Here is a 129,915-nt window from a genome sequence, read left to right on the forward strand (position 1 = left end):
CAAATATCAGTTGTCCATAGAGCTGTGGGTTTATTTCTGAGTTCTCTGTTCTGTTCCATTGATCTATGTGCCTGTTCTTATGCCAGTACCATGCTGTTTTGAGTACAATGGCCTTATAATATAACTTGATATCTGGAAGTGTGATATCTCCCGCTTCTTTCTTCCTTTTCAGGATTGCTGAGGCTATTCGTGTTCTTTTTTGGTTCCATATAAATTTTTGGAATATGTGTTCTATGTCTTTGAAGTAAGTCATTGGTATTTTAATTGGTATTGCATTGAATTTATAAATTGCTTTGGGTAATATAGACATTTTAATAATATTTATTCTTCTTAACCATGAGCACGGTATATGCCTCCACTTATTCGTATCTTCCTTGATTTCTTTTATCAATGTTTTATAATTTTCCGAGAACAAGTCTTTAATCTCCTTGGTTAGATTTATTCCTAGGTACTTTATTTTTTTGGTTGCAATGGTAAAGGGGATTGATTCCCTGATTTCTCTTTCTGACAGTTCATTATTAGTGTATAAAAATGCCTCTGATTTCTGAGTATTGATTTTATATCTTGCCACCTTGCCAAATTCATTTATCAGGTCTAGTAGTTTTTTGACTGAGACTTTAGGATTTTCTATATACAATATCATGTCATCTGCAAATAATGATAGTTTTACTTCTTCTTTTCCAATTTAGATGCCTTTTATTTCTATTTCTTGTCTGATTGCTGTGGCGAGGACTTCCAGAACTATGTTAAATAAGAGTGGTGAAAGGGGGCACCCCTGCCTTGTTCCTGATCTTAAGGGGATTGCTTTTAATTTTTGCCCATTGAGTATGATGTTGGCTGTGGGTTTGTCATAGATGGCCTTTATCATGTTGAGGTTTGTTCTCTGTATTCCCACTTTGCTGAGAGTTTTGATCATGAATGGGTGCTGGTCTTTATCAAATGCTTTTTCTGCATCTATTGAAATTATCATGTGGTTTTTCTCCTTTCTTTTGTTTATGTGAAGAATCACATTGATTGATTTGCGAATATTGTACCAGCCTTGCCTCCCAAGAATAAATCCTACTTGATCATGGTGTATGATTTTTTCCATATATTGCTGGATCCGGTTTGCTAATATTTTATTGAGGATTTTTGCATCTAAGTTCATCAGGGATATTGGCCTATAATTTTCTTTTTTTGTGTTGTCTTTGCCTAGTTTTGGAATCAGAATTATGCTCGCCTCATAAAAGGAGTTTGGAAGTCTTCCTTCCTCTTGAATTTTTTGAAATAGTTTGAGAAGGATAGGAGTTAATTCTTCTTTGAATATTTGGTAGAATTCACTTGTGAAGCCATCAGGCCCAGGACTTTTCTTTTTTGGGAGTTTTTTGATAGCTGTTTCAATCTCATGTGTTGTAATTGGTCTGTTTAGGTATTCTGATTCTTCCAGATTGATTTTTGGAAGATTATATGATTCAAGGAATTTGTCCATTTCATCTAGGTTGTCTAGTTTTTTGGCATACAGTTCTTCAAGTATTTTCTTACAATATTTTGTATTTCTGTTGTGTCAGTTGTTATTTCTCCACTCTCGTTTCTAATTTTATTTATTTGAGTCCTCTCTCTTTTTTTCTTGGTGAGTCTTGTTAAAGGTTCATCAATCTTGTTTACCTTTTCAAAGAACCAGCTCCTGGTTTCATTGATCCTCTGTATTGTTTCTTTAGCCTCTATGTCATTTATTTCTGCTCTGATCTTTATTATTTCCTTCCTTCTACTAGCTCTGGGCTTTACTTGCTGTTCTTTTTCTAGTTCTTTTAGATGCAGCGTTAAGTTGTTTATTTGAGCTTTTTCTAGCTTCTTGATGTATGCCTGTAATGCTATAAACTTCCCTCTCAGGACTGCTTTTGCTGTGTCCCATAAATTTTGAGTTGATGTATGCTCATTATCGTTTGTTTCTAGGAATTTTTTAATTTCTTCTTTGATCTCAATGTTAACCCATTCATTGTTTAATAACATGCTATTTAGTTTCCAAATGTTTGAATGTTTTTCAATTTTTCTATTGTGGTTGATATCTAGTTTAATGCCATTGTGATCAGAGAAAGTGCTCGATATGATTTCATTCTTCTTAAATTTGTTGAGCCGCTTTTGTGCTCTAACATGTGGTCTATTCTAGAGAATGTACCATGAGCGCTTGAAAAGAATGTATATTCTGCTGTTTTAGAGTTAAAGGTTCTGAAGATATCTATTAAATCGAGTTGATCTAATATGTCCTTTAAGTCTGCTGTTTCTTTGTTAATTTTCTTTCTTGAGGATCTATCTAATGATGTTAATGGGGTATTGAAATCCCCTACTATTATAGTATTGCTGTTGATCTCGTCATTTAAGTCTATCAAAGTCTGCTTTATATATTTAGGTGCTCCTATATTAGGTGCGTAGGTATTTATAATGGTTATATCTTCCTTTTGGATTGCTCCCTTTATCATTATGTAGTGACCTTCTTTATCTCTAACTATGGTCTTTGTTATAAAGTCCATTTTGTCTGATATAAGTATTACTACCCCAGCTTTTTTTTCATTTCCATTTGCGTGAAATATTTTTTTCCATCCTTTTATCTTCAGTCTGTGTGCATCTTTTGATTTAAGGTGTGTCTCTTGTAGACAGCATATGTATGGGTCCTGTTTTCTTATCCACGCAGCTACCCTATGTCTCTTGATCGGATCATTTAATCCATTAACATTTAAGGTTATTACTGATATGTAATTGTTTATTGCCATTTTTTTTCTTTAAAACTGTTTTTCTCTTTTGCTATATTCTTTTTTCCTTTGATCTGTTTACAACAGGTCCCTTAGCATTTGTTGCAGCCTTGGTTTGGTTGCAGTGAAATCCTTGAGGTTTTTTTTTTGTCTGTAAAGCTTTTTATTTCTCCTTCAATTTTAAATGATAGCCTTGCTGGATAAAGTAGTCTTGGTTGTAGGTTCTTGTTCTGCATTACTTTGAATATTTCTTGCCATTCCCTTCTGGCCTCAAGTGTTTCTGTTGAAAAGTCAGAAGTCATCCTTATGGGGGCTCCTTTGTAGGTGATAGTCTTTTTTTCTCTAGCAGATTTTAATATTTTCTCTTTATCATTTAGCTTTGGTAATTTAATTATGATGTGTCTTGGTGTTGGTTTCTTTGGGTTTCTCCTTAATGGAGTTCTCTGTGCTTCCTGAACATGTGAAATGTTTTCCTGCCTTAATTGGGGGAAGTTTTCCGCTATAATATGTTTGAACAAAGTCTCTATCCCTTGTTCTTTCTCTTCTTCTTCAGGAACCCCTATGATGCGAATGTTATTTCTCTTCATGTTGTCACAGAGCTCTCTTAGAGTTTCCTCAGACTTTTTGAGTCTCTTTTCTTTTTTCTGCTCTGCTTCCATGCCTTTATTTATTGTGTCCTCTAACTCACTGATTCGATTCTCTGCTTCATCCATCCTGCTTTTAATTCCTTCCATTGTATTCTTTATTTCAGATATTGTATTTGTCATTTCTGTCTGATTCTTTTTTATTATTTCAATGTCCTTTTTTATATTTGTTATCTCTTTATTTAGGTTTTCGTAATGGCCATCTATGGTTGTTCTGATATCTTTGAGCATCCTAACAATCATTATTTTAAACTCTGCATCTGGTAATTTGGTTATATCTGATTCACTTAGGTCCTTTTCTGGGGATTTCTCTTGGTTTATTTGTGTTGTATTTCTCTGCCTCCGCATTTTCTCTTCACGGGAGTGGCTGTGATCACGTGCTCGGGTGCACAAGGGTTGGTGGCCTTGGCCTTTGCCCGCCCCCGTGTGTGACGCTTTGCTTGGTCCTGAGGGCACTGGTGAGCACCTTTGCTCAGCTGCAGGTCTCCACCTGTTTCCGAGCTTTCGCCCTGTCTTTGCAGGATGATCCCACTCAATGAACAGCTGCTAGCCTTGGCTCTACCACCAGGCAGGGCTGCGTGCCCAAATTCAGCTCTGTAGCGGAACTTCGCCTCTTCTGGGCTTTTGGCTCCACCCCCACGGGAGGAGCCGGCTACCAAGTCAGACCACCAGCCTGGGTTGCATGGGCGGGGCAGGGCTGCGCTCCTCTGCCCTTGCTCCAGGGCTGGTTTCTACCCCTTCCGGGGTTCCCGCCCTTCTCCCGCCCTTCTCCCGGAGACTGGATTACAGGCTGCTGGCAGCTGAGCTTGACCGCTTTTGCACGCCCCCTTCTCCCCAGCCAGGCAAGATTGAGCTCACACCTGAGCCCAGTGGTGGCCAGCCGGCTTCCGCCCCTGCCAGCAGAACCGCGCTTTTGTCTCCCGCTGCCGCCCGCTCTCCGGTCTGCCCTCAGCCGCGTGGGTGTAAGTGTTGCAGCTTAGACCCTAAGACTCACTACTGTAGACCCGAAAGCTCCCTCCTTCTATGTGACTCTGCTCTGAATGCCGCGGGGGAGCTTGTTTGGCTGCTCTCTTGCTTCCCTTTGCTGGTATTGCTGTTTCCGGGGGAAATATTCACTTCAGCTTTGGGGAGTGACTCTTCCCAGGGGTTAGGGTGGCTATCTCCCAAAATGTTTCTCCCTATGCCTCCTAGATTGCACTCTCTTCCTGTTACTGTGGTCCTCTCCCCTCTCCCTCCATCCCCAGGAGCCCTGGGTGAGTGTTTGTGATAGAGATGTTCTGCGCGGTCCCTTTAAGAAGGATCCTGGGTCTGAGAAATCAGACTCTCTCACAAACAGTATCCTGACTTGTTTCCAGCTAAATACTGTCCTTACGCCTCTTCTGGGCTCTGGGGCTGCAGGCTGGGGCTTTGTTCCTGGGGCTCAGGACCCTTTCCCCTCTGCTAAACTCACTTCCCGCCACGCGAGTCTCTCCCTGCTGCCGTTTGCTCCGAGGAGCTGGGCAGCCCTCTCCGCGTTTCCACGTTTCCGCTTTTCCTACCAGTCTCTGTGTGGCTTCTTCAGCGTTCCTTGGTTGAAGAGTCCTTTTAGTTTAGTCCAAAGTTGGTTTTTCCAGATGATAGTTCATAAAATTAGTTTGTAATCCACTTTGGTTCTGGGAGGTAGATGCTGGTACGTCCGCCTACTCCAGTGCCATCTTGTCTCTCCATTTTGTTGAGAGTCTTAAACATAAAATTGTGTTGTATTTTATTGAAAGCCTTTTCTGCGTCTATTGATAAGATCATGTGGTTTTTGTTCTTTGTTTTGTTGATATGGTGTATTACGTTAACCGTTTTACGTATGTTGAACCATACTTGAGATTCTGGGATGAATCCCACTTGATCATGATGTATTATTTTTTTAATATGTTGTTGTATTCGATTTGCTAGTATTTTGTTTAGTATTTTAGCATCTGTATTCATTAGAGATATTGGTCTGTAGTTTTCTTTTTTTGTGCCATCCTTCCCTGGTTTTGGTATGAGGGTTATGTTGGCCTCATAAAATGTGTTTGGAAGTATTGCTTCTTCTTCAATTTTTTGGAAGACTTTGAGTAGAATAGGAACCAAGTCTTCTTTGAATGTTTGATAAAATTCGCTGGTATAGCCATCAGGGCCTGGACTTTTATTTTTGGGGATGTTTTTAATGGTTTTTTCTATTTCTTCTCTACTGATAGGTCTGTTTAGGCTTTCTGCTTCTTCTTGACTCAGTCTAGGAAGGTTGTATTGTTCTAGGAATTTATCCATTTCTCCTAGGTTGTTGAATTTAGTGGCATAAAGTTTTTCATAGTATTCTACAATAATTCTTTGTATATCTACGGTGTCCGTGGTGATTTCTCTTCTTTCATTTTGGATTTTGTTTATATGAGTTCTTTCTCTTTTTTCCTTGGTAAGTCTTGCCAAGGGGTTGTCAAATTTTTTTTTTTTGTATTTTTCTGAAGGTGGAAATGGGGAGAGACAGTCAGACAGACTCCCGCATGCGCCCCACCGGGATCCACCTGGCACGCCCGCAAGGGGCGATGCTCTGCCCCTCCAGGGCGTCACTCTGCTGTGACCAGAGCCACTCCAGCACCTGGGGCAGAGGCCAAGGAGCCATCCCCAGCGCCCGGGCCATCTTTGCTCCAATGGAGCCTTGGCTGCGGGAGGGGAAGAGAGAGACAGAGAGGAAGGAGGTAGTGGGGGTGGAGAAGCAAATGGGCTCTTCTCCTATGTGCCCTGGCCAGGAATCGAACCGGGGTCCCCCGCACGCTAGGTCCTACCGCTGAGCCAACCAGCCAGGGCAGGGTTTGTCAATTTTGTTGATCTTTTCAAAGAACCAACTCCTTGTTTTATTAATTTTTTCTATAGTTTTTCTGTTCTCTATTTCATTTATTTCTGCTCTGATTTTTATTATCTCCTTTCTTCGGCTGGTTTTGGGTTGTCTTTGTTCTTCTTTTTCTAGTTCCTTAAGGTGTGAAGTTAAGTCGTTCACTTGGGCTCTCTCTTGTTTGTTCATATAGGCCTGAAGAGATATGAACTTTCCTCTTATCACTGCTTTTGCTGCATCCCATAGATTCTGATATGTCGTATTGTCATTTTCATTAGTCTGTATATATCTTTTGATCTCTGCACTTATTTCTTCTTTGACCCATTCATTTTTTAAAAGTATGTTGTTTAGTTTCCACATTTTTGTGGGATTTTTTTCCTCTTTTTTGCAGTTGAATTCTAGTTTCAAGGCTTTATGATCAGAAAATATTCTTAGTACAACTTCGATTTTTCTGAATTTGCTGATGTTATTTTTGTGGCCCAACATATGATCAATTCTTGAGAATGACCCATGTACATTGGAGAAAAATGTATACTCAGTCACTTTCGGATGAAATGTCCTGTAGATGTCTATCATATCCAGGTGCTCTAGGGTTTCGTTTAAGGCCACTATATCTTTGTTGATTCTCTGTTTGGATGACTGATCTAGAGCCGTCAGCAGTGTATTGAGTTCTCCAAGTCTCATTGTATTTTTGTCAGTTTTTGTTTTAAGGTCAATAAGTAGCTGTCTTATATATTTTGGTGCTCTTTGGTTTGGTGTATATATATTAAGAATTGTTAAGCCTTCTTGATTCAGTGTCCCCTTAGCCATTATGAAATGGCCATTTTTGTCTCTGAGTACTTTTGCTGTCTTGTAGTCAGCATTATCAGATATGAGTATTGCTACACCTGCTTTTTTTGGATGTTATTTGCTTGGAGCATTGTTTTCCAGCCTTTCACTTTGAATTTGTTTTTATCCTTGTTACTTAGATGAGTTTCTTGTAGGCAGCATACAGTTGGATTTTCATTTTTAATCCATTCTGCTACTCTGTGCCTTTTTATTGGTGAGTTTAATCCGTTTACATTTAGTGTAATTATTGACACTTGTGAGTTCCCTATTGCCATTTTATAGATTGCTTTCTGTTAGTTTTATGTCTTGTTTGATCCTTCTCTTTTGTTTTTCTATCTTTTCTTTTTATTTGGTTGTATTCCATACATCTTTCCTCTGCTGCTATTTTTTTTAAATCATGTGCTTCTGTGGTGGTTTTTTCAATGGGTGTTACCTTTAAGTAATGAAAAGGTTTCCTACCCTGTTCATTGTAGTGCACTATTCTGTGAGTACTTTTGCACTCCATTGTCCTTTGCTACTGTTAATCTCCATCCTCTCCCCCCCTTTCTTTTTGTTGTTGTCATAGTTTAAATTTGTTTTTATTGTGTTCTCTTGGAGCTTTTACTTGTGGCTTTGTTTTGTTTTGTTCTTTGTGTCTGATTGGAGAACCCCCTTTCGTAATTCGTGGAGTGGGGATTTTCTGATGATAAATTCCCTCATCTTTTCTGTATCTGTGAATGTTTTTATTTCTCCTTCATATTTGAAGGATAGCTTTGATGGGTATAGTATTCGTGGCTGAAAGTTCCTCTCTTTCAGGACTTTAAATATTGGGGTCCACTCTCTTGTAGCTTGTAGAGTTTCTATTGAGAAATCAGATGATAACCTAATGGGCCTTCCTTTATATGTTGTATTCTTCTTTTCCCTGGTTGCCTTGAGAATGTTTTCTTTGCCGTTGGTTTATGCCAATTTCATTATGATGTGCCTTGAAGTAGGTTTGTTGGGGTTAAGAAAACTCGGAGTTCTGTTTGCTTCTTCAATTTGAGGCTTTAGTTCTTTCCACAGGCTTGGGAATTTCTCATCTATTATTTGTTTGAGTATGTTCTCCTTTCCATTTTCTCTCTCTTCTCCCTCTGATATACCTATTATTCTTATGTTATTCTTTTTGATGGAGTCAGATAATTCCTGTAGGGCTATCTCTTTTTTTTTAAATAATTTTTGAGTCTCTTTCTTCTTTTCTCTGTTGTGCCTCAAGTTGCTTGTCTTCTATTTCACTAATCCTACCTTCTATCTGGCCTGTTTTATTAGCTAAGCTTGTTACCTCGTTTTTCAGCTCTTGAATTGAGTTTTTCATCTCTGTTTGATTTGTTTTTATAGTTTCAATTTCCTTGGACATATATTCTTTGTGTTCATTGAGTTGTTTTCTGAGCTCCCGAAATTGCCTTTCTGTGTTTTCTTGTATATCTCTGAGTATTTTTAGGATTTCTATTTTAAATTCTCTGTTGTTTAACTCCAAGGTTTCCAATATATTAAATTTTTTCTCCATAGATTTGTCCTCATCTATCTGTGTTACCTCTCTTTCTTTTGTATCCATGATATTTGATTTTCTCTTCCTTAATGTCATCTGAGGGTGGTTTTGTTGATAGTATTAATGAGATTTAATAAAGAATAAAAAGTTAAAAAAATAAAAATAAAAAATCAAAGTTTTTTTTTAAAAAAATTAATAATTAAATAAAGAAAAATAAAATAAAATTAAAAATTTAAAAAAAGGAAATTATTCCCTCCCTCCTTTTTTCCTCTCCTGTCTTCTCCCTTCTTTCTTGAGAAAATCTTGTGGTAAATTGTGAATTATATTGTACTAAATAGAACAAACAATGCCTGTAATGGAGGGCTTGAATTGGGGAGAAGTAATAAAGGGGCAAAAAAAAAACCCGGAAAAAAAGAGGGTGTGGACCCACAAAAAGCAAAAAAGGAATAAATTGGGTCAAGAATAAAATGATTTGCTTTTAGGTGTTGGTTGACTAAGAGTTATGATGAGAGGAATAACAGGGAAACAGGAAAATGGGGGGACAAATTAAAAAATTATTATTGTATTTAGTAGAACAAGAACTAGATAAAATGGAGAGCCAGGGATGGGAGCACTGCTAGTGAGTTAAAAAGATGACGTAAAAACCCCCGAAAATGCCACAAACATAAGTTTGAATCCCAGATAAGATAATTTGTTTGTTATTGAGGTTTGAAAGAGAAGAGACATAAAGGAGAAAGGAACAAACTATATAGAGGGAGAAAAGAAAGAGAGAGAGAGAGAGAAAAGTGGGAACCACTAAAAGAAGAAAAAAGAAAATAGAAAAAAGAGGAGAGAGAGAGAAAGAGAGAGTTAAGGGTTTTGGAGTGCAACCTTCATAGAGAGAAAGGAAGAAGAAAGAAAAGATAATGGGAGATGTAACACTTTTGGGTAGTGTAGTTCAAGGAGAGGAGAGAGTAAGACCAGAAGAGAGTTAAATGACCAAATTGGAGGAGGAAAAAAAAAATCAAGAATGAAGGTAAGAGAAACAAACAAACAAATATTATAAAATGGGATAGGTTATAAAGTCTGCGTATTATTCTTGATTTTGAGAGGTTATCTTTTTGCTTTTTCTTTTCTCTCCCTCTTCCTGGTCGGTGACTCTGTACCTCGGCTTCTGCTCCTTTGGCATGCTCAGGTAGAGGTTTGCAGTTGATAAGTCTCTATGGCAATGTCATGTATTGTGCTTCAGTCTCGTTGGCAGTCGAGGCTCATTAGCATTTATAGGCTCTGACAGTGAGAGAGTCCATGTTCCTGGAGCCTCTCTCCTAGTCTTTCCTTCCTCAATTAGTAGCCTGATAATCCAGCTATGGGGTTGCTAATGCCTCTGCCTGGATAGTAAGAAGCTCAAAGAGCTGGCAACTCCTCACTCTATTTCCACTCAGCACAGGGCTCTGGGTAAGGCTCAGTCAGTCAGAGCTGCTAGCATAATCAGGCGGGGCTTACGCCCACTCAAATACCTCTGGCTCTGCCACTCTGTCCAGTAACATGGATGGGCGCCCTCTCCTGGGGCACTTGGAGGAAACTCTCACTCACTATCTGTGCGCAGAGCAGGATATCAGGCCGGCAGTCTCACACCCTGAGTGAAACCTCCTCTCACACAGAAAAGTTCCAGCATTGGAATTGGCTCTCGCTCCCTCCCCGTGCACGGCTTTTTCAGGGCGCTGGGGCGGCCTGGAGATTCTGCTTTTGACCCAAACAAAGGCCCCTGACTCTGCCCCTCTGTGGGTTAACACGGGCGTGCACTCCCAAAGCACTCGGAGGAATCTCTCGCTCACTATCTGTGCGCAGACTAGGATATCAGGCCGGCCGCCTCACCCTCTGAGTGAAACCCCCACCCGCACGGAAAAGTTCCAGCATTGGAATTGGCTCTCCCTCCCTCCCCATATGCAGCTTTTTCAGGGCACTGGGGTGGCCCGGAGATTCCACTTTTGGCCCACACAGAGGCCCCTGACTCTGCCCCTCTGTGCGATAACATGGGTGCTCACTCCTGAGGTGCTGGGAGGAATCTCTTGCCCACTCTCCATGCGCGCAGACCAGGATATCAAGCCGGCCGCCTCACCCTCTGAGTGAAACCCCCGCCCGCACAGAAAAGTTCTAGCATTGGAATTGGCTCTCGCTCCCTTCCAGTGTGCGGCTTTTTCAGGGCACTGGGTCAGCCCGGAGATTCCGCACACAAAGGCTCCTGACTCTGCCTCTGTGTGGGGTAACTCGAGCACCCACTGCTAAGGCAATCAGAGGAATCTCTCGCCCACTATCTGCACGCGCCGACCAGGAGATCGGGGAAAATGGCTGCCCCACTTGTCTTTCTTTGTCTGGGTTTGGTGTGAGTGTTAGCTTGTATTGACTGGGTTGCCACAGGCACAGTTTTTCCTCAGCTTGGATCTCCGTGCTACAGCCTGGTTCGGCCATTTGTGCCGTGGCCTGGATCTATTCACCCCCTTTGCCCGCCTTAGTTTCTATATTCTCAGTTCCCAGTGAAAGCAGCCCTGTTTAGGTTAGTGAGGAAGGCGGAGCATTTCTTACTCCCTATTTCCTTCAGGGTTTGATTATATATTTAGCCAATTTTTTGCTCAACCATACCTTCGGGTGTATTGCAAAACATCTGGAGGCTCCAAGGATAGGTTTTTTTGTTTCTGGTTGAAGATCTTGTTGAGTTTTGGGGGAGATTTATCGGTATCGCTTCCTACCGCACCATTACTCTGATGTCATTTGAAGATTCTTTTTAATTCAATGAGAGGAGGGGAGGCAGAGAGACAGACTCCCACATGTGCCCAGACTGGAGTCCATCCAGTAAGCCCACTAGGGGGCGATGCTCTGCCCATCTGGGGTGATCCTCTGTTGCTCAGCAACCGAGTTCTTCTTGAAACTTGAGGTGAAGACCACAGAGCTGTCCTCAGTGCCTGGGACTAACTCCCTCCAATTGAGCCATGGCTGCAGAAGGGTAAGAGAGAGAAAGAGAGAGAGAGAGGAAGGACAGGAGAAGTAGATGGGTGCTTCTCCTGTGTGCCCTGACCAAGAATCGAACCCAGGATATTCACATGCCAGGCAGACACTATACCATTGAGCAACCAGCCAGTGCCAAGATTTTTTTACATCACCTTAAAACACCATTTGTGACCTGGGGACTATCTATTCACCCCCTTTGCCCGCCTTAGTTTCTATATTCTCAGTTCCCAGTGAAAGCAGCCCTGTTTAGGTTAGTGAGGAAGGCGGAGCATTTAATATATATGCGTATACATAATTATATTATATTATATATCAATAAATATAAATAATGTTATGTTACATATCAATTTATATAGGTCAACAATTAAATATATTTATTTATATAAATAAATGTTTGTTTATATTATATATAAATATACAAATAAGGGCTATAGTATGCTGAAGTTCATAAATGGTATGTATGTGTGTGTGTGTGTGTGTGTGTGTGTGTGTATATATAAACTAAAAGGAAATCTTGTACTTCTTCAACCAAAGGCTACTTACTCTAAGCAACCAGTCAACCCCATGCATTTATCTGGTGGTCTGAAAATGGTATATTATTAGTTGGAGTTGACTTTAACAAAAAGTGTGAACTAGACAAAATTTGTTTATAGGTACTAATCCCATCCTCACTTAATGTTAGGAAGACTTATTAGATAGCCCTCATGATCTCCACCTCATGTTATAACCTCCTGTATAAATCTCTCTCCTCAGTGTAAGACCTGTTACTTTATTCTTGTCAACAGAATATGGCAGGGGTGTTGGCTGGAACTCTTATAAGTAAGTCAAATTACATAAGACTGGAGCAAGGGAGTTGATGGCCCTGAGGAAGCCAACGACTATGCTATTAACAAGTCTATGGAGACAACCATGAGTCAGTGAACCAAAGCTGCAGATATACAGAAAGGTGGCCTACAACCAGCAGACAGCCACAAGGAAGTAAATTCTACCAACACCTTGAATAGGTTTGGAAGCTGATTCTTTCCCAAACTTTCAGATGAAAACACAGCCTGTCTAATATCTTGAATACAGTCTTTTCCAACTGAGCATAGAATCCAGCTACATCATTTCCAAACCCCTGACTCACAGCAACTGTAAGGTAATGAATGTGTATGTGGTTTTGACCCACTGAGTTTATAGTAATTTGTTACACAGAAATTGAAAACTGATACAAGTGTCTTTACCAGTCCTTCACATTTTAGCATTGTAGCTCATATAGGCATTGCCCTTCTCCAATAATATTTGTATCAGAATGGAAATGTGGACTTCTAGTGTCTATCTCCCCATTAATTCCCACCAAGTGTATCCCAGCAGACTAGCTTGAAATGCATCATGCATACACTAGATCTGGCTGTTTTTGTTTTACACCAATCCTTCCAACCCAGAATTTCTCTCTTCTCCCTTTGTGCCTCATCCATCTCATCCACGAAATATGCTGAACTTTTAAACCACTAGACCATTGCAATTTTTGCTTGCATCACTTGTTTGTCCCTGATTCATATAGTGCCATGTGGCCTCTTTTGAAATCTTATTTTTCTGAAAATATTACTGAATGTGTGCACATATCTATAATATATAATACTAAGTATGTATAAAAGACTGCAGAAAGATATACATAGCAATACGATTATAAACTCAAACTCAGGATTCCACGTTGTGCATAACATCCTTCTAGAAATACACATCTCCACATTTTAAAATCATGTTACATTAAAGTAGTCAGCAAAGTGTGGTTGGCTATTTATTGAGCCTCTCCACGGAGACAAATCTGAAAGCATCCCTCATTATTGCCATAATCTAGCTGATCTGCACTTGCTTTTACTGAAAAATACCATCTACTGTAATAATTTCGAGGATTAAATGAAACTAAGGCGGGTGCCTGCCACTTCCTAGGTGCTCAATAAATGTCAGTTGAATCAAAATCTTCGTTGGCAAACCTCTCATATGCAAAGGCTGCACAGAGACAAGAGTAGGTGCATTTATATCACAGGCAGGCCAATATTTCAAAGAGCTCAATGAAACTGAAGCTTGTGCACATAAAAGGCCAGTTTAGGTAATTGCGTTTCAGCATTAGTTTCCTTTCAAAGTAGATATATGTGGAATGCAAGGCTAGGAACCGACTTATAAATACTGATCAAGAGGCCCTGGACGGTTGGCTCAGGGATAGAGCGTCGGCCTGGCGTGCGGGGGGCCCGGGTTCGATTCCCGGCCAGGGCACATAGGAGAAGCGCCCATTTGCTTCTCCACCCCCACCCCCTCCTTCCTTTCTGTCTCTCTCTTCCCCTCCCACAGCCAAGGCTCCATTGGAGCAAAGATGGCCCAGGCGCTGGGGATGGCTCCTTGGCCTCTGCCCCAGGCGCTAGAGTGGCTCTGGTCGCGGCAGAGCGAGGCCCCGGAAGGGCAGAGTGGCAGAGCGTTGCCCCTGGTGGGCGTGCCGGGTGGATCCCGGTGGGGCGCACTCGGGAGTCTGTCTGACTGTCTCTCCTCGTTTCCAGCTTCAGAAAAATACAAAAAAACAACAACAACAACAAAAAATACTGATCAAGAATGGGAAGGGAGCTAAAGAAATGCGAGTAGATCTTGCCAGGAATGAAGTTTGCTGCTTCTGAAATGTTTTGGTCTTAGCCAGTAGCAGGATTTATCTACTGCAATTAGCAAAGAATTTTCTGTGCAGTCAGTTCAAGCATATGCTTCTGTACTGCTTTCTGTACAACTGTTGCTCAAATTCACTCTTACTTTCTAATGAATCATCATCTTTGAAAAGCAAGAGAAAGTCCATCTAACCACCCTAAGCATTCTAACACCTAAGGCCTTTAAAGGAAGGTCCTTAACATTTCCCTTGAACCCAGCGCGTTCTAACTTCAGCTCCCAAGGTTCACCCAAATCCCTCCCCTTGCGGTCATCGAATGAATATGCAAATACCACATAATTGGCAGCCAATCGTGTGGGTTCTGGTCACATGGTGCTGGTGGTAGGTGAGCGAAGGGAAGTTGTGTGTCGGTGAACAGAGACAGCTCTTAGTCTGTGGCGAGCGCTTGAGTGAGCGTGGACGGATGCTTGGGCAGTAGTCTCTGCGGCAGTGGCAGCGGCGCCAGTAGTGGTGGCAGAAGAGAGGAAGGGGGGAGGGGCCCGAGGGCTACACAGGCTCACACGTTCAAGTTCCCTCGGTGGGAGAGGAGGTGGGACTGCAGAAGGAGACGGCCAGGAGCAGTTCCATCCGTCTTGTTCCGGCTCCCTCTCTCTGTCTCCCTGTGCCCTGGCTAGGCGAGAGTTAAGGGTTCGGGTGGCAGTGGGCAGCAGTGAGGACAAGAGGGCCAGGCGAGTGGGGAGCTGAGCTAGGGGTGAGGGAGAAGATGCCCATCCTGCTGTTCCTCATAGACACGTCCGCCTCTATGAACCAGCGCACTGACCTGGGCACCTCCTATTTGGACATTGCCAAAGGCGCTGTGGAGTTATTCTTGAAGGTAAAGGGAGGGAGCGGAGAGATGGGAAGATAGCCCTTGGGGTGGTGGTGGATTTAGGTGCTTCTGTAACGTTTGTGTCGCCCCCTCCTCCCTCCTTCCCTTCGCGGCCCCCTCCGTCATCCCTCGTCCCGCAGCTGCGCGCCCGGGACCCAGCCAGCCGCGGAGACAGGTACATGCTGGTCACCTACGACGAACCCCCGTACTGCATCAAGGTAAAGGGGGCCATCAAGGGGGTGGGGCGCCCAATAATCAGGAGCCAGTCGGCTGGGGCGGCTTCCCCTGTTTGCTTCTGCTTGAGAGGTCCTGCGTCGCCTGGAGGCGCGTGCGGGGCGAGGGATCCGCAGAGGTTGGCGGAGCGGTGCGGTTGGTGGTTTCGGAGTCTCTGCAGCGCTCAGGGTCAGGGGAGGGGCAGCCCTGGGAGAAAGTACAAGAAAACCTGGCCGGTAGCTGCAACGACCGCAGCGGCCTCGGAAGATGGCGGACATTTTGCTTTTGTATGAGCCAGAGAGGGAGACTGTGGACGCTGCTGAGATGGAAAGAAGGGAGCGGAGGGAGGGAAAGAGACCCGCCCCTTCTGGGTGCACCCCGCGCCGCTGCGGCCGAGGGGCAGGGCGAGCCCGCGACTCCGCCCCAGGTGCTCCCGTCTGGCGCAGGCTTCTCTTCAGCCCTGGCTCCTCCTCTGGCTGCTCCTTTCTGCCCCCCTCTCGCTCCCCGCTGCTTCTCTCTACCCATCCCCGTTCCTCCCGCCCCCTTCCTGCTGAGAGCGTGGCAGAACCAGCCACGGGCCTTCAAAGGTTACGCTAAAGCTTTTGCACTTCTGTGGTCTTCAACTCGCCCCCGCCCAATGGAAAATCTATCCGCTGAGCAAGCCTCTCAATCCCCAGACCTGAGAAACTCTTCGTTTCTTCTTCGGAATTGGTCAGGCTGTTGGTTACCTTAGCTACTACTGTTAGTGTTTGGAGACAAGCCAAAGCAGCGACAGGGGGCGGAGGGGCGTCGGAGAGATACCCAGTCGGAACCCACTGGGGCAGCGCTTTTTAGGGACCTGACCTACCTATCAATCATAAGTTAGTTTTGTGTTAGGCTGTAGAGGTTTGTAAAGTGAAAAAGAAAGAAGAAAGGAGAGGACTTCATTATGAGCTGTTACAATAATAAAACTTGATGGTTTGATCCACAAGATTCTGACCCACAGGAGAAAAGTAGGGAAGACGTCGCCTCCACGGGGTAATTTATATTACTAATGGAGAGGAGATAACCGTTTTGCCTGCAATGACCTGATGAAATAGAACTCAGACTATTATATCAACCTGAATAAGAGTCCTGATTGCATATTGAACCTTAAAAATATATTACCATAATCCTTGAAGGCTTTTGCTAAATGCCCTCATTTTCTCAGAATTATCTTAATAGTACTGGGGAGGCGCCATCTGGAAGTGCTGTAATTCTTTTCAGCCAAGTAAGGTATTTAAAAGAATGAAACCTAACCAAACTGAAGAGTTGCTCAGATACTGTTCCTTCAGAAATAAAACCAAAATGGGGTGGGGGAGAACAATAGGGAAAAAAGGGGGGGAGTGCTTTAACTTTGTAACTTGTAGTTTCTGTGAACAATTTGATTAGTAGGTTCCCCTTGAAACTTCTGGTTTTAATACTGTTTTCAGTTTTTGATTTGTTTATTTAGAAAAATGGAGCAAGTAGACATCTTTCAAAATGCCATATTTTTTTTAATGTCAGTTTCCCAAAAGGGTGTGACCATTTCTTCCACCTACAAGAGCAGATGTTTGTACATCCTAAGTCTGAAGGTCTACACTGCTTGAGTACTAATACAGATAAGAGCAAGCCATTTATAGTGTGGCCATTTAAAATCCTCAATTTAAAGTAGTAAAAAGGATGAACTACAAAGCAGTGTGCCTTTTCTTTTCTTTAAAAGAACCACTTAGCATTTTTTGAATGCCAAGACTCAATTTAAAAATGGGTTTTGAAAAAACATAAACAAACTCTTAGATATAGACAACAAAACATTTTTAGTAAAAATGGGTTTTGATTTATAAAACTTTCATGGCAATATTTACAGAATCTTTGGAAAGGAAAAAAAAAGCCTCCCCCCCCCCCCCCAATAACCATTATTACATCTTTTTACCTAGCGTTGTAGTCCCAGTATACATATTACTTTGTGTTCTGTTTTTTCAACTAAAATGTCCCATGAATTTTTCTGGTTTGCCACATAGGCCTCATACTTAAAATTTTTAGTGGCTGTGTAATTTATCCATGGTATTTTATAGGCTCAAGACAGTTCTATGAACAGAGGGGAAAAGTTGAATATTGTTTTTAGTGGAAATTTCATCTGTTAGCTCATTTTATCCTGCCATCTTATATACTATATTTTTTCCTAAAGTGAAAAATAAATAAATAAAGCATTCTTCCCAGTTGAGTTTGATCTTTTTTCCTTATGTAGGCCAGGTATGGGAAGATACTTTCTGTAATACCTTTAATTACTAATCCTAAGTTATTTTCTTATTTAGTCATTATGCTTTTCCAAGATTATTCAAATTTTTCATTTTCATCTTACTTGATAATTTCATGTGCTAGGAAATGGTTAATGATCTTAATGATGTTCGTATGGTGTTGCTACCTCTACCTGAATTACTGAATATGCCATAGCTTGGGAGCATTTTCTTTCTGAGTGTCTTTCAGCCACTCCCTCCTGCCCACCCCCAACCTTCCCCAAAGCATGTGGTAACTATTTCTTCTTTTGCTGTTAGGATCTAGCCATTTTGGAAGGTCTGAAATTTTAGAACAGCTCGTTAATTTTTCCTAAAATTTAGTCTAGGCTTTCACTCGCTTAGAGCTGGGAGCCATAAATGTCTGTTTTCTGTCACACTGTTTATCAAATAGTTCTTCTTTTCACTGGCAGCAGACATCTTAGTTCCTACTTAAAGCTTTGCTCTTCATTAGCAGCCTCAGGTCCTTTCGGCAAAGTGATGTTAGGCTTTGATTTGCAGCTTATTTTTCTGAAGAATAACATGAAGTGTAGTTTTCAATTTCTCTACGGTTGGAGGCCCATTGTTTATCTCTTCTCAAAATAACTGCTTACTTCTCCAGTCTTGGTGGTATCCAGTTCTAAACACTGCAAAACTAAAGTGTTTTTTTTTTCCTGCTGAATGATTCAATTCTACTGGTACTATAACAGGCATAAGTTGTAAATTTGGTTGGGAGTTTTTTCCCTCTTAAAAAGCATGAAACTATTCCCAGTATATCCACTTACAAGTGCTTACAATGAATCTTGTGAAAAGTTACTTTGACTGGAACTTTTCACTAATGTGTACTGTTGAGTATGTGAATATAGTATTTCACCTAGGATTTAGTAACCTCTTACTGCACATCTGTTAGGACATGGATATGTGCTCTTTTAAAATTAGTCATACCTGTTACTTGTAGTCTTCTTTAGATGGATGGAATTAAGTTTGACTTTGGGACTAGATAAAAATTATATTAAATTCAAGCATTTTGTGTTATATCTGTTTTTTTTTTTTAAATAGTAACCTTCTTTTTTTTAGAGATTTCTTTTTTTTAAATTTTATTTATTCATTTTAGAGAGGAAAGAGAAAGGGAGAGAGAGAGAGACAGAGAGGGGGAGAGAGAAGGTGGGGAGGAGCTGGAAGCATCAACTCCCATATGTGCCTTGACCAGGCAAGCCCAGGGTTTCTAACCGGCGACCTCAGCATTTCCAGGTTGACACTTTATCCACTGCGCCATCACAGGTCAGGCTGTTATATCTGTTTTAAGTGCTGCTTTGCAGACAAGTTTGTTGCACATAGTGTCACAGGTGTTAACACTGCATTTATAGTGTTATGTTTAGTGTACTCTAGACTTTTTTTGTTTTTTTAAATTTTTATTAATTTTAAGTTTTTGTGTTTACATGGATTCAAGTGTCCCACTGAATATAACACCCTCACCCCCACCCCTGTGTCCCTTTTTATACCCCCTTTGCCCCCTCTCCCTTATCTCCCTCCCCCCTTACATCTGGGATTTGCTGTCCTGTTATCTATATCTGTGTGTTATGTATATATAATTTCACTAATCCCTTTACCTTCTCTGATCCCATCCCCTCATCCCCCTTCCGTCTGACAGCTGTCTCTCTGGTCCCTGTAATCCTGTCTCTGCCTCTATTCTGTTCTTCAGTTCACTTTGTTCCTTAGATTCCACATATAAATGAGATCATATGATATTTTTCTTTCTCTGCCTGGCTTATTCTAATTAGCATAATAATCTCCAGGTCCATCCATGCCATTGTAAATGGTTAGATTTTCTTCTTTTTCATGGCCACATAGTATTCCATTGTGTATATGAACCCAAAGAAACATCCCTAGTCTGTCATTTGAAGACACAGAATATTTGAAAAAGTGAAAATTTCCCTTGAGTGTTGTTTACTCATGTCCTGTAGCTAACTTTGCTTATTGGTATCTGCATTCTTTTGTCACCATGTATTAGTAAAAGGTAGCATTTTGACTTACATATTTAGGAAGTAAGTTTATGCTTTTTAAATTACCTGTATTCCAAACATTTATTGGCATTTTAACTAAGGTAAAACTTTTTCATATGCCTTTGAGCATATTTTATGGGCCTTACTTGGAAAAGGAGTAACTTTCAGGGGGACCTTTTACTATAGTTGGAAACTAAGGTGGTGCTTTTGGGTAAAACAGTAGCAGCATGGTCTTTGAGAACAGCCTGAGACAATGGAGAGAGCATTTAAAACTCAAAGTGCCACAAAGGTGATGCATTAATTTTTATGATGAATTGTTTCTTCTCTGATCTTGCTTCCTTTTCACCTTCCTCATTGGCTATTTGAAACATGTGATGATAGCTATTTTGAAATAATATAAGGGGAGAGAAACTATCAACAAAATTAAAAGGGGAGAAATATTTATAAATCACATATCTGATAAGGGATAAATATAAAAAATATACAAAGAACTCAAACAACTCAATAGTGGGCAAAGGATTTGAATACACAGAAGATATACAGATGCTTAACAGGCGCATGAAAAGATGCTCAAAACCACAATGGGCCTGACCAGGCGGTGGCACAGTGGATAGAACATTGGACTGGGATGCGGAAGGACTCAGGTTTGAGACCCCCGAGGTCGCCAGCTTGAGCGCGGGCTCATCTGGCTTGAGCAAAAAAATAAAAAATAAATAAAAAGCTCACCACCGAGTAACCCCTGGCTCAAGCAAGGGGTTTCTTGGTCTGCTGAAGGCCCATGGTCAAGGCACATATGAGAAAGCAATCAATGAACAACGAAGGCCTCGCAACGAAAAACTGATGATTGATGCTTCTCATCTCTCTCCATTCCTGGCTGTCCCTATCTATCCCTGTCTCTCTCTGTCCCTGTAAAAAAATTAAAAAAAAAAACCACAATGAGATATCACCTCATACCTGTTAGAATGTCTGTCATCAAAAAGACAAGAGATGTGTGGAGAAAAGGCACCCTGTGCACTGTTGGTGGGAATGTAAATTGGTATAGCAACTATGGAAAACAATATGGAGGTTCCTCAAAAAATTAAAAATAGAACTAAAATACAACCCAGCAATTCCACTTTTGGGTATTTGAAAAAAATGTAAACACTAACTGGAAAGATACATGTATCCCCATGTTCACTGCGGCATTAATCATAATTGCCAGGGTAGGGAAACAATCCAAGTATCCATTGACAGATAAATGGACAAAGAAAATATGATTATACTAAAATTCCTCTATGTTTATGCCATTAGATCAATCATTCTTTAAATACAATATAGTAAAATAGAAAGTCATTACCCTACTAAAAATCTTTCAGTGACTTTCCATTACATTTCAGAATAAAGTCCATACTCCTTAACCTGACCTCCAAGGCCTTCATGATCTTTTCTCATACCTTTCCAACAGTGTCCTCCAACTCTCTTCTCAACCTCAGGCTTCAGCCTCAGTGGGAAATTAGGCCATACTCTCCAAACTCACTCTGCCTCTTACTTCTGTGCCATTGCATGTGCTGTCCTTTCTGCCTGGGGCACACTGGTTGACCTGATGTGCCTCAACTCTTCATTCTACATTCTTAGAAGTCATCCTTCTCCTTTCCCCGACCCCTATTATGAACAGTGTAAGAACTCCCATTGTGATTCCTTACCACTTTGTCCAGACCTTAACTATAAGGTCTAACTACTTAACTATAGTAGTTAGCATGTTATATGGTGATAATGTTCACGTTGAGCTCCCTAATATGAACTCTTTAAGGGCACATATTTGAATTTCTATATATTTGACCCAAGTACCTAAGAGAGTGCCTAGATTTTTTGGTAGGTACTCAATAAATGGGATGGAAAAAAGATTTCAAGTAATATGTACTTGTGAAAGCTACCCAGTCTTCCCCTCCCGTTTTCACCAGTCTTCTCCAGTGGGTGATTACCATTAACAATTTGATATGTTTAATATTTATTACAACTAGCATTTACACTTAGGTTCAGGTTTATAATATAGTCAAATTGTATTTTTACAAGACCAGTGTATTTGTGTCCCCTTTCTTTTGTTTATTGAAGTATAACATATACATTAAAATACATCGATTTTAATGACTTGCTGCATTTTCATGTCTTTGTTTATTCATGTGACGACCACCCCAGCCCATGATACAGAACATTTTCATCAACCTGTAAAATGCCTCTTGCTTCTTCCCCTAATAACTGTTGGTCTGACTTATCAGTAATATGATCAAAATGGTGTTTCTGGAAGATAAGTCTGACAGTGGATTGCTACTACAGTAATCTAAGCATTCATTTACCATATGTTCATTGAGCACCCTCTCTGGACCAGACTTTACTATAGAATAGAGTCTAAGATGACACCAACAAAGAGCTGGCCCAAGGAGAGATAAAAATAGTAAAATAGTCCTACTTATCAAAGGTCTTAAGAATAGGCATTGGAGAAAGGTGACAAGAGGTGGATTAAGGTGGGGGAGATGTAAAGAACACTGGACTCTTAACCAACAGATTGCAGTTGGAGGAGAGAAGATGGCCAGGACCCAGTGAGAATTCAGTTTATCTAGTCAAGATTGTAACTACTTGAGACTGGATCACAAAAGGGCTTTGAAACCTGCAAGGTATAGTTTGTATACTTCTCCTGGGATAAAGGACTATCATGGATTTGAAAAGAAATAGGGCAAACCTTTCTGTCTGTAGCTTGTTTGGTTATTATTAAGAAACAAATGTTGAGCCTGACCAGGCAGTGGCGCAGTGGATAGAGCATCAGACTGGGATGCGGAGGACCCAGGTTCAAGACCCTGAGGTCGCCAGCTTGAGCACGGGCTCATCTGGCTTGAGCAAAGCTCACCAGCTTGTACCCAGGGTCGCTGGCTTAAGCAAGAGGTCACTTGGTCTGCTGAAGGCCCGTGATCAAGGCACATATGAGAAAACAATCAATGAACAACTAAGGTGTCGCAACGAAAAACTGATGATTGATGCTTCTCATCTCTCTCCATTCCTGTCTGTTTGTCCCTATCTATCCTTCTCTCTGACTGTCTCTGTAAAAAAAAAAAAAGGAACAAATGTTGAGATGGGCTGAGAAGAAGGAAGAATGACAGGTCAGAGATGTAGTTGAAATTGCCTAGTTTTGCATTAGTGCTGGCCACTTGAGAGCTTTTGGCCTTGAGTCTTAGATTAGGGTTGAAAGGGTGGCAGAAGGGAAGGGCCACATGTAAGGAAAGGACAAATATTGTACTTTTCAGCTTGCCTTTGCTTCAGGAAGATAATTAGAACTTTTCAGGAGACAGAATGTCTAAATTCCTTCTTCAGTTCAGAGTGGCCAAACATCACAGCTGTTTGACATCTCAGGGAGAAATGTGCTTTCCAGAGAAAGGCAGGTTTGAAGGACCCTCTGTATGGGAGGGGGGGCTGAGAGAACTGGGATGAAGACAGGGACCCATTAGTTTAAGTCCTTAAGTGAAAAACTTCTGGTAAACATGATCTCCAGTTCTCATTCACTGAGAATTTAAATGGGAGATCCAGGCACTCCCCATGTGTGTATATTGGAAGTTTGGAACACACTCTCCTACAATGTTCTAAATGGTTATTAGGTTCCCAGGCCTTCTTCCCCAGGAAAACTTTAACTCTTAATGTCACTTAGCCATAGAACTATTGTGTATATTATTGTTTCTACTGGGAAATAGCAAGTTGATTTGTTAAAAACACATCCTTTTCCCCTTCTTGAAACTCTGGTGCACTAGTGGTCCCATTGAAGGATGGGGATGTTATAAGGGCTCCATCAAAGAGGGTGAAGGGCTGAGACTGCAGTGACTGTAGGCATGGCTCTTCAAATATAGTAATCATTTATATTTTAGGTAGTGTAAATATATACTCCTCACAAAATTTAGGGGATATTTCAAAATGAATATGAAGCAAAAAAATATCCCCTAATTTTTGTGAGCAGTATATTTACACTGTTTGGTACAGCATCCACTACCCATGAGTGGTCATTGAACACTCGAAACGCAGCTAGTCTGAATCAAGATATATGCTTTAAGTGTAAATTAAACACTCCATTTTGAAGACTTTACAAAAAGATATATAAAATATCTTTTTAACAATTTCTATATTGATCACAAATTCAAACAGTATTTTTTATATACAGTATTGGGTTAAATAAAGTATATTAAGTTTACCTGTTCCTAATTTTTTAGTGTGGCTACTTGAAAATGTAAAATTGCGTATGTGGCTTGCACTCTATTTACATTAGACAGATATGTTGAGCTGTATTCTTTCTTAATGTCTGATCAGGTTGTGTTGGAGTGGATAGAGCATCAGCCTGAAATGCTGAGGACCCAGGTTCAAAATTCTGAGGTCATGGGCTTGAACATGGGCTCACCTGCTTGAGAACAGGGTCACTGGCTTGAACATGGGATCACAAACATGACCCCATGGTCACTGGCTTGAGACCAAAGCTCGCTGGCTTGAAGCCCAAGGTTGCTGGTTGAACAAAAGGTTACTGGTTCAACTGGAGCCCCGCGGTGAAGCCACATATGAGAAGGCAATCAATGAACAACTAAGATGCCACAATGAAGTATTGATACTTCTCATCTCTATCCCTTCCTGTCTGTCTGTCCCTATCTCCCCCCCCTTCTCTCTCCTTCTCTTGCAAAAAAAAAAAAAAAGTATTTATGATGTTCATATCCTAGAAATTGCTTCTGAAGGAGGATTCTTTTTCTTGAAGTTCTGTTTATAATTAGCAGTGCCATACTGTACTCATTTGTGCATAAAAGGTTATCACCGAGTTCAGAGTTAATAGGTTGATAATCCTTGACATGGGGGCAGATATATGAAAGCTCCCCATTCTTGTTTGTATTGAAAACCAGTTTAGTTGCTTAGACTTTTGGGTGTAGTTGGTGACCCAACTAGTTGAATTAGAATTTTTTCCTCAGCTAAGTACATTAGAAGATACATGTGAACTCTAAAAATAACTGCAGTAATTTAGAATTCTGTTTGTAATATGTGCTCACCAGTGGCATTAAACGTTCCATGATTTTAATGTTGTTAGAGGTATGAAGTATATTCCTTATTAGAGTTACATAGCTACTTGGTCCAAGAATTCCCCGCAACAGTATTCATCAAGAAAACTAGGCTAAAGGATAAATTATCTAGCTTGGCATAATGTACAACTTAAAAAACAAAGGGGATTTTGTATCACCGCTCTTATTGAAGACTTTCCTTTTTATTATTATAATTTTATTAAGACAATTAATTTTAATGGGATGACATTGGTCAACGAGAGCACATAGATTCAAAGAAAACATCTCCAGATCATTTTGACATTTGATTATGTTGTATACTCATCACCCAAAGTCAAATCATCCTCAGTCACCCTTCATTTGGTTTTCTTTATGCCCCTCCCTTCCCCCACCCCTCCCTCTTCTTCCTTCCCCTCCCCTTCGTAACCACTGCACTCTTATCTATGTCCATGAGTCACAATTTTGTGTCCCACCTATGTATGGAATCATACAGTTCTCAGTTTTTTCTGCTTTACTTATTTCACTCAGTATAATGTTATCAAGGTCCATCCATGTTGTTGTAAATGATCCGATGTCATCATTTCTTATGGCTGAGTAGTATTCCATAGTATATATGTACCACATCTTCTTTATCCAATCATCTATTGAAGGTTTTTTTTGCTGTGTCCATGTATGTCTTGGCCACTGTGAACAATTCTGCCATGAAAATGGAGCTGCATGTGTCTTTACGTACCAGTGATTTTGAGTTTTGGGGTAGATACCCAGTAGAGGGATTGCTGGGTCATATGGTAGTACTATTCTTAATTTTTGAGGAACCACGATACTTTATTCCATAATGGTTGTACTACTTTACATTCCCACCAACAGTGAATGAGGGTTCCTTTGCCTCTCCAACACTTGTTATTATCTGTCTTGTTGACAATAGGTAATCTAACAGGTGTGAGGTGATATCTCATTGTAGTTTTGATTTGCATTTCTCTAATAGCTAGTGAAGATGAGCATCTTTTCATGTATCTTTTGGGCATTTGTATTTCTTCCTGGGAGAAGTATCTGTTTATGTCCTCTTTCCATTTTTTTATTGGGTTGTTTGCTTGTTTATTGCTGAGTTTTGTGAGTTCTTAATATATTTTGGATATTAACCTCTTCTCTGAGCTCATCTCCCATTCAGTTGGCTGTCTATTTGTTTTGTTGTCAGTTTCTCTTGCTGAGCAAAAGCTTCTTAGTCTGATGTAGTCCCATTCATTTATCTTTGCCTTCACTTCCCTTGCCTTTGGAGTCAAATTCATAAAATGTTCTCTATGGCCAAGGTCCATGAGTTTAGTACCTGTTTTCTTCTATGTAATTTATTGTTTCAGGTCTTAGATTTAGGTCTTTGATCCATTTTGAATTAATTTTTGTACAAGGAGACAAATCGTAGTCGAGTTTCATTCTTTTGAATGTGGCTTTCCAGTTTTCCCAGCACCATTTATTGAAGAGGCTTTCTTTTCTCCATTGTGTGGTTTTGGCCCCTTTATCAAAGATGATTTGATCATATATATGTGGTTTTATTTCTTGGCTCTGTATTCTGTTCCATTGGTCTGAGTGTCTGTTTTTCTGTCAGTACCATGCTGTTTTGATTATCATGGCTCTGTAGTATAATTTGAGGTCAGGTACTGTAATGCCCCAGCTTCATTTTTTTTTTTTTCCTTAGGATTAATTTGGCTATTTGGGGTTTTTTATGGTTCCATATACACCTGATGATTTTTTTGTTCCATTTCTTTAAAAAATGACATTGGAGTTTTTATTGGAATTACATTAAATTTGTATATTGCTTTGGGTAATATGGTCATTTTAACTATATTTATTCTTCCTATCCAAGAACAAAGAATATTTTTCCTTTTCATTGTGTCTTTTTTGATTTCCTTTAACAATGCTTTGTAGTTTTCATATATAGGTCCTTTACATTCTTTGTTATGTTTATTCCTAGGTATTTTATTTATTTTTTGTTGCAACCATAAAAGAGATTTTTTTTTTTAGTTCATTTTCTGAAGTTTCATTGCTGGCATATAAGAAAGCAGTAGATTTCTTTATGTTAATTTTGTATCCTGCACCCTTACTGTATTGGTATATTGTTTCTAATAGACTTTCTGTGGAATCTTTGGGGTTTTCTATATACAAGATCATGTCATCTGCAAAAAGTGAAACCTTTACTTCTTCTTTCCCAGTATGAATGCCTTTTATTTCTTTCTCTTGTCTGACTGCTCTGGCTAGAACCTCCAGCACTATATTGAATATGAGTGGAGAAAGTTTTTGTTTCTGATTTTAGAGGAAAAGTTTTTAGTTTTTTGCCATTTAATATGATGTTAGCTGATGGTTTATCATAAATGGGCTTTATTATGTTGAAATATTTTCCTTCTATACCTATTTTGTTGAGTGTTTTAAACATAAAATGATGTATTTTATCAAATTCCTTTTCTGCATCTGTTGATAGGATCATATGGTTTTTGTTCTTTTGTTGATATGGGGTATTATGTTAATTGTTTTACGTATGTTGAACCATCCTTGTGATTCTGGGATGAATCCCACTTGATCATGGCGAATTATTTTTTTAATGTGTTGTTGTATTTGGTTTACTAGTGTTTTGTTTAGGATTTTAGCATCTGTATTCATTAAAGATATTGGTCTGTAGTTTTCTTTTTTTGTGTTGTCCTTGCCAGGTTTTGGTATGAGGGTTATGTTGGCCTCATAAAATGTGTTTGGAAGTATTTCTTCTTCAGTTTTTTGGAAGACTTTGAGTAGGATAGGAACCAGATCTTCTTTGAATGTTTGATAGAATTCTCTGGGCCTGGACTTTTATTTTTTGAGAGGTTTTTGATAGTTGTTTCTATTTCCTCCCTGCTTATGGGTCTGTTTAGGCTTTCTACTTCATAATTCAGTCTAGGAAGATTATATTGCTCTAGGAATTTATCCATTTCTTTTAGATTGTTAAATTTGGTGGCATATAGTTTTTCATAGTATTCTACAATAATTCTTTGTATATCTATGATATCTGTGGTGATTTCTCCTCTTTCATTTTGTATTTTGTTTTTCCTTAGTGGATCTTGCCAAGGGTTTGTCAATTTTGTTGATCTTGTCAAAGAACCAGCTCCTTATTTTATTGATTTCTTTCTATAGTTTTTCTGTTCTCTATTTCAATTATTTTTGCTCTAATTTTTATTATTTCCTTCTTCTGCTGGTTTTGGGTTTCCTTTCTTCTTCTTTTCTTGTTCCTTAAGATGTGATGTTAAGTTGTTTACTTGGGCTCTCTCTTGTTTGTTCATATAAGCCTGTAATGATATGAACTTCCCTCTTACTACTGCTTTTGCTGCATCCCAGAGATTCTGATATGTTGTGTTGTCATTTTTGTTTGTGTGTATATATCTTTTGATCTCTGCTTTTATTTCTTCTTTGACCCAGTCATTTCTAAGAGGTGTGTTGTTCAATTTCCATATTTTTGTGGGTTTGTTCACTTTTTTGAAGTTGAATTCTAGTTTCAAAGCTTTATGATCAGAGAATATGCTTGGTATAATTTCAATATTTCTGAATTTGTTGATGTTAGTTTTGTGGCCCAACATATGGTCAATTCTTGAGAATATTCCATGCACATTGGAGAAAAATGTATACTATGATGTTTTGGGATTAAATGTCCTATCAATGTCTATTATGTCCATTTCTTCTAGTGTTTCATTTAAGGCCCATATTTCTTTATTGATTTTCTGTTTGGATGAACAATCTAGAGCCATCAATTGTGTATTGAGGTCTCCAAGTATGATTATATTTTTGTCGGTTTTTATTTTTAGGTCAGTAAGTAGATGTCTTATATACTTTGGTGCTCCTTGGTTTGGTGCATATATATTAGGAAGTGTTATGTCTTCTTGATTCAATGTCCCCTTTATCATTATGAAATGAGCATCTTTGTCTCTGATTACCTTGGCTGTCTTGTAGTCAGCATTGTTAGTTATGAGTATGGCTATACCTGCTTTACTTTGGATGTTATTTGCTTGGAGAATCATTTTCAACCTTTCACTTTGAATTTTTTTTTTGTCCTTGTAGCTTAGATGTGTTTCTTGAAGGCAGCATACAGTTGGATTTTCTTTTTTGATCCATTCTGCTACTGTGTGTCTTTTTATTGGTGAGTTCAATCCATTTACATTTAGTGTAATTATTGACACTTGAGGGTTTCCTATTGCCATTTTATATAATGCTTTCTAATGGCTGTGTTTCTTGTTTGGTTCTTCTCCTTTGTTTTTCTGTCATTTTTTTTTGTTTGGTTGTATTTCATACTTCTTTCCTCTGTTTCTTCTTTTTTGTTTGTTTGTTTCAGTAGTGGTATTTTCAGGGGTGGATACCATTAGGTAATTAAAAGAATATACATCATATTCATTGTAGTCCATTATTTCATGAGTGCTTCTGCACTCCATCCTCCTTTGATACTGCTAATTTTTGTCTTCTCCCTTTTTTTTTGTTTCTGTTGTCACATTATTCTTCTTTTTATTTGTTCTTGGTGGAGCTTTTACTTGTGATTTTGTTTTTTGTATCTGGTTGGATAAGCTCCTTTAGTATTTCCTGAAGTTGGAGTTTTCTGGTGATAAATTCCCTCATCTTCTCTATATCTCTGAATGTTTTTATTTCCCCTTCATATTGGAAGGAAAGCTTTGATAGATATAGTATTCTTGGCTCGAAGTTTCTCTCTTTCAGTACTTTAAATATTGGGGTCCACTCTCTTCTGACTTGTAGAGTTTCTGCTGAGAAATCTGATGATAACTTAATGGGCCTTCCTTTACATGTTGTATTCCTCTTTTCCCTGGCTGCCTTGAGGATTTTTTCTTTGTCATTGATTTGTGATAATTTCATTATGATGTGCTTTGGATTAGGTCTCTTTGGGTTAAGGTAACTCCGTGTTCTGTTTGCTTCTTGGATTCGAGGCTCTAATTCTTTCCACAGGTTTGGGAAATTCTCATCAATTATTTGTTTGAATATGTTCTATGTTCCTTTTTCTCTCTCTTCTCCTACTGATATACCCATTATTCTTATATTGCTCTTTCTGATGGAGTCAGACAATTCTTGCAGGGCTTTCTCATTTTTTTTAAATTTGTGAGTCTCTCTACTCTTCTCTCTGTAGTATCTCTAGTTGCCTGTCTTCTACGTCACTAATTATCTCTTCTATGTGGCCTGTCCTATTAGCTAAACTTGTCACCTCATTTTTCAGTTCATGTATTGAGTTTTTCATCTCTGTTTGGTTCCTTTTTATAGTTTCAATTTCCTTGATGAAGAATTATTTTTGTTCATTAAATTGTTTTTTAACTCACTAAATTGTTTTTTAAAGCTTTCTTGTATTTCACTGACTCTTTTTAGGACTTCAATTTTGAATGACTTATCATTTAATTTCAGGGTTTCCATATAATTGCAATTTTTTTAGAGATTTTTTTATTATCTGAGTTATGTCTTTATCTTTTGTATCCATGATATTTTCTTTTTCATTAATGCCATTTGAGAGTGGTATTGTTAGTAACACTAATATGAGATAATTAAGAAAATAAAAGTTAAAAAAATATGTGAAAAAATGAATGTTCTATAATGATATGTGGGAGAAAAACTACAGAGAACAAAGAGCAAGAACTGAGGAGAGATGACAAAAGAGAGAAAAAATTATGTTAAAAACAAGCAAAATGCCACAAAGAAAAATGAGTCCAAATATAATAATTTGATGATAAGATGAGAGCAAAATAAATAAAGAAAGAAAGAAAGAAGAAAAAGATAAAGGAGAAGAAACGAGAAAGGAGAATAAAGAGAAAGAAAGGACAAAAACAAAATACAAAACAAAGAGAAAGAAAAAGAAAAAAAGAAAAAAAAACAGAAGTAAAGGTTTCTGAAATGAAACCCTCACAAAAAACAAGAATGAAAAATGTAACAACTATGGATAATCCAGTTCAAAAAGAAAATAATAAAAAAAGAGGAAAGAAGTAAAAATGACAAAAACCATTTGAAAAATTATTTTTCTGGTTTTGAGAGGTAGCTTCTTTCTTTTTTTTCAGCAGGTGGCGCTGTATTACGATTTTTGCCTCTGTGGGGCTCTTGGGCAGAGGTCTGCTGGTGTGTCGCTGTGGCAATGATGTAGGCTGGGCCTCTGGCCTGTTGGCAGGCAGGGCTTGTTAGAGCTTTGCAATTATGGGGCTCTAGTAATGGCAGTCTCATTTTTTCAGACACCTCTGCCCACATCCCTCCCACTGGAGCTAGCAGCCTTGAGACTTAGCTGTGTGATCTACCGCAGCCACTATACTCACAGCAAGGGAATCTATGCACAGACAGGTCCCCCCTCCAACACCACTCAAAGCACAGTTCTGGGGAAGGCAGTGGGAACCAGAGCTGCCTGTGTGAGTAGGCAGGGCAGAGTACAGACCAAGGACCAAATTCCTTTATGTTACACACAGGCAATATTCTATGGGCCTGCAGGCATATCTAGCATGCCTCAGTGCGTTGCAGTTTTAATCTCCACAGGCCTTTCCCACTTGCGCTGCTTGGCAGCCCGCCACAGGCCACGTGTGTGTCTAGCTCCCACAACTCCAGCAATGCACACAGATGATTGCAGCCGCCATTCAGGCACCCAGTGTTGGCAGTCTCAGGCCACAGGTTTTGGCCAGTGGCACACCCGGTGCTAGAGATCGTAGAGCCCGGAATGCCTAACGACGCTGGTGCCCACGGAGGTGCCTATCGTTGATAATCTCGGGGTCAGCCCTCCGGTCTTTGTGTGCACCTTGTGCTGAGGATCTTGGGGTCAGGAGTGCCCAAAGACACTGGTGCTCACTCAAGTGCCTAACATTGTTAATTTCAGGCTAAGCTCTTCAGCCCACGTGCATGCCCGTACACTCACCATGGTGACGCTAGGTGGAGCTGCCAGCGCACTGCCGGTAATCATGGAACTGGGAATGCACAAAGTGGGCACCCTGTGCTGGTAATTTTAGGTAGATCCCACCACCCTTGCGCACACCTCGCGTCCTTGATTTCAGGTAGAGCCGGTGTGATTTTTTTTTTTTTTTGTATTTTTCTGAAGTTGGACACAGGGAGGCAGTCAGACAGACTCCCGCATGTGCACGACTGGGATCCACCCGGCATGCCCACCAGGGGGCGATGCTCTGCCCATCTAGAGTGTCGCTCTGTTGCAACCAGAGCCATTCTAGTGCCTGAGGCAGAGGCCACAGAGCCATCCTCAGCGCCCGGGCCAACTTTGCTCCAATGGAGCCTTGGCTGCAGGAGGGGAAGGAAGAGAGAGGAAGGAGAGGGGGAGGGGTGGAGAAGCAGATGGGTGCTTCTCCTGTGTGCCCTTGCCGGGAATCAAACCCGGGACTCCTGCACGCCAGGCTGATGCTCTACCACTGAGCCAACCGGCCAGGGCGTGATCTTTTTTTAGTTTGGGCACCTACCCTAACTCAGCTCCTTCCCCACTAGCTCTGTTGCTCCTCTTTGCCCAGCTCCAAACAAAAGTGCCCCTATCTCATATCAGTGCAGAAAGCTAAATGCCCTGTTCTCCATCTTATATATTCAGCCACTTTTTCACCCAATCATACCTTTGTCTGGTGTGTGTAAATTTCGGGTGCTTCTAAGGTTTTTTTTCTCTGTTCTTGCTTGTTGAATTTGTTGAAATCTCAAGGGGAGAGACCGGAAGTAGCCCTCACACCACCATTTCTCTGAATCAAGAGTTTCTTGATGTTCCCTAGCAGAGCCCTTGTCTTATGTCATGGGAAGTCATTAGTAGCATTAAAAGAAGGGGAGAGGTCCAGATAAACACAATGGGAGGTCTCCCATGATTATTACTTTCTCTAAATTCAGTCCTCCTAATGGGGATTACAGAAGTGCCCATATATATTTTTTTGTTATTGTAATGACTCCCACTTAAGGAATGATGCCAATGTTTAATTCTAATCTGAAACTAGAGATGTGCTGACGAATAGCATGTATAGGAGGTGAACCATTTTATAGCCCCAGTTTTGGGTCCTCCTAAAACCCATATTATAGTCAAAGGTGTTATCTGGTTTCTACAGATATGATTTGACTTACATCTACTTTCTTGTAGTAATGAACAATAATATAATAGCTTTCTAATGATGATAGTAGCTGACATTTATCGAGTAATGCTTATGCACAGGGCAATGTGCCAGTTAATATAAAGTGCTTATTTCATTTATCTTTCCAACAAGCCTAAGTTATAGGTACTATTATCCCCATTTAACAGATAAAGAAACCAGGGCCCAGAAAGGTTAAATAACACAGCTGATTAGTAACCCAGTTCTGTCTCTATTCCAGAGCCTTAAGTAATGAGCCATTTCATTTTTCCTATAAATTATGGTACATTCCTTTTAATAACTTCTCACTGGTATTTTGTCATTATGATACATGCCCTGGAGACATGATTTTTAGACAGAATTGTCATGTTATTGTTTATAGTTGCTTTTAATGTAACAGTGTTTGATATAGCAAGCACTCAATGAGTGAAAACTGTTACCGCCAATGTTACCATTTTAATTAATTTCTCTGACTACTTCTAGGTGAATTTCGAGATGCATTTGTTTGTAAAGCACTTTGGCCCTTTACATAATTGTGCCCTTACTCAGGGACAGATGTGAAATTGTTAGGACTCTAAGCTTATGGAACTTGAGATAGTTTGTATATTTTGGAGGAGGAGTATGAAGGCTGGTAGCCTAAGCTGAATAGGTCCTGTAGGAAGAATGGTGGTAGGCTTGAAAAAGCAACAGGGTAGTTTTTGGCTATCACAGTGACCTCCAGAAATTGACTTGCCATCTTCACTTTATCAATCTCTTAATAAATGTTTTTCTTTTCAGGAAAAGAAAGACAATTTAATGTACTCCACGGTAACCATTTAATTTCTCCTAATCCCATAACCTGGAGTGGATAGGAGGGGAAGCAGAGGTGGCTTTGTGAAAGGCCTGAATGCACCATAGCACCTTTGTGGAGTTTTATGTGTCAGCCTGTTCCTTCACCTAATGGTGCAGTCTTCATTTCATTCAAATCACCCATTTTCCTCAAGCTACCCCCCTGCCACAGCCAGATAGCTTTTTTTTTCTTCCAGCTTAGTTAGGTTGGTAAGGGGTGGATTTCAGAGAAGGAATTGAAATGCAGCCAAATCAGCCACTGGTGGTCTAATCAAAGAAAGTTATATGTAAGACTTTTGTGCTGATATGCCAGATCTTTGCCGAAAAAGTAGAGTTCTGTACCTGAAAACATATTTACCTGATTAGAGGATTCATTAATGGCAGTTGCTCTTCCATTATTTATACCTTGGCCTGTAGGTTGAGTAGTTCAGAATATTTAGTATCAAGAGTAATACTCTGGACTTGAATGCAATTGGACAAAAAACTTGGAACATTTATGTGTGTACAAGTAAGGTATAGTTCTAATGAAAAAAGTAAATATGATTTATTAAGGTCTTAGGATTTATTGTATAGGTACTTGGGCCAGTTTATTAATGTTAATTCTCTTTGCCCTTGACTAAATTTGAAACTCTTAATACTCCTCCTTCCTTTCAGAAACTTAGCACCTCTCTATTCTGTTTCTCCACCCTCGTCTCTGATAAACCTTTCCCTGTCTTTTAAATCCTTTGCCTTGTTGAATGCATCCTACCTCAGTCATGCTTTCTACACTGATGCCTCTCCACCTTCAGCTTCTTACCCAGGCATCTCTAGCTGACTATGGAACATCTCCACCTAGATATCTATCCTGCCATCAGCTCACACATAGTTAATATGTCAAGACCTCCTATGGCTCTAAAGCCTACTCCCTCTCCCATATTTCCATCTTTTAGTCACCCAGGATTTAAGCTAGGCATTATTTAGCGTTGATCCTGTCTTTCCATCTTCTAAGGCCCATCTATATTCCCTTTGAAATATCTCTTACATATGTTTGTTCATTTCAATTTCTGCTCTCAGTTGAGGCTGAGTCCTTACATTTTATGCTTTGACCACTATAACAATCTTCTAAGTGCTCTCCCAAGTACCTCCCAAATTCCTACTCTCTACGGACACCAACTGTTAACTTACTAAAAATGTTGGTTTTATCATAGCAATCCCCTTTCACAAGCCTTCAAAAACTCCTCATGGCTATGGCTGCCATTCTGAGCTCCCTGGGATATGCTCCATATGTCTACATAAACTTATTTACCATCGTCTTCCCACAGGAGCCCTGTACTTCAGCCAGACCTGTCTCTCTGACCCCCTGAGTTTGTCTCCTCATTCCTCATACCAGTCCTTAGAACTCAGTTAACAAAAAAGCAAGAGGAGATACAGACCCAGGCGACCTGGAGGCATGGGGGAGGAGAAAAAGCAAACTGAAAACATTCTATTAAGGGTGTGACTTAAGAAGCAGGTGTTATTTTTAATTTTGAGGAGTTGGAAGGAAGAGGGAGGGAGCTGGTTATGACCTTTAGTGGTTGATTAGCCTGAACTATACCAAGACATTGTGATTTAGACTGGCCTAAAGTTGCCTGGAGGAAAGGCTTGTTTAGAAATCCTTCTCTCTGCATTGCCTCTGCAGAAGGAAACTCACATAACTAGACAGTAGAAATACTAGGATTCTAAAGAAATATCCAGGCTTGAATACAGCCATGGTATTGGAAAGTTAGGAGTCCATCTTGTTTTATTTCTTTTCATTTGTTTGCTTGTTTTATTTCTTATAAGAAAATGCTAAAGATATGCAGAACAAAGCTCTATGTTTTGTTTAATTTTTATTGATTTTAATTTATTGTGTTTACATAGATTCAAGTGTCCCATCAAATATATCTCCCTCCCCTTGAAACCCCCTTTGCCCCCTCCCCCCAACAAAGCTGTCCATTTTTCTTAAAAGTTAACATATGTGAACAGACATTGTAAACTCCATTTCATGGTGATGCTTCTGGGCTATATGTTAGAAGTCTGTCTAGGTCTATGTACTTTTATAGAACTCAGATTTTTTAAAAAGTGGTCATAGTACAACTTGTCTGGTGGATCATATCCTCCACTGTCTTATTGATCAATGTCACACCATTAAATTTAATAATCTAAATACAATTTTTAAAAAATAAAATAAAACATCCACTGTCTGTAAATCTAGCAAGTTTTTTCACTTTAGCAGCTCTGTAGGGCTGGAAGGCAGGAGACCAGGGGTCTTAGCTACTGGTCAGATAGATATATGACCCCAGGCAACTCACTTACCTTTTCTTAGATGTAAGTTTCCTTACCAGTAAAGCAGTGGTGGGATTCAAATAATTTAGCAACCAGTTCTCTGCCCTAATGACCATTTTAAGTATAAAAAAAGATATACTGGGCCCTGGCCGGTTGGCTCAGTGGTAGAGCGTCGGCCTAGCGTGCGGAGGACCCGGGTTCGATTCCCGGCCAGGGCACACAGGAGAAGCGCCCATTTGCTTCTCCACCCCTCTGCCGCGCCTTCCTCTCTGTCTCTCTCTTCACCTCCTGCAGCCAAGGCTCCATTGGAGCAAAGATGGCCCGGGCGCTGGGGATGGCTCTGTGGCCTCTGCCTCAGGCGCTAGAGTGGCTCTGGTCGCAACATGGCGATGCCCAGGATGGGCAGAGCATCGCCCCCTGGTGGGCAGAGTATCGCCCCCTGGTGGGCGTGCCGGGTGGATCCTGGTCGGGCGCATGCGGGAGTCTATCTGACTGTCTCTCCCTGTTTCCAGCTTCAGAAAAATGCAAAAAAAAAAAAAAAAAAAGTACAAAAAAAAAGATATACTGAAAAGCAGTTTATTATTTCATACATTTAATACTTAAATAAGAACAATAAATGAGGTGTGCAAAACTATATTATGTTATAAGAAAGTTTTAAATTTTTAATAAAAATATTAATTAACATGAGAAAAAAACAATAAAACTGTTATTTAAGATATGTCCATATTACTTCTTGATTGGTGTCCTCAGTTGCAATTTTCTTCGCTTTTATCCAAGCATCAGCGGCTGTGTAATTTATCCTTAACCATCTTTTCACTGTAGGAGTAGCATCCTATTCATTTACCTATGGGTGGAATGAACATTACTATGGGCACGTAGAATACACTGTTGTGCAGATGAATGTTAAAAAAAGAGTGAGGAATATAAATTTGTGATTTCCACATTGGGTGGCTACCCAGGCGCCCACCTTAGAGAGAACCCTGATTACAAGTGCCATTTTAACAACTGGTTCGCCAAACTCAACAAAATATTATGTATCGGTTCTACGGAACCCGTGCAAACCATCTGAATATCACCACTGGGGTAAAGTGAAGAAATTAGACTAGATTATTAGCACTGTTTCTTCTGAAAAAATACAAGAGAGAATTTTATAATGAAAATCAGGAAGTGGAATAATTGAGGCATGGAATTCAGGGTGGTTTCAAAATTGTTTTAAATTTTAGAAAATAGTTTCTATACTTGCTTAATGTGTTATATCTCACACTGGTTAAATTAGTAAATGCCACTCCATCTTATGGTGGTGTTTGTTTTTGCTGCTAACAGCTTAACATTCAGGATAGAGCCCTAGTAATGGTTACCTCTGAAGGGTGGAACAGAGAGTTTGGTGAAGAGATAGACTAACCTTGTATTTCTGTTGAGCTTTTAAACAATGTGTATGTCTTAATCTTATGATGTACAAAACAGCTATTAAAAATTTTGAGATATTTTTAAAAATTAGGAGGAAACAGATGCTATATACCGTATTTTTCGCTCTATAAGATGCACCTGACCATAAGACGGACCTAGGATTTTAAGGAGGAAAATAAGAAAAAAAATATTCTGAACCAAATGGTGCATTAAAATATTTAATAAAATATACCACAATAATATTTCAACAATGTAAACTCAACAGCAGTATTAACAGCCATTAGCACTGTTAGTAACAAATGAGAAGAGACTTTAATGTTCAAATACTGTTTGTTCTAGTTATCTGGGAACCCACAGCAGCTAAAATAAATGAACATTCACTCTATAAGATGCACAGGCATTTTCCCGTCTACTTTTGGGGAAAAACAGTGCGTCTTATGGAACAAAAAATACGGTAATCTTTAGAAGGTAATGAATAGCCTTTCTGCTGTCTCCTCTGTTTAGCTCTTTCTGCAATGTTTGGGTGGCTTTGTCTCATTCTTATCCTCGAGTATTTTTCCAAGACCACCTTTTAAAGGTTTTGTTTGTGTATTTGTTCATAAAAACATCTTATATCAGAGCCCAAAATCTAAATAACTGAACACGTGACCTGCATTATACCACTTTTATTCTGGTAACAGGTATTGGTCAATAGTTATCATTGCAATGGTCTGAGGGTGAGAGAAGAAACTTGATATTTTTATCTGAGTTTGGCAAATTCTTTGTAACTCTAAGGTATTTTTCCTTCATAGCATTGCAATAGATTCCAGAACAAAGGAGACAATTTTATAAAATTCAGTTTTTGTTGTTGGGCAGGTAGTTCATTAGAGTGTCGTCCCAATGCACCACGTTTGCAGGTTCGATCCTTGGGCCAGGGAATATACGAGAATCAACCAATGAATGCATAAATAGGTGGAACAACAAATCTCTTTCTGTCTCTCTGTCCCCCCCCCTCTCAAATTAATAAATAAAATTTAAAATTCAGTTTCTATATGTTAGCATCTTTTGGTGAAGATCAGATTTCTTAGAAAGAATTGAAAACTCAACTCATCAGTGCATTTTGAAGATATTTAAAACTAATCCTTATAGTTATTTATCCATTAAAAAATTATACTGAGTATTTTAAAGAGACAGGTAACACAAAATGGTGAACTTTGTATCAGTAGAATCAAATTGTGAATTATTTATTTGCCCTGTTTACTTTGTAAAATTTATTTTTCAATTATAGTTGACATGCAATATTATATTAGTTTCAGGTTGTCCAGTTTATTTTAAACTATGTGGTTGTGAAAGTCTTTAACCGTCTGCTGAAAAAAACAATTCAGCAGGCCACAGAATGTCAAATGCATTTTTGCAGTATATTAGAGGGTCAGTTTCTTAAGAACTTTTTAAAAAGGAGAAGACTTGAGTAAGCTGGAATTATTTTACGTGGTCGTGGCTGGTAGTATTTCCTGAAGTGGGTTCCTGAAAATTGGTGGCCTGAACCAAAGAATGATAGCAATCAGAGTTGTCAGGGAGAGAAATGATCAAACCAAATAAAATGGACTGATAATTTTAGCAAATTCAGGACACTATTAAGTGCCCCTGGGATAGTAACTTTGAAAATAAATGAATCCGAGAGAACTGGATATTTTTAGAACAAGTAATTTTATTTTTACAAAAAAAGCTATACGAGTATGCATAAAACAAAGAATAATAGAATACTTCCTTTGAACCTAAAATTGTATCAGTACCTGAGTCAAGTGAGATAAACCACCAAAAAGGAAAAAAAATGGACCAAATTACTAGAGTATTAAGGGGGAACTTACATCAGGTAGGGTGAGAAATTATAATTCAAGGAGAGAGTTTTAAAAGGAGATAAAAGAAGCAAGACAATTCCATTCTTTTAATGATCCAGCATTTTCCTAATGTGCACTTCACAGTTTTCAAAACCTCCATTATAGGTATGCTTAGCTATAAATAATTTAAAAAGACATTTGCACATTTTAAGGTGATTCAGCTCTCACAGTGTTTTGTTTACTTCAGTAGGCAAGTAAACCTTGTCTTATATCTGTCAGAAACCTTGTCTCATATCTAAAATGGACCTTGAGGTCCATTTTAATTATGAGAAGGAAATTTTTGAAAAGTTTTAACTCACACAAATATAGCGCACACAACACAATCAACAGTTCAAATGCTATAGAGATGTTTAGCTGAAACTTAAATACTCTTATTGATCAGTGTCACCCCATTGCATCTAATTTCAAAATTAAAATATGCAAAAACAAATATTCCAAAGAGACCTAAGGGGAAAGACCAAAGGGAAAGTCATCTGTCTCCTCAGGCGATAGAGTTGATTATTAGAAAAGCAGGACTTCTTATTTTTTATCTCATTCTGTTTTCTGGTTGGTTTACCAACAAAAGTACAGTTTTTGATGACAAAGATGATAGAATGTTAAACTGGAGAAGAAAGTAAGTTGGTTGGAAAATGCTGTTGAAATTAATCCAGAAAAAAGAAAATAGTTGATCTTTCCACAAGAGAAATGATGGCCCTATTAAATTTAGATTCTTTGGCTTTAACTTGCAACATCTGGGAAAACACTCAAATCTGTTAATCATCTAGTTTGCAACCACCTAGAAGAGCCCAAGGTTCAAGATGACCCTCTATCTGGGGTGACAAAGGGCAAGTATTCTCAGGCTGATTTCCTTTCCTTTAATAATAGGGAAACAACATGTATTGTCTCTCGGGGTTCCAGCAAGGTTTCTATTCATTGTGAAGGGTTTGCTAACAATTTAGGAAGACTTGGAGTCAACTGATTTACTGTCCAAATAGGATTTGGGGTGTGTGTGCCCCAAACAGGTCAGTGCCGTGGCTCAGCATCAAGTCAGAGGGACATAGTAAGTAATAATTTGCAGTGAGAAGTTCTCTACTGCTGTGGGACAGAGCCTGGCTTGTGACCATCTATAATATAGAAGGATGATTCTTGCTTTTTGAAAAGATTCACAGCCATTTTCTTTCAACAGCTATCACCTTAGAGACTTTTAATTATTCAGTTATTTTTTGATTTACAAATATCCAATTTACATATTTTAAGGGGCACTTCTCTTTTTTTTTAATAATTTTATTTTTTTAATGGGGCGACATCAATAAATCAGGATACATATATTCAAAGATAACATGTCCAGGTTATCTTGTCGTTCAATTGTGTTGCATACCCATCACCCAAAGTCAGATTGTCCTCTGTCACCTTCTATCTAGTTTTCTTTGTGCCCCTCCCCCCTTTCCTCTCCCTCACCCCCCTCCCCCCGTAACCACCACACTCATCAATGTCTCTTAGTCTCACTTTTATGTCAAGGGGCACTTCTCTTGTGGAAAGTTGGATGCAACTGCCCGAAATATGTTTTTTCAGTTACCTAGGATGGGGAAATTAATAGCATGTTCATTAAATGTGCATGTTATATGACATCTGATCATGTCAGTTGTGTTTTGGAAAAAGATTAGAAGTGACACATAAAGATATAGCAGTGGTTTTTAGAAAGGGCTCTAACACCACTCCCAAGATTCCCTTCAAGGGCAGTTGATCTGTTTTATCTCTTTTACTTATTTGTACTTCCTGGTAAGATGTTGATGGAGGAAAGGGTTCTTCTATTTTAAAAAAGAAAAATAAATACAAATCAATGAATTAGAGAAATGGTCCAGCTAAAATGGGATGAAGTTTAGGAAGGACAAATATTAGGATGTTTGGTTTGGAGGACCAACCTAATAGCATCCCTACCTTTCACTCCTCCATTAAAACCAATGGAGAAATAAAACACGGGAGCCAGCCAGATTTCTAAATAACAGCTTCATTCCTGTTAAAAAGTAGACTGGAAGATATAGCTTAGATGTATGTTCACAGAAAGCTTCCAAATACTTCACATATTGACAAACCTTGCCTATAGTTCTGTTGGAGGGGCAGAGCCTACCCCTTGAGCACTGTATGGTAGAGAACATACCAGAAAATTGGAAAAAGCTTCAGCAACAGCCTTGTAGGGAACATACCAGTTTCCTGTTGCCAAACCTGCCCCCAACATAAGAAGATGGAAATATGTGTGCAGATGGTCAGAAACAGCCCCAAATAAGGATTCAATAACTTGCTACTTAGTTACAGCCAGGAATAGACTAGGGTCTTCCAAGCCCTAATACACTGCTCCCACATCCAATTGGTCTGCATTTAGACATCAGAAAAAGTAAGCTTAAAATAAACAAATTTGCCTGACCGTGCGGTGGCGCAGTGGATAGAGCATTGGACTGGGATGTGGAAGACCCAGGTTCGAGACCCCAAGGTCTCCAGCTTGAGTGAGGGCTCATCTGGTTTGAGCAAAAGCTCACCAGCTTGAGCCCAAGGTCGCTGGCTCGAGCAAGGGGTTACTCGGTCTGCTGAAGGCCCACGGTCAAGGCATGTATGAGAAAGCAATCAATGAACAATTAAGGTGTTGCAATGCGCAATGAAAAACTAATGATTGATGCTTCTCATCTCTCTGTTCCTGTCTGTCTGTCCCTGTCTATCCCTCTCTCTGACTCTCTCTCTGTCTCTGTAAAATATATATATATATATATATATATATATATATATATATATATATATAAATTTGAAAATTTCATTAAACTTACAAACTTTTTTTTGTGACAGAAACAGAGAGAGAGAGACAGAAAGAGGAACAGATAGGACAGGCAGGCAGGAAGGGAGAAATGAGAAGCATCAATTCTTTGTTGCATCTCAGTTGTTAATTGATTGCTTTCTCATATGTGTCTTGACCTGGGGGCTACAGCAGAGCAAGTGACCCATTGCTCAAGCCAGTGACCTTGGGCTTCAAGCCAGCAAACTTTGGGCTCAAGCCAGTGACCTTGGGCTTCAAGCCAGTGACCTTTGGGCTCAAGCCAGTGACCATGAGGTTACATCTATGATCCAGTGCTCAAGCCAGCAACCCTGTGCTCAAGCCGGATGAGCCTGTGCTCTAGCCAGTGACCTCGGGGTTTTGATCCTGGGTCCTCTGCATCCCAGCCCAACGCTCTAGCCACTACACCATTGCAGCACTGCCTGATCAGGAAAACTTGCAAATTTTTAAGCTAATATAACAAGATATGTCTATGAGGTGAGTGTGAGGAGTACATAGAAGAATCTCTAGTATAATGGTTTAAATTAGTGGCCTCTCAGATTACCTGGGTTCAAATCTTGGCTGTGTCATGTACTAGTTTTCAGACCTGGACAAGTTGCTTTTCCTCTCTGAGCCTCAGTGTGCTCATCTATGAAGTGAAAATATACTGCTCACAAAAATTAGGGGATATTTTTTATGAAGCAAAAATATCCCCTAATTTTTTTGAGCAGTGTAGTAATAGCACCTACTTGTGGGGTGGTTATAAAGCTCAGATGAGAAAGATAAATATAAAATGCCATGCTTAGCATAAATGAATTCTTGATACATAGGTACTGATAAATGTTACCTATGGTTATTAGTTATCATCACCAGTATCATCATCATCCTTTTACTTCTGTGAGACTTCTAAAATTTGACCTGTGAAGACAGTAAACTCTTCCTTTAGGATTTCACCCATCCTAGGTTCCTCTTTTGTCTTAACCCTCCATTCTTTAGGTCTCTCAGGCTAGAAGTCCTGTAATAATCTTTTACTCTCTGCCTTTAAGCTCATATAGTCTGTCACCAAGTTCTATCTTGTTTATTTAAAATGTTTCTCAACGAACCCCGTCCTCTTCATTTCCATTCTAATTCGGGCCCTGATTCCCTCTGTCCTGGATTACTATTCAAGCTTGCTAGCATTCTCCTGACTATAGCTCCTTCTTTTCCAGTCTGTCTACATGTCACTGCCAGACTGATCTTCCTGAGACACTGCTTTGATCCTGTTGTCCCAGCCTTGGAATCTGTAAAGAGTCTATTGTCTGCCAAAGCAAGGCCAAGGTCTCCTGACTGACCTTCAGGTCCCACTAGAACATCTCTGTCCAATAGATGTATGAGGCCGGTCATACACAAAATTGAAAATATTCTAGTGGCTACATTAAGAAGTAAAAAGAAACATGTGAAATTTATAGTAAAATATTTTATTTCACTGAAAATATTCAAAACGTCGTGATTTCAATGTGTAATCAATATAAAAATAAATTTTCATTATTTTTTTCTTTGTTACAAGTCCTCAAAATTCCATGTGTGTTTTACATTTACATGACATCTCAAATCAGAATCTTCATTTTTTAAGTGCTCAGTAGCCATATGTGACTAAGAGCTACTGTATTAATGCAACTGTGAAATGTGATTTGCTACCACTGTCACCTTCATAAACAAGACATACCTAAATCTTATTTCTCCTTGATTTGTTAAAACAAAATAGGAATAATAATACCATGCCTATCTCACTGGGTTGTCCTAAACAAATGTGAAGGGTGGAAGTGCTTTCTCAGCTGTGAATCTTCATGAGAATGTGGGCAAGTTATCATCAAGAGTAAAGATTTTACTGATCTGAGAGTAGGATGTCTTTGGAGTAATCTGAAAGAAAAGACTGTATTAAGAAATAAATGGGCTGTCATGAATTCATTTGTGAAAAAGATCAACTCCAATCAATGAAAGAGGATTATAACCCTATACTCTCTCCCACTAGCTGTCATAATCTTTTTGAAAGAAGTTTGTCACATTAACAAAATTCTCTAAATATTTAAAGTAATCTGTAAGCCTTTTTTCCCCCTTCAGTATTCTGAGGAATGGATTTAGGGGCATTTGGTTCTTCTCTTAAAGTAGCTAGACTGCTACCAAAAAATGATTTTGCTTTGGGCAATATATGTAGCCCATATACTTTGTAGTACTGAGGTAGGAGAAGCAGTCAAATGAAGCTACTTCAGTGCAAAGAATTGGAATTGACTTAAAAACAGAACACCAGTGATTCAGGTGGAGAAATGATTTGTAAAATGTTTTCAACCCATATTATCAGGGAAATATTAAAGAGTAATTATTCTGACAGGTTGATTAGTAAGAGTACACAATCAGAGAACACATTATTTTAAATATTGATGAGTTATAGAGTGCTTGCTTAAGTGGTATGCAAATCTTATCCCAGCCCTTTACCAAATCAGGTAGTCCACTAATTATTCTTTAGTTATGTCTTGAAATGTCTTGTGGCTCTCAGGAGTTCAACACTTGCTATAGATATAACTCTTAAGTTTACAGTGTGGGAAGTAAGATTGCTAAATGAAGTAACTGGGGAAAAAAAAGTCAACTTCATGAAGTGGTTTCTGGAATAAGGACCTACCATTTGCAGGTTTGCCCAAGCCAGAAACCTCAAATTGTTTTCCTTACACATCCCTCTAATTAGATACTAAATCCTTATGACTCCATCTCTTAAGTACTTCTTATATCTGCAACCTCGTCTCCATCCCTACTGCCCTCCTTCAGGCTTTCATGCTTTTCTAATAAGCTATTGCAACAATGTTCAAACCAGTTTCCCTGCCTCAAGCTTCAACCTCCCCTCCACCCCACAACTTATTCTCCATCTCCCAGCAGAATGAATTTGTTAAAATGAGATCTGATTATGCCACTCTCCTAATTAAAAACTTCAAGTTATTCCCAGGGCCAACAGATAAAATCCAAACTACTGAACACAATGTACAAAGCACATTACAATCAGAGCCTGACTTACCAGCCTTGCTTTCTGCCATGTACTCAGAAAAAAAGATAATCAAATCACTTGCTGTATCCCAGGAAGCCCTATCCTTTTATGAACTCTTGTTTTCCCTTGGCTTCCCCCTCCAGTCCTCACTTCACTGTGGGAGTCCCATGATCTTCATGGCCATTAGACTTCCTCAAATGCCCCATCTTCTGTGAGAAGCATTTCTTAACTGTGATCTTTCATTCTCTATAACTACATCCTTATTCCTTTGTGGCAGGAACTCCTCAAAGCTAATTCCTCTCTGTATCCCCAGCATGTAACATTCTGCCCAACATATCACAATTGATCTATAAAATCTGCTGAATAAATGGAAGAATTCATTCTATCCTTCCTAACTCTACATCCTTCTCTTCTACCCCAGAGGGAAGCTAATTTTTTAATTCAGTGTGATTTACAAATCACCTGCTGATATTTCTAAGTATTTGATGAAGACAATTAAAATCATAATCTTTCCTCTTAGCTCAAGTTTGAATTGTCTAGTCTAATAAGAAGTTCCTTGGGCCACAAGGAATTATTGTCATGCTCTACCTTCCCCTGGTACTAAAAGTCATATATACAATCTGGCTAAGAAAACACATGGGAAGATCCTTTGAGGTATAGAACATGTTACAAATATTTTTTAAAAACTAAGCACATATTTAATTACACAGCACCGCAGACTACTGGACTGGAATGGATCTTAATTAGGACTACCTTTACTTTTTATGGTTATGCAGGTTGCATACTGTTCAAATTTAGGGGGCACCAATCCCATTCATCATTACCATGTGAGTGACTCTCCTCCAGGGTTGCATCATGCACAGCCTTACACAGTGTCCCTGCTGCTTATCTAATCCTCTTCATTTTCAGAGCATGAAATTAGGTTCTAAGAACCAACAGGTTTGCTCAAGGTCACACAGATAATTCATGGGAAGGTGCATTCAGTAATCTGCCCCCTTCCTGCCTCTCAGTCATTCGGATCCAAATTGCTTCAGGAAATTGAAACTAGAAAAGATAGTATCAGCTATAGTTGTACAGATATGGGTAGTATGCCTGCAGCTAAACATAAAATTTAAATCATTTACTTGATCTCTGTATTATTGGCTCTTGCTTTCCACCTCCAGCTGTACTGGCCTGAGCAACATGACTTCAGCATCCAGAATATCACTGCTGCTCTCAGGGCCACCAAGCTGCCAAAATGTGCTGTCTGCTCTCACCCTTGTTGGCCTGCTCCTCTGTGACCTACTTTTAGCTGCCTTCTTCTTTTGACTTCTCTTCTCGGCATTTTGTGTTGCTTTGTTTTTATAGCCGTCACTGATCAGTCAACATGATTCTTTCTTCTATTCTACAGACCATTTACTCACAGCATGTCAGCTGTTGACCTTAGGTCATTGGTTCTTTTCTGCTGTTTATAGCTGCTGGGGGTGCTGAAGGGATGCTGGTTATTTGCCAAAACTTTTTTTTTGTTTCATTTCTTTCTCCCCTTATTCTAGACTTGGGGCTTTCTGAATGCTAGAAGATGTCAGAAAGGTTGTCCTAAATAGTTGTGTCTCTATTCCTATAACCCCCACCCCTATTCTCTTGCTTGGGAGGAAAACTCTTGGTTTGAAAAGTTCATGTAGATCAGACACTGAATAGCTAATTGTTTTGTTTTTTTCAAAGAAAATGCATTTAAAAAATTATTCCTTCTTCTACCTCTTACTCCATGCTCATGATTAGTGTCAAATGAAAGTAAATACTAGGGTGTTTTGATAGGTTTGTTTGAGCCTGAATAGAAAACTGGACTTCTGGAGCCAAAGCCCTACAGCCATAATGGACTGCGTTGTTTGCATCTTTGCTTTTGATCATTCATTAATGCTGGAAGATTTTTCTGAAACGGATTACTTGATCAGTACAGATATAGAATAGAATTAGATTAAGGAACTAATAATTTGTTAGGGGTTCGATACTTGCTGTTTAGTGGTTGTTTGCATTTTATATATTATTCACTGTGTAATTGGGAATTTGTAAATGTTTGGTTTTCAGGCCGGTTGGAAGGAAAATCATGCAACATTCATGAGTGAACTCAAAAATCTTCAGGCTTCTGGATTGACTACTCTTGGTCAGGCTCTAAGATCCTCATTTGATTTGTTAAATCTCAATAGACTAATATCTGGAATAGACAATTATGGACAGGTAAAAAAAAATTTTGAGTGAGTACAGCTAATTTATTTTGGTGCCTTGGGGTAAGAATTTAAGATTGGGCATGGTTCCCAAGTTTTCTGCTACTTTTCATAACTTCCAAAAAGAAGTCTATATATCATATATATGTATATGTATAGATTCTCTCTTTTGGGGGTCCTGTTTGTGGCTTGATCATAAAATAATTAAATTTGCCCACCTATCAGATCATTAGATATCTGAGAATGGGATGAATAAATTGCTGAGAAATACTGGGACAAGATAATTAAAGAGAAACTTTTAGTTTTCTTAATTCCCTCATCCCTCCCAATTCAATAAAACTCTAGAATGAGTATAAGGAAGAATAGCATTTGCTGCTTCTAGCATTGTCCTTCCCTACTTTAAAATCTCTGCTCACAATAGCCAGACTCATTCTCCAGGTTGCAGAGCCTAAGTCAATAATGTCCCCATATCTGTGCCAGGATTTTAAGTCAGGCGAATGATGTGGATGATGCTACCCATATATATAAAATATAATTTCTGTAATATCTTTATTTTATGATTACTTGAAAAGCAAAGGAAAAGGAATATTTGGATGTTATAATTTGTCAGTTCCTGAATTATAAGAATTCCTCAGTTTATTCTGAACGTTATCTCTTCAGAGATTGTTCATTTTGATTCCCACGCAATTAGTCCCTAATCATTTTCTTCATATTTATCCAGGCAAATTTTATCACATTCTTGAGAGATCACTAGCAAGTGAAATGTAAAAGTTTAAATACAGTTTTATTACTGCACATGGCTCTAATACTTTTATAATGTATTTTAGGGGAGAAATCCATTTTTTTTAGAACCATCTATTTTAATTACCATCACAGATGGAAACAAGTTAACAAGTATGGCTGGTGTTCAAGAAGAGGTAAGAGATTTCATTTTATTAAATTTTCGTTTAAATGGCAGAGAACATGCAGCTATTTCTGTGGGAGGCATAAGTTTCTAGTTAAGAAAAAGTTTAATGAAAACTTCTATCTTGGTAATCCTTGAAAGATTGCTTCATTTAATTGAGTACATGAAAGAAAAGTGAACCCTTTAATTCTTTAACTCTTTCTTCTTATATGGGTTGTTATGATGAAACTTCTCAAATTTTGCCTTATCAGCTTCATCTTCCTTTGAATTCTCCTCTGCCTGGGAGTGAACTAACCAAAGAACCTTTTCGTTGGGATCAGAGGTTATTTGCTCTGGTGTTGCGTTTGCCTGGATTAGCTTCTACTGAGCTAGAGCAACTAGGCAGTGTCCCAACTGATGAGTCTGCTATCACACAGATGTGTGAAGTCACTGGAGGTACTGACAATATTTAATATTTCTAAAGGAAGAAGTCAGGGCAACAGGGTATAATTTTTCTTAAATGCCATATCCAGTCTTTACTTGTTTTCCTTGAGAATTTTTTTTAACTCTGCTGCTTAAGTTCATTGTTAGTATTATGTTTTCTGCCAATGTGGTTATTATGATTAATTGAAGTTATAGTTTAGAATTTCAAATGCTTCTGTTGTGAAATAGTATTTTATTTTATTAAACTTGTATTATTTGTTTTTCCTTCTGGTATAGGTCGCTCCTACTGTGTTAGAACACAGAGAATGTTGAATCAGTGTTTAGAATCTCTAGTTCAAAAAGTTCAGAGTGGTGTAGTTATTAACTTTGAAAAAACAGGACCAGATCCACTTCTTATTGGAGAAGGTACAGTAGATAACTCTGTTTTTATGCTATAGTGTTATCAGAGAGACCCAGCTGTGATTGGGAAGACATTAAACTCATCATAATAGACAATCTTCACCGTCCATATGCATTCAAGAGTTTATAAACATCCATCTAAACAACTATCATTTACTCGTTGCCTGAATATATATTCATTGCCTGATATATATATATATGTCAGGTAGCCAAATTCTAGCAACTTGAATGTCAAATCTTTCTTGGAAAATTCTTCCTTTCTCCTACCCCAGGGGTCAGGAACCTATGGCTCACGAGCCAGATGTGGCTCTTTCAATGGCTGCATCTGGCTAGCAGACAAATCTTTAATAAAAATAATAATAACGTTAAAAATATAAAACATTCTCATGTATTACAATCCATTCATTTCCTACCGCTCATGTTCATGGTTGTGGGTGGCTGGAGCCAATCACAGCTGTCCTCTGGGACACCACCAAATTTTTATTAGATAATGCGTCACATACACAGGTCATTGTATGGCTCTCACGGAATTACATTTTAAAATATCTGGCATTCATGGCTCTCTTGGCCAAAATGGGTCCTGACCCCTGCCCTACCCATTTCATATTCCCTTGTCCCAATGTTGGGGTGACACTGAATTATTTACTTCCCTATTCATGAAATATCTAGAAATTCACTACAGAGTATCAATTAGTTTTGATCTCGTGAGCATCAAATGTGCCAAGCTATCTTTATGAAATCTTCTGTTTGTTACTACACATCAGCAAGAGATGGTGAATGTTTATGCAGGAACTGCTACAGAAGAAAAGGGGACAAATACACAGGGACAGAAAAGCATATATTTCTGTGTGAAGCAGTGGATCCTGTGGTTACTGAACTTTTTGCTGTTTAGTTCCTAGAAATCTTTGAGAAACTGTTGTAAAAAGAGTGATCCTTTTCTCTAGAAAAAGTCAACATGGGCCACACACACAGTTTTATGTTTAATGTCAGTGGTTTCTTGGCCTCCAGTTTAAGATCACCTGCTACAGAAGACTGCGGCCTCACAGCCTATTTTAAATTAATTAAGTTAAACATAAAGGAAGGACATGTTTTATTGCTAACAGGTGATTGTTCAATCCACAATTTTGTGTTCATTACCTTGACATGAACTGGGAACTTTCATTTTGAGGACCTATTGGATTAGGTGTTGTATAAATAGCTCGGACTTTCTTTCTAGCTCCATTTGCCCTTTGTCCAGAATTGTTAACTGTTGAGATTCTGATGAAAGCTAAGAGTTCTCTTCTCAGAAAAATTCACATCCCCAGAATTGTGAGCTCAACTTTGGCGGGGGGATGTCTCTTGTTCCCCTGAAGCCATTATATGTATTCCCTAGTGCTCCATAGACCCCAATAAAGCTCTTGATCTAAAGTAGTTACTTGTTTAAAGTAATGCTTAAATAAGTAAATCAAATGATCCATAGTTTAGAAAAATTGAGACTCAAATAATCAAAATGTATCTTTTACAAATATAATTTAGATTGAGGAGATCACATTAAAGCTTATGTAACTCTGCCTTGCCGTGTTTGGCACTGGGGCCAAATGAAATATGCTAGTTTAAATAAAATGCATTCGGGATACATTATGCAGCATTATACAAGGTCTGTTTTCCTTGGAATTTTAATGGTGATGAGGAAACTGTAATGAATCAGTTCACAGCAAACTTAGTGCATTTGCTTTGTTTCTCCTTCCCCAATTATGAATATAGACTTTATTGTCTGCATTCCTTCTAACTTTAAGTGAATTGGATAGTTTTATTTTACATTTGTGGTGATTTGGTCTAACTTTAATAAAAAATACTTTTATCATCTAATTGGGATTAAAGAAAATCTAAATGGTATTTATGGACCCATTTTGTCAGATTCCAAGGAATGAACAATTTCATTTACCTGTTTTGGAAAAATAACTGTAGTGGTTTGGTGTGTTTATATGCCCAAATCTCAGAAAATTTAAAAATAATTTTACAATAGTTTTCCTTATTCTGCCTGTTTTGGTAAAAAAATAAGGGTAGGAGGTATGACGATGGGTCTAGTAAAGTCACTTTTTTTCTTCCATTTTTCATGAATCACTGTTTTGTACTTTGCTTTTAGCTGAAATTTTGTACAAGAAGATCAGCAGCTGTAAAAAGAAATTAATGCCTTAGTTCTGTCTTTGTTTAACTTTTAGATGGACTTACGGATTCATCTAGGTCAAGCAATTCGTTTGCTGCTCAACCATGGCATAGTTGTCATAAGCTCATTTATGTACGACCTAACTCTAAAACTGGTGTTCCTGTTGGACATTGGCCAATTCCGGAATCTTTTTGGCCAGATCAGAATTTACTTTCACTAGTAAGTATAAAACAAACGATAAACATCCTTCTGGATTTTCAATTTGCTGATTACAGTGAACTTTTTAAAATAGCTTTGACGCTTTTAAGTCATGCCTTCTATCTCTTGCCGGAAGTCTAGCTTGTACATAAAAGCAAGAAAGGACTTTCTATTCTGGCATTCTTTCTTTCTTTCTTTTTATTTAGACAATTAAATTTAACAGGGTGACATTGGTCAACCAGAGTACACAAATTTAGAGAAAACATCTCCACATCATTCAGACAGTTGATTATGCTGTATACCCATCGCCCAAAGTCAAATCATCTTCTGTCACCTTATATTTGTTTCTCTTTATGCCCTTCCCTTTCTTCCCTTCCCCTCTCCCTGGTAACCACTGTACTTTTATCTATGTTCATGAATCTCAATTTTGTGTCTCACATATTTATGGAATCATATAGTTCTTAGCTTTTTCTTATTTACTTATTTCACCCAGTATAATGTTATCAAGCTCCATCCATGTTGTTATAAATGATCCGATGTCATTATTTCTTGTGGCTGAGTGTATATGTGCCACATCTTCTTTATCCAGTCTTCTATTGAAGGGCTTTTTTGTTGTGTCCATGTATGTCTTGGCCACTGTGAACGATGCTGCAATAAACATGGGGGTGCATGTGTCTTTACGTACCCATGTTTTCAAGTTTTTGGGGTATATACCCAGTAGAGGGATTGCTGGGTCATAAGGTAGTTCTCTTCTTAATTTTTTGAGGAACCACCATACTTTCTTCCATAATGGTTGTACTACTTTACATTCCCACCAGCAGTGAATGAGGGTTCCTTTTTCTCCACAGCCTCTCTAACACTTGTTATTGCCTGTCTTGTTGATAATAGCTAATCTAACAGGTGTGAGGTGATATCTCATTGTAGTATTGATTTGCATTTCTCTAATAGCTAGTGAAGATGAGCATTTTTTCATATATCTTTTTGGCATTTGTATTTCTTCTTGGGAGAAGTGTCTATTCATGTCCTCTTCCCATTTTTTTATTGGATTGTTTGCTTGTTTGTTGTTGAGTTTTGTGAGTTCTTTATATATTTTGGATATTAGCCCCTATGTGAGCTATTGTTTGAAAATATAATCTCCCATTTAGTTGGCTGTTTGTTTTGTTGTCAGTTTCTTTTGCTGTGCAGAAGCTTCTTAGTTTGAATGTAGTCCCATTCATTTATCTTTGCCTTCACTTCCCTTGCCTTTGGAGTCAAATTCATAAAATGTTCTCTACAGCCAAGATCCATGTGTTTAGTACCTATGTTTTCTTCTATGTAATTTATTGTTTTATATCTTATATTTAAGTCTTTGATCCATTTTGAGTTAATTTTTGTGCAGAGGGACAAATAGTAGTTTTGTCAAGTTTCATTCTTTTGCATGTGGCTTTCCAGTTCTCCCAGCACCATTTATTGAAGAGGCTTTTCTCCATTGTGTGTTTTTGGCTTCTTTATCAAAGATGATTTGACCATATATATGTGGTTTTATTTCTGGACTTTCTATTCTGTTCCATTGGTTTGTGTGTCTATTTTTCTGCCAATACCATGCTGTGTTGATTATCGTGGCCCTGTAGTATAATTTGCAGTTGGGTATTGTCATGCCCTCAGCTTCGGTTTTTTGTTTGTTTTCTTTTGTTTTCCTTAGGATTACTTTGGTTATTCAGGGTTTTTTATGGTTCCATATAAACCTGATGATTTTTTGTTCCATTTCTTTAAAAAAAACATTGGAATTTTGAATGGAATTGCATTAAATTTGTATATTGCTTTGGATAACATGGCCATTTTAACTATATTTATTCTTCTTATCCAAGAATAAGAAATAGTTTTCCATTTTATTGTGTCTTTTTCAATTTCCTTTAATAATGCTTTGTAGTTTTCAGTATATGGGTCCTTTGCGTTCTTTATTATGTTTATTCCTAGGTATTTTTTCTTTCAGCTGTCTTTACCACTTGAGTTGCCCTCTTTGGATGTTAAATCAATATTATTTTTAATGCTGTTGCAACCTGTGACTTGGTTTTTTATTTCAGAGCAACTGACTTGATTTACATAGTATACACAATGTCTAAAAAGTGCTGGCATTGATTTTCATGTATATCCTTAGGAAAATGTGACTTGGTCTAAACATTGTATAGGTTCTAAAAACATATTCAAATCAAATTGGGGTGGTGAGCACACAATACAATATACAGATGATGCATCATAGAAGTATACACCTGAAACCTATATAATTGTATTATCCAGTATCACCCCAATAAATTAAATGAAAATAAAGAAACATATTCAATGTAGAGGTAATTTTACTTCTTCCTAGGCAGTCATTAGACAACTAGTGGAACTTTGGAGACATATTTTTTATCTTTTTGTAAGCAATGAACTTGTGTCCCTTGGCAACATACCTTCCAATGATAGGTAAATAAGCAATATTTTAAGGATGATCTCTAAGCAAGGACTTGCTTTTTTGTTCACTACATTTGGTAGAAAGGGGTTTGATTTTGTAGTTCTAGTACCAGATGAATTGGCTTTGGAAATAGGGGTGATGTCTATTTAAAAGGAAATTTATATGAATTTAATTCTCCCTTTCATCTTCCTTCCTTCCCTCAGGAGGAATGTGAGGTGCACAAAAGGATCACTACTCTAGTTTAGCACCTTTCTGGTTTAGCTGATCTGTAGTCTGCCTAAGTGTTAGAAATTTCTGACATGACCTGCATTTATTCCTAGATCACTATCTTTAGGCTCCTGTATTTTTTTTCAAGAAGGCCACAGAAGGCCTGAATGTTTGATTGAAGAACCATTTCAGCCCCTGCTGTGGGAAAGGGTAAATCTTTTCCTCCTTCCCTCAGGGCTTCAAGGTAGTGCCCTGGTCAAATCTCAATATCCAGTTAACTCTTAGCACCTTCAAACCCCAGAATGAATGTTGTAGGTACAAGGTTACTTCATTATAACCAATTACAGGGCTCCACTCATGTCTTTATTGCTTTCTTATACGTTTAAATCAATAAGCCAAAAAAATTTCTCAAGTTTAATTTAAATTAAAACCAGGAAAAACAGGAATAAAGAAATTCCAAGTAACTCACGCACAGTTTATATTACCATGCCTTCAGCTTTAAAAGCACGTGTGAGAGCTATTTTTCTCAGCTCCCAAAACATTTTGTAGGTTTGTAAGTCCTAGAAGCAAGTGAGCACATTTCTCCCTTTTATAAAGGAAACAGAGATGATTTGTTATATTCATATTAGCCTTATAGTTCTCAGCAAGCATACGTGGAGCCCTGTTTCACCTTGTCCCTGGGACTTGTCCTATCTCCTTATCTCTCCATATTGCGTTTGTTGCCACCATTTTTCTCTCTCTGGTGCTCTTCATTCTCACTAGCTGAATCTGTTGGTAAAATGGATGTTCCATCAATCTGCTCTGGCACCCCAGGCACATAGGCCTTTGCACCCCAAAAGCACTCCGAGCTCTAACTAATCAAGGCAAGGGTGTGGGTGTGAGAAATGCTATAGAAATTCAACTGGAAAAAATTATTCTGGACTCTACAGTTGTGACTGGCTCATTTTTTGGTCTCTATTTTGCCCTTTCTATGCCTTTACAATTTTTCATCTTACTTGTTTAGTGGCTCTAGCTCTCTCATTACCTCCCTAGAAAGCTTCATGGATTTCTTCTTCCCTAGCAGTACCTGGACTATCTGTAAGCTCACGGTACAAAGGAATGAAGAGCAGGTAATGCTTAGAGGTCATAAAATATATCTGAAATCCAGGATTCATTCTGCAGATCGTAATGACATCTTGAACGTATTCAAAACAGTTTTATTTTTATTTCACTGAAATGGTCGTTATGAGCATTTTCATTTACCTTTCCTTTTCCCATTGCCAAATAGATGGTAGAGATAAAGAATCTGAGTGCCCTCCCCCCACTGAAGCTATTGGTGATACCTAGAGATCAACAGCCCTGTTTCTCAAAACACTAGTCTGTATATCAGTGATGGTTTATAAAAAGGGTTGCAGAATTGTTAGAAATGTAAGCTCACTTGTAATGGACCATATTTTCCCTTCTTGTCTTTTAGCCTCCACGAACATCTCATCCTGTTGTAAGGTTCTCCTGTATAGATTGTGAACCAATGGTAATAGACAAATTTCCCTTTGACAAATACGAACTTGAACCTTCACCTTTAACTCAGTACATCCTGGAAAGAAAGTCACCCCATACTTGCTGGCAGGTACTTATCCTTACCTGTTAGACAAATATCTATAATCACTCTCAGATCTGGAAATTGCTTTAAGAAATTTCAAAGGTTAATCTGGGAATAATTAGACTGAGTCCATTAGTAATATTTCTCAAAAATGCTAAAAAATAACCAGAGACAAGCAAGTAATTGCACACTGATATGAATCATTAGCATATCCTACATTGCCATTTACAGCGGTCAAACTGATGAAGTCTGTATATTTGAGGATTTGGAGGATTCCCCTGAAGCCTATCAAGGGACCCCAGATTAAGTATTCTTTTTTTAAGATTTTATTTATTGATTTTAGAGAAAGAAGAAAGAGAAAAGGCAGGGGGGCGAGGAGCAGGAAGCATGAACTCATAGTAGTTGCTTCTCATATGCGACTTAACTGCTCAAGCCCAGGGTTTTGAATCAGTGACCTCAGCATTCCAGGTTGATGCTCTATCCACTGAATCACCACAGATCAGGCAAGTTAAGTATTCTTAACCTAAGGGATGTAATTCTATCTAGCTCTGGCTTCTGCAGCTGAAACAAGGTTTTCAGCCCTTAGTGTGAATTTGACAGATTGGAAGTATAAGATATTTTTGACAAAAAGTCATAAGCTCTGAAACTACTTTCTGTATTAGGGTAACATAATCAAACTGTTTTTGTGATACCAAGCATATTGGTGTATGTGGTGTGGATTTCACATGGACAAAAAGCAAATGCACATCCGCTGGCTCCTCCAGGTGTGATCCCTCAGCAGAGATGCTTGCTGATTTGTTACTAGATTCACCTTTGGATTTTAATTCATAAAAATCTAGACATGGCAGTCACAACCTTTTTATTGGATATAATAAGGAAGTCCTACACTGTAAGGAAGTGTGTTCTATTTCTAAACTATTTAGGACCACATAACAATCAGCAATTGTTAGTTTCTATTTATGCAAGGAACAGTTTCACACTACCATCTGTTTCATCCTAAAATCTGTTCCATGCTAAATTGCTACTACTTGTCTTTAAGATACTTAAATTCTCCAATGATGCTAAAACTGGATAGGAAAAAAAGAAATGGCTTACAGCAAGAATATAAAAGTGCAAGAAACAGAACAATCTCCTAAATATAATATTGAACAAAGACAGCAGACATAAAAGATCACATATCACATGACTTTATATGTTCAAAAAGAGGTCAAACTGATTTACTCTGTTAGAAGTCAGGATAGTGGTTTCTCTCATGGGTGCAGAGCAGTGACCAAGAAAGGACAGGAGGGTTTCTGGTTGTGTTCTACTTCTTGATTTGGGTGTTGATTACACACATGCATTCACTTTGTGAACTTATAATTGATGTACCTTTTTGAATGTATTTTGATATTTCAATAAAATATACCCAAAATGTACTAGAATAATAGAGATATGGGTAATGGAATGCTAACTTAAAGTCTAGAATTTATAGGTTTAAAATTTTTTTCAAAACAAACAAAATTATAAATTGGACCCTGGCCCGTTGGCTCAGCAGTAGAGCATCAGCCCAGCATGTGGGAGTCCCGGGTTCAATTCCTGCTTAGGGCACACAGGAGAAAAGACCATCTGCATCTCTACCCTTCCCCTCTTCTCTCTCTCTCTCTCTCTCTCTCTCTCTCTCTCTCCCCCCTCAAATGGTTTGAGGGAGTTGGCCCTGGGCACTGAAGATGGCTCCATGACTTCACCTCAGTTGATAAAATAGCTCAGTTGCCAAGCAACGGAGCAGCAACCCTAAATAGGCAGAGAATCATCCATTAGGGGGCTTGCGATCCCAGTCAGGGCACATGTGGGAGTCTGTCTGTCTGCCTCCTTGCCTCTCACTTAAATAAAAAAATTGCAAATTATACCTTTTCCTTTAAAAAAGCCTTCTTCTCTATGTAGCACATTCCTTGTAAATCTTCTCCAAAAAATTTAAATCCTGCCCTTGCCCCCTGCACCACCTTTCAAATGTGTCATATGCCTTTCTCCTGACCTATGTTACTTTGGTTTAGAGTAGTCTTAATGTTACTAATTAGTGGGTGTGGAAAAGGATAAGATGAATGAGGAGCCAAGAAATTTGACAAAATTGAAATGGAGACTGAATTTGAATCCTAGTTCTGCCACCAACTATGTGGTCTTGAACCAGACACTTAATTTTTCTAAACTAAATGGTCTCTGATGAATGCTTCAAACCACTAAATTTTATGAATCTGCAGTTGATAAGGAATTTGGAAAAACTCAAAGGGCTCAGGGGATTATGGAAAATAAGGAAGGTAAGAAGGAAGTGAGGGAAGAGAGGAAAAGGAAGTGAAAGAAGAACAAAGACATGAATTTTATATGAGTCATGTTTTAGCACAACTCATTGTTTTGTGGAATTATAAATCACTTAGGAAGGATTTATACTTATCTATAACTAAATGTAGCAAGAATTTAGTAAACTGATAGGTGATATTGCTAGTACCAAGAATTAGAAAGGTAAATGGATCCTGTTCTCCATCAGGGTTTAACTTGTCTTAAATGGTCCTGTTGAAGGGCTGGAACACAGAGAAAAAACATGGTAGCTAGAGGGTTCCAGCACAGAAGATCGAGTATACAGGATCTGGAAATATACTATATGTCAAATCAAGAATATCAATAAGGAATAAGATGATAGTCATATGGAATAAGGACTAATGTTTTAATCATTATTGAGTGCTTGCTCTACCAGTGTAATTTACATATAAATGACTTTCAAATGAACCAAAGTATCTCCTTGCTGCCTCAAATAATTAGCACCAGTGCCTGGCTATTCAATACTTACAGGATGAGCCTGATCTGTGGTGGCGCAATGGATAAACTGTCGACCTGGAATGCTGAGGTCACCGGTTTGAAACCCCGGGCTTGCCTGGCCAGGGCACATATGGGAATTGATGCTTCCTGCTCCTCCCCCTGTTTTATCTCTTTCCTCTCTCACTCTCCCTCTGTCTAAAAATGAATAAATAAAATCTAAAAAAATAAAAATAAAAGAAATACTTATAGGATGAAAAATGAGTAGTGAGTAAGGGAATGAGGCATCAAAGGGAAGTAGAGCAAGATTTACTAGTAGCACACATGAAGAATGTTAGCATACTCCTTTAAAAAGGTTGTGTTTTTATAATTGCCTGCTTTAAGCAAGGGGCCATGTTCCATTTTTCTAAAAGTCTTTACTCTGCTCATCACTTCTTTTGAGAAGTCAATTTGTTTTAATGACTGGTATCACTTAATGGTATTTCAGCTTTATTTTCCATTGTGCTAACCAAGTAAATATTTGAGTATTGTTGATGTAGACTGCATGCTGAATGGTTATTGCATAAGTACAGTTTCATTTCTTTATATGAGTTATAAAAGAATTGCAGTCTGAACATTTTATTTGATATGATATATTTGACATAGCCATAGTCTAGAAGCACTGTTTTTATTTTTAAATTATAATTAAATTTTACCATAGATATGGCTATGGAATGTTGCTGTGAGTTTGGTTTTATATAAAATCCTTATTGTCATAACTGTATATCACTTCATGTTATTCTCAGGTGTTTGTTACAAGCAGTGGAAAGTACAATGAACTTGGATGTCCATTTGGTTATTTAAAAGCCAGTACAACTTTAACTTGTGTAAACCTCTTTGTGATGCCGTACAACTACCCAGTTTTACTCCCTCTTCTAGGTAGGTAAAGTATGTCCTATTTAACCTTTAAAATACTACAAAAACAACCAAACAAAATACATGATGGGCTAAGCACTTTAAGTATAGTTAGAGTAATTGATGTCTGGATTTATAGAAGTCCAAAAACTGATTTGAATGGGTAGAATTTGCATACTGTTTTCTGTTTTGTTTTCTTCTTATTGTTTTACATCAAATAGAAGAGACAGTTAACCCCTGGTGTGTGATCCTTTTGCTGTTCTTTAGGTTGCAAGATTCAATGCTGTCACCTCTTCTCCCCAACCCCCAGTTTTAAGTGCACTTGCCTTTTACATAGACTAGTTTGGGCCAAAAAAAATATCATTGATTGGGATTAATGCTCCAAAGATCTGATCATTTTCTTCAGAAAACAGGGCTTCTATGAGGTATTGGCTCACACTTGTTCCTCAATAAATGAAGATTCAATGCTCCTGAGCATCTGTTTTAGGCAGGGTAGTGAGTTATGGTAATAGATATGAGAGTAAATTCTGCAATAACTGTAGTTGTAGAAGCTATGGTTTCCATGGCAATATTCTAAAAGAAACAACTCCAGAAGCTGAGATTTTTTTCTCATTTAAAGAGCCACATCTGTTTAGAGTAATATAATACCACATGGTATTCTTCGACTTGTAAAGTTGTAAGTATTTTTATTTAGTGGAGTTTCTTAACTTTTGCAAAAAACCAAAACTTTACTGAGTTTTAATGTAGTCATTAAAAGTATAATATTTTCTATTATTAGTAAAATAAGTCAGAGATAGACAGATATATAATTTCACAAAATAAGCAAAAAAGAAGCAAACTCACAGATATGGAGAACTTTTTGATGGTTTTCAGAGGACTGGATGAAAAAAGTAGAAGAATCAGGAAGTACAGATTCGATGTAAAGTAGAGCATAGGGAATCTAGTCAGTAATATTGTAAGAGTACTAGACTTATCGGGGTGATCACTTTATAAGTTTATAAATTTCTAATGACTATGTTGTAAACCTGAAACTAATATAATATTATAATGTCAATTGTAATTGAAAAATAAAAATTATTAAAAAAACAATATTTTTAGTGCTATAAATACTATGTGTTAAATGTACTGAAAAATCCATTTAAATGTTTCAAGTTAAGGCTAAGAGTGGGTCATCATAAATATATTAGCAGGCCTTGGCCAGTTGGCTCAGTGGATGGAGTGTCAGACCAGCATATGGACATCCTGGGTTCAATTATAGGTCCCAAGCACTGAGGATAGCTCGGTTGGTCCGAGTGTCAGCCTCAGGTGCTAAAAATAGCTTGATTGATTTGAGCGTCAGGCCCTAGACAGATTGCCAGGTGGATCCTGGTTGGGTCAGGGCACATGCAGGAGTCTGTCTCACTATCTCTCCTCTTCTCACTTAAAAATAAATAAGTAAATAAATAAGCATGATTGTTCTGTATAGCCTATCTACTTTAGTTCTTAGACTAATCTAACAGTATCCTCTAAAAGGATTATCACTGAAACGAAATATAGGTTATGTCTCTGAGATTAATAAGACTGACAACAAAAACTACCTGTATTTTGTGGATTTACTTACTCTTTTCTCTTAAATATACCTTTTGACCTCAGTTTTCACAATTATACAGTGAAATATTAGATTAGATCATCTTTACTTAGACTGTAAATAGTATATTATTTTTCTATTTTAAGTATATTATTTTTCTATTTTAAGTACACATTTTATTTTGAGATAATTGTATATTCACATGCAGTTGTAATAAATAAAGATAGAGCCTGACCAAGCAGTGGCACAGTAGACGGAGCATCGGCCTGGGTGCTGAGAACCCAGAATCAAAGCCCCAAGATTGCTGGCTTGAGCATGGGCTCATCTGGCTTGAGCTTGGGCTGACCAGCTTGAGCACAAAGTCACCTGCTTGAGCCCAAAGGTCGCTGGCTTGAAGCTCAAAGTCACTGGCTTGAGCCCAAGGTCACTGGCTTGAGCAAAGGGTCACTGGCTCGGCTGCAGTCCCCCAGTCAAAGCACATATGAGAAAGCAGTCAATGAACAATTAAGGTGCTGCAACGAAGAATTGTTGCTTCTCATCTCTCTCCGTTCCTATCTGTCCTTTTATGTCTCTCACTCTGTCTTTGTCTCTCTCACTTAAAAAAAAAAGATAGACATGACACCAAAAGCACAGACAACAGAAGCAAAACATCAAATTTAAAAACTTTTGTACATCAAAGGGTATAATCAATAGAATGACAAGGCAACCAATGGAATGGGGAAATTTTGCAAATCGTACATCTGGTCATTTTTTAGGGAGGCCTATTTTCTGTTATTCATATTGGGTGATTTCTATTGTTCTGTTTTCTAGTTCCCTCCATTCTTCTTTTGAGCCCACCCATTGAGCTTTTTATTTGGGTTACTGTGTTTTTCAGTTCTAAGATTTCTATTTATTTCTTCTTTATAGCTTCTACTTCTCACTTTCTATTTCTTTGCTGAAGCTATTTTTTCGTTTGTTTCAAGTATGTCTCTAATTGGTTATTGAAATATGTTTTATTATCATGGGTCCTTTAAACCTTTATTGAAATTTTTAACATCTTTGTCATTTTGGTATTGGTGTCTCTTGATTGTTATTTTGAATTTGTTTTGAGATCTTCCTGGTTCCTGGTATGATGAGTGATTTTCAGTTGAAATCTGAACATTTTCAGTTTTATGAGTCTCTGGATATTATTTAAACCTTCTGTTTTAGCTTGCTTCCTCTCACACCCTTCTGTCAGAGATTTTGAGGTACTACCTTATTAGTGCCCAGGGGTAGAAGTCCAGTATCACCACATAGCCTCTGTTGACACCCCAAAAAAGAAATAGCTCCTTATTATCACTGTGTGGGGATAAGAGTTCTGGATTCTCACTAGAATGATACTTCCATGGCTGAGAGAAGTAAGAGCCACTCGTTATTTTTTCCCATACGGTCTCCACTGACCCCATAGGGGTGGAGGTGACCTCAATACTGCAAGGAAATGGGAAATTTCTTTATAACCATCTTTGATAAAGTCAACCTGCCTTCAAAATTAGTATATAAAAATTCCCCTAACTAGAGTAGTTGGTCTCCCATCAGAAATTGAGATATATAGCACTTTATAATAGCAAGACCCATCCTCTAAAATTGATCTTTGCTGGTCTTACAGACAATAGAAGTCAGATGTGACCATGGCATAATGGTCAAGAGAAAGCATTCAGTTCTTTTTTTGCCTCAAACCTTCTATGCCTAAGTTGCCACATTCCCAGACTTCCTAATACTGTGTAAGATCAAATCTTGACACTGTCTTCCTGGTTACCTATTAGTCTGTATCACTCTATTCTCAAAATGCCAACTTCCCCATCTCTTTGATTTGCCTTCTAACACCAGAGAGACATGTGTGGCATTTGTTCCTGGTACTCTTTAACCTACAACACTGAGAATACAACCCTGCCTGGGTTATAATCCCTTTACAAATATTCCAAACCAGAAGCCCCAGAGGCATCTTTGATTCTTCCTACTTCACTAACCCTTCATATTCATTTCAGGGTCATTCCATCCTTGACTCAGTTCCCATTCTGCCCTTTGGCTTCAAATATCTATTTTTAGGCATTCTATAACCTGTATCTTCTAAGAAGCATAGTGTTCTTCACACTTCTGAGGCTGGAGATTCTTATGCCCATAAATCCCAAACTTGGGTTTCACAGTGAGGTTCTGAAGACACTCCTTACATTTCCACTGTTACTTCACTTTCTGGGTTGTGTAGCTTCTTCCATAGTGCTTAAGAGTATGGAACAGCATAGCTACCCTGTATGAATCCTGGTTCTGCTGTTTGCCAGCTTTATGACCTTGGATAAGATATGTAACCTCGCCTGACTGGTGGTGGCGCAGTGATTAGAGCATCAACTTGGGACCCTGAGGTCCCAGGTACAAAACTCCGAGGTCACTGGCTTGAGCGTGGGCTCAGCAGCTTGAGTGCAGGGCCACCAGCTTGAGCGTGGGATCAGAGACATGATTCTGTGGTCACTGGCTTGAGCCCAAAGTTCGCTGGCTTGAACAAAGGGTCACTGGCTTGGCTGGAGCCCTCTGGTCAAGCAATGTATGAGAAGCAGTCAATGAACAACTGAAGTGCCGCAACTGCGAGTTGATACTTCTCATTTTTGTTCCTTCTCCATACCCCACTCAGAAAAAAAAAAGATATTAATCTCTCTATTATTTCATCTGTAAAATGAGAATAGTGATAGTCCTACCTTGAGTTTAGTTGGGATAAAAGAATACAGTGAATTGCACAGAACTCACCTGGCAAATAGTAAGTGCTCAATAATGCAATTAGTGTTATTATTATTGTTGTTATTATTAATAACTATGTTATCTTAGTAGTTCCTGAAAGCACTAGTTCATACTAAAGGTATAATGTAAAGGCATAGGATGATTTTGCAGTGTTAGTGGGCAGGGCACTTGGTAAAAAGGCAAATTAAGTCACATACACTTCATAATGGCTGGGAACTGTGTTACTGTATATATATAGCACAATAGCTGTACATGAAAGTGAACCTTGCTTCGTTATCAGTTCCACATTTTCATCAAAGGTAGTTAAAGGGTTCATTATTGACACACTGAAACTTACCTGATTAGACATATGATGCTTAACTGGCTCGATGAATTATCACAAGAATCATGGTAGTAGAGCAGTAACCAGATTATCATAGTTGGCAAGAAGACTCTCATTTAGGAAATTATTTGTTTGTTGTTGTTCAGGATCAATATCTAAAGAACTTAAGGCATTTATGGCAACTTTTCTTAAATATATGCATTCAATTTGCTCTTTTTAAAATTTTTTTATTGATTTGAGAGAGAGAGGAAGGGAGGGCAGGAAGGGGGGGAACATCAACTCACTGTTCCACTGAGTTGTTCCATTTAGTTGTGCACTTACTGATTGCTTTTCGTTGGTACCCTGACCAGGGACTGAACCTGTGACCTCAGCACGCTGGGACAATGCTCTATCCACTGAGCAACTGGGACAGGGCCTCACCTGTTTTTAGTTAGTTTGTTTGTTTTACATCAAGAACTAGAGTTCCAAATTGAGACCAGAAGGAGCAAAGGAGAATAATAACAGAGGGAAGATACTTTGATGTGTGTTAATCACTATATATTTAGTCCTTTACAACTTTTACCATTTTTTTAAATTTTACACAAGTGTTTTCATGTACACAATCTAGTTCTGGAACAATCTTGTGTGGTAAGGCAGTTATCATTAAACCGATTTTATAGATGCAATGGAGACACAAAATGTGAATTTCTCCAAGCTCACTCAGCTAATTATGTGGCTGAGTTTGGACTCAAACCCATGTCTTCCTCCCTTTTGAAGCAGTGAATGGGGAGAAAGGAGCTGAAAGAGGAAATGTCAGTAGTTTTTGAGGTGATGGCGATATCATTTTTATCTTGTTCTACACTCACTTTCTTGTCTTTCAAATGTTGAGTAGCTGTTTATGACATCTTTACTATTCCCTTCTAGATACTCCATGTGAATGGAAATTTACTACCATGGAAATCATTTTCTGAGCTACAGAGATAGTGACTAAAGCACTGTCACCCTAATAGTTCTCTACCCTTAATTTAGACTGTCAAAAATTTTTTCTTCCTCCCATCTGTTTCAAAAAAATCTGACAAGAAGTAATTAGACTAAATTGGCTCCTGGGTAGACTCATTGCAAACAGCATTGTTAGAAATATTAAGACTATTATTGACTTTCATTATCAAACTTATTTATATCCAAATGTCTCTCCAGTCTATGGTATTTAAATTTGTTAGTTTCCAAAATCTGCCTAATTCCCAACAAGACTTCACATAAAGACACAGTATAACATTATATTACATGGTCTCTTTCTCATTCATTTCTGTCAAGATATGAATAGTTTTCTGGGAGTTGTTTTTGTTTGTTTTTGTTTTTTTCTTGTGGGAGAGACAGAGAGTAGTCAGTGAGAGGGACAGATAAGGACAGACAGACAGGAAGGGAGAGAGATGAGAGACAGCAATTCTTCATTGCGGTTCCTTAGGTGTTCATTGATTGATTTCTCATATGTGCCTTGACTGGGATGGGGGGGCTACAGCAGACCCAGTGACCACTTGCTCAAGCCAGCGACCTTGGGCTCAAGCTGGCAACCTTGGGGTCTCGAACCTGGGTCCTCCACATCCTAGTCCGATGCTTCATCCACCGCGCCACCGCCTGGTCAGGCAAGATATGAATGGTCTTAAAGACATGTGTGCTACAATGAGCCAGCAGTCTTTTCCGACCTTTTTTCTTTATTCTTTCTACCCTGTTCCAAAAGAAGAAAAAGCTTACATTTTATGACTTTGTTAATTCATTTAAGTTAAATTCAGCAGAAGTAAATAATTTATTATAGCTGTAAAAGGAAGAAAACATGCAGTTGCTCTTCTTAACTTGAAGTAATTCTGAATTTCAAAGAACAACCCTATTTTTAAAGAAATTATGCATATACCCTAAGAATGGTCTTATCATTGGAAGTAAAAGCATTTATTTTTGAATAAGAGACAATAAAACCTGAAGAAACAAAATAGAAGATGCATTTATAATGTCTTTGGTATATAGTAAGAGTAGCAGGTTCATGTTGCTGTCTGGGGATACCAATTTTGAATTATTATATTAGAAAAAAAAGTTTGCCCTTGGAAGAAAATAATGAGAGGCTTTGGAAATTTTTATGTGATATATATATATATAATGCATTTAGATTATTAAAATAATTACATTTAAGTGTGAAAAGTTTGGGTATTTGGTTGTTAAAGGAAAATACCTTTAGTTGTATTAATGAACATAGTATTCAAGAAACATGTTTAGTTGTGCAGAACTTAGACTTCAACGTAGCATCTCTATTTGCTTTTACTAGTATCATCACCCATTCTTATAACTCATTTTTTATTTTTCAATTACAGCTGACATAAAATATTATATTAGCTTCAAGTGTACAGCCCAGTGATTAGACACTATATAACTTACTAACTGATCATCCTGATAAATCTAGTATCCATCTGACACCATATATTATATATATACATATATTATTATTATAATATACTTCAATATACTCCCCATGCTCTGTACTTTACATCCCTGTGTGTACTCTGGAACTACCACTTTGTACTTCTTATTCCTTTCACCTTTTTTGCCCACCTCTACCACCCCTCCCATTTGACACCCACTTGTGAACTAATATGTGAGAAAGTCAATTTTGGGCCTAAAATGCCTGACCACTGAAATCAAAGAAATGAAAAGGGGAAAAATATGGCTAACAAAGTATAATCTGATTGTAAAGAATCCAGAACATAATTTAGAAGTTGCCATCATTACCTAGAAATTAGAGGTTTAGCTTTTGTTCTCATATGCATTCTAAAGTCTCTTACCTTATCCTTTCAGCAAAAAAGCATAACACTATTTATTTATTAATGAATAAAATATAATTGATATACAACATTGCATTAGTTTCAAGTGTACAACAAAATGATGTTATTTGTATATATTGTGAAATGACCACCAGTATAAGTTTAGTTAACATCAATCACCCTACATAGTTATAAATTTGTTTCTTAAAGATGAGAACTTTTAAGATGTAGTCTCTTTGATATGTATATTTTCAGATATGCAATACGGTATTATTAATTGTTGTCACTGTGCAGTACATGAGACCTGCATGACTTATTTGTAACTGGGAGTTTGCACGATTTGACCACCTTCACTTATCTTGCCCACTGCCCCATCCCACCCCCACCTCTGGCAACCAGCAATCTGTTCTCTGTATCTATGAGTTCAGTTTGGTTCTTGTTTCTCACATCCTCTATTTTAAATGGAATATTCCATCAAGCAATGCCTATGGATTCTCTGTCAGGTGGAAATTGCTTCAGTAGAGTTACCAATATGTAATATATTTTATGTAGTTTCATAGACAAAAGAGAATTTATAACTTGAGAATTTATTTTATTTTCTAGAAAATTACTATATATAATTTTGGCAAATAGTACCCCCCCAAAAGATAAATAAATTCCATTGAAAAATTAATCTAATATAATTAAAACTTGAGATTTCTCAGAAATGATATCACAGGTGTGGATTGCTTGATTTAGATCTTAGTCTTTGAGATTGGAATAATATAATATTTTATTTTTATTTTCTCTTACAGATGACTTGTTTAAAATTCACAAGCTTAAGCCAAATCTGAAGTGGCGACAGGCTTTTGACAGCTACTTAAAAACTCTGCCTCCATATTACCTATTAGTATGTATTTATCTGTATATTTGTATTAACTGTATCAATGATGATTCTTGTCACAAGAAATGTCAAGGAAACAAAAACTTTACCCCTGAAATATTGTTTTTTTATTTACAAATATTTGTGTCACCATTGTCTTCTCAAATTATGTATAAGAACTTGGAGATATCATAGTGGCACAAAAAGAACTGTTTTGTTTCTTTAATTTCCTTTAACTGCCATGGTTATTTTTATAAAACACATCTGTATTTCTTTTATTAAAATTAATCTTGTGAAATTGAAATTTTGGAACTTAAGAAGAATAGGTCTAGATTCATATGTTATATCAACTTCCCTTTTTAACTCTAGAAATTCTCAATATAGAGTTTCCTTCTGAAGACATATTTATTTATTGCCTTGTAAATGTGTCTTAGACACAGCATGAAGTAGAGGCATTGGTGCAAGGGCCAGATCCAAATGGAGGAAAAGATCAGTTGGCCTCATTTGGATCTTAAAATTTGAGATACATATTCATGATGATTTTGAACTGGTCACATAATCTAAATCAAGAGTTATCAAAATCATTTCAGAGGTGGATGTGGTAAATTTTAACTAACGTTTCTAGAGGTGAAAAGGCAGAACCATGGTGTCTGGTGTCACTGGGAAGAGAAATGGGGGTGTGCTTGTAAATACCATGGCAGTATATATCCCATGGCAGGAGTGGGGTGTACAATAAATTGCAATATGAAATAATTTTATGACTTCGGAATTAAGACTGAAAGCAATTTACCTGTTTGAATATGTTGTTACTTGCTCTTCTTATCCCACTCTGTTCTGATTTTTATTTTTTTTTACTTTCTGCTCTTTACTTCTCTGCTATTTTCATTGCCACTTTTTAATGTTCCATGTTTGGTTTTATGTGCAGCATCTTGACTTCTAAGAAATGAATCATGTCCTTTTGCCCCTTATAACTGAACTTTGAGTATTTTAAGATTTATTCTATTCTTACTGTTGTGTATTTTGTTTCCTTATAGCCATTAAAGAAAGCACTAAGGATGATGGGAGCTCCAAATCTGATATCAGATAATTTAGATTGTGGACTTAGTTACAGTGTTATCTCTTACCTTAAAAAACTCAGCCAACAGGTAGTATTGGTAAAAACAAACAAACAAAAAACAAAAATCCTTTGCCCTCAGAAGTGCATTTCCTTATTCTCCAGTGTAATTGTAATTTTTCAGATTAAATGTGTGTATATTTCTACACTTTATGGATTACTACTAATGTGATTCTCTATGGCTTTTGGCTTCACCATCAAACTGCAGTTAAGGGTCTTTCAGCATCATCTGAGGCTGTGCCATTTCTCTTTTTGCTTGCCAGTTTGTCCTACCCCCAACCTGGCTGATATTTTGTGGCCTAAGAGGGGCAGAGGCTGAACAGAATTATTTTATGGGTCACATTTTGTTTGTCCTCAACCTAGTTTTTCCTCAAATCACATTGGGCTAGAGCACCCCTTTATTAGGTCAGAACATTGAGGCATGGTGTGATTAAATGACTTTCCTGAAATTAGTTTTAGGCAATAAATATCCCTATGCTTTTTCTGGAAGAGGGGGAGATAAAACCAGCATTCCTCATACCAGAGGGTGATAGGCCCTAAGGGGACCTGAGGAGTGGAGTTAAGTCTCCTCTCTTCATGCTCTCCATCTGTTCCTTTATACCCACACCTCATTTACCATTTTCCACCTTGTCCCTTGCCTGCCCCTCTCTATTAGTACCTCATCCTCCACTCACCCCTACTTACCATACTTCTCACCTTTACCTAGCCCATTCTTGCAGGGTGGAAATGTTTAAGAACTACTGACTTAGAGCTTTACTGCCATACAAATGTATTATGTTATATGACAGAATCATGCAGCAGCTTTACTTTCCTATACGCAGAAGTACTCCCAGGTAGGGAACAATAGTAGCATTTGCCGTGATTTACAGTGCTTCAAGTTGGATATGTCTAGAAATTAGGCCTTTCAAAATCAGAGAGTAATATGCAAAAAAGTGACAGGTTTTATAAAGACCCCAACGCCTTCGCACTTTGGTATGCTGACAGCCTTGTTAAGAACTGGCAAACAAAACTTAAGTGTGCCCTGCAGTTTGCCAGCTCCCACCAGTCCAGTGTGGCCAGAAATGCAAAGAAAGGAAAGGCCAACCCATATTCTGGTCTGTCAAGTGTCCCCTTAACCTCTTTTCCTCTCTGCTGACATCTTTTTGTCATTAAAGTTTTTTTGGTTATTTATTTATTAGTGATCTACTGATTCATATATTTTTATTTGATGTTTACCTTAAGCCTTTAAGGCTGTGTCAGCGGGGTGTGGCCACAAGGAAGAATAGTGAACAGATTTGAAACTCATACAAGTTCTGGGACCTTCTGTGATGCATTGCTTGTATAGTTTTATAAATATGAGCTTTCAGGACAATTTATAGAAACAGACCCTTCATTTGCTTTCATCCCTTATTTTACGACTTAATTTTTTTTTAAAAAAATAAACTTAATTCCAGTAAGTAAGGAAAATTAATGAATATCTCTAACCAAACCACAAAGAAATTCAAAATTATTTTGAGGTTTCTGGACATTGGTGGAATTTTATCTTTTCTAGAAAAAGAAAATATCATTTCTAATTTTAAATAGTTATAATTACTAATTTAATAACTATGTCACCAGTGTTTCTTGAATTATCTCAGATGTATGTAAATCACAAAATATGCCCCATATATGTTACAATATATTTGCAAGCATTATTTATCAAAATGTTATACTAGTGTTTAGTAAGAAGACGTTTTTGTTGTTGTAGATCAGTAATAAACATTGAGCATTTTACAAATTATTAATTATTAATTAGTAATATTTGTTAAATTAAGCATTAATTTTCGAGATGGTTCAAAGTTAGAAATAAACACTTTTATTTTTTTCAGATATAATACCAATCTATGTAGTCTGAATTTTAGCCCTAGTTTACATTTATATATATGGAGTCTTACATACACTTTTATGTCTGGGTCCAAAATGAATATGTAGACTAGATTTTACAGTAACAAAATGTGATTTTAATTGTCTATGAATGTAACTGTTATCTATGGTTTTCATTCCTTCCACCATCCAATCATAATTTTGAAACAAGACAAGATTTTTTTTTAAATGTATTAAGTTATTTGTCTTCCTAGCCCCCTGCCCATTTGCTGTGGTAGTACAGAGAAGCACGGGAAAATGTTTAATTACCCATTTTTCTGTGATTTGCAATTGAAAATTGTTCTGTGGGGTTTTTAAAGTATTATCTTTCTTAATTAGTAAAAATGATAGTGATAGTATAGATTTTTTTTATAATATACTGTGTACTTTCATTTTAGACCAAACTAGAGTCAGAACGAATTCTAGCATCAGTGGGGAAGAAACCTCCCCAGGAAATTGGAATTAAAGTGAAAAATCATTCTGGAGGTGTTGTGTCCTTGACTCACAGTAAAAATTTTAGAAAACTATTGAAAGAAATCATAGGGGAAACTTCACCACGACTGACAGAATTGAATAACAAAGAATTTGCTGGCTTTCAAGTAGGGCTCTTAAACAAGGTAAATTATGATATAAATAGTTTGTATTTGTTTGAACTTGTCTGATACATTTATGCTTCTCACATTACTTTAGTTTTGAAATTATTTAATCCTGTTTTGGACCATATAGTTATAGATGAACCAGTGTAGGAATTATCCTGCCAGCAGATGCCAATATGGAAATAAATTTACAAGGTATGTTTAGGGGCAATGTCTGTTAAAGATAAAGGGGCTAGTGAAAAGGAGTAAGCAGGGAGAGCCTTCAGATTACACTGCTGATCTAGCACTGGGAGAGGAACGGTTATGAAGAGCCTCAGACATTGGTGTAGCTAGGACAGAGTCTTGACCAGCTCAGCAGACCTCTGGCATCAAGGTTTCCCACAGAGGAAGTGGACGTTGAGCGGAAGTGGCCAGGTCCTACCACCCCCATCATTCTCAGTCGCTGGCAGGGGGCATCCTGGGAAGAGCATAGCCTCAGCTCATGCTGCAGCAAATCCCTAAGGCAGTGCAGCTGCAGGTGCTGGGCTAACTGCATTCCCCTCGGGATCATCCGCTGCTTCCTGCATAGAGATCCCAGCAGTTCACCTCCAGGGTGCCAAAGAAGCACATCTAGATTATAAGTGGTGGGTCTGCAAAGCCACCGCAGGCATAAATCTCAGCATTTGATGTGTTAAATTACTTACTTAAAAAAGAATGTTCCTGGTGGCTTTTAATGCTCCGTGAATGTGTTCAGAACAAAGCCAGCAAGTGTAAATCTTCCACCAGGAAAATTCTGCTATAGACAATTGTATTGAATGAAAATTCCAGAGTCTTTTACTAACATTTCTAAGAGGGTTAAGATCTGTTTTTCTATACTAAAAGCCTATGTTTGTTTCATTTAAAATAGGATTTGAAACCTCAGACATATAGAAATGCTTATGATATTTCACGTAGAGATCTTTTAGACCAGTTAACCAGAATGAGATCCAACCTGCTGAAAACACACAAGTTTATTGTTGGACAAGATGAAGGTAAATGAACACAAAAGTTGTTTTTGTTGATTAGGAAAATGTGAAGGCTGATGTAAATGAAGATGTTTATTACATGATGAGGTTATTTTGTGATATTTTAATGTTTAGAATGACTATATTTACTAAATCCCTTTATCTATCTGGGCACAAGTTTATTGTTTTCAGGTTTGAAGAAAAGTGTACATTAATCAGTGCATATTTTACACTACCCATAATTTAGCTCCTATAAGCCTCAAAAAAATCCCATGAAATACAGTATTTTATGTCCATTTTATGGGTATGAGAACTAAGAGTGAGCATTTTTTATTATTATTATTATTATTATTATTATTAACTGAGAGGCAGGGAGGCAGAGACAGACTCCTGCATGCACCCCAACCGGAATCCACCTGGCAAGCCTTCTACTGGGCAATGCACTGCCCATCTGGGCTCATTGCTCCATTGCTTGGCAACCAAGCCATTTTAATGCCTAAGGCGAGGACATGAAGATGTTTGCAGTGCCCAGGGCCAACTCCCTCAAACACTTTGAGCCATGGCTGCTGGAGGGGAAGAGAGAGAGAGAAGGGGGAGGGGTGGATTGTGTACCCTGACCAGGAATCAAACCCAGGACTTCCACACACCAAGCCAACACTCTGCCACTGAGCCAGCCAGCCAGGGCTGAGAGTGAGCATTTTGGCAGTTTGCCCAGGGTTTATGAGCTGGAAGGTGGCAGAACCTCAGACAGATTTCAGAAACTACATGCCTCAACTCTAACTAGATCACTCAGCCTATTGTGAAAAATTCAATCCATAAATCTTCAGTTACATGAAAAAGAAAAATTAACCAGGTAGTTTCCAGGATAATTGGTGAGAGTGTACAATTTCCCTATAGTCCATTTTATTCATTTTAAACAGTGTTATTTTTGCATTATAATGTGCAAATCTTAGCCTAACCAACCTACCAAAATTATGCACCAAGTTTTCCCCCCCTTTTCAAACACTCATTTTTATTTTTAAGAAGCTTAACAGGGCCTGACCAGGTGCTGGTGCAGTGGATAGAGTGTCGGACTGGGACACGGAGGACCCACCTTTTAAACCCCAAGGTCACCAGCTTGAGTGCAGGCTCATCACCTTGAGCACAGGGTCACTGGCTTGAGTGTGGGATCATAGATATGACCACATGGTCAATGACTTGAAGCTCAAGGTCGCTGCTTGAGCCCAAGGTCACTAGCTTGAGCAAGGGGTCATTTGCTCTGCTGTAGCCCCCTGGTCAAGGCACATATGAAAAAGCAATCAATGAATAGCTAAGGAGACTAAGGAGCCACAACAAAGAATTGATGCTTCTCATCTCTCTCCTTCCTGTCTGTCTGTCCCTATCTGTCTCTCTCTCTCTCTCTGTGTGTCACACACACAAAAAGAAAGAAAGAAAGAAAGAAAGAAAGAAAGAAAGAAAGAAAGAAAGAAAGAAAGAAAGAAAGAAAGAAAGAAAGAAAGAAAAGAAGTCTAACAGGGAAATAGAACCTTATCAAAGGAGATATATTTTTATCAGTAAGATATATTTTAATCGGTAAGGCATAATAAGGAAGCATAAAAAAGGCTTAGAGTGGCCCTGGCCAGTTGGCTCAGCGGTAGATCATCGGCCTGGCGTGCAGGGGACCCGGGATCGATTCCCGGCCAGGGCACATAGGAGAAGCGCCCGTTTGCTTCTCCACCCAACCCCTCCTTCCTCTCTGTCTCTCTCTTCCCCTCCCGCAGCCAAGGCTCCATTGGAGCAGGGATGGCCCGGGCACTGGGGATGGCTCCTTGGCCTCTGCCCCAGGCGCTAGAGTGGCTCTGGTCACGGCAGAGCGACGCCCTGGAGGGGCAGATCATCGCCCCCTGGTGGGCAGAGCGTCGCCCCTGGTGGGCGTGCCGGGTGGATCCCGGTCGCGTGCATGCGGGAGCCTGTCCGACTGTCTCTCCCCGTTTCCAGCTTCAGAAAAATACAAAAAAAAAAAAAGCACATAAAAAAAAAGCTAAGAGTGATTGAAAAAAGAGTGAAAGAAAAAAAGTAAATGATTAAAGCTAAAACCCTAAATGAAGATGGGATTTTTAAATATATTTGATATGCTTGCATTCTTTTTTATTTTTATTTTTTTCAATACAGCGAATTTTGTGGGGAGGGGAGGACTTTTCCCGGAAAAGAGCCTGTAGATCTAATCAAACTCTCCAAGAGGTTGAGGCCCATTAGCCAAGGTTCTCTGGATAATAAGACAATACCACGGAGCCTAGGCTCTTCAAAACACAGAGAAAATATGGTGTTTTGAGTTGAGATGGTGGTATAAGAGATGTCAATCCACTGTCAAACCTGGTTTGAAGGGTAAGGGAGTTGTTCTTGAACTAATGACTTGAGCTCATAGGCAGTAGTGATGATAGACTGGTAGAGAGTGGAATAAAGAGAGATGATTTTAGTGCCCAGAGTGCTAAATGTAAGCTTTTAGACTCTGAGATGCCAATATACATATTGCTAATCAGTCTATCATCATGTCCTCTCAGAAGGACCCTACACTTAAGCTATATAGCATCTGTTTCTTTTCTGATGACTTTGCAGATTCCCTTCATAGTGTTCCAGTCGCACAAATGGGTAACTACCAGGAATATCTAAAGACGTTGGCTTCTCCACTTCGAGAGGTTGATTCAGATCAACCCAAAAGACTGCATACTTTCGGCAATCCATTCAAACAAGATAAGAAGGTAGGATGCCTATTTCTATGTCTGCCTAAATGGTGCTAGTCTTACTATAATTCATCTCTCCTTGGCCAGATCAGAGATTTTCCTGTTTATGTAAAAGATGGAAGTATGACTCCAGAGCTCTTTGTCAATGAAAACTGGGAGCCTCCTGATGCAAGATTGTCTTGGTTGAAGAAAATAATAGCTGACATTTATGGAGTACCTAGTAGGAGTTAGTGTTTGAAATAATCACATTTCATGTTCACAACTACTCTGCAGATGAGTATTACCATCTGCCCTTTAATAAGAAATCAAAGTTCATAGTGGTAAAATGGTTTCCCCTAAGTGACACAGCTGATAAGAGCCAGGGTTTAAACCCATATCTCTCCAGCTCCAGAGTCTGTATCCATTCCCACCTCCACATCCTAAGTAATTTAATATTGAGGTCACTATTTATTTCCTCTGTTTCCACTATTCAGATGTCTAGTGTTCTATCTGGTAGTGGTGAAATGTTCCTCTTGAAATATGAAGTACAAAGTGATGTTGCTTTATTTGGATTGTCCTACTAGAGATCTAAATGTGAGGTGTGTGTGTGTGTGTGTGTGTGTGTGTGTGTGTGTGTGTGTGTGCATGTGCATGACAGAGAGAGATTGTCTTCACCATTTAAGCATGAAGACAAAGGGGATTATATCTGCACTCACAGAGAAGACAAGGTGCAGACTATGCAATAATCTCCTCTGGAACAAAACTAGACCGAAAGGTATTCCACTTCATCCCAATTCTCAATTAATTGGATTTTTGCTTAGTCTTTCTGTGTTTTAGTTTCTTCATTTGTGGCACTAGGGATAATTATTACACCTAACTCGTAGAGCTCTGTGGAATATTCAATTAGTACATCTATACCATTTGGAACATTACTTGACGTGTATTAAATGCCAGTGAATGTTTTCCCCTTTCCGTACTGTTTTGCTTTGGAAAAGTCATTTATCGTGATTTTATTCAGATGATGGTAGGATATATTTTTGGGCTAACCTTGGATGAAAGCAGCTTTTAGATAATCTTCTATATTTCTGACTGTAATCTTTTTTCTACCCCCAAGAGAGAAAAGCCCCTAATCTCTGTCCAGCACCAACGTGGATATATTTTAATCTCTGTGAGGTAGTAGCTGTTGGGGGAGTTACAATTTTTGTCTACCTATCCTTCACCATCTATATGCAGCATTCTGTACAGTGTAAATCAGTATTTCTTAATGATAAGTGTAAGGCACCAAAGTACACAAAAAGGGGAGTAATTTCCCTTATTAAGGGTTGATTCAAAATGGTTTGTACTTCATAAAGGTCACTGTGTGTTTATTCTCATTTTAGTTGCTGAGAGTTGCTCATACTTCAAGTTAGCTGGTTAATTATGATTGTATTTTGCTTGATTTTGGGCAACACTTTATATTTTAGTTTTCCTCTTTTTTTCCTTAGACTATATTAAAATTAAGTACTATTCTCTGAGAACAGTCTGTACGGGGCATGATAAATCTTTGGCCCATGATTAAGACCAATATTGATGATTAATACATGATTATATATGCATATGAAGAGTGCTTCTAATGTTAATACAGCATGTTCTTTTTTTTTTTTTTTTTTTTTTTTTTTTTTTTTTTTTTTTTTTAGGGAATGATGATTGATGAAGCAGATGAGTTTGTAACAGGGCCACAAAACAAATTGAAACGTCCTGGAGAACCCAACAACCCTCTATCATCTAAGAGAAGGCGGAGTATGTCCCTGCTGTTGAGGAAAGCACAAACACCACCTACTGTAACTAACCATGTGGGCGGAAAGGGACCACCCTCAGCCTTGTGGTTCCCATCTTATCCAAACCTCATAAAACCCACCCTTGTATACACAGGTATAGAGTAGTGGTTGTGATTTCCTCATGGCTCCTAGAGGACTAAGACACTAAACAATTTGATCTTCCTTTGTATTCATTTATTCTGTTTTCAGTTTAGTTCATTAAGTGATACCAAGGTGGTAGAGATGGAGGGCCCGGGGAGAGCAGAGACACTGTTTCAAAGACCTCAATTTCTATGAAGGGGAGAAGACCCACACTTACATAATAACTAACAAGATGTAGAGAGGTGGAGAGATATGAGCGTGTTTCCCTTTCGAAGGTAAAGCATAAGGAGGTGCAGACATTTGGAGTTGCTGCTCAAGCCAGAGTGATAGAGCAGGTTCCTGATTCATTAGGAAGATGGGCTCAAGAAAAAAATGTATCTCCACTTGCTCTCTATGTCCTCAGCTCCTCTTCATGCTCTAACTCGGTGAAGTCGGGCTCCACCTCCTCCCTCCGCTGAAACAGGGCTCATCTGGACCCAAGGCTCTGCTGCACGTTGCCATCACTTCTTGGTGTCATTGACACAACTGTTGACCCTCTCCTCCATGGACACTTTCTCGGGTTCTCAGACAGCACAAACTCCTGTGTTTTTCCCCTTTTCATCCTCTTTCCTGGTTTCTTCCCTTCTTTCTCACCTTTACATAGTGTAGGAACCAAAGGCTCAATTTTGGATGTTCTCTTCACTGCACTCTCTAGGTGACCCCATGCAGCCTTGAGGCTTAAAAAGGATTTGCATTTCAACAACTCAGATACCTCCAGACTACAACTTGCTCCAAACTCCAGGCTCAAATTTAACTGTGGACACAGTATCTCCATTTAGATGACTAATAGACATCTAGAATTCAGTACGTTTTGCTTGTTTCAACTGAACTGACCTTCCCTCCCTCTGAAACTGCTTTAATTGCAGCCTTACCCAGTGCAGTTAACGACAATTTCCAGCAGTGTGTTGGTAAAGCTGTGACAGCCAGCTAGCTGTCCATGAGTGCAGGGGTTGGGATGGTGGAGAAGCTCTAGATCATAGTGTCTGCAGATCTCCATGGTGTAAATAATGCCAACATTATCAATGTCAAGCTACCAATGTGAGGACACTGAACCAGATCAGGAACAGCTGCACACCGTTTACACTGGCGAGCAGTTGTGTGCCAATACCTGCACACCTTGGCACTATTTATTCAGTGGTTCAGGTGAAAAACCATAAATTCACCAGGATTTCTCTTTTATTCTTCTCTCATTTTCCAACCACGAGCAAGCCTAGGCAACTCAATGAACAATAAGAGTATTGCATCCCCCATTTCTCTCTATCCCTCAGTCTAGGATGCCATTATCTGTCCATCACCAAGGTACTACAATAGTTTTTTTTATTTTATTACCAGGCTGTCCTCTTCAACTGGTCTAACTTATTTCTTCCCTGCAGCCAGAATGATAATGTCAACATGGAAATCAGATCCTGCCATGTCCATGCTGAAAACTCATCTTTCTTATACACCCAGCACAATCTGAATTCCCAATTCTAGTCTGTAAGATCTGCATGACCAGGCCCTACCATCCTCTCTCTTTTTTAATTGAATGTATTGGGGTGACATTGGTTAATAAAATTATATGTTTCAAGTGTATAATTCTATAATACATCATCTGTATATTGTATTGTGTGTTTACCCTAAGTCAGGTCTCCTTCCATCACCATTTATCCCCCAATAACCTCTTTCTGCCATCCTCTCTTAACATGTGTCTTATCTGTCTCCTCTTTGCTCTGTCTGCCTTTCCTTTATGGTTCTGGCTTGAACCTTCCTAGGAACCCTGCACTTGCTGTTACTACAGCCTGGAATTCTTCCTCTGCATGTGCACAGGACGGGCTCTTTGTCTTCTTCCAGGCTCTGCCCAAAGGACACATTCTCAGACGACCTTGCCCAACCACCCCTTCCATTGTGGACCCCTTTCTGCTTCTGTCACATCCCTGCTTACTTTTCCTGAACACAAATTCAGATTCATGCTTTCATTTGCTCATTGTGCCCTTCATGTCTGACTTCCCCATGAGAATGTAAATCCTATAAAGGTAAGGGATTGTTTTTGTTTTGTTCATTGCTGAGCCCCATCTGGCACAGTGCCAGGCACAAAGAAGGATGAGAAAATAAAGTGAGGGTGTCAGACTTGGAGTAAAAAGAAATTCACTTTTCTGAGACAAAGAAGATAGATGAAGAGGATCATATGCTGACTGGGATTTGTGGTTATGGAGTGCATATAAAGCCTTCACACCTAATGAGCACCTCTGTTTTCTCAGAACTTTTGAGGTCGAGAGGAATCAGGTGAAGGGGACTTACATAGTCTGGTGTCAGGCTTAGTAAAGCATGGCATTTTATAGGTAAATTATAGAACTCCAGACACCAAGTGAGACTTGCTGCATTTCAGCTTGTAAGGAAGGCACAAGCTGCCACTAAACCATGAATGCCAAGGATCTGAGAATGTTTACTATTTGCACTGTCTTACTTACTTTCCATATATATTATTAGTACCATGAATGAAAGAAAGGGTTTAGTTGTATTATCTTCCTGAGTTCAATTTGAGGGGTCTCAGACTCCATCAACAACATCTTCTTGCTTTATGAAACAACTGATTTCCTCCAAACTGAGGAGCACTGGGATCCACCTGCACAGCTGATATAATGCACCTATTTAACAGCTCAGTTTCTTACTTTGGTTTCCAGATTATACTGTCACTCACGATGTCCATGAAGAGAAGATGGAAAATGGTCAAATCCCACCTGATGGCTGCTTGTCAAAATCTGCTGCGCCAGAGATTATGAATATGTCAGGAGATGGTATTCCACCCAACCAATTGGATTCTCTGTCTGATGACTTGACTAGTCTAAGGAAAGATGGCCTGACTCACAAACCTGGTAGAAATGCACTTGTTGGAGGAACCAAATACTGCAGTGTCCCTGCAGATGATCGAAAAGTCTCAGTAACATCTACTTTTGCAACTGTGCCAAATGCATTGCAAATAACTCCTGCTATGGCACAAGGAATTAATGCTGACATAAAACATCAGTTAATGAAGGAAGTTCGAAAATTTGGACGAAGTAAGTAGTGAAATAATCTATGAATCGTGATGGGAGGTCTCTCTTATTGAATATTTCAGAATAGATTCAAGTTCTCTCAAGGTGCATTTTGAGGAAGCATTGGGTTTTCAAGTAATTTAAAGTGATTCCTGTTCTGGCTGATAGTTCAGTTGGTAAAAGCATCATTGTGATATGCCAAGATTGTAGGTTCAATCCCCAGTCAGGCACATACAAGAATCAACCAATGAATGCATAAATAAGTGGAACAACAAATCGTTTCTTTCTCCCCCACCTCTCTCCCTCCCACTTTCTCTCTTTAAAATCAATAATTAAAAAAATAAAGTGATCCTTCTTGCTTTAACTGAAAAGATCCAATATACCTTTCTTTCTTTTCCTCCTTGCTGCTTATAATAATTTCCTTTTGCTGCTATAACAAGTTACCAAAACTTCGTTGCTCAAAAGCATATTATCTTCAAGTTGTGAAACTCAGAATTCTGAAATGATTTTCCCTGGACTAACATGAAGTTGTTCAAAGGCCATCATTCCTGCTGGAGGGCCTGGGGAGAATCTGGAGAGCTTGTCTTGCTTACTGGCTGCCTGTGTTCCATAGAGCATGGCCCCTTTATCTGCCTTCAAACAACCAATGTTAGAACTTTCTCCTTTATGTCCTCTGCTCCCAGCTTTGCATCTTTTCTCTCTGACTCCAACTCTACTGCCTTCCTTTTAGAAGGATGTTTGTGATTATTTGGGCCTACATGCACAAACCTGGGTAATCTCCCCATCTCAAGATCCATAACTTGATTACGTCTGCAAGGTAAAATCCCTTTTGTCATATAAGGTAACATATTTACAGGTTTGGATATTAAGACATGGACAGTGTTGGGGACCATTATTCAGCCTACCACACTTGATGAGTGTTTGCAGGTGTTTCCTTAGTAGATATGAGCAGATGTTTTGATTTGAGTATTTAAAATACAAATTCTATCTAACTTTCCACCGATGAAGAATGATTACTGAGAATGTGTAAAGATTGAATTTTATTTTCCATTTATATTTTTGAAATGCTGAATTTTTAAAATATCTTCAGAGTATGAAAGAATTTTCACTTTGCTCGAAGGAGTGCAAGGACCACTTGCAGTCAAGAAACAATTTGTTGAATTTACCATCAAGGAAGCTGCAAGGTGGGTGTAAGGAGAAACTTTTTGTTCTTTTTGAAATCATAGGGCCCAATGTTGGATAGTGGGAGGAATAGACTTTGCCACGTTTTTCTCAAAACCTGGCCCTCATGCATAGGTAAAGCTGTCTCCAGAGGCATTTAGATATTATCTGAATCCAGTTTACTCTTCCAACACTCTGGAGCCTTGTAAGATCATCACAGTCTGAGGTAGGATTGGGTCCTGAAGGGGCACTGTTAGTTTTTGCTAAAACCTATCTCTGCACGAGGATACATTTCTATTCTATGTCGATTTTCAGTTCCATTTGTACCCTGCACAGTCTTACATAGCATAGTACTTTAAGTATCATTTGGTTAATAAAATTTCTCCTTATTTTTAGGTTTAAAAGGCGAGTCTTAATTCAGTACCTTGAGAAGGTATTGGAAAATATAGATTCCTACCACCTTCTCAACAATATTAATCACATCAACAGCAGATCATCGTATTAATGCAAAGAGCAAGGAGAAAACAAAAGGACAAGTTTTCTGTGTTGTAGGATGGAACAGGATATTGTTGAAGATCCCTAGAATGTGTTAGTCAAGGAAAAGGCCTTCCAAAAGCTAAGAAAAAGCAGTGGAGATTTTTTATTTAATGATTCTCTGGCAGTAAAAGCTGGCTTTTGCCATAAGAATTTTCTGTGAAAGTATTAACTTATTTTGTTTTTTCTTTTCCTAATTGAGTAAGGAAATGCTATTAATGTGACAGGTTAACTTCAGTAAACACTGTCACCCCTACTGCAGGTGATAATGGTTTGCTCACTTGAACTTTGCAGTTCTAGACTTTTTCAGAGTGACTAGGCCCCACCTGCAAGTGGAACACTACTTGGTGTTCTTACTATGTCCTTTAGAATTAGAATAGATGCTCAGAATTCAACTAGTAATTTTGTGTGTGCTGAACAAAATTTTCAACAATTTCCAGCTGTGCCTTTTAAGCCATGACAGATTCAGGACAGTTTGAATCAAAGATCAAGAAAGCTGCTATATGGGTAACTTATTTCTCCATGGTAGGGGGAAAGGAGAGTCACCAAACAGTCTACCTCCTACTCTCTATTTTGCCTAGAGACATTACAAAGTGCACCTGAGGCTGCCCAACCCCTGACATTTGTTCTTGCATGTGATGACAGAAAGTCTTCAGGTGAACTTGTACACTTTGTGCTTTGAAAGCACTAAAGGAAAAAATGATGTATATATTTCCTTTAATGTTTATACAAAGGTTTATATGGAGCAGTATTGTTATGTTTGTATTAATTTGCAAAAAAAAGTATGCATACAAGAGATTTTGACTTTGAATATATAAAATAAATCATTTTATTGATTTTCACAAGCTAGAGAAATTTCAAGTTGTGTCTTTCTTGTGATTTGTTATTCTTTTCAGAAAAAAAGTACACTGTTCAATTAAGATGTGAACATAAGGATTTAAACTTCAAAATGTCACTCACAGAACTGAGTGATGTTGGTGAAAATGGCAGGGCAAGGTACTTTGGAGGTCAATCGTTCCCCAGAAACATTGAAAACACTGTGAAAAAAAAATTGTCAGAATCAAGTTTATTGGAATTCAAGATGATAGTCAAAAGTTCATAGCAATCAAGCAAATGCTGAATCAGGAGAGAAGCCATTGAAACATGATAGGAGAGTTTTGTGGCATTTCAACTTATTCTTGCCCCATTCTCTTCCCTGGCATAGAAGGAGTGTTGAAGATGCAGCCTGCATTCCAAGTGTGGGTTCCTCGTTCTGGAGTGAGGAAAGCAGATCTTATTCCCAAGAAATTGTGTCTGTCTGTTTGAACCTGTCTGGGGGCTCCTTGAAGACTGACACAAGGGGATTAATTGCTTTTGTTTCACCTAACTCCAAATTCTTTTAGAGTAGAAAATTGGCTAAGTGGAGAATGGCCCTTAAAAATATTGAAAAACAAGTAAACAAGTTGCTGCTGTGTATGAAAAACAGTAGACATGCAAAAATTCTGGGATGAAAAACTGGGGAGTGAGACACTTTGGAAAAGAAGGTCTTTGAAATATTCTTATGTGTACCTGGGTAAATAGAAAAATATGTGCATACCCTGGGTAAGACTGACAGTCAGAAGAGACTGAAAAAACCAAAGGTTTCACCTCTGGCTCATCTTTAGGCATAGCATAATAATGGACAGAACAACTAGACTTGTACAACACTATCAACCAATTACATCTAATAGACACCTACAGAACAGCCCATCCAACAATAGCAGAATACATTCTTCTCACAGAGTGTTTCATGGCATAGTCTCAATAATTGACCATACCTGAAGCAATAAAACAGTCTTAATAAATTTCTAAAGATTGTAACCATGCAAAGTAATTTATTTACTGTAGTGGAGTCAAACTAGAAATCCATATCAGAAATGGGACCCTCACTTCATACTATATACAAAAATTAACTTAAAATGACCCAATACCTTAAATATTATATATATGAGCTAAACTCATAAAACCTTAGAAGGAAACTTTAGAGTAAACCTTCATTACCTTGTACTTGGCAATAGATTGTTAAACATGTTACAAAATCACAAGCAACAAAAAAACCCCATAATTTTGCTTCATCAAAGTTAAAAGATTTTATGAATCATCAAAGAACACTTTCAGAGAATGAAAAATAGCCCATAGGATGGGAGAAAAGATTTGCAAAGCATACTTCTGATTAGAGTCCAGTGTCCATAATAGGAAAATAATTTGAAAGGGCATATCACCAAAGAACATATACAAATGGCTAAAAAGTACATGAAAAAATGCTCAACAGCAGTAGTCATCGGGGACGTGTCACTCAAACTCACAAAAAGATACCACTTCACACCTACCAGGATGGTAATAGATTGGAAGAAAAAGAACTAGTGTTGAGATGTAGAGAAATTGGAAACCTCATACATTGTTGAGAATGAAGTACTGACACTTGCTATGACATGGATGAACAACAAAAGTATCATGCTGGTCAAAGTAATGGTGGTGTGAGAGATACTCCTGATCTTTCCCCTTGAAATTTCAACAAATTGAACAACTATAATGTAGCAAAGGAACCTGAACTGGGCTTGCAAGAGCACCTAAAGGATTCACACAATAAATGGACTAAAGGTGGGACAGGGTGAAAAGTGGGGCTGAAGATAAAACACAATCATGGTGGGCTTTGGAGAAGAGAGGAGACAAACCTGAAGAGACTAGATTTTTTTCTCTCTCTGCTGGACCATGGGGAGGGAGAAAGCTCGGGATCTCGATTTTGTCTGATGAGGTGTGGAAAGGGAAACTCAGAGTTACTGGGTCTCCTCCCTGAAAATGATAGCATTTGAGAGTCTTATTGTTAAGAACGCTAACCAAAAAAGTAATAATAAAACTTAAAATATATTATAGAAAAATCAATAAAATTTACAATATATAGTTATAAAAATTTTAAAAATTTTGACAAGAAAAATCACAGGAAAGAAGATCAAAAGCAAGGGGAAAATAAAAAATATGCACAGAAAAATAAGAATAAAATATTAAAAAGAAATTCAGAAATGAAGAATAGAAAAAGAAAAAAAGGAAAAATAAATTTCAGTTCTGAGAGGTTTCTTCCAGTAGTTGTTGCTGTATTACAACTTTTAGCTCTGTGAAGTTCCTGGGCTGTCTGCTGAGATGTTGTTGTCAAAATGATATAAGCAGGGCTGCAGTCACGTTGGTAGGTAGGGTGTGTTGTGAGGGCTTTACAGCTCTTAACAATGGAATACTATGTGGCCATGAAAAAGAAGGAAATTAACCATTTACAATGGCATGAATGGACCTGGAGATTATTATACTAAGTGAAATAAGCCAGGTAGAGAAAGATAAATATCATTATCTCAATTATATATGGAATGTAATGAGCATGATGAATTAAGGAGTGTTATACAGGCAGAGGTGGGGGTCACGGGGATCAGAAGGACAGCTGCCAGACGGAAGGGCAATGAGGGGACAGGATCAGAGAAAGTGATGTAATTAGTGAAATTATATATACATAACACATAGATACAGATAGTACAGCAAATTCCAGAGAGAAGGGGGGGAGTCAGGAGGAGGAGAGCAAAGGGGGTGTAATGGGGGGCATGTGGTTTTGGGGTTAGGGTGTTATTTTGAGTGGGACATTTGAATCCATGTTACCATAATAAATTTACACAATTTATTATATATATATATATATATATATACACACACACACACACACACACACACACACACATTATGCAAAGACAATATCTTTTTTTTTAATTATTTTTTATTTTATTCATTTTTTTAGAGAGGAGAGGGAGGGACAGAGAGAGAGAGAGGAGAGACAGAGAGAGAGAAGGGGGGGAGGAGCTGGAAGCATCAACTCCCATATGTGCCTTGACCAGGCAAGCCCAGGGTTTCGAACCAGCGACCTCAGCATTTCCAGATCGACGCTTTATCCACTGCGCCACCACAGGTCAGGCCATTTTTTTTTTTTTGACAATATCAAGAGAATGGGAAATCAAGCCACAGACTGGGAAAAGTATTTGCAATATACATATGTGCTAAAAGACTATTCCTCAAAATATTCAAATAACTTTGTTTTGTACTTGGTAGATATGTTTCTTTCTTACTTTTTTACTTTGTGTTTATTGCCATTTAATTGTTCATATATTTGATCTTTCTTCTTCTTCTTCTTCTTCTTCTTCTTCTTCTTCTTCTTCTTCTTCTTCTTCTTCTTCTTCTCCTCCTCCTCCTCCTCCTCCTCCTCCTCCTCCTCCTCTTCCTCTTCCTCCTCCTCTTTCTTCTTCTTCAAGACCTTTCAACATTCCATGTAATATTGGTTTTGTGGTGATGAACTGCATTAGCTTTCTTTTGTCTGGGAAGCTCTCTATATGTCCTTTGATTCTAAATGATAGTTTATTGGTGGTACAATAATCTTGGTTGTAGATCCTTGCTTTTCATCACATTGAGTAAATCTTGCCAACTCCTTCTGGTCTGTAAAGTTTCCATTGAGATATCAGCTGACAGTCTTATGGGAGTTCCCTTTTAGGTAACTGTATTTTTCTTGCTGCTTTTAAGATTCTCTCTTTGTCTTTAACCTTTTGCATTTTAATTATGATGTGTCTTGGTGTGGTCCTTTTTGGGTTCATTTGTTTGGAACTCTCTGCACTTCCCAAAGTGCACTTCCTGAAGTTGTATGTCTATTTCCTTTACCAGGTTAGGGTAGATTTCTGTCATTATTTTTTTTTAAATAGGCTTTCAATTTCTTGCTTTCTTCTCTTTCTGGTACCTCAATGATGTGAATGTTGGTACACTTGAAATTGTCCCAGAGGCTTTATATAATTTTCATTCTTTTGGATTCTTTGTTCTTTGTTCTGTTCTGATTGGGTGCTTTTTGCTTCCTTATAATCCAAATTGTTGATTTTACCCTTGGCTTCATGTATTCTACTGTTGATTCCCTGTAAATTAATTCTTCATTTCAGTTAGTGTATCTTTAATTTCTGACTGGTTCTTTTCTATAATTTCTGTCTTTTTTCATGCTGTTGAAGTTCTCATAAGTTGCTTGAGCATCCTTTTAACTATTGTTTTAAACTCTGTATCTGGTAGTTTTCTTGCCTCCATTCCATTTAGTTATTTTTCTGGAGATTTTTCCTGTTCTTTCATTTGGGACGTTTCTTTGTCTCCACATTTTGGCTGCTTCCCTTTGTTTGTTTCCACGTGTTAAAGTAGAGCTGTTTTGTCTTCCAGATTTGGTAGAGTGGTCTTGTGTTATAAGTGTCCTGTAAGGCCCAGTGGCACAACCTCCTCAGCTAGGCATTCCAGGTATGCATTCTCTTGTGTGAGCTGTTGTACACTGTCTTGCTGTATTTGTGCCTTGATTGTTGTTGGTATCACTGGAAGGGATTGACCTCCAAGTTAATCAACCACAAGGACTGGCTGCAACTACAGTGCTCACCAAGTCTACCCCTTGAGTGTGTTGCCCGTAGAGATGTTAGGGTTGTAATTCAGTGTTGTCTGAAGCTATCCACCAGGTGCACTGGCTCTGGGGCCTCCCTGGAAATTCAAGATCAGCCATCACCTGTGCCCTGCCTGCTGCCACTCAGCCCAAGCTAAAGATTAATGTGCAGATGGCTGATACTTGTGCTTGGCTTGAAGGTGCCCAGAAGAAGCCAAGCTATGAACCCAGGCTGGCTGCCACTAGTGTCAAGCCTGGGGCCACTTAGAAAGAAGTATGGGGTACGCAGAGGCCAGATGCTGCTTATGTGAGGGATTTTAAGAAAGTCTAAAGCATGAAGTAAGAAAGGTCATTTGTATGGAAAAGCCACTGGAAATAGCTTTGGTGGGCCTGCACGTTGGGTGGGGCATGGTATCAATGAATCACCTGAATGGGGCAAACAGTGTGAGCCAGGTTGATGGAAACTCAGATATGGCCCTCATCTACCAGTTCTGTTGGGGGGGGGTATCTCAGGAAGTGCTGGCCTCTGCCAGCACTTATGTCAAGCAGAAAGCTGCACCCCCCCAAGCTTTTGCTCCAATGCCAGACAATTCATTTCCTCCCCATATGTCTCTGGTGCCTTTCATGCTGCTGCCTCAGTGCTGGAGTTCAGAGGGAGTGAGTCTATTTGTGGGTTCTATAAGAGGAGCTGCCTGAGACTCCCACAGCCTTCCATGTCACTCAGCTACAATCTCCACTGGTTTTTACAGCCAGAAGTTATGCAGGCTTCTCTTCCTGGCTCTGGAACCCTGGGATGGGGCTTAGAGTGGGACCAAAACCCCTTACCCCTCAGGGGGAACATCTGCAGCCGAGCTATTCCTACTGATTTTTACCTGCCACACATGGGTATGGGACCAGCACATCCCATGTCTCCACCCCTCCAACCAATCTCCATGTGACTTTTTTAAACCCCTAGTTGTAGGACTTCCATTCAACTAGATTTCAGGTGGCTTTGAATGATGACAGTTCTGTAGTTTAGTTGTAATTTTGATTTGGTTGTGGGAAGATTTTCATTCACCTACACTGTCATCTTGACCAGAAGTGGTCTCAAAGAACTTTCAAAACTCAACAATAAAAAAGCAAATAGCCTGATCAGATGGTGGCACAGTGGATAGAGCATTGGACTGGGATGTGAAGGACCCAGGTTCAAAACCCCTAGGTCACTAGCTTGGAGTGTGGTTTCTTCTGGCATGAGCCGGGGCTTGAGTGCAGGGTTGCTGGCTTGAGTATGAGATCATAGATATGATACCATGGTTGCTAGCTTGAGCCCAAAGGTCACTGGCTGGAAGCCTAAGGTTACTGGCCTGAGCCCTAGGTGGCTGGTTTGAGCAAGGGGTCACTCAGTCTGCTGTAGCCCCCCTTCAAGGCACATATGAGAAAGCAATCAGTGAACAACTAAGGTGCCGCATGGAAGTATTGATGCTTCTCATCTCTCTCCCTCCTGTCTGTCTGTCTGTCTCTCTCTCTCTGTCACACACACAAAAAGAAAGCAAATAACCTGGCTTAAAAATAAATGGACCAAAGAGATTCCAAGATGGTGACAGAGTAGGCAGACGTTCCAACTGCCACCTCGCAGGACCAAATTGGATTACAATTTACTTTAAGAACAATCATCTGGAAAAACCAACTTTGGACTAAACAAAGAGGACTCTATAACCAAGGATCGCAGAAGAAGCCACACTGAGACTGGTAGGAAGGGTAAACACACAGCAAGGGCTGTCCCGCTCCCAAGACTAAGCAGCAGGTGAGGGTCCAAAGGGATTCTCACTGTGGGGGGCTCCCTGAGAGGTGTGGAAGCTCAACCCCAGGCCCAGAGCCCCACCTCAGAGCCCCAGAGCCTAGAAGGGGTACTCACACAGCATTTGGCAATGAAAAGAGCAGTATTTATGTATGCAGGAAGGAGACAGAGCTCTTGGAGACACAGGCTCTATCTTAAAAGGCCCGTGCAGAAAATCTCATTCACAGCCACTTACTCGGGGCTCTGGTGGAGGGAGAGCTGAGAGAACTGGAGTTGCTTTAGAAGAGTGTAAGTTGGAGGCCCAGTAAGAGACACTATGGGGGACAGCCAGTAAAAGCCCTGTGCTAAGTTATTCTCCAGTACTGCAGTTGCCATCTTTCTTGGGTATCGGGGACTGAATAATCAACAAGGTTTTGTAGTTTGGATTTTGGGGAACAGAGGTGTTGGGAACTGGCTGCTGCCCAACCTCCCCACCTCACTTGCCTGATTAAGTTGCAAAAGGCTAAGTCCTTCCCCACACCTCCATGTTAGCTGTGATGCTTGTCCTGTCCTGTCCCCCATGTTCCCCAGAAACACTGGTTTCTTTGTGTAAGGTTGGGATGTTTATGTATGGTGGGGGTTTTCTACACTTGGTAGAAGTTTAGGGTTATCTTGGAAAATGTAATCAAAAAAGTCATTGATTTGCTAATAGCCCACTTTGCCCTAAAAAGAAAGATGTGGTTTTGGGGTGTGGTCTGTTTTCTGCTAGGGCAGTCTGTTTCTGATAGCAGTAATTGCAGAGCCCTTCTGAACCCATTCTTTAATTCTTTATTTCTTTAAGTCTATTTTCTTAATTCTGCACCATTCTCACTTGGGACCTGAAAATACTAGTTGCGCTGGTTTGCAACACTTGGGAAGAGTGTCCCCTCTGAGTGGCATCAGCCTGGGGAAAAGTAACTGCTCCACCTTTGGGAGTCTCTTCTACTCCAGTCATGGAAACTGGATCATTCTGAGAGGCAGGAAGCAGGGGGCATGTCAATGACTCAGGTTTGTGGTTTTGAGACAGGAGCTCCCCCCCCCCCAAACTCTCCTGAGTCTATGACTGGTGCTTCCATCTCATGGGAGACTCAGTAGAAACTCCAAACTGCAGGCAGATCACACCTCTGGGTCTCAGAGGCCACACCCACTGTATTGCTGGGGCCACACCCTACTGAGGTCTGTAAAAAAATCTGCATAAACTGACACCTGGGGTGGAATGGCAAAGCCAAACCTACCACCCTTCCTAATCCCTGCATTGCTGCACGGGATAGACTCTAGCAGAGGATTTTTTCAGTGCCTGAGCCCAACAAGCAGCCAGCAGACAGAGGCTGCAGGAGGAGGGACTCAAGGAACCATGGCCTTTTAAGCAGACTTTCCCCAGGCCCAGTGTGGGCAAAAGACAACCAAGGTGTGCAGCTTGCTATTTCCATGTACACCTGGGCCCAGAAGAGGCAGCCAAAAACTATGGATTGCTTGCAGCTCCAAGAAGGTTGGTGAAGGCCAATCATGGGCAGTGTCTCCCACTGGTCAACACCAGGTTCCAGGCAAGGAGGGCCATGGCTGGCACATCCAGGGGCAAGCTGCAGAAAGCATTGTTTGAGGACCTAACAACCCTTCCTAGAGTGGTATCCTAAGGAAAATCTCCTCACATTTGGCCCAGCTGAGGCGAGTTCCACTCTCTGTAAGCAGCACCAGCACAGTGGCTCATGTGCATTGGATAGGGTGGAGCTTCACAGTCAGCCGGCCTGGGTACTGGGTATCCTGTCCTGCTGGGCTAGATTCCACAGAGGGAAGGAAGAAAGGCTTGGAGCATGGACATTTAAAGTGTGGGTCCCTGTGAGTCTATTGTTGGATGTGGTTGAGGGTCTTAGCCACCTTCCGGAGAGGAGAGCACAGTCAACCCCAGGAGGGGAGTCTCTCAGTCATCCTCCCTGAGACTGGGATCTCACCAGTTGTAAGAACTTCTGCAGAGGGAACTGTTGGCCCCGCTCTATCTGAACCTGCTGCTCACCTTGTTGGGGAGAAATAAAATTTGAGTATTCAGCAGTGGTAAGGAATTAAACTCTGGAGTAGGGGCCACATTCCCTGTACTGAGCTCCTAACCAAAAAAACCTTGAAATAGGTGGGTCCCACTAACATTGTATTCATAACCTCAGCTACCCTAACACACCAAGCATGCAACCTGAGAAAGGGTTGGTTGGGTGAGGCCAATCTGAGTCCACACTACAGACTTACTACAGAAGACTCTGTGGAAAGAATAGGCAGCTGCAAGTGGATGAAGAAGCAGCTGAAAAGTGGAGACAAATCTTACAGAGCTTGGGGCTTTTACTGAGCTGCTCTCATCTCTAAGCAGGAGGAAGCTGATCCTTATACAAAGGTTGGCTACTCCCACACTACTCAGGCACAGGAAATGCAGACACAAACAGTGAAAAGTACAGTAGCTGTACACAGGTAGCTCATAGCAGGTTACAAACAACAGCTGACACCAACCCAAGAAGAACTAGAGCCAACAAAACTGGTAGTGGATAGAAGACAGCACTAACCCTACACTCAGCTATATACACAAGCAGCACACCCAAAGGTAAAGTCTAGTAGGCACCAGACACTGTGGAGAATAAATACGTCCAACAGGACAGACATTGCACTGTGTGTAATACACATAATCAAGGTGGACCCTTTGAGCCAGCCAGTTTGAAGGGATAACCATACCCACAAAAGGACCAACTGCATCTAATACTCACATACAACAAGAGGGAAGATAGTAACCTCCACGAAGCATTCCTAGAACAAGGAAAACAGGTGGCCTGGAGGTCAGTACCACCAAGCCCATCTTCTTCATAAAGACACCACAGAATTTTAAAGTCAGACAGCACTACCTAATACACAGAGAAAATGGGCAAAGAAATGTGACCCAAAGGAATTAACAAGAGATAACCCCAGAATAAGAACTAAATGAGATGGAAGTAACCAAACTGCCAGAAGCAGACTATAAAACAATGATTTTTAGGATGCTCAAGGATCTTAGGGCAACAATAGATGGACATAACAAATACCTAAATAAAGAGATAGGAGCATCAAAAAAAAAAAAACAAAAACGTAGAAATTATAAAAAAGAACCAGTCAGAAATGACAAATACAATATCAGAAATGAAGACTGCACCAGAAGGAATCAACAGCAGGCTGGACGAAGGAGAGGATCAAATCAGAGATTTAAAGGACAAGATAAACAAAAGGATGGAAGCAAATCAGCAAAAAGAAAAGAGGCTCAAAAGGACTGAGGAAACTCTAAGAGAGCTCAGTGACAACATGAAGAGAAACAACATCTGCATCATAGGAGTTCCTGAAGGAGAAGAGAATAAAAAAGGTATAGAGAACTTGTTTGAAAAAATCATTCTAGAAAACTTTCCTAAACTGATGAAGGAAAACATCACACAAGTTCAAGAAGCACAGAGAGTTCCATTAAGGAGGAACCCAAGGAGGCCTATACCAAGACACATCATATTAAAGTGCCAAAGTCGAGAGATAAAGAAAGAATACTAAAAGCTGCAAGAGAAAAGCAATCATCTACAGAGCAGCCCCAATAAGGATGACATCTGACTTCTCAACAGAAACACTTGGGGCCAGAAGGGAATGGCAATAAATATTCAAAGTGATGCAGAACAAGAACCTACAACCAAGACTTCTTTATACAGTAAGGCTATCATTTCAAAATTGAAGGAGAAATAAAAATCTTCCTACACAAAAAATAAACTCAAATAATTTATTACAACCAAAACAGTACTGCAAGAAATGTTAAGTGACCTGCTGTAAAAAGAGCAAAGGAAGAAAAATAATCTAGAAAAGAAGATTGTAGATTTAAAGAATAAAATGGCAATAAATAAATACCAATAATAACCTTAAATTTAAATGTATTAAATGCTTCAATCAAAAGACGTAGGGTAGCTACATGGATAAGAAAACAGGACCCATACAAATGCTGTGTACAAGAGACCCACCTTAAAACAAAACATACATATAGACTGTAAATGAAGGGATAGAAAATAGTATTTCATGCAAATGGAAATGAAAAAAAAAAGCTGACGTAGCAATGCTTATATCTGACAAAATAGACTTTAAAACAAAGACTAGAGTAAGGGATAAAGAAGGTTACTACATAATGATAAAGGGAGCAATCCAACATGAAGAGATAACCATTGTAAATATTTATGTGCCTAATATAGGAGCACCTAAATATATAAAGCAGATTTTGATGGACATAAAGGGTGAGATCAGCAATGCTATACTAGTAGGGGATTTTTATACCCCACTAACATCAATGGATAGATCCTCCAGACAGAAAATTAACAAAGAAACAGCAGCCTTTGTGGCCTGACCTGTGGTGGCGCAGTGGATCAAGTGTCGACTTGGAATGCTGAGGTCGCCGGTTCAAAACCCTGGGCTTGCCCGGTCAAGGCACATATGGAAGTTGATGCTTCCTGCTCTTCCCCTTTCTCTCTCTCTCTCTCTCTCTCTCTCTCTCTCTCTCTCTCTCTCTCTCCTCTAAAATGAATAAACAAATAAAAAAAATTTTTTTAAAAAAGAATATATTTAAAAAAAAAACAGTGGCCTTAAATGACACACTAGGTCAACTGGATTTAATAGATATCTGCAGAATATTTCACCCCAAAGCAGCAGAATATACCTTCTTTTCAAGTGCTCATGGTACATTTTCTAGGATAGACCACATGTTAGGACACAAAACAACTCTCAAGAAATTAAAAAGATTGAAATAATATCAAGCCTCTTCTCTGATCACAATGGCATGAAACTAGAAATCAATTATAACAGAAAATATGAAAAACATTCAAATACTTGGAGGTTAAATACCATGTTATTAAATAACAAATGGGTTAACAACGAGATCAAGGAAGAAATCAAAATTTTCCTTGAGACAAATGAAAATGAACATACAACAACTCAAAATTTATGGGACACAGCAAAAGTAGTCCTGAGAGGGAATTTCAAAGCATTATAGGCATACCTTAAGAAGCAAGAAAAAGCACAAATAAACAACTTAACCCTGCATCTAAAAGAACTAGAAAAAAACAACAACAAATAAAGCCCAGAGGAAGTAAGAGAAAGGAAATAATAAAAATCAGAGTGGAAATAAATGACATAGAGGCTAAAAAAATAATATTAAGATAAAAGAAACCAGCAGCCGGTTCTTTGAAAAAATAACCAAGATTGATGAACCTTTAACCAGACTCATCAAGAAAAAAAGAGGGAAGACTCAAATAAATAATATTAGAATAAAAATGGAGAAGGAAGAACTGACATCACAGAAATAAAAAAGGATTGTAAAAAAATACTGTTAAGATCTATATGCTAAAAACTTGGACAATCTTGATGAAATGGATAAATTCCTAGAGACATACAATCTTCCAAGATTCAATCTGGGAGAATCAGAAAACCAAAACAGACTGATTACAAAAAAATGAAATTGAAACTCTTATCAAAAAACTCCCAACAAACAAGTCCTGCAGCAGATGGATTCACAGGTGAATTTTACCAAATATTCAAAAAACTATCACCTATCCTTCTCAAGCTATTTCAAAAAATTCAAGAAGAGGGAAGATTTCCAAGCTTCTTTTATAGGCAAGCATTATTCTCATTCCAGACCCAGGTAAAGACACTACAAAGAAAGAAAGCTGTAGACCAGTGGTCAGCAAAACGTGTCTCGCAAGCCACATGCGGCTCTTTGGCCCCTTGAGTGTGGCTCCTCCACAAAATACCATGTGCAGGCACAAAGGCCAGCTTAGGAGTACCCTAATTAAGTTAATAACAATGTATCTACCTATATATTTAAGTTTAAAAAATTTGGCTCTCAAAAGAAATTTCAATCGTTGTACTGTTGATATTTCGCTCTGTTTACTAATGAGTTTGCTGACCATTGCTATAGACCAATATCTCTGATGAACAGAGATGATAAGATTTTCAACAATATATTAGCATATTGCATCCAGCAATACATGAAAAAAATCATACATCATAATCAAGTGGGATTTATTCTGGGGAGGCAAGGCTGGTACAATATTTGCAAATCAATCAATGTGATTCATCACATAAACAAAAGGAAAAATAAAAATCACATGATAATATCAGTAGATGCAGAAGAAGTATTTGATTAAATACAGCACCCATTTATGATTAAAACTCTCAGCAAAGTGGGAATACAGGGAACCTAACATAACAAAGGCCATCTATGACAAACCCACAGCCAACATCATACTCCATGGACAAAAATTAAAAGCAATCCCTTTGAAATCAGGAACAAGGCAGGGGTGTCCACTTTCACCACTCTTATTCAACATAGTTCTGGAAGTTCTAGCCACAGCAATCAGACAAGAAAAAGGAATAAAAGGCATCCAAACTGGAAAAGAAAAAGTAAAACTTATCACTATTTGATGATGACATGATACTGTATATAGAAAACCCTAAAGTCTCAGTCAAAAAACTACTAGACTTGAAGTCCTGGCCGGTTGGCTCAGTGGTAGAGCGTCGGCCTGGTGTGCAGAAGTCCTGGGTTCGATTCCTGGCCAGGGCACACAGGAGAAGCGCCCATCTGCTTCTCCACCCCTCCCCCTCTCCTTCCTCTCTGTCTCTCTCTTCCCCTCCCGCAGCGAGGCTCCACTGGAGCAAAGATGGCCCGGGCGCTAGGGATGGCTCCTTGGCCTCTGCCCCAGGCACTAGAGTGGCTCTGGTCACAACAAAGCGACGCCCCGGAGGGGCAGAGCATCACCCCCTGGTGGGCAGAGCATCGCCCCCTGGTGGGCGTGCTGGGTGGATCCCAGTCAGGCGCATGTGGGAGTCTGTCTGACTGTCTCTCCCCGTTTCCAGCTTCAGAAAAATACAAAAAACAAACAAACAAACAAAAACTACTAGACTTGATAAATGAATTCAGCAAAGTGGTAGGATATAAAATTAATATTTTGAAATCAGAGGCATTTTTATACACCAACAATAAACTGCTTGAAAGAGAAATTAATGAAACAACCCCTTCACTATTGCAACAAAAAAAATGAAGTACCTAGGAGTAAATTTAGCCAAGGAGATACAAGACTTGTACTCAGAAAATTATAACACATTGATAAAAGAAATCAAGGAAGATACAAACAAGTGAAAGCATATACTGTCTTCATGGATAGGAAGAATAAACATCCTTAAAATGTCTATATTACCCAAAGCAATCTATAGATTCAATGCATTCCTATTCAAATACCAATGGCATACTTCAAAGATATAGAACAAATATTCTAAAAATTTATATGGAACTGAAAAAGAACATGAATAGCCTCAGCAATCTTGAAAATGAAGACTAAAATGGGAGGTATCACATTTCCTGATATCAAGCTATACTACAAGGCCACTGTAATGAAAACAGCCTGGTGCTGGCATAAGAACAGGCATATAGATCAATGGAACAGAAAAGAGAACCCAGAAATAAACCCACACCTTTATGGACAACTGATATTTGACAAAGGAGGTAAAAGCATACAACAACCTCATCAACAAATGGTGTTGGGAAAATTGGACAGATATATGCAAAAAAAAAAAAAATGAAACTAGACCACCAACTTACACCATTCACAAAAATAAACTCAAAATGGATAAAAGACTTAAATGTGCGCCGTGAAACCATAAACATCCTGGAAGAAAACATAGGCAGTAAATTCTTTGATATCTCTCATAGCAATATATTTGCCAATTTATCTCCAGGGGAAATGAAATAAAGGAAAAAATAAACAAATGGGACTATATCAAACTAAAAAGTTTTTGCACAGCAGAAGACAACATTAATAAAATAAAAAGACAACCCACACAATGGGAGAACATATTCACCAATATGTCTGATAAGGGTTAATAACCAAAATTATAAAGTACTTCTAAAACTCAACACCAGGATAGTAAACATTCCAATTAAAAAGTGGGTCAAAGAACTGAATAGACACCTCTCCAAAGAGGACATACAGATGGCCAATAGGCATATGAAAAAATGTTCAACATCATTAATCATTAGAGAAATGCATATTAAAACCACAATGAGATACTACCTCACACCTGTCAGAATGGCGCTCATCAACAAAACAACACTAACAAGTGCTGGCGAGGGTGTGGAGAAAAGGGAACCCTCCTGCACTGCTGGTGGGAATGCAGACTGGTGCAGCCACTGTGGAAAACAGTATGGAGATTCTTCAAAAAATTAAAAATGGAACTGCCTTTTGACCCAGCTATCCCACTTTTAGGAATATATCCTAAGAATACCAAATCACAAATTCAAAAGAAGATATGCATTCCCATGTTAATATCAGCATTGTTTACAGTAGCCGGGATCTGGAAACAGCTCCAAGTGTCCGTCAGTGGACGAGTGGATTAAAAAGCAGTGGTACATGTACACAATGAGATACTACGTGGCTGTGAAATATAAGGAAATCTTACCTTTGCAAACAGCATGGATGGTCTTGGAGATTATTATGCTAAGTGAAATAAGCCAGGCAGAGAAAGACAAATATCATATGATCTCACTTATATGTGGAATCTAATGAACACGGTGAACTGAGGAACAGAATAGAGGCAGAGGCGGGGTCACAGGGAGCAGAGGGACAGCTGTCAGAGGGAAGGGGGTGGAGGGGATGGGATCAGAGAAGGTGAAGGGATTAGTGAAATTATATATACATAGCACATAGATACAGATTACAGGACAGCAAATCTGAAAGGGAAGGGGGGTGGGAGGTAGGGGGAGGCATAGCAAGGGGGGGTAATGAGGGCAAGGGGTGGGGATGAGAATGTTATATTGAGTGGGACACTTGAATCCATGTTAGCACAATAAATTAAAATTAATAAATATTTTAAAAAACAAATGGGTCAAAGATAACAGACATCTCACCAAAGATGATACACAGAAAGCAAAGAAGAATGAAAAGATGCTACACATCATATGTCATCAAGGCAAATTTAAACAACAGTGAAATACCACTAAATTCCTATTAGAATGGACAAAATCCAGTAGAATGATAACATCAAGTACTGGTGAGGATGTAGAGCAACAAGAACTCTCATTCACTGTCTGTGTGAACAACCAACAGGAAACCAAAAAACTTCAGTTTCACTAGGTAAGGAACTGAATACTGCCAATAATTTGAATGAATTTGGAAGCACACTTCACCCTACATCTTCCAGATGAGAACAGCTTGGCTAAAATCTTGGTTTTGGCCTTTTAATACCTGAAGCAGAGAGATCAAATGAAGACTGTTCAGACTTCTGAACTATAGAACTGTGAAAGAAGAAATGGATAATGTTTTAAGCTACTAAGTTAGGGGTAATTTTTTAAGCCACTAAATTTGGGCAATGTGTTACATAAAATAAAAAAAACTAATACACTCTCTGAATTTGTACCCATATCCTCATGTGGATTTCATTAGAACTCGTTGGCTAGAAAAGCAATATGTGAGGTCTTTTTTTTAGATATTTTGTTATTAATATGCAGATATCGCCTATGTTAGTTTCTTTCCAAAACAAAACAAAACAAAAAAACTATAAGTAATTTACAGTCTGATTCATTGGATTTATACTTGTAGTATATATGAAGAAGCACTTCTGGATTGGTGTAGTAAGAGCCTGTGAAAATCCACTCTGCCATGAAAGCAACAAGAACGTTGGAAAATATTGTCAAAATAAATATTTTCAGCACTCTGGAAATTAACCAAAGGTTTACAATAACTTGAAGAGCATTTATCCAAGAAAAATGGCTAGATAACAATACAAACAATGAACATTGGGATGTTGTAACTTGTACTGCTCCTATTCTACTCTCCTCAGCTCCGTGGTAGCCTTTAAACCAATTACTTCTATTCTGTAGTAGCTCTGAACCCCAGCAACTTACCAGCCACTGGAGAGGACAAAATTGGAGCTTCCCAGCATCTATATTCCCAGACAACTGTCACTACTTGACGTGCCTGGTGACTCCCTGAAAAGCACCACTCTTGGGATTTCTCCATAATTTAAAATCTGAGAGGTCACTCTGTGTGGACAGCCCTATTCACCACCTGAGGGTACAAGGTAGGAATTCCTGTAATGCTGTATTGAAACGAAGGGATGACAGTGGACATCCTTGTCTTGTTTTGTTTTGTTTTTTCATCTTACAGGCAATATTTCTAGTTTCTCAACTAGAAATGCTGTATGCTATAGATTTCTGGTATATACTTTTTTTTGCAACTTGTATTTTTTAATGGCATATTTAACTGTTACATTTTTGCAACATGTATGCTTTAACAGTATAGTGGGAATATCTTTTCATGTTCTTCTACTATATTATTTTAACTGGCCACATACTATTTCATTATAATTTCTTGTTTTCTTTAATTTAGAAATTAAATTTAATGGGGTGACATTGATCAATAAGAGTAGGTATATACTCTTTTTAACAAATGCTTTTAGATTTTTTTTCATAAATAGTTGTTGCTTTTTATCCCATGTGTTTGCTGCACTCATATGGATGATCACATGACTTTCCTATTTTATCTCTTTTAGAAAGCATGTTGGTTATATTGCTTGTAAGCTCCAAATTTACTCTTTTTTCCTACTCTGAAAATGTTCTGGATCTGTTAATTTTTCTTGTGGCAATGATTACTGAGATTTTTCACTAGAGGGCGGCAGGAACAGTGAAAGGGAAAAACTTTGCTTCCTAGTTAAGGTATGCTGGTACAGCTAATTCCTGCTAGGTACCAAGCTTGTCCAGCACCAGAATCTGCATTTCCCATGGCTTCTCCAGACCCTGGCTGGTGCAGGGCATGGTGACCAGCATCATTTCTAGGCCAGCAACTTCACTTACACCATCCTTGGGCAGTAAAGTATCCAAGTGCTTCTTTCTGTTGAGGCACCTTCTTATGTACAACATTCCCAGATGCTTTAGAGGCAGATTTCCAGAAGGTTCCACTAGTGTGGCACAATAGCAACCTTATTGACATTCTGAAAATTTCTGCCAGCCTCCTTCAGCAAAGTGAAAATTTCAATACTGGAGGTGGGGATACATTACTTTGAGTCCCCTATCTCTTGTGTTGGTTACCTAGGTACATTATTTCAGTCTTGTGGTGAGGACCTCTTTCCAGGGCACGTATTTCAGCCATGTTTTGGAAGGGACTTTTCCTTGGGCGAACTCCCTCTGCCCTGGGCAAAGGGATTCTTCCTGGCATGATATATCTCTAATTCCAGATGATAGATTTCCAGCAAGTTCTGCTGCTGTGGCACCTCAAAAATTCTCTATAACCCATTGAATCACACCTGGGCCTCTCCAGCAAGATCTAGACCTCAACGCTTGCTTGCTCTAAGGCACACAGAGAACTTGCAGTGGTCATTGAGCTCAATCTGAGTGTGGTGACTCTTCCTGGGAGAGGGATCTCAGAAAGGTGCAATACCTCAACCCTGTTGTTGGTGGTTTCTCAGGGGCTCTGTCTTCTCCCTGTGAGGTGGAACTATTTCTGAGGTGTTCCATCTCAGCCTGGGAAAGGAACTTCCCGTAAACGGTGTCTTTCAGTTCTAAAAGATGCTGCTATCTTGGGTACTTGATCTCAGCCCTGGGGAGGGATCTTTTCCTTGACTGCACAATTTCAGCCCTGGAGGGATGTCTAGCTCAGATGTTCCTTTTAAAATATTTTTTTTTCAATTAAAGTTGACATTCAACATTATATTAAGTTTAGGTGTACAGCATAGTGGTTAGACATTTATAAAACTCTCAAAAGTGTTCCCTGATAAGCCTGGTACCCACCTGACACTGTCCATATTATATATTATACATATTTCTTAATGCTATAATTTAAACCCATGTGACTATTTTGTAACTGCCAATTTGTATTTCTTAATTCCTTTATCTTTTTCACCTAGCCCTCCAACCTTTCTTCAATCTGTAACTATAATTTTGTTTCTGTTTTGTTTATTAACTTATTTTGTTTTATAGATTCCACATGTAAGTGAAATCATATGGCATTTGTTTTTCTCTGTCTTCCTAATTTCACTTAGTACAATACCCTCTAGATCTATCCATATTGTTGCAAAAAAGATAAAATTTCATTCTTTTTTATGGCCAAATAATATTCCATTGTGTATATATACCACTTCTTTATTCAATCATCTATTGATGGACACAGGTTACTACTGCATGGTAGAAGAAAAATCTGCTCTGGGATGAGATAAAGACATTTTCATAGCCACTCTTGGCCAAAAGTTTCTACCAAACCACCAAATGTCAATATAAAACTTCATACCGTAACTCCTGTATAGCATCCGTAGTTCTGAAACAGTAATATGTAAACTAGCAGGTAGTATGCTCTCCAACTAATTTTTATTGTGTTTGTGCAGAAGTCTTTCAGGTGTTATTGTAACCTAATGGATAGCTGTGAAGTAACATATTAAGATCATCTAGATTCTCATATCAGAATAGACACAACTTGGTGAGTAAAATCCCCAGATAATTTGGTTTAACTAAAAACCAGCCCTACCTGTATTTGCTTCAGGTTACATTTCCACCACCCTATTAACAAAAGAACACAAATTAATTTTGAAATTTGAAATCCTATTAGTTTTTCAGGACTGTCACTGCAATTGTATAGATAAAGACAATTTACTGTGTTTGTTTCCTATATTCTTTTTCAACACTAACTGTGAACAAACATATTATCCATAATAATCAGAGATCTACATTATTAAAAAAACCCAGGTGACAAAATTCCAGATCTTGCGACTGACTGAAGGGTTTTATTGCCTTCTGAATAAAAAAAAATGGCTGTAGCAAGACAAAAGCAAGTATCTTTATACAACCTTGAGCTCTTTATGCTGCCAAAAGCAATGAATAACACGTATAGTTTATCAAGAGACACCAATTAAAATTAGTGGAATATTCATCTTATATGTTTTGTTTCATGTCTCAGAAATATACATTGTTTGGGCATTTTCATAAATAATATACTGTATTTATTCACAAATTTTTTTGAAAGGGGGTGCCTGGGTTTTTAGCAGAGGCTCATCTCTTCCTGACGGACAGAATCCTCACTGGCTTTCACTGCCAGATGTTCTATGGGCTTCTCCTCCCTGCTCTGGTGCTCTGGGCTGGAGTCAGGCATGGGACTGAGACCCTTCACTCCTCATGGGGACCTTTGCAACCCTCTGGATTCTCAACTGCTACAGCTGTGCGGGGCCAGCCCTTTTCATGTCTCTACCCTTCTTTCCAGCTCAGCATGGCTTTTTCTGTAAATCCTTAGTTAAAAGACTTTTGGAGATGACGTCAGAGTAATGGCAGGATAGGAAGCGATTCCGATAAATATCCCCCAAAACTCAACAAGATCTTCAACCAGAAACAGAAAAACCTATACTTGGAGCCTCCAGATGCTTTGCAATACACCCAAAGGTATGGTCGAGTGAAAAATTGGCTAAATATATAACCAAACCCCGAAGGAAATAGGGAGTAAGAAATGCTCCGCCTTCCTCACTAACCTAAACAGGGCGGCTTTCTCTGGTAACTGTAAATATAGAAACTGAGGCGGGCAAAGGGGGTGAATAGATTCAGGCCACGGCCCAAACGGCTGAACCAGGCTGTGGCACGGAGATCCAAGCGGAGGAAAAACTGATCCTGTGGCAACCCGGGCAATACAAGCTAACACTCGCGCCAAACCCAAACAAAGAAAGACAAGCGGGGCGGCCATTTTACCCGGTCTCCTGGTTGGTGCGCAGTTAGTGGGCGAGAGATTTCTTCCTAGGCCCCGAGAGTGGGTGCCCGTGTTGCCCCACGGAGAGGCAGGTTCAGAGGCCTTTCTGTGGGCCGAGGGCAGAGTCTCTGGGCAGCCCCAGCACCCTGGGAAAGCCACGCATGGGAGGGAGTGAGAACTAATTCCAACGGTGGAGATTTTCCGTGCTGCTGGGGGTTTCACTCAGAGGGAAACGCGGCCGGCCTCATATCCGGGTTTGCACGCACAGATAGTGAATGAGAGATTCCTCCGAGTGCCTCGGCAGTGCACGCCCGTGTTATCGCACAGAGGGGCAGAGTCAGGGGCCTTTGTGTGGGCCAAAGCGGAATCTCGGGCCGCCCCAGCGCCTTGCAAAAGCCGCACACGGGGACGGAGCGTGACTCAATTCCAACGCTGCAACTTTTCCCTGCGGTTGGGGGTTTCACTCAGAGCGTGAGACTGCTGGCCGGATATCCTGGTCTGCGCGCGCAGCCAGTGAGTGAGAGTTTCCTCCAAGCGCCCCGGAAGTGGGCGCCCGCCTGTGTTACCGGACAGAGTGGCAGACAGAACCAGAGGTCTTTGAGTGGGTGGAAAGCCCACCTGATTATGCTAGCAGCTCTGACTGACTAAGCCTTACCCAGAGCCCTGTGCTGAGTGGAAATAGAGTGGGGAGTTGCCAGCTCTTTGAGCCTCTTACTATCCAGGCAGAGGCAGCAGCAACCCCATAGCTGGATTATCAGGCTACTAATTGAGGAAGGAAAGACTAGGAGAAAGGCTCCAGGAACACGGACTCTCTCACTGTCAGAGCCTATAAATGCTAATAGCCTCGACTGCCAAGGAGACTAAAGCACAATACATGACATTGCCATAGAGACTTATCAACTGCAAACCTCTACCTGAGCGTGCCAAAGGGGCAGAACCCGGGGTACAGAGTCACCGACCAGGAAGAGGGAGAGAAAAGAAAAAGCAAGAAGATAACCTCTCAAAATCAAGAATAATCTGCAGACTTTATAACCTATCCCATTTTATTATATTTGTTCGTTTGTTTCTCTTATCTTCATTCTTAATACTTTTTTTCCTCCTCCAATTTGGCCGATTAACTCTCTGCCGATCTTACTCTCTCCTCTCCTTGAACTACACTACCCATAAGTGTTACATCTCCCATTATCTTTTCTCTTCTCTTCCTTTCTCTCTATGAGGGTTGCACTCCAAAACCCTTAACTCTCTCTCTCTCTCTCTCCTTTCTTTTTTCTTCTAATAGTGGTTCCCTCTTTTTTTCTCTCTCTCTCTTTCTTTTCTCCCTCTATATTAGTTTCTTCCTTTCTCCTTTACATCTCCTCTCATTCAAACCTCAATAACAAACAAATTATCTTATCTGGGACTCAAACTTATGTTTGTGGCATTTTGGGGGGGTTTTACTTCACCTTTTTAACTCACTAGCAGTGCTCCCATCCCTGGCTCTCCATTTTATCTAGTTCTTGATCCACTAAATACAATAGTAATTTTTTTAATTTGTCTCCCCATTTTTCCATTTTCCTCTTATTCCTCTCATCATAACTCTTAGACAACCAACACCTAAAAGAAATCATTTTATTCTTGACCCAAATTTTTTCCTTATTTGCTTTTTGTGGGTCCATACGCTCTTTTTTTTTCTTTTTTTTTCTTTTTTTCTTTTTCTAGTTTTTCTTTTTTTTCTTTTATTTTTTTTTTTTTTTTTTTTTGTCCCTTTATTACTTTTCCCCAATTCAGGCCCTCCATCACAGGCATTTTTTGTTATAATTCACAGTTCACCACAAGATTTTGTCAAGAAAGAGGGGAGAGGAGAGGAGAGGAAAAAAGGAGGGGGGGAATAATTTCCTTTTTTAAAAAATTTTTATTTTATTTTATTTTTCTTTATTTCATTATTACTTTTTTAAAAAAAATAACAACTATTTTCGATTTTTTATTTTTTTTATTATTTTTTTAACTTTTTATTCTTTATTAAATCTCATTAATACTATGAACAAAACCATCCTCAGATGCCATTAAGGAAGAGAAAATCGAATATCATGGATACAAAAGAAAGAGAGGTAACACAGCTAGATGAGGAAAAATCTATGGAGAAAAAATTTAATATATTGGAAACCTTGGAGCTAAATGACAGAGAATTCAAGATAGAAATCCTAAAAATCCTCCGAGATATACAAGAAAACACAGAAAGACAATTTAGGGAGCTCAGAAAACAACTCAATGAACACAAAGAATATATGTCCAAGGAAATTGAAACTATAAAAACAAATCAAACAGATATGAAAAACTCAATTCACGAGCTGAAAAACGAAGTAACAAGCTTAGCTAATAGAACAGGTCAGATAGAAGAGAGGATTAGTGAAATAGAAGACAAGCAACTTGAGGCACAGCAGAGAGAAGAAGAAAGAGACTCAAAAATTAAAAAAAATGAGATAGCCCTACAAGAATTATCTGACTCCATCAAAAAGAATAACATAAGAATAATAGGTATAACAGAGGGAGAAGAGAGAGAAAATGGAATGGAGAACATACTCAAACAAATAATAGATGAGAACTTCCCAAGCCTGTGGAAAGAACTAAAGCCTCAAGTTCAAGAAGCAAACAGAACTCCGATTTTTCTTAACCCCAACAAACCTACTCCAAGGCATATCATAATGAAATTGACACAAACCAACAGCAAAGAAAAAATTCTCAAGGCAGCCAGGGAAAAGAAGAATACAACATATAAAGGAAGGCCCATTAGATTATCATCAGATTTCTCAGCAGAAACTCTACAAGCTAGAAGAGAGTGGACCCCAATATTTAAAGTCCTGAAAGAGAGGAACTTTCAGCCACGAATACTATACCGGTCAAAGCTATCCTTCAAATATGAAGGAGAAATAAAAACATTCACAGATACAGAAAAGATGAGGGAATTTATCATCAGAAAACCCCCACTCCAGGAATTACTAAAGGGGGTTCTCCAATCAGATACAAAGAACAAAAAAAAAAAAAGCCACAAGTAAAAGCTCCAAGAAGAACACAATAAAACAATATTTAACCTGTGACAACAACAAAAAGAAAGAGGGGGAGAAGATGGAGATTAACAGTAGCAAAGGACGATGGAGTGCAAAAGTACTCACAAAATAGTTTGCTACAATGAACAGGGTAGGGACACTTTTCATTACTCAAAGGTAACCACCATTGAAAAAACCACCACAGAAGAACATGAGATAAAAAAGATAGCAACAGAGGAAAGATGTATGGAATACAACCAAATAAAAACAAAAGATAGAAAAACGAAAGAGAAGGATCAAACAAGACACAAAACTAACAGAAAGCAAGATATAAAATGGCAATAGGGAACTCACAAGTTCCCACTAATTGTAACTAAATAATTACACTAAATGTAAACGGATTAAACTCACCAATAAAAAGGCACAGAGTAGCAGAATGGATTAAAAAAGAAAATCCAACTGTATGCTGCCTACAGGAAACTCATCTAAGTAACAAGGATAAAAACAAATTCAAAGTGAAAGGCTGGAAAACAATACTCCAAGAAAATAACATCCAAAAAAAAGCAGGTGTAGCAATACTCATATCGGATAATGCTGACTACAAGACAGGAAAAGTACTCAGAGACAAAAATGGCCATTTCATAATGGCTAAGGGGACACTGAATCAAGAAGACATAACAATTCTTAATATATATGCACCAAACCAAGGCGCACCAAAATATATAAGACAGCTACTTATTGATCTTAAAACAAAAACTGAGAAAAATACAATCATACTTGGAGACCTCAATACACCGCTGACGGCTCTAGATCGGTCATCCAAACAGAGAATCAACAAAGACATAGTGGCCTTAAACAAAACACTAGAGCACCTGGATATGATACACATCTACAGGACATTTCATCCCAAAGTGACTGAGTATACATTTTTCTCCAGTGTACATGGATCATTCTCAAGAATTGACCATAAGTTGGGACACCAAAACAACATCAGCAAATTCAGAAAAATTGAAGTTGTACCAAGCATATTTTCTGATCATAAAGCCTTGAAACTAGAATTCAACTGCAAAAAAGAGGAAAAAAATCCCACAAAAATGTGGAAACTAAACAACATACTTTTAAAAAATGAATGGGTCAAAGAAGAAATAAGTGCAGAGATCAAAAGATATATACAGACTAATGAAAATGACAATACGACATATCAGAATCTATGGGATGCAGCAAAAGCAGTAATAAGAGGGAAGTTCATATCACTTCAGGCATATATGAACAAACAAGAGAGAGCCCAAGTGAACCACTTAACTTCCCACCTTAAGGAACTAGAAAAAGAAGAACAAAGACAACCCAAAACCAGCCGAAGAAAGGAGATAATAAAAATCAGAGCAGAAATAAATGAATTAGAGAACAGAAAAGCTATAGAAAAAATTAATAGAACAAGGAGCTGGTTCTTTGAAAAGATCAACAAAATTGACAAACCCTTGGCAAGACTTACCAAGGAAAAAAGAGAAAGAACTCATATAAACAAAATCCAAAATGAAAGAGGAGAAGTCACCACGGACACCGTAGATATACAAAGAATTATTGTAGAATACTATGAAAAACTTTATGCCACTAAATTCAACAACCTAGAAGAAATGGATAAATTCCTAGAACAATACAACCTTCCTAGACTGAGTCAAGAAGAAGCAGAAAGCCTAAACAGACCTATCAGTAAAGAAGAAATAGAAAAAACCATTAAAAACCTCCCCAAAAATAAAAGTCCAGTTCCTGACGGCTATACAAGCAAATTTTATCAAACATTCAAAGAAGACTTGGTTCCTATTCTACTCAAAGTCTTCCAAAAAATTGAAGAAGAAGCAATACTTCCAAACACATTTTATGAAGCCAACATAACCCTCATACCAAAACCAGGCAAGGACGGCACAAAAAAAGAAAACTACAGACCAATATCTCTAATGAATACAGATGCTAAAATACTAAACAAAATACTAGCAAATCAAATACAACAACATATTAAAAAAATAATACATCATGATCAAGTGGGATTCATCCCAGAATCTCAAGGATGGTTCAACATACGTAAAACGGTTAACGTAATACACCATATCAACAAAACAAAGAACAAAAACCACATGATCTTATCAATAGACGCAGAAAAGGCTTTCGATAAAATACAACACAATTTTATGTTTAAGACTCTCAACAAAATGGGTATAGAAGGAAAATATCTCAACATGATAAAGGCCATATATGATAAACCATCAGCTAACATCATATTAAATGGCACTAAACTGAAGGCTTTCCCCCTTAAATCAGGAACAAGACAGGGTTGTCCACTCTCTCCACTCTTATTTAATGTGGTACTAGAAGTTCTAGCCAGAGCAATCAGACAAGACAAAGAAATAAAAGGCATCCATATTGGAAAAGAAGAAGTAAAGGTATCACTTTTTGCAGATGATATGATCCTATACATCGAAAACCCCAAAGAATCCACAAAAAGACTACTAGAAACAATAAGCCAATACAGTAAGGTCGCAGGATACAAAATTAACATACAGAAGTCAATAGCCTTCCTATATGCCAACAATGAAACAACTGAGAAGGAACTCAAAAGAATAATCCCCTTCACCATTGCAACAAAAAAAATAAAATACTTAGGAATAAACATAACAAAGAATGTAAAGGATTTATATAATGAAAACTATAAACCATTGTTAAGAGAAATCGAAAAAGATATAATGAGATGGAAGAATATACCTTGTTCTTGGCTAGGAAGAATAAATATAATCAAGATGGCTATATTACCCAAAGCAATATACAAATTTAATGCAATTCCCATCAAACTTCCAATGACGTTTTTTAAAGAAATAGAGCAAAAAATCATCAGATTTATATGGAACTATAAAAAACCCTGAATAGCCAAAGCAATCCTAAAGAAAAAGAATGAAGCTGGGGGCATTACAATACCTGACTTCAAACTATATTATAGGGCCACAACAATCAAAACAGCATGGTATTGGCAGAAAAATAGACACTCAGACCAATGGAACAGAATAGAAAGTCCAGAAATAAAACCACATATATATAGTCAAATAATTTTTGATAAAGGGGCCAACAACACACAATGGAGAAAAGAAAGCCTCTTCAATAAATGGTGCTGGGAAAACTGGAAAGCCACATGCAAAAGAATGAAACTGGACTACAGTCTCTCCCCCTGTACAAAAATTAACTCAAAATGGATCAAAGATCTAAACATAAGACCTGAAACAATTAAGTACATAGAAGAAGACATAGGTACTCAACTCATGGACCTGGGTTTTAAAGAGCATTTTATGAATTTGACTCCACAGGCAAGAGAAGGGAAGGCAAAAATTAATGAATGGGACTACATCAGACTAAGAAGTTTTTGCTCAGCAAGAGAAACTGATAACAAAATAAACAGAAAGCCAACTAAATGGGAAATGATATTTTCAAACAACAGCTCAGATAAGGGCCTAATATCCAAAATATACAAAGAACTCATAAAACTCAACAACAAACAAACAAACAATCCAATAAAAAAATGGGAAGAGGATATGAATAGACACTTCTCCCAGGAAGAAATACAAATGGCCAACAGATATATGAAAAGATGCTCATCTTCTTTAGCTATTAGAGAAATGCAAATCTAAACGGCAATGAGATACCACCTCACACCTGTTCGATTAGCTGTTATTAGCAAGACAGGTAATAGCAAATGTTGGAGAGGCTGTGGAGAAAAAGGAACCCTCATACACTGTTGGTGGGAATGTAAAGTAGTACAACCATTATGGAAGAAAGTATGGTGGTTCCTCAAAAAACTGAAAATAGAACTACCTTATGACCCAGCAATCCCTCTACTGGGTATATATCCCAAAAACTCAGAAACATTGATACGTAAAGACACATGCAGCCCCATGTTTATTGCAGCATTGTTCACAGTGGCCAGGACATGGAAACAACCAAAAAGCCCATCAATAGATGACTGGAGAAAGAAGATGTGGCACATATACACTATGGAATAGTACTCAGCCATAAGAAATGATGACATCGGAACATTTACAGCAAAATGGTGGGATCTTGATAACATGATACGAAGCGAAATAAGTAAATCAGAAAAAACCAGGAACTGTATTATTCCATACGTAGGTGGGACATAATAGTGAAACTAAGAGACATTGATAAGAGTGTGGTGGTTACGGGGGGTAGGGGGGAATGGGAGAGGGAAAGGGGGTGGGGAGGGGCACAAAGAAAACAAGATAGAAGGTGACAGAGGACAATCTGACTTTGGGTGATGGGTATGCAACATAATTGAACGACAAGATAACCTGGACTTGTTATCTTTGAATATATGTATCCTGATTTATTGATGTCACCCCATTAAAAAAATAAAATTATTATAAAAAAAAAATAACATAAAAGACTTTTGTTCAGCCAGTCTATAGTTGATTATTCAGGTTGATTTTTCTCTAATTTAGTTGTGATTTCTATTTGGTCTTAGTAGGAGGTGAGTATAACTTCTACCTACTCTCCACCATCTTGGTTCTACCCAAATGAATAATTTTTAAATTTTCTAAGCAAACCTAAGAGATCAATGCTCTGAAGACCCTCAGTTTACAAAGAGTATGTGCAAACATAAAGAGGTTAAGTAAGTAGATTTGTTGTGACCTCCGAGTTCTTTCCATTCCTTCAGTGCTATCCCCAGAGTCCACAGCTTTAGGCTCTCCCTGGCTCATAGTCCCCCACTGAATCTCATTTACCATGTGACCCTGGATACAGAATCTCTGGATCTCTGATCACTCTTCCTTCCTGACAGGAACTCCCAGAGGAGGGAATGCCTAATTCTCATCTGCCTCTGCCTCAGCCTGTCAGCTCTGAGGACTCTCAGGTAGTGTTATCTTGTCAAACAGTGCTGAAACTATTTCCCTCAGCTAATCTGTGCCCCATTGTGTGGGTGTGGGGGGGGAGAGTCTGCTGTATATGTGTTTCCCAAAGTAGATCACTGCAGAAAGTAAATGAAAAACCTTGAACTTCTCTCTGCCCTAGAGCTTGTCCCTTTCCTAAGTACTGGGCCATGCATGTATCACCAAGCCGGGGAGAACATTACTGAGCATGTAAAATGGGTCAGATTTGGCTATGGCTTCTAACTTCATGCTCACCTCAACCACACAATTACCTCATGAGGCAGAGCTAGGATTTCTAGTTAATGCCTGAGAAAACTGAGCTTCCAGATGTCATGTTATTGCCCAAAGTAAGACTACTGGCTCACAGTTGAAATCAGACTTAACATCAGGTGTCCTGTACTCCATTACCCATGCTTTTAAGAACTTAAACACCACTGTGAGTGTACTCCACAAAAAAAAAATGCATTCCTTTCTAAATTGAGACCTGAAGACTAAAAAGTACGAGGTCTTTTCCTGCCTAGTGAAGAAGTGTATGCCTAGAGTCTCATTCATCGCAAAGTACAATGTGATTTTCTGTAGTCTAAAAGATCACAACATAAGTCTAAGTGCTCCTAAGCAGGCACATGTGATTTCTACATGGGATGAGTCAAGGAAGAAAGGATGGTCTCACTTCTGGTAGCCGGCAGCTAGAACAATGAAGTCTCTTCTCCAGGGGAGTGACTCAGAAAACCAATTCATATAGATAACAGGTAGTCTGCTTAAAGCTAACACTGGCATCTCATTCTGGATAGTCTGCCTGCCTCAAGTGCATGTTGACATGTGGCAGAGCTCTTTGTACCTGTAGTGTCTCCTTGTGTGTTTGGGTTCACCAGAATCCATAGCTATGTAACTTTCACACAGCACTAAGGAGCCTAGCCATCACTCATCATCATCCTTATCATTAACTTACAAATTTCTGTGTGGCAACACTGTCCAAGTATTGTGTATACACTGGGAATGTCTGACTTCCTCCACTCCTTTTGAGGACCCATGAAGTGTAAATTACTTACCCCATTTAACTGTGAGGAAATTCAGGCCAATGCAGGTGAAGACAAAGCTGGTACTCTTAGTGAGTGGTAAAGCCAACTCTTATTATCTGGAGACAACCAGCAGAGCCACTTGAGCCAAATACACTAAGAAATTTTGATGGGGAGTGGTGAAATTAATCTGAGTGCGAAAGGCCTCATCTTGCTTCCATGACAAGCAAAACCTAATGATTATCAAAAGAACTTTTACATAAAATGTAGATTTTCTCCAAAGATTAAAAATCAGGGTTCCGTTTAATTTTGCCCATAGATGTACAGCAGGTCTCTTCTTATACCTGATATTCTGTTTAAAGCTGACGTTTCACAAGTTCGTTATCAAATTATGTAATCACTAAAAGTGATTGTTAAAGTCATGAAAAAATAAAAAATGAATTATTTACCTCTACCAAAAGTCCATTATACAGTCAACAAACCTATTTTAGATCATTTAAAAGATATCCTTGAACCATTCAGCCATGAAAGACTGACAATATGATCATAGAAAAGACAGTTGAAAAACAAACATCCGTTGATATCTCCAAGCACACTTGATTCCACCTACCTTTCCCATCCATCCATCCCTATGTGATGAACACACTGCTTCTTTGTTGTTCTTCTAATATGACAAGGCATTTATACACCTGCTGGGTTTGCACTAGTTATTTCTTCTGCAGTAATCACTGCTTCCCATGTCTTTTCATTCTCCTCTGTCTTGAAATGTCACCTCCTCAGAGAAGCCTTTTGTCACCTCATCTAAAGTGAGACCCTCAGTAATTTTCTCTTTCATCCCCTTGTTTCCATCATAGCACTACAACTTGCAGATAATTGGTCTGTTTCATGGCTAAGTGTCTGTTCTGTGTGAGCAGGTAATGCTACTTGTCTACCCAATATTCATTCCCCTTCTTTCCTCACTATTGGAACCCTGATTTTGCCTTGGGTGGCTATGTATCCTTTATAAAATATTACCTTCCTTTTCAGTGAGGGATAGTTCCTTGACACAGATCTTGACAGTAAGATGGCAGATGAGAATGTCTGGGAACTTTGTTTTCAGAGCTACTTTTTCCTATTTCCACTTTTCTGTCCATATTTTATTCCCCTAGTAGTGACAACACCTCAAACTGGAGAGCCTGAACCCTCTGCACTAGTGCTGTGTCACGTCATGCTAGAGCCTGTATGCCCTCTATATGTGTTTTATGAAATTATATAATCAATTTTTCCCAGAACATCAAAATCATTGTAAAGATATTTAAAAATTGAAAAATAATTGTGCCAAAACCGACGACATTATTTTCAATTTGAATATTTCTATACGCCAAGCAGAACTGTAATTTTACTTTCTGGCTTTAATAGAGCAAACTCACCAATCATATTTTCAAATTATATTTCTATGCCGATCTCAATTTTAAGTAGAGAATTGCCATGGGCAACAATTTCTCTTGCCAATGATGATCTATAATAATTTTATTTAACTTAAGCTTACTGAAAGTGGTTTTTGTGTGTGGGTGGTATGCCACTGTGACTGTTGTTCAATAAAAACTCACAAAGCTACTTCTAAATTTGGATAAGGCTGAATAGAGAAAAATCTGTGACTCAGTTTTAAGAGATTCAAACAGAATTCTGATGTGTTACAAAATATTGATATTGCCTCTGCCTTAAACTGATTATTTTAGATAAAATTTCTAAGAACACACATTGTCAAAATACATAATAAATATTTTGGTACTGAGAGAGATTGTAGAGAACAAATATTAAAGATGGTTATCTGAGATTGTTCTGAGTTTTTGGAATTTCTTCTTTAATCTGATTAAAGTTAAAGCCATTAGTAACATTTATTCCAATTTTTAAAAATGATTCTATTTATTGATCTTATAGAGGAGAGAGAGGGGAAGAGGAGCAAGAAGTATCAACTCATAGCTACTTTTCTTTAGTTGTTCATTGCTTGCTTGTTGTATGTGCCTTGACCAGGGAAGCCCAAGGCTTGGAACTGGCAACCTCAGCTTTCCAGGCCCATGCTTTATCCACTGTGCCATTAAAGGCCAGACACATTTATTCCAATCTTTAAAGGGAACCTGTATATGTCCTTTGCAAAAAGTAACAAAGAAGTGTCTCAAATTATCATGTTTGGATACTTATAGACCAAGTCACTATCAAAGGCAAATGTAAGTGAGTGCATGCTACCTGTGAACATTTCACTCAAAAGGAGTATAATATAGATGATTGATTGCCTTTAAATGTGCTGAACAAGTTATGAAAGAAAATAAGGTACTCAGATCCTTAAAGTCCAATCTCAATGTCCACACAAAGGACCTGAAAGCTTCTATGAACTGGCTATAGTTATCTTCTGTGGCCGCAGAAACAAGATTTGGAGAAACCAATATAAATTACAGCACAAGTTGAATTGCCAAAATCTTGCAGTCTCTTCAGTTATTATTAAGGCACTGATTAGAAATGAACGGGATCCTGAAAATTGCAATGGGACATAGATGCAGAATCTGATGAAGCTAGAGCCTGACCAGGCAGTGGCACAGTGGATAGAGTGTTGCCCTGGTATACAGAGCACCCAAGTTCGAAACCCCAAGGTCACACTGGGTTGAGCATGGGCTCATCTGGCTTGAGTGTGGGCTCACCAGCTTGAATGTGGGATCATAGACATGCCTGGTGGTTACTGGCTTGAGCCCAAGGTTTGCTGGCTTGAAGCCCAAGGTCACTGGTTTGAGCAAGGGGTCACTCACTCTGCTCTTACTCCCAGGTCAAGGCACATACAGTGGTACCTTGAGATATGAACAGACCAACATACAATTTTTTAAGATATGAGCTGTGACTAGGTCCATATTTTTGTTCAAGATCTAAGCGAAATTCCAAGATACGAGTTGTGATTTGGGAAGCTGTCGCTAGTTGGTGCGTTGGCACATGGGTCCAGTATCAGCAGTTTGATGTATGAGTTGACTGACTTATGAGCTCGGTTACAGAATGAATTAAATTCGTATCTCAAGGTACCACTGTATGAGAAAGAAATCAATGAATAACTAATGTGCTACAGGAAGAATTGATGCTTCTCATCTCTCTCTGTCTGTCCTTATCTGTCTCTCTTGCTTAAAATAATAATAAGATGAATAATAATAATAATAATAATAATAATAATAAGAAGAAGAAGAAGAAGAAGTAATAATAATAATAATCTGATGAAGTGGGTACTTGGAACTCCTAAATTCTGTGAAATAATTTTCCAGTAGAATCAGTTACCCCCTGTCTGAGGGGGTTATTTCCTCTTTGCCTGAAGAATCTGTAATAGTCGCACCTGAAGTAGCAACCTTACATGGAACAGACCATCTTCCTCAAAGATACATCCACCCCCCCTCTTTCTTTCAAATCTTATAACAAGCTTCAAGTTCCTACAAGCCAAAAATGTAAGTGATAAAATGTGATCCTTGCAGACATACAAAATTCACCAGAAATAACTATATAATTTTTAAATCTATATACACCAAATCTTGGGGAATTCATGAAGAAATAGTTCTTTAGGATGAGGTCTGAAGGTAGAAAGAAAATACAGTTGAATCAAAGTAAATTTGTTGATATGGGTTATTAAACTGAGACTCTGCATACAACATTTTTGTTTCAAGGGTTAAGGAAGCCTCTCATAGGTGCTTGGTCTGTGTCTTAGTTCGTTCAGGCTGCCCTAACAAATGTGCCATAGACTAGATGGTTTAAACAACAGACATTTATTTCTCGCTGTTCTAGAGGCTGGCAATAGATTTGGTGTCTGGTAAGGGCCTGCTTCCTGGTTCATAGATATCCATCTTCTTGCTGTGTCTTCACATGGTGGAAGGAAGAAGGGAGCTTTCTGGACTATTGTTGTTGTTGTGTGTATGTGTGTGTGCAATGTCACTAAAACCACTCACGAGGGCTCCAGTTTCACATCTTAATCACTGAATTCGGAAGAGACGTTATTTTAGTCCACTGCAGTTGGTTAATTTTAAAAAGTCCCAAAGAACTTAATTAAGAAGAAATGCAAGAACTTCCTTGGTGCACTACAAAGGAAGAAATCCAAAGGCTTAAGGAGATTGGAACATTAGAGTGAATTTATCATGTAAGATGTGTTAACTTACCTCAGGGGATTCAGAGGATACAATTTTCACCAAGACTGTGGTAAATTGCTTTCTAGGAGGAGTCCAGGCATCTTTGAAGAGGTGTGTGTTGGCTCTTCTCTTCTGTATTGCTTAGAAATTACTGTGGGCTTCAACGTAACTAGCAGCCATCTCCAGCTTGCTTTTAAGCTCATGTCAGGTGGCCCATGGCAGAACACAGGTGGTGGCTGACTTTGGCCTGTACCTCCAAGAAGACCCCAGAGCCAGCACATAGGGTGGATAGCTTCACACTACATTGAAGCACCACCCAACCACCTCCACAGGCAACACACTAAATGGGCAGACTCAGTGGGCACCTGAATGCCGCTGAAGTAAGTATTGCCTTATGGGGTGGGCCCCTGCACAGCTGATCTTCCATGGTTTTTGGTGGTCACAGCTAGTCTTTGAAGCTGATTGACCTGGGGGTAAATCGCTCCCATTGATGGGCCAACATCAATCAAAGAGCACAACAAGAGAGTACACACAGCCCACATCTGGGGTTCACCTAGTATCCAAGTTGGGTGGTAGTTGAGGTTGTGCCCCTGAACCCTACAATCACCTACCATATATATAAGGGCACTCTACCAAGCCCGGACGATATAGCAGCTCTACCTTATACCTAGAAACAAACACAAGTAAGCTGCCAAAGTGAGGAGACAAAGAAGCATGTCACAAATGAAAGAACATAACAAGATTTCAGGGAAAAGAAAACCTAAACAAAATGGAGATAAGCAATCTACTAGATGCAGATTTCAAAATAGTGGTTATAAGGATGCTCAATGAACTTAGTGAGAACTTCAACAGCATAAAAAAGGACATGAAGCCCTTGGACAGTTGGCTCAGTGGTAGAGCATCAGCCTGGTGTGCAGGAGTCCCGGGTTTGATTCCCAGCCAGGGCACACAGGAGAAGCGCCCATCTGCTTCTCCACCCCTCCCCCTCTCCTTCCTCTCTGTCTCCCCCTCTTGCAGCCAAGGCTCCATTGGAGCAAAGTTGGCCCGGGCACTGAGGATGGCTCCATGGCCTCTGCCTCAGGCACTAGAATGGCTCTGGTTGCAACAGAGCAACGCCCCAGATGGGCAGAGCATCGCCCCCTGGTGGGCATGCCGGGTGGATCTTGGTCGGGCGCATGTGGGAGTCTGTCTGACTGCCTCCCTGTTTCCAACTTCAGAAAAATACACACACACAAAAAAAGGACATGAAAACCATAAAAAAGGAACAAGTCAGAAATGAAGGATACATTAGCTGAAATGAAAAATAATATACAAGGTATCAACAGTAGATAAAACTGAAAATCAAATCAAAGATTTGGAATATAAAGAAAAAACACCTAATGATAACAGGAAAAAAAAGAATTAAAAAAACAGAATGGGGTAAGGAATCTCTAGAACAACTTCAAGCATATCAACATTTGTATCATGAGAGTACCAGAAAGAGAAGAGAGAGAGCAAAAAATAGAAAACTTATTTGAAAAAATAATAGCAGAAAACTTCCTTAACCTAGTGAAGGAAATAGACCTACAAGTCCAGAAGTGCAGAGAGTCCCAAACAAGATGAACCCCAAAAGGCCCAGACCAAGACATAATATCATAATTAAAATACAAAATGTTAAAGACAAAGAGAGAATCTTAAAAGCAGGAAGAGAAAAACAGCTAGCTACAAGGGAGCTGCTGTAAGACTGTCTGCTGATTTCTCAACAGAAACTTTTCAGACCAGAAGAAATTGGCAAGAAATATTCAAAGTGATGAAAAGCAAGGACATACAGTGGTACCTTGAGATACAAATTTAATTTGTTCTGTAACCAAGCTCATAAGTCAGTCAACTCGTATATCAAACTGCCGATTCTGGACCTGTGTGCCTACGTGCCAACTAGCGGCAGCTTCCCTAATTACGACTCGTATCTTGGAATTTCGCTTGGATCTCAAACAAAAATACGGACCGAGTCACAGCTCGTATCTTAAAAAAAATTTGTATGTTGATCTGTTCGTATCTCAAGGTACCACTGTACAACCAAGATTACTCAGCAAAGCTATCATTTAGAATCAAAGGATATATAAAGAACTTCCCAGAGAAGAAAAGCTAATGAAGTTCATCACCACCAAACCAGTATTATGTTATATGTTAAAGGGTCTTCTTTAAGAAGAAGAAGAAAGAGATAAAAAAATATGAATAATGGCAATAAATACATATCTATCAACAATTTAATCTTAAAAACAAAATAAACAAGCAGAGCATAAACAGATTCATAGATACAGAGAACATTTTGATGGTTATCACATGGGAGGGGGTTGAGGGGATGGGTAAAAAAGGTGAAAGGGTTAAGAAATACAAATTGTTGTTACAGAATAGTCATGGAGATGTAAAGTATATAGTCACTAATATTCTAATAATATGTATGGTGTCAGATGGGTATGAGATTTATTGGAATGCTCACTTTGTAATTTATATAACATCTAATCCTTGGGGTGTACATCTGAAGCTAATATTGTATGTCAAATGTAATTGAAAAATAAAAATTATTTAAATTTAAAAAATAATAAAAATCACTGTGTAGCCCTGGCCAGTTGGTTCAGTGGTAGAGAGTCGGCCTGGCATGCAGGAGTCCCAGGTTCGATTCCCGGCCAGGGCACACAGGAGAAGCGCCCATTTGCTTCTCCACCCCTCCCCTTCTCCTTCCTCTCTGTCTCTAGCTTCCCCTCCCGCAGCCGAGGCTCCATTGGAGCAAAGTTGGCCCGGGCACTGAGGATGGCTCCATGGCCTCTGCCTCAGGCACTAGAATGGCTCTGGTTGCAACAGAGCATCACCCCCTGGTGGGCATGCCAGGTGGATCCCAGTCGGGCACATGCGGGAGTCTGTCTGACTGCCTCCCCATTTCCAACTTCAGAAAAATACAAAAAAAAAAAAGTCACTGTGTAAGGGCCATGCTACACTGCAAGTATGTATGCTGTTAATCATTATCCTAACCTGTGGTCAATTACTAGGTTGACACGCAATGGTGAAAAGTTAAGTAATCTGAATTCTAAGATATTATTTGATACTAGCTCTGAACTGACATTAGTGTTTGGAGAAATAAAACTTCACTGTGATTCACAGGCCAAAGAAGTGGCTTATGGAAGTCATATAACCAATGTGATCTTACTTCATGTCCATCTCAGTAGTTGGTCCCTGAATTTAGTTAGCTTCTGGTTATTTCCTCATATTCACAATGTATAATTAGAATAGACATATTTTTTAAATGACAGAAGTCCACTTTGGTTCTCTGACCTATCAAGTGAGGGCTAATATGATAGGAAAGGCCAAGTGGAAGCCACTAGAACCACCTACCTATAAAGAAAGTAAGCCAAAAACAACATTTCATCCTGGAGAGACTGGAGCAATTGGGGCAGCATCAAGAATGCAAGGTGCAAGGTGGTTATTTTATGATGTCCCTTTTAACTTACCTATTTTTCCTACTCAGAAAGAGACAGACCTTGGAGAATGACAGCTGATTATAATAATCCTAACCATATGATTATTCCAATTTCAGCTGCTGTTCTACGTGTGGTTTTGTTGTTTTAGCAATTAACACATCAACTGGTGTACACTATTGATTGGGAAAATGCTTTCTTTCCTATCAGTAAATATCACCATAAAAAATTTGGTTTCAGCTAAAAAGGTCAACAATACTTATCACTGCCTACCTGAGACTTATATCAACTCTCTTAGACTTATGTCATTTTCCAGTCCTTGGAGACTTTTACCACCTTTCCCTTATACTAGATATGGCACTATTTTTTGCATTGATGGCATTATTCTGTTTGAGAAAGAAGTAGCAACTAATATAGACATATTGATAACACATTTGAAAGACAGACATGTTAAATAATTTCCATACAAAATTAGGGACCTTCCAACTTAGTGAAATTTTTAGTGATCTAGTAGTCTGTGAAATGCCAAGATAGTACTAATAAGTGAACAACAGCAAGTTCCAACATCAGGACTTTGTTACTAAAAAAAGGGTCAAAACAACAAGTTGACCTCCTAGGTGTTAATCATAACATAACTCATTGTCATGTGGTACCCACTGACAAGCAACATGAAAAGCCTGCTAGCCAGGAAAAGAGAAATTTCTTCAACCCTATACCAATGGCCTCATGGGGATATCTCTGTGACCAACTGACTGGAAAAAAAAAAAAGTCATGCCTGATTTTCAGTTGTTATTTCACAGTATGTAGGCACCACCTGCATTAGCGTTCCAATGCTGCATACCAATCAACACAAATTTAGCAGCTTAAAACAATACAAATATATTATCAAGTAACTCTGTAGGTTGGAAGGCCAGGATGGCCTGATCATGTGGTGACACAGTGGATAGAGCATCAACCTAGGACACTGAGGACCCAGGTTTGGAACCCTGAGGTTGCCAGCTTGAGTGCAGGCACATCCAGCTTGAGCACAGCTCACCAGCTTGAACATGAGGTCACCAGCTTGAGCATGGAATCATAGACATGACCTTGTAGTTGCTGGCTTGAGCCCAAGGTCGCTGGCTTTGCTGGAATCCCCCAGTCAAGGCACATATGAGAAAGCAATCACTGAACAACTGAGGAGCCACAACAAAGAATCGATGCTTCTCATCTCTCTCCCTTCTTGTCTGTCTATCTGTCTCTCTCTCTCTCTTTCTCTCTTCACACAAACACAACAAAGTCCAAGCTGCTTTTATTGGTTTCTCTGCTTAAGGTCTTACAATATCAAAGCCAAGGTGTCAGTCATTAAGTGGAGTCTCAGAGAGAAAAACTGCTTCTGAGCTCTTCCAGGTTATTGGCAGGTCTAGTTTCTTAAGTCTATAGATCTGACTTCCCCATTTTATTGCTGTTCCAGCTGAAGCCACTCGGAGTTCCTAGAACAACCACCATACCTCCTTAATTATACCCCTCCATCTTCCAAGTAGTAATGGTGCATCATGGGCACAAAGACAGGGATGCAGATTATGAGTGGGCCACAAACATGAACTTCCACTCACCAAGACTAATCTTGTTACACACACTTATGACAGCTCAATCGGCCAGCAGAACAGACCAACAGCAAGCACCTGATATGGTGCTATATTCCAGAGTGGTCTGTCAGCTACCAAAAGGCCAGTTGAATATTTTGGTCGGCTTCCATCAGAGAAAGCGGTTTTTGTTTGTACTCAAATAAACATTTATTCTGGATATTGATTTTACTCCCCATCCATAGTATGTACTTAGAGAAAACCAATATTTGTGAAACTAGAAAATTCCATATCTACCATCATGGTATTCCACACAGCATCACTTGTAAACAAGGAACTTACTCCTAAGGGCACATGCTCACAGAATTCACTGGTTTTATCTACCTTATCATCCTGAAGTGGCAGTTTCAATGAAACAATGGAAAGATTTTTTTGAAGCCATGGTTTTAGTTCTAAGTTGGTAGCAGTACCATGTGGGGCTGGGACCATATAATTTAGGAGGTAGCAATTCTCTATCTCAGCATCCAGTATATAGAACTCTTTCTCCTACAGCCACAATTCACATCTTTATTAATGAATCTGAGGGCTTCCTCTCACTATTACTCCTATATATCCAGTAGCAAAATTTTGCTTCAAGGCCCCACAACTTCAGACTCGACTATACTTGGGGTCTTCATTTCAAAGGAGAAATATGTTCAACAGGAAACCTACCAATGACTGAAAAAAAATAAACACTGTCAGCTGAACATGTTGGATTCTTTATCTCTCTCAATCAGCAGGCAAAACTGGGGTTCCTGTGCAGTCTGGGGAGATGGATCTTAACTATCTAAGGAAATTGGGTTGCAACAGCACAAGATACCAATAAGAAAATGTGTGGAGCGTTTGGAGCTCTTCTAGTATTCTCATGTTTTGCGATTAAAATCAAAATTCAAATTTTAACAACTCAATTCAGGCAGGACATCTAATGATCCAGATCCATTGGTAATTAAGGTTTGAATCATTCCCCAGGCCAAGCCATCCCGCAGCTTAGGAGCTATCTCAGGCAAAAACAGTAAGAAATGGGTAGTGTAGAAGACAGTTATAAATATAGCTACAACATGTAGCCTTCTGCAAAACTAAGGCTACAGTGTAACCTGATGAGTTAATAATATTCCCCACTTCAGGTGGGAAAACAAAGAAGCAAACAAACAATCCTTTTAATGCATTATTAAGGCAACTGCCCTGTTTTTATGAACATAAATTTATAACAGTAAAGTTTCAAGGTTTTTCTTAGCCTCTGGAAGACAATTTTCTTAAGTAACACAAGCTAGGAGGATCTAACAATGTCATGTTTCATTCCAGACCACAACAACCTGGTTCTTTTCTCTCATGGATCATTTTGATAACAAGATTACATGTTTAGGGTATAAATATCTTTGCTTTGAAAATGGCCAGAGTGTATTTTTTCCACTAATGTCTGAAAGTACTGAATTAAGTATCTTCTTTTAAATCTAAAAATAAAAAGACAAGCCATTAGCCAAAAGATATGCAATGAACCTGTGATGCAGAAAGCACTGTAGGGAATGTGAAGAAATGCTTACAATTTACGTGAGAATAGAAAATGTATTTTCAATGTAAAAGACAATCTAGTAAATACAGTGTGTCAATTCAGGACAAACACCCACCTCAAACTCTGATGTGAATAGAAATCTCCTTGAGCTTGGAAGAATGTGACAGATTCAGATAATATCAACTTAAACAACTATGGCAACAACCTTAACTCAGAAAAAAGACCAGGGTTTGAGAAAAGCAAGTTAGGGCCTGTACTCACCACTCACCCACAGCACTACATTGGGCCCATCTGTTAAAAAATTGGAGCATTCCTCTTTTACAACCACCTTGCTGCTTCCTTGATGGAAAGGTCAACCAATTGTTTCCTCACTTCTAGAGGTCCTTGTACTCCTTCAAGAAATTTGAAGATTCCTTCATATTCTGAAGATGTGTTTTAAAATAAACCTTCAGTATTTCTCAGATATAAAGAGACAATAAAGCTCAATGTGGTGTATCCACTATCTCAGTAATCGCTCAAGGGCTAGAATGTTACATAGCATAAGTGTTTTAAACGCTTAAATCAAGGCATCTGAACATATCTACCAATGGAATTCTTGTAAACAATAACCAAGTAAGAAAAAAAAAGGGAAAGTGTATAATTGTGACATTTTAGTCCAAGTAAAGAAAAACTATCCTAAATTATATGAGAACCTGTTTCTGGCAGCAGATGAGCTTCAACAGCTAGGTAAGTTGAATCTATTCTAAATCATCGAATGAGAGAGACTTCCCATGGTTTAACTGATAAAAAGTACTATAACTTACTTCATCCAAACTGTCGAATTTTCTTCATTAACTGACGTTTTATATCAGCAGTGATTTGCTCTGGACGTAATAGCAATTTACATGACATCATTCCCACCTCAGACATTGCTATGACTTCTGTGTGGCAAACAGGCTGCGAGCTGCCAGGGTCCTTGCTGCCCATTCCCCCACCTCACTTGCTTGATTAAGTTGCTAGAGGCTGTGGTAGACTGTAAGCTGACAAAGATCCTTGCAGTAAAACAAGGATCTTTGGCTTAACAAGGGTTAAGCCAAGGGCTAAGCTCTTCCCCACAGCCTTTGATTGTTTGATTAAGTTGGTAAAGGCAATTTACATGCTCTTCCCCACACCTCTATGTTAGCTGTGAAGTTGATGTTTCTACTTCTTACATCCCCCATGTCCCCTGAAGATACTGGAGGCAGTTTTTTTTTTTACCTTTTGTTTCCTGAAGTTAAGATGTTATGCATGGTGGGGGGTTTTCTGCACTTGGGAGAATTCTTGGTTTGCCTCAGAAATGTGACTTTGTATCAGAGATCTCTTTGTTCTGCAAATGGCTTTGTTCTCTGCACTATAAATAAAATGTTTTGGGGGTGCAGGCTTGCTCTTGCAGACCATCAGTCTTAGCAATGAGACCTCTTGATCCCATCCTTTTTCTCTCTGTGTTTATTTTCTAATCCTCCACCTTTCCCACTTGAGACCTGCATAATTACGAGTCACACTGGCTCGCGACACTTTTGGGTTATCTACAAAGACATAGCTGGCAATGATTCCTCCTCCAAATGTATTAATACCAGGTTTGTGAATCAGTCCACATTTGCTGGACTGCTCAAGTCATCAGACAGAAAATTTGAGTAGAATACCATCTCCTGCCATATTCATAAGTTCCAGTGGAACAGATTTTGATAAAAAGCCATCAAGTGGAGTTTAACCACTTTCTCTCACCTCCTCATAAATGATGGGAGCATCTAGAAAACAACTGAGAGATTGGGCTGCAATGTGTGCTACATCAACCCCACATGAACATGAATGTGCTCCTCAGAGTCACATTTTTATTAATTTCATAGTAAGAGGGTACATCAGGGAGAAATCCTAGACCTGAACAATTCTCATGGGGAAGTCAGATGGTAAGTGCAAAATGAACAAACAATATAATGATGATTTCAATTCATTGCAGAAAAAGAAGTAAGAAAGGATGTGACAGAGATGGGCAGGGGAAGCCTCAATGGGTAGGGTGGTTGGGCAAGGCCTTCTGAGGAGGTGTCCTTTGGGCAGAGCCTGGAGGAAGAAAAACAGCCCGCCCTGTGCACATGCAGAGGAAGTTCCAGGCTGTGGTGAGGGCAAGTACAGGTCCTTAGGAGCTTTCAAGCCAGAACCATAAAGCACAGGACAGAGGCAAAAAAGAACAAAGAGACAGACAGGATAGGTGTCACGAGAGGATGGCATGGCCAAGTCATGTAGAGCTTGTGTACTAGAGTTGGAAGTTTAGATTCTGTTGTGAGTGCATAAGAAAGCTGATAATGAGTTTTCAGGATGTACATGACATGATCTAATTTCCATTTTGATATGATCACTCTGGATACAGGGCAGAAAAATGAGTTAGAAAGGGACAAGTTTGAAAGAAGGGATATAAGCTAAAAAACTATTATAGTAGCTTGGTGAATAATTCATCAGTGTAGATTAAAGGGACAGAGTAATCGTAGGATTCAGAAATTATAATATTTAGAGGAGAGGGGGAAGAAACAGGAAAAAAAGAATAAAATGTCACCCATAAATAGAAGAATACCAGTAGATTGTGCAGTATGGGAATCCAAGAAAGTTTCGATGAGGGAGAGTGGGAACAACTGTCAAATGTGACTGAGAAATTAAGGTTAGCATCAGACAAAACTAGTGACTTTGATGGGAACAGCTCCAGTGGAATGAAGGAGGCAGAAGCCAGACTTTAACTGGGAAATATCAGGAGGCCAGGACAAACATTCTTACCATCTTCCAGAGATATGGCTGAGGTCCTAAAATGGCATTCTCCCTCTTCCTCTTTCATTGACAGAAGAATCATATTCTGGCTTGTTTTAGATTAAAGTGGACTGTTCTGTTCTCTATGGCATTTAATTTTTTTTTCAAGTGCTATAGCAAATTCCTCTTCTTTATCAGTCATAATTTCTTGAAAAACATCAAAAAACAAATTCCTTTCATGACAAAATATGATCATTACAAAATTATATTCTACATATGCATGTATAGCATGCATTTGCACCATTTATATGAGTTTTAATTATGAGCCAAAGTTCACCATGCCCCAACAAACACTGTTTTCAGAGAAAAACAAAAACAAACAAATTTTAATCCAGTAGAAGTGAAAAAAGAAGAAAGGTAACATAGAAGTGTAGTCCAAAGCCAAAAATAGTACATGATTATTCAAAATCCTTGCAGAATTAGTGAATTAAATCAGCCCAAAATTACTAAACATGACTACCTCTTTGAGGAAGTATAAACCATTCTGTGCCAATCCCTTTTTTAAAAAATTTTAATTGATTTTAGAGAGAGAAACATTGATTTGTTGTTCCACTTCTGTAGGCATTCACTGGTTGATTTTTGTATGTGCTCTGACTGGGGATCAAACCCACAACGTTGGCATGGTGGGATGATGCTCTAACCAACTGAACTACCCAAGCCAGAGCTTGTGGCCAATCCTTATTAAGAGAAACAACCCCTTTTCTCAGGATTATTTAATTTAAGATTATCATTAACAAATATTCACTGAGACTTCACAGAATGCTACTTGTAAATGGTAAAGAGCAGAGTATTTAGAAATCTTTAATCCACTCGTCCACTGACGGACACTTGGGCTGTTTCCAGATCTTCGCTATTGTGAACAATGCTGCCACAAACATGGGGGTGCATTTCTTCTTTTCAAGCAGTGCTATGGTGTTCTTGGGGTATATTCCTAAAAATGGGATAGCTGAATCAAAAGGCAGTTCGATTTTTAATTTTTTGAGGAATCTCCATACTGTTTTCCACAGTGGCTGCACCAGTCTGCATTGTAGTGCAGGAAGGATCCCTTTTCTCCACATCCTCACCAGCACTTATTCTGTGTTGTTTTGTTGATGAGCGCCATTCTGACTGGTGTGAGGTGATATCTCATTGTGGTTTTAATTTGCATTTCTCTAATGATTAGTGATGTTGAGCATTTTTTCATATGCCTATTGGCCATCTGTATGTCCTCTTTGGAGAAGTGGCTATTCATTTCTTTTTCCCATTTTTTGATTGGATTGTTTGTCTTCCTGGTGTTGAGATTTACAAGTTCTTTATAAATTTTGGTTATTAACCCTTTATCAGACATATTGTCAAATATGTTCTCCCATTGTGTAGTTTGTCTTTTTATTCTGTTCTTATTGTCTTTAGTTGTGCAAAAGCTTTGCACATGAGTGGATTAAAAAGCTTTGGTACATATATACTATGGAATACTACTCAGCCATAAGAAATGATGCCATCAGATCATTTATAATAACATGGATGGACCTTAATAACATACTGAGTGAAATAAGTAAATCAGAAAAAACTAAGAACTATATGAATCCGTACATAAATGGAACATAAAAATGAGACTAAGAGACATGGACAAGAATGTGATGGTAAAGGGGGTGGGGTGGGGAGGGGTCGAGGAAGGGGAGACAGGGGGTGGGGGGAGGGGAGGGGCACAAAGAAAACCAGATAGAAGGTGACGGAAGACAATTTGACTTTGGGTGAGGGGTATGCAACATAATCAAATGTCAAAATAATCTGGAGATGTTTTCTCTGATACCCTGATTTATCAATGTCACTGCATTAAAATTAATAAAAAATAAAATAAAATAAATCTTTAATCCACCTGCTTCCAATCACAAAGAAATTCAATTATGTCACTCTAAGAGCCATGCAATGGCCACTATTTAAAGTTGATGGTAGATGAAGGTGAGATGTATCAGTATGAAAGACTAGCTTAAAGTTCTTATCATCCAAAAATAAGCCCAGAACTTACCCTACTATTACTTGAATAAATGGAATTAAACACTTGGTATGAATAATTTGTATTTCCCACTAAAGAGGAGTCCAGAGGGGGGAATTATGTTCATGGAGCATTTAATACCAGCCAAATTTTTCTGTTTTCCTCTTATTCCTCTCATCATAACTCTTAGACAACCAACACCTAAAAGCAAATCATTTTATTTTTGACCCAAATTTTTTCCTTATTTGCTTTTTGTGGGTCCATACCCCCTTTTTTTTCTTTTTTTTTCTTTTTTTTGCCCCTTTATTACTTTTCCCCAATTCAGGCCCTCCATCACAGGCATTGTTTGTTATAATTCACAGTTCACCACAAGATTTTCTCAAGAAAGAGGGGAGAGGAGAGGAGAGGAAAAAAGGAGGGGGGGAATAATTTCCTATTTTTAAAATTTTTATTTTATTTTATTTTTCTTTATTTCATTATTAATTTTCTTTAAAAAAAACAACTCTTTTCGATTTTTTATTTTTTTATTTTTTTAACTTTTTATTCTTTATTAAATCTCATTAATACTATCAACAAAACCACCCTCAGATGCCATTAAGGAAGAGAAAATCAAATATCATGGATACAAAAGAAAGAGAGGTAACACAGCTAGATGAGGAAAAATTTATGGAGAAAAAATTTAATATATTGGAAACCTTGGAGCTAAATGACAGAGAATTCAAGATAGAAATCCTAAAAATCCTCCGAGATATACAAGAAAACACAGAAAGGCAATTTAGGGAGCTCAGAAAACAACTCAATGAACACAAAGAATATATGTCCAAGGAAATTGAAACTTTAAAAACAAATCAAACAGAGATGAAAAACTCAATTCACGAGCTGAAAAACGAAGTAAGAAGCTTAGCTAATAGAACAGGTCAGATAGAAGAGAGGATTAGTGAAATAGAAGACAAGGAACTTGAGGCACAACAGAGAGAAGAAGAAAGAGACTCAAAAATAAAAAAAAAAATGAGATAGCCCTACAAGAATTATCTGACTCCATCAAAAAGAATAACATAAGAATAATAGGTATATCAGAGGGAGAAGAGAGAGAAAATGGAAAGGAGAACATACCCAAACAAATAATAGATGAGAACTTCCCAAGCCTGTGGAAAGAACTAAAGCCTCAAGTTCAAGAAGCAAACAGAACTCCGATTTTTCTTAACCCCAACAAACCTACTCCAAGGCATATCATAATGAAATTGACACAAACCAACAGCAAAGAAAAAATTCTCAAGGCAGCCAGGGAAAAGAAGAATACAACATATAAAGGAAGGCCCATTAGATTATCATCAGATTTCTCAGCAGAAACTCTACAAGCTAGAAGAGAGTGGACCCCAATATTTAAAGTCCTGAAAGAGAGGAACTTTCAGCCACGAATACTATACCGGTCAAAGCTATCCTTCAAATATGAAGGAGAAATAAAAACATTCACAGATACAGAAAAGATGAGGGAATTTATCATCAGAAAACCCCCACTCCAGGAATTACTAAAGGGGGTTCTCCAATCAGATACAAAGAACAAAAAAAAAAACAAAGCCACAAGTAAAAGCTCCAAGAAAAACACAATAAAACCAAATTTAAACTGTGACAACAAAAAAAAGAAAGGGGTGGGGGGAGAAGATGGAGATTAACAGTAGCAAAGGACGATGGAGTGTAAAAGTACTCACAAAATAGTTCGCTACAATGAACAGGGAAGGGACCTTTTTCATTACTCAAAGGTAACCACCATTGAAAAAACCACCACAGAAGCACATGAGATAAAAGAGATAGCAACAGAGGAAAGATGTATGGAATACAACCAAATAAAAACAAAAGATAGAAAAACGAAAGAGAAGGATCAAACAAGACACAAAACTAACAGAAAGCAAGATATAAAATGGCAATAGGGAACTCACAAGTGTCAATAATTACACTAAATGTAAACGGATTAAACTCACCAATAAAAAGGCACAGAGTAGCAGAATGGATTAAAAAAGAAAATCCAACTGTATGCTGCCTACAGGAAACTCATCTAAGTAACAAGGCTAAAAACAAATTCAAAGTGAAAGGCTGGAAAACAATACTCCAAGCAAATAACATCCAAAAAAAAGCAGGTGTAGCAATACTCATATCGGATAATGCTGACTACAAGACAGGAAAAGTACTCAGAGACAAAAATGGCCATTTCATAATGGCTAAGGGGACACTGAATCAAGAAGACATAACAATTCTTAATATATATGCACCAAACCAAGGCGCACCAAAATATATAAGACAGCTACTTATTGATCTTAAAACAAAAACTGAGAAAAATACAATCATACTTGGAGACCTCAATACACTGCTGACGGCTCTAGATCGGTCATCCAAACAGAGAATCAACAAAGACATAGTGGCCTTAAACAAAACACTAGAGCACCTGGATATGATACACATCTACAGGACATTTCATCCCAAAGTGACTGAGTATACATTTTTCTCCAGTGTACATGGATCATTCTCAAGAATTGACCATATGTTGGGCCACAAAAACAACATCAGCAAATTCAGAAAAATTGAAGTTGTACCAAGCATATTTTCTGATCATAAAGCCTTGAAACTAGAATTCAACTGCAAAAAAGAGGGAAAAAATCCCACAAAAATGTGGAAACTAAACAACATACTTTTAAAAAATGAATGGGTCAAAGAAGAAATAAGTGCAGAGATCAAAAGATATATACAGACTACTGAAAATGACAATACGACATATCAGAATCTATGGGATGCAGCAAAAGCAGTGATAAGAGGGAAGTTCATATCACTTCAGGCATATATGAACAAACAAGAGAGAGCCCAACTGAACCACTTAACTTCCCACCTTAAGGAACTAGAAAAAGAAGAACAAAGAAAACCCAAAACCAGCCAAAGAAAGGAGATAATAAAAATCAGAGCAGAAATAAATGAATTAGAGAACAGAAAAACTATAGAAAAAATTAATAGAACAAGGAGCTGGTTCTTTGAAAAGATCAACAAAATTGACAAACCCTTGGCAAGACTTACCAAGGAAAAAAGAGAAAGAACTCATATAAACAAAATCCAAAATGAAAGAGGAGAAATCACCACGGACACCGTAGATATACAAAGAATTATTGTAGAATACTATGAAAAACTTTATGCCACTAAATTCAACAACCTAGAAGAAATGGATAAATTCCTAGAACAATACAACCTTCCTAGACTGAGTCAAGAAGAAGCAGAAAGCCTAAACAGACCTATCAGTAGAGAAGAAATAGAAAAAACCATTAAAAACCTCCCCCA

General features: G+C 38.7%; 1 protein-coding gene across 5 annotated transcripts; it reads left to right on the forward strand.

Moving 5' to 3' along the window:
* The first annotated feature begins 14,580 nt into the window (after window positions 1-14,580).
* Window positions 14,581-82,026, forward strand: LOC136385525 (integrator complex subunit 6-like). 5 transcript variants are annotated; one of them, XM_066356532.1, is made up of 18 exons: window positions 14,581-15,029; window positions 15,164-15,241; window positions 46,890-47,039; window positions 47,854-47,943; window positions 48,182-48,365; window positions 48,630-48,758; window positions 50,954-51,117; window positions 55,191-55,343; window positions 58,886-59,018; window positions 67,209-67,303; window positions 68,311-68,421; window positions 70,670-70,888; window positions 71,754-71,877; window positions 74,446-74,588; window positions 76,226-76,460; window positions 79,147-79,521; window positions 80,588-80,681; window positions 81,055-82,026. In XM_066356532.1, exons 1-18 carry the CDS (start codon window positions 14,919-14,921, stop codon window positions 81,161-81,163), a joined length of 2,697 nt encoding a protein of 898 aa, XP_066212629.1. In that variant the 5' UTR covers window positions 14,581-14,918; the 3' UTR covers window positions 81,164-82,026. The 5 variants fall into 5 exon arrangements, 4 of the variants coding, with proteins under 4 accessions (XP_066212629.1, XP_066212632.1, XP_066212630.1 ...); XM_066356535.1 differs by having other exon boundaries at window positions 76,226-76,328; XM_066356533.1 differs by lacking the exon at window positions 68,311-68,421.
* Window positions 82,027-129,915: the final 47,889 nt, after the last annotated feature.

This window comes from Saccopteryx leptura, chromosome X (assembly GCF_036850995.1).
Source record: "Saccopteryx leptura isolate mSacLep1 chromosome X, mSacLep1_pri_phased_curated, whole genome shotgun sequence".
Lineage (NCBI taxonomy): Eukaryota > Metazoa > Chordata > Mammalia > Chiroptera > Emballonuridae > Saccopteryx > Saccopteryx leptura.

Coding starts and splice junctions, on each gene's coding strand:
- LOC136385525 (XM_066356532.1), top strand. CDS start 14,919: ATGCCCATCCTGCTGTTCCTCATAGACACGTCCGCCTCTATGAACCAG. Junction 67,304..68,310: donor TGCCTCCATATTACCTATTA/GTATGTATTTAT, acceptor GTTTCCTTATAG/CCATTAAAGAAAGCACTAAG. Junction 80,682..81,054: donor ACCATCAAGGAAGCTGCAAG/GTGGGTGTAAGG, acceptor CCTTATTTTTAG/GTTTAAAAGGCGAGTCTTAA.